The 144,179-nt window shown below is 42.4% G+C and overlaps 3 protein-coding genes and 1 pseudogene across 3 annotated transcripts; 3 read left to right on the top strand and 1 right to left on the bottom strand.

Annotated features, from left to right (window-relative positions):
- Positions 1-22,461: 22,461 nt before the first annotated feature.
- On the top strand, positions 22,462-37,170 carry IL1A (interleukin 1 alpha). Its single transcript, XM_072636755.1, has 7 exons — positions 22,462-22,530; positions 23,341-23,396; positions 24,281-24,329; positions 26,572-26,779; positions 30,632-30,796; positions 32,254-32,384; positions 35,269-37,170. Exons 2-7 carry the CDS (start codon positions 23,350-23,352, stop codon positions 35,464-35,466), a joined length of 798 nt encoding a protein of 265 aa, XP_072492856.1. The 5' UTR covers positions 22,462-22,530; positions 23,341-23,349; the 3' UTR covers positions 35,467-37,170.
- A 27,122-nt stretch (positions 37,171-64,292) lies between these two features.
- CKAP2L (cytoskeleton associated protein 2 like) lies at positions 64,293-90,196 on the top strand. The gene is made up of 9 exons (XM_072636753.1): positions 64,293-64,402; positions 65,696-65,762; positions 68,116-68,167; positions 72,517-73,784; positions 82,156-82,366; positions 84,453-84,608; positions 87,026-87,089; positions 87,439-87,622; positions 89,527-90,196. The coding sequence occupies exons 1-9, from the start codon at positions 64,369-64,371 to the stop codon at positions 89,753-89,755; spliced, it is 2,265 nt and encodes a 754-aa protein (XP_072492854.1). The 5' UTR covers positions 64,293-64,368; the 3' UTR covers positions 89,756-90,196.
- A 306-nt stretch (positions 90,197-90,502) lies between these two features.
- LOC140520026 (E3 SUMO-protein ligase KIAA1586-like) lies at positions 90,503-100,800 on the top strand (annotated as a pseudogene).
- A 3,291-nt stretch (positions 100,801-104,091) lies between these two features.
- Positions 104,092-125,718, bottom strand: NT5DC4 (5'-nucleotidase domain containing 4). Its single transcript, XM_072636752.1, has 18 exons — positions 125,555-125,718; positions 123,061-123,134; positions 122,047-122,164; positions 121,265-121,360; positions 120,969-121,060; positions 120,299-120,356; positions 119,212-119,305; positions 118,675-118,728; positions 118,374-118,457; positions 117,179-117,211; positions 115,593-115,700; positions 114,706-114,772; positions 114,288-114,458; positions 112,610-112,661; positions 110,949-111,009; positions 108,444-108,620; positions 107,789-107,851; positions 104,092-104,643 (listed from the first exon to the last, which is right to left on the bottom strand). Exons 1-18 carry the CDS (start codon positions 125,638-125,640, stop codon positions 104,587-104,589), a joined length of 1,545 nt encoding a protein of 514 aa, XP_072492853.1. The 5' UTR covers positions 125,641-125,718; the 3' UTR covers positions 104,092-104,586.
- Positions 125,719-144,179: the final 18,461 nt, after the last annotated feature.

Raw genomic sequence — 144,179 nt, 5'->3', positions numbered from 1 at the left:
AGGACCACACGTGGCCTTGAGGCCACAGGTTCCCCACCCCTGGACTACAAACTAAGCATAGAAAGATTTTTCTTTAATTGATAACCTTGTTCTTAAAGAGATTACACTCTAAAATAAGAGGGTTAGACTAGATCAAGGGTTATCATGAACCCCTTTGGCAGTCTAGGGTAACCAGTGGACCCCTCCTCAGAGTCATTTTAAATGAATAAAATAAAATATATAGAATTATAAAGGATACCAGTTATACTGAAATAATTATTAACTTTTTTTAGCTGATAGACTCTTGGACTAAATAATCTTATAAAGACTGTCCCAGTTCTAATATTCCACAAGCCCACAATCTGTCTCCATTGTGAGAAGGATAGATCAGGCCATGAATGACAGACAAGAGCAAAGAAGACTTGGACAAGGGGACCTAGAGTTTCCTTTGGGCTCAATCCTTTTGTGTTCCTGCTGGATTTAGTTCTTACATGTCTTAGCTCCACCTCCCACCTCCTAGGAGACCCTGGAACATGGCTATCTCTGAATCTCTAGCACTAATCAAAGCAGGCACTTAACAAATGTTTACACTGACTGGAATTCCTAGCCAGACCACACTAAAACTGTCTAAAGAAGCAGAAGAATGAGAATCCAAGTGCATGACCCTTTATGCAGCCTTTACCACTTCACCTGCACCACTGAGTCAGCCCTGCACAAATCTGCAGGGGCTACATAAAAAGCAGAACTGAGCAATATTAACTAATTTGGGAAATCTTTGACAATCTAACTCAGCCTGGGCTCTGCTGATGACTCAACACGTACACAACCAAACTGCTGAACATCATGAGATTATAGGATCACAAATTTGGAACAGAAAAGGTTCCCAGAGGCCAATGTGTTAACTCCTTCACTTCACAGTTGAGAAAAATAGAAAGGTTGGCGGTCTTGTGAGGATCACAGCTAGTAAGCGTTTAAAGTTGGCTTTGAAAGGAAGTCTGCTCACCGTTCCTTCAAAACCAGCTATGGCTTGGGACTTCCCTATACCATCACTCTCCCTATCCTGAAACTTTGAAGTCATCCCTTACCTCATTCCTGGTCCACATTCCCCATAACCTGGGTCCAAGTGCTATCAGTTCTCCTTTCCCAGGATCTCTCTCACTTATCTTCTCCCTTCCATTCCTCTCTGATCGCAGGTCATCATTCACTAACTTCATGCTGGGCTTATTGCAATAGACTTAAAACTGACCATTCTGCCTCCAGTCTCTTTGCCATCGAAGCCTTTTGAATTGTTTGTACATATTATTCCCGTGATATGAAATTTGCAAGGGGTCCCCCCTGCCCACAGGCATATAGTAGGTGCTTAATAAATGCTTACTGACTGATGAACTGGTTTTTGCCCACCTTTGTATTCCAGTGCTTAGTATAGAACCCAGCATATAATAGGTATTTAATAAAAACCTTACTATCGATTGGAGAAATGGCATGATGGAAGTTGAAATATTACTAGTCAGAATGGAACCTTAGCTGGATTGCTGAAATGAGAGAAAGGACCCCAGCATGAAAGAAGAGGTTCACGGATTTTCACTTGAGGAAGGAAATTCTTCAAATCACATACAAAGCTGAAGGAGAGAGAAAAGCTCCAAGAGGCACTCTGCAATGTAAACCTGGAGACTAGAGGCTAACTGTTGCAGGAGCTGCTTCCCCTTGGCACTCTGATGAGGCAAGAGTATGGCTAAAACATGCTAAGGACACTGATTGAACTGTGTATCTCTGGAAGACCAAGAAAAGGTAGTGACGTCACTTCATTTCCTTTACTTCTTCCCTTCCTCTGCCCAACATAAGAGAAATTTACTCCAAACTTTCTCTGGTCTTTAATTTTGCTCAAAATTCTTGATCTAATTAGTAATTGAAAGTTTCCTGGGGTGGAGCCAAGATGGTGGAGTAGAAGGACAGACCTGCTCTAGCTCTCCCCCTATAACTCATAAAATACCTGAAAAAAAATGACTAAGCAAATTCTAGAGCAGCAGAAGCCACAAAATGACAGGGTGAAACAGATTTCCAGCCCAAGACAACCTAGAAGGCCAACTGGAAAGGTCTACCACATTGGGCTCAGAGTGAAGCGCAGCACCACCCCATGCTACAGGGACAGGACTGGAGCTGGCTTCAGGGCATGTAATCATGAACAGCAGTTGTGCTTCCCAGATTTCTCAACCCACATCACATCCAGTTATGCCCAGCCTTTGTCTTTTCACTTTGTCTTTTTGTCATTTTCATATTCATTTGTCTTTTGTTTTATAATTATTCCAATAAGTCCTACCAGGATACCTCATGGTTTTGTGGAGATGACCCTAGCATGAAGTCTGTACCAGCAGACTACCAAACTGGCCAGCCCTGCACCAAGCTAGAAAGTCTGGGCACAGACCTATCTAATATCTTGTTATCCAAATGTCTTAACTAAAAGCAATTCATCCCCGGTGGGTTCTTCAAAGTCTTTGGCTAATGAGGATTCTGTCCTAAGTATGAATGGGACTGCAATCTGAATCAGGAAAAGGAACTCCTCTCAAAAAATATTATGATTCACCCAAGTAGTTCTAAAATGGTGGTAGTCTGTGATGTGCAGACATATAACACACCAAGAAAACATTGGTGCTAAATTGTGCTGGCAGTGGTAAGCTATTCAGTATCACTAAGAGTCTTGAGCAATATAGTATATTTCTCAGATATGCTATAGCCCAATAGGGATGTAGGAACCCTACTCAATACTGAGGAGCAAGGCAGTGGTGCAGTGGATAGAGCACAGTTCTTAGAATCAGAAAGACTCATCTTCCTGAGTTCAAATCCAGTCTCAGACATGTACTAGCTGTGTGACCCTGGGCAAGTCACTTAACCTTGTTTGCTTCAGTGTCCTCATCTGCAAAATGAGCTGGAGAAGGAAATGGTAAACCACTTTAGTATCTTTGCCAAGAAAACCCCAAATGAAGTCACAAGACCTAATTTTCCACTTCTTTTTCACTGCACTTTACTAGTCAATTAGCTAAATTGGTCCATACTCAAACTGAGCTTGGCCAAGGTAGAGAACAGTCTCTGAGTTGTAAGTTTTGATCATAAGCTGCATCCTGAGAAAGCTGAGCACACCAGCCCTGACAAATGAGATCCATTAAATAAGCAAAGTGAAGGACAGTCTGAACAGAGGAAACCTTCAGCACCTCTGCCCAAGACAAACCTCCTTGTGAAGATGAACTGCTTGAAAACCTAGGCAGCCACTAGAAACACCACAATTGTAAGCTGCATTTAAGTTTCTGCAAGTCACATCTGTCAAGTCAACAAGCATTTAGTAAGCACCTAGTGTGTACCGGCATATAGCTGACTATGCTAAACACTACTGATCAAAAGAAAGGCAAAACAGACCCTGCTTTTAGAAGCTCAGTTGCAGAAACCATGTGCAAACAAGTACGTACAAATAACCTGAATACCAGATGAATCTGGAGAGAATCACAGAGGGAAGGTGCTAGTGTTTAAGGGATCAGGAAAGGCTTCTTACAGAAGGGGAGATTTTAGCGAAGACCTAAAGGAAGCCAGTGAAGCCAGAGGCAAACATGAGGAGGGAGAGACTTCCAGGTATAGAGGACAGCCAGAGAAAATACCCAGAGTCTCAGGATACGGAGTGTCTAGTGAGAGCAGCAGGAAAGGGCTCAGTGGCCCTGGATCACAGAGTATGCAAGTGGGAGGAAGGTATAGACTAGAAAAATAGCAAGACACCAGGTTATGGATGGCTTTACAAGCAGATGATTTTATATTTGGATCCTGGAGATAATAAGGAGTCTCTGGAATTTATTGAACGGGGGAAGAGGGAGTCACTTGGTCAGACTTGCTCTTTAAGAAGACCAATTTTGACAGCTGAATGGAGAATGGACTGGAGTGGGGAAGGACTTGACACAAAGGAGACCAACCAGCAGACTATTACAGTAGTCTAGTCCAGACATTGGGGCGGGGGGGGGCAGGGGGAGAATCTAGTCTATGCAGATCAATGCAGTATGGGCTATGAGAGTGACGAGGAGGGAAAGAGAAGTGTAACGGAGTGGCAAGAGCATCAGAATGAGAGAAAAAACCTGGGTTAAAATATGGGAATCAAAAAGGATCTCAGATATCAGTTAGCCCAAACCTTCATTTTATGGATGAGGAAACTAAGAAACAAAGAGGGTTAGTAACCTGACCGAAGTTAAACAGCTAGTTGGTTGTTGTAGAATACAATTACCCTGCATACTAGCTCTAGATCAGGTTCTGCCATGAATTAGCATGTGACTTTGGTTGACCTATGTACACCACCTTCCCAGATTCAGTTTCCCCAGAGGTTAAAAAAACAGGAAATTTGGATGATTTCTAAAGTCTCTTCCAGCCCTAACATTCTATGACTTTTTGACACCTTAATTCCCTTGAGGACGGGGGAGGGGGAGGCAGTAGCTATATTGTCTGTTTTACTGTTGTTCAGTCTTTTCAGTCATGCCTGACTCTTCATGATCCCATTTGAGGTTTTCTTGGCAAAGATACTGGAGTGGTTTGTCATTTCCTTCTCCAGCTCATTTTTAGTCATGTCCAACTCTTCATGACCCCATTTGGGTTTTCTTGGCAATGATATTAAAGTGGTTTGCTATTTCCCTCTCCAGCTCATTTTACATATGAGAAAACTGTGGGAAACAGAGCTAAGTGACTTGCACAGGGTCACACAGATAGGAAGTGTCTTAAGCCAGATTTGAACTCGTGAAGATGAGCCTCCTGACTTCAGGCTTTATCCACTGCATCATTTAGCTGCCTATGTTGCCTATCATTTTCCATTGAACTAACCAATCACAGTTTATCATTAAGATAGAAGCAGCATCTGGAACTAAGCAGCAGGACCACACTCAGGACCAGTGACAAGTCCTTAACTATAAAATATGAGTTAGGCTAAGCTTGTTTTGTTTTGTTTTGCTTTACTTTCCCCCTTCCCTCTTCCTCCCATCCTTTCTTTTCTCTTTGCCTCCCCCACCAGTAGCAAAGTCTCCCTTCATATCTCAAGTGTTACCTCCAGCTTCCCACTTACCCAAACCTGTTCTCAGGAAAAGGACTTGGTGGGTAATCACAAAAAGGTATAAAGTGTTTATTAAAGTATTTATTCTCCCAGGATTATTTACATTTTAAAGAAGGGCAAAGAATGAATTTCTAAGTGAGGAAATTCTGATTTCCATATAGAAAACATAGAGATTGTTTATATAGGAAAACTTCCTATACTCTTGAAGCACCTGCTATGTGCCAGTCATAATATTGCCAGGGTATGTATACATATGTGTGTGTTTGCGTACATATATGTATACATATGTGTGTGTTTGTGTACATATATCTACATGTAATATGTAAATGTATAATTATTGCTTTATGAAAGGTAGTTAGGTGGAGCAGCGGAGAAAAGTACCAGACCTGAAGTCAGGAAGACTCATCTTCCTAAGTTCAAATCCACCTTCAGATTCTTCCTAGCTGAGTGATCCTTGCCAAGTCACTCAGTCCTGTTTGACTCAATTTCTGCATCTGTAAAATGAGCTCGAGAAGGCAATGGCAAACTACTGGCAGTATCTCTGCCAAATGAGGTCATGAAAAGTCAGACATGACTGAAAAATGCCTGAACAACAATATTGCTTTATGAATTGTTCTGAGAGTACAAAGAATAGTTTCACCTCTGATAGACTTCTGTGAATATGCCCTTCAGAATAGAGCTCTAAAATTGGAGAATAAAGAGCAGCTGAGAATCTGTGAACAGTAACTAACTGGCTGATCTTCAAAGAGCAGAGTGATAAAAAGTTCACTAAGTGAAGAGCAAGGTGTGACAACAAAATTTAACTTCTAGCACTAACACTTTCAAACTTATTCCCTTGTGTCTTTATATCTTCCTCAAACTTTTCCCCTCTTTTTTATCTACCTGTATTATGTATTTATTTCTCTCTTATGTCCTTGTCTCCCTGTCTCCCTCCCCTTTTTTCTTTCTCCTCTACTCACTTCAATTTTATTACTTCAAGATCCAGTAATTTCATCGGTGTAAATACTCCCTATAACCAACTACACAGATCTCGACTCCTCTGAGAAGTCACTTGGTCATCTTTACTCAACCCGTTGTGGAGGCTCAGGTCCTCATATTGTTTCATCACCTGGCCCTCTTCCTTGAAATGAGCCTAATGTAGAATTGAATTACAACTTAAATATGCATATCTATTAATTATTTTTTGTCTTTTTGTATTCCATGATCTTAAGTTAAAAATCAGCTGAATTTGTTTGTCTCCCCCTTTATTACAGGAGATTATTTTGGCATCTGTGAAAAAACTAATAGATGGAGTATATTCTTTTTGTTGTTATCTGGTCATTTTTCCATCATGCTCAACTCTCCGTGGCAACATTTAGGGTTTTCTCAGCAGAAAAAAAAAAAACTGGAATGACTTGTTTACTTCTCCAACTCATTTTACAGATGAGGAAACTGAAGAAAACAGTTAAGTGACTTTCCCAGGATTTCACAGTCAGGAAGTGTCTGAAGCCAGATCTGAACTCATGAAGATGAGTCTTCCTGACTCCAGGCTTTGCACTCTATCCACTGAACCACTTAACTACCCCCAAGAATCTTCTTTACAGTTCCACTGTATTGTATCTAATAAAGTATGCATGGTCACAGTGTGGATTGCCTATGTTATATAAATAAAGAGAGTTTGTATGCCTTAAGGAAATATCCCAGATAAGCCAAATAGAGATTTCTACAATTCTCATATTTCAAAATATCAAATTTTTCCATGCCCCTAGAGGAATAACTGAGTCAGAGCCACCACATCCTGCCATGCCATGATACATACAAGTTCTGCAAAAGGTCTTAGAGGCAGCCAAGTGGTACTGGAGACAGGAAGACCTGAGTTCAAATCTAGCCTCAGATACTTAATAGCTGTGTGACCCTGGGAAAGTTACTTAACTTCCATTTGCCTCAGTTTCTTCATCTATAAAATAAGGACCAAACAGCACTTTCCTCCCGGGATTGTTTTGAGGATCAAATGAGATAATATTCAGAAATCACTTTATAAACCTTAAAGTTTTATATAAAGTGACAGTTGCTGCTATGGATACTTTCTAGTGTACATTGTGAATACAGGATGCTTTGAGAGAATGGCAGGTACCACTTGACGGGTGGCTTTAGTGTCATGGCAGCTGGTAATAAAATTTGATTAGCCAACACTCCCCTACTGGTTAATTCACTGGCAATCTGCTTTTCTGTAGGCTTGCAGAGGCAGTCCACACCACAAACATGCATGGCTCTCTAATGGACTACATAGTCAGTGAAGTCAAAACCCCAAGAACTACAATCGTCAAAGATGGAGCATTATGGATACGGTTGATGCAGGTCAAGACTAGGAAAAATGGGAACAGACAAAACCAAACCAGGGATGAACTAGAAGAAGATGGAGCAATCACAGAGAAAATCACATGGGAATCATAAATATGTATTGACTATCAAAGGAAAAAAAACAAACTCAGGAGGAATAAAGTATGGAGAGAAAGATGGCAGAACAAGAGATTATGATTATCAAGGGGCAATTCAGATTTCAGACTCTTGGAAATGGATCAATTTCAGGAGACACTGAGGTCCAGTAATATAGGTCATAATGACAAAGATTATGAATGCGTTATGAGCACTTTTTATTTCTTTTTATTAATTTTTATTAGGGAGTGGGGAGGTGAGAGCTGCTTCTCCTAGTTAGAAGGTTACCTTGCTAGCTGAAACGCATCCAATGGGATGTGAAAATTTACTTGACCTCAATTATCCCCCAGATAAAAAGCCAAAAAAAAAAAGAATTAGGGCTTCCCAAAGTCGTTGGGCTTGCTGTGATGTTAATTAGAGAGTTAATGATCTTCCCCATCCATTAGTAGGCCTGCCAATTAAGGAAAGCTTGATTAGGGGAGGTCCACACCTTTTGTTAATTTCTAATGCACTGATTGTCAAGAGTTGTGATGCCTTCTGGCTCTGAAAAGTGTATACGCAGTCTGAGGTGAGGTTTTACTTTGGGGCTTACTCGTTGGAAGTGTTTGTTTGACCAGATGAGACCCTGGGTAACCGCTAAGGAGCCCCATGACTTTGAAAACCCAGATGTTGCTGCTTCTTTCTCTGCTAACTATATATGTACGGTCAGACAGTTATATCTATCTGTTGATCTATGATATATGTATTGCTTACCGTCAGACAGTTGGAAGCTCTGTCTGTTGGTTGATCTTTATTTCTCTGTTTGTATTTTCTCTGAAGTTCAGGATGCTGACTTTTCCCCTGAACTAAGTGAAGGATATATGGGCTTGATTAAAGTGATTGCTGACCCTTCAAAAGTTGCTTTCCTTTAAGAAATGCAGATCTCAGAACCTGTACAGCAGGCCCTGCTGTTTTGCCAGTATCCTTGCTGATACACTTGCTTTATTTGAGGAAGATTCCCCAACCAGCTCCTACTTTGTAGACATTTTTAAAACATGGCAATCTTTCTTCTCATTCAGCCAATTGTGAACCCTTTAAATGTAATTTTATCTGTAACCTGTAAACAGACTCTGAGAGCCTGTTTATTTAGATCTGCCTCCTTAGGGGAATGCATGAGATTATGATTCTCTTAAATATAATTTGTCCAACCTTAATTGAATGAAGTATGAGACAACGGATCTGTTTGACTACGAGTACATGACTGTTATGGCCTAAATATTATTTCAAGTAAAAAAAAAATTATCTCTCTGTCTCGCTGATATAATTTTCTCTATCAAGGCTTGTCAGAAAGTCTCATCTTTGTTCAGGGTCGTTTTTCTACCCACTGGATCTGAGCTTAAGCATTGAATATTGAACTCAGTGGCAGATATTCCCCCCATAACAAATTTGGCAAATTATGTAGGGACAAGCAGTAAGTTTGGAACTGATCCTTGACTTCAGAAACTGTCCTGTGCCTGCCAGATCATATTTGCGTTGGAGGCTTTGAAGGAGAAAAGCTAGTTGAGATGTAAAGGCTATGGCTGTTGAGATAGCATAAAAACCACAAAATGGGGTAAGTCTGTTTGCTATGTGCATTCTGTGCATTGTTTTTGTTGGGGGGGGGGGGGGGTTGTCTCTTGTATTTGAATAATCTTGGTATTTTGGAATGCTCAGTCTGATAGCTGCCCAGACTTTGTGATGAGCAGGTTGCTGTGATTCAGGTATCTAAAATAAGGGCTAGAATGAGAAATTTTAAGAACAAGCCTTTTTCTTTCTGAACCCTGATTGCCTCAATATATTGCACCCTTTTTAGCCTCATTTTTCTGTAGGCACAAAAGCAAGAGATTTGTCTGTTTGTTGTGACCATTGTCCCTGAGTCCCAGATATTTAACCCTGTAGGGTCCTGGTCTGGTTTCTGACCACTGCTTCTTACTGTTAATAAAACAGTCCTGGTTCAGTGGCCTTCGCTTTGAGAAAAGCAAAAAATTCTCAAAGTAAAATTGCTTTTTTTAAAAAAGTGACTTACTACTCCATTAAAATTTAAAATAGAATTTTAAAATTTAAAATAGAATACATATATTCTAATTCTTAGAAAAAAAGTCTAATCTTTTGCCTTTTTCCTTTTTTGCTTATGTAAGGTAGGCTACCAAATGTTTCTGTTAAGCACAATGACAAAAGGTCAAGTAAACATGATACTCCTACATAACATTTTAAAATTTTTTTCATTTGGTTCTGAAGATAATTAAGAACAAGACTGAAAAAGTAGAGCAAAGTAATGAACATCCTTCAGGTTCAATTGAATGTACACAGATTAACTATTAAACAATTATACCTGAACACAAAACTCTCAGAGCAGATCAAACTGCAGTCCCCAAACATGCCATCTCACATAGCAAGATTCACTGCTTACAGTTTAGAGCAGGATAAAATTATTTTTAGATGGCAGTAATAACAAATTGTTATAAATATAAGCATTTACCTTTAATCCTTCTTAGTACATATAAAGTCTTTCCAAAAGTATTGATTACTCATTTTACTTTTCCCTTTTTTAGTTTAAACATATCCTGATGTAGAAAATCAGTCAAAAAATTAAGAAAATATTCTTATTCTGGAGTTTTATACACAGAGTGAATGGGTAACCAGAAAAACAAAACTGGCTATATTGTAGCCTCTAAAGTAGAGAAAAATCTTTAAAACTGAAGTTTGTTGATACCAAGTTGGCCCAAAGAGGTAACTTCAATACATGTTATTCTAGGTGAAAGTTTATAACTTCTGTGATCAGAAGTCAGGCAATTCATATAAATCATTTCTATATCATAAGCAAACAAATATATCCCACATATCTTGCCTATGAGTGCATGAGGGGAAGGGTTACAGTCATTTCTGGGACCAGGATGGAATTCACAAAATCTCTCATTTACATATCTTTTCCAAGCAGCTACCTTTTGTGCTTTGTTTTTTGGGGGTTTGGGGGTTTTTCCAGAGTTGATTTTGCCAGGGTTGAAAATTCAGATTCTGGCAAGATCTCATAAACAATGAGACTTCCCAAGGTAACAAGTTTACTTTGACCAATCAGATCACACCATATGAATATGAAGGAGCACCTTTGATCAAAAAAAACATTCTGCAAAGGTCTTCAAAGAGTAACAGTTCAAAGTTATAAAATAACAGCATGACTTATACAATAGTTTCCAAAAATTACAATTTAAGGGATTGATAAGCATAATACTAATATTAAATAGTATCATAGATTTAAAACTTCCTAGACCTGAAATAAAATTTATTGCCAGTTGATGACAGCAATTCAGTAGAACATACTTCAGAATTTATCTTATATGGAAAAATAATTTTATCTTCTAATTTTGCATTCTATACTAGTTGCATTAGGGTGGCTAGGTGATGCCACAGTGTGTACAGAGCACAGGGCCTGGAGTCAGGAGACCCTGAGTTCAAATTCAGCCTCTGACACTTACTAGCTATATGACCCTGGGTGAGTTACTTATCTGTGTTTGCCTCAGTTTTCTCATCTTTAAAATCAGCTTGAAAAGGAAATGACAAACCATACTCTAGGAACTTTGCCAAGAAAATCCCAAATGGGGTCATGAAGAGTTGGACAGGACTGAAATGATTGAGCAATAGGTAGCTGAATTCAGAGACCAGTAAAAAATAATTAAAATCAAAACTAACACTTTAAGAGACACAAACAAGCATTTCTCTAAATAAAGATCACAAATTTTCAGGCATGGAAATCTCTTTATTCTATTATCTAAATAAGATCCAAAATTTCTCTGATCCTAGACTCTTCTTTTAGACTTTCCATTCTTTTTTCCCCTCCTTCTTTTTCTCCCTCCAGTTACCTGGTTTAAGAGTTCCCTTATCACACAGGAAATTGACCTGTAAAGTAAATGAGCAAAAAGTTATTCATGACTCAGTATATTATACTTCACAGAAGAATTTTCTGGGTAGGACATTGCCTTAACTCTGGAGTAGATAACCTTGATAATCTTGTTTGTTCCTTCCTCCTGCAACAAGTCTAGGAGGGGAAATCATGAAAGTAAAAAGTGAATGTAGGGAGGAGGAGGAAGAAGGACTTTTGTGATTGGAATCTTTCATTTTTAAAAACAAGTCCACAGACTCCAGGCTAAGAATTCTTATCCTAGATGAAAGTATTGATGTATTGAGTAGACGTTTTGGGAAAGATTTAAAGGGCATAGATGGGAATTGCAAAGGATATAAGAACGTGGCAGGACTTTCATTAGTACCAGCGTAGGTAGCACTCATGCTGATGAGATCATAGGTCTTTTGGAATATTCAAATCATTTTGGTTGGGTTGTGCAGAATGAATTGTGGCCAGTTCAGGTTGGAATCTGTTGAGAACATAACCCAAGATTCAAGCGTAAGGCTTTGCTTGCATAACATTTTCTCCACAGATGAGGCATCTTATACAAATGTCTAGACTTGAGCACTGGGTTACAAAGAGATGAAATGATGGTGGCCTGATCCAACTAGAGAGGAGAAGATGATACCCCCTGTACAGGAAGCTGGGAAACTTTTCCAAGTATAGGGAATAACTTAAAGAAATAGAACCATACAACTCCATGATGCACAGTAACTAAGATAATTCTTTTGTTGACGAGAAGATGAAAAGGAAGTAAATAAGAAAGAGAGCATTCTAGATAAGGTTCAGTTTGACCTTAATACCCTCTGAGATTCTAGCACTGAGATTCTGTGAGATTCCCATTATAGTTCATCGCCCATTATAGTTCAGATCATTTCAAAATTTAGAATAATAATATACCTTACTGGTAGAAGAAGTCAAACGTATCTCCCCTCATAGGTGCCAGCTGAAGCTGCCCAGTACAAATTCAAGTTAAAGCCAAAGGAATGCTCACAAAAAGTTAACTTTCTCTATATGTCCTGTGGTATAATTGACGTAGACCTGTTCTGACTATTATTTTCAGTCGGATCAAAGGTGATGTTTTTAGGCTGAGTGAGTTGAATTTTGAAATCAATAGACTCTTCAATTGACTGACCAACTTGCACGCTATGATTTTGACCCATAACGATAATTGCAGATAACTTCTCTAGCACTTTCTGCATGCATTTTCTCATTTGATCCTCAAAACCACCCCAGGAGATCCCCATCTTACAGGTCAAGAAACTGAAGATCACAGGTTAAGTAATTCACCTAAGGTCACAAAGCTATAGGAATCATAGGTGAGATTCAAACCTGAGTTTCTGTGCAATGCATGAACAACTGGGTGGACATTTAGGTGATACAGTAGATAGAACGCCAGACTTGTACTCAAGAAGACCCCAGGATAAATACTTCATCTTAGATGCTCACTATTCATGTGGCCCTGGGCAAGTCACTTAACTTCCCCTGAACTCAATTTGCTTATCTGTAAAATGGAGCTAATAATAGCAACCTACTTCACATGGTCATTGTAAAAATTAAATCAAATGATATCACGTATGTAAAGTGATTTACAAACTAAAAAGAATTATATCAATGTTCCTTTTTATTATTAGCTGCTAGAGTACAATGTTTCCCACTACACCATACTATTTTAAATAATATAATATCATCAGAAGGATATTTTTGTTTGTTTGTTTTAAACAGGTTTGGGATCATTGAAAACATGAGGTAAGTTTCAAAAAGCATAAGGTAAGATACCAAAAGTAATCCAGGCCAGTCTTCTCATAATTTTCTTCTGGATCTGACTTAATATTTATTTATAATATGAAGTTATATAAGATATATTAGTGCATTATAGTATATAGATACTATATCAATATATTATATGTGTGTTTTTATATATACTGTGTATATTATGTAATGTATAATGGCACATATATATAATAATGATCTAAAATACTGTAATCTATATACAATGATGGCCTAACTCCATGGGCTGCCCATGTGACTGCATGTCTTGATCTAGGCAGTCTGCATTGTTCATCTCTCTTTTTTTTGGAGGGCAAGGCAAGGCCTCTCTAAAGTAATGGGCCTGTTCTGTTCATGGCTATGTTCAACTATCTGAAGCACTTTCATGTGTAGGAGAGATTTGACTTGTTGTCCTTGGTTTGAGCAGGCAGAACAAGGAACAGTGAGAGACACTGCCAAGAGCCCAACAGAGACTGAAAGGCAGACCAAACTCCCCAGCAAGTAGAGGTGTCCAAGAGGAGAAGAGGTTGCCTCATAAGATGGCAACTTCTCCCAACTTGGAAATCTTTAAACAGAGGCTGGATAGCTACTTGTCCTGAATGCTCTATGCTTCTCACCCCCACCATGTATCTTTCCATTTGCCTTTTGAAATACTTGGTACTTTTCTGGGATTGTGGTTAGCACAATAACTGGCATGTAGTAGGTGCTTAATAAAGGTTTATCAATGCTCTAATGGGGAATCTTTTCAGTTATAGGTTGGACTAGATGGTTGCTTTCATATTGCATGATTCTGTACAATAAGCTCAGTATCACTGGCAAATAGGACCATCTATTCCCATACATCTATAAGGAATATTTTCTAATTTGTGTTTTGTATAAGGCTCTGAAGAGCAGCTTGAGGGAACGTTTCCCTAGTTTGTGTCTCCTCCAATGTGGATATTTACCAGATTGTTGACCAAAGGGATTTCCACAGTTACACCTACCATGGAACCTCAGGGTCAAAAGGGACCTCACAGGACCTGTCGCCCAAACTGTACCTAATCAAAATGCTCATCTGCGATGTCCTCCTAAAGTGGCCATCTACCTCTTATGGAATGCCTCCAATAAGCAGACACAAACTCACTACCTCCCAAGGCAGTACCTTGAATATCTTTAATTAGTAAGAAATCTTTCCTTACATCAAATCAAAATCTGCCACCCAGTTGCTCTCACTAATTGTTTTTTGTTCTGTTTCTCGCATCAAAGAGAATAAATGCAATCCCTCTCGTGACAGTCCTCCAAATGTATGGAGATAGCTATCATATATTCCCAAAGTCCTCTTTTCTCCAGGAAAAAGATGCCAGGCTTCTTGATCAGTCATGAGCCTGGTTCTCCAGTTTAGCAATGTCAATGTCCAGAATGTTCCAGCTGTGATCTGACCAGGGTAGAATATAGCAGGACTATGGTGTCTCCATGTTCAAGTCAATTCAAAAAGCATTTATGAAATACCTATTATGGTCAAGGCAATGAGAATATAAAGGAAAAAATCCCAGTTCCTGCCTATAAAATAATAAAACATTTAAGTAAATATTAAATCATTTGAGGAACACAGATGATAAACGGACTGAGAAAGGCTTCCCTTAGCAAGTGATGCCTGAGTGAAACCTTGAAAAAACCAGAGATTCAAAGATGGAGGGGTGAGAAGGGGCTGAATTCCAAACATGAAATACCCTCAAAAGGTATGGAGGCCACAGAGAGAATGCTAATTTGGGAGAACAGATACAGTCCAGGCAGCCAGCATGTAAAGTGTGTGAAACGGAGTGATTAGTCTAGAAAGGCAGGCTGTGAAGGTCTTAGAGTACAACATGGAGTAATGTGTAGAGGCAACTGAGAGCTAGCAAGGTCTCTCTTTTTTTTTTTTTATTCTTTTTTAATGTTTAACAATCACTGCCATACAATTGAGATTTTATCCCCCCCACACCTACCCCCCACTACCCCCCTCCCTCCCCACGACTGCATACAATTCTGTATAGGTTCTACATATACTTTCCTATTGCGTATATTTTCACTATAGTCATGCTATGTAGTCAGACTAAGATAAATGGAAGAAATCGTATAACAAATCAGAACATGATACACACACACATACACATACACAAACATGATCTGCTACATTTTGTGAGTGACTTCCATATTTCTTTCTCTGAGTGTGGAAGGCATTTTGAAGCAAGGTCTCTTGAATAAAGTAATGACGTGTTCAGGCGCGTGTTTTAGGAAAATGATTTTGGCAGCTGTGTGGAGGATGGGTTAGCGAGATTAGGAGACAGATCAACTGAGGGATAACCACAGCAATAAATAGGCAGAGTTTACATAATGCTTTAAGGGTTGCAAAACACTTTACAAACATTTCTTCATTTGATCCTCACCCTGGAAGATGGGTGTTATAATTATCTCCATTTTACAAATGAGTAAACCAGGGCAAAAAGAGGATCGGTGACTTGCCCAGAGTCACACAGCTGGTACGTGTTTGAGGCTGGATTTGAACTCTGGCCTTCCTGACTCCTTCAGTGCTTAGCATAGTGTATGGCCTAAAGTAAGTACTTGGTAAATATTTATTGATTATTGATTGACTCCAGGTCTAAGGCTCTATCTACTGAGTCACCTAGTTGCCTCAGGAGTGAGTGGGATAGACTTAGTGAAGACTCCTCAGATTGTAATTTTTCTCCCAGGGGTGAGGTAAGGCCTAAAGGCTCAAGGTTACAATATTTTTAGAATAGAATAGTTCCATATAAGGATATAAAACTGTGTAGTGTATTAGGGTCTCAATGATTGGACAAAACGTACATAATTCCTCGATGTCTTCATTTCAAAAGGGATTGGTTAGATTTCGTGTCTAGAATGTAAGACCATATTCTCAGCTAATGAGGATAATGGTCAGTGGGGGGAGGAGGGACTTGCGTTAGGGTCTATATAAATCACTGTCCTGTTCTTTGTCTTCGGCTTTCCTACTCCTACAGGTGAGCCCTGCTTCTCAAGAATCGAATAAATCACTTTTCTGTCATCACTTTGAGAGGCCTCTGAGTAATTGATTTATGTAGGGACCTGAGCCATCCCACACAGTAGTACAGGTGAAAAGTGTTAAGGACCTGAACTAGGGTTGTAGATGTGAGAGGATCAGAAAAGTGATGGTTAGGAGAGATCTGAGAAGGCAGACTCAACAAGAGTTGATAGGAGCAAGGGGAGAGACTCAAAGGTGAATGCCAGGTTGAGCAGTTGGGTCATTGGAAGGATGGAGGTGCTCTAAATAAAAGCTAGGGGAGTTTGAAGGCTAATTTAATATGCTGCATATTAGACATATTGAGTTTGAATTGCCTATTGAGCATACAGGTGGAGATGTCTAGAAGGCAGTTTCATGATATGAAACTAATCTGACTACACCACTCATTTTGGACGCCATATTACAATGCCAACCCCTACTAAACTGGCAATCCATAAAAAAATAGAACTTTTTTCAGATTGTTGTTTAGCCATGCCTTCTTCATCTCATACTTGTGAGATGGATTATTTTGGTTTTTGTTTCTTAACTCTGTAAATTGACCAATCAATTTAACTCTGTAAATTTCACCATTTTATATTTAGTTCATTGTTCTAACAAGTCAAGATCAGTTTGGGTCCTAATTCTGTCATCCCATGACTTACAATTTTGTGACAGCAAATAATTAATTAATTAAAAGTTAAACAGCCAAATCACTGGAGCATTGCACTAAAGCCTTCCTTCTTTCAAGCTGCCATTGACCCACTAACGGCTGTTCTTTGGGTCTGACCATTTCATCAGGTCAAAGTCCACCTAAAAATACCATCATGTAGTTTTCATCTCTCCACTTGGTTCATGAGGATAATGAGAAACTTAATCAAATGCCTTGATGAGGTCTAGGTAAAATCTCTAGAGTTCCACTAATCCACTAATAGAGTGATCCTGTTCATAAAAAGGAAATGAGGCAGTCATGCCTGACCTTTTCTTGATTCTGCCAAGCTGGATCTAGAGGATCACTATTTCTTTTTCTACCTGTTCATCCTTTTAATTACACACCCTACAGTTTCATCAGGATTTAAAATCAAACTCACTGCCCTATAATTTGTAGTCTTCAAGTACTTCCTCTTTGTGAAAACAGGGGTAACATTTGCCTTCTCCAGGCCTTTAGGACTGGAGACCTCTCCATCTCTCCACAATCTTCAAAATCCCTAAGGGTGCCTTATTAATTACAGTTCTTAGTTCTTTCAGTACTGTGAGAAGTATTCACTAGACCTGGTAATTTGTAGTCTTTTATTACATCCTTATTTTGGGTTTTAAGTGACCATTCATTTTCTAGGCTTTTCCAGTCCAAAAATTCTCTTGATAGAGAAAGCAAGAGTAAAATAAGTTAAGTAGCTCTTCCTTCCCTCCATAATTCATTATTGTCAATCATCTATCCCAAGCATCAACCCAATCAATCCCAATAAATCAAGCATCTCTGATGAACCAATCAATAAACATTTATTAAATATCTAGTATACGCAGGCACCATGGTAAGCACTTCCTTTGTCGGTGGGTTGTTGAGTAGTTTTTCAGCCGTGTCTGACTCCTTGTAATCACATTTGGGGTTTTTTTGGCAAAGATACAGGGAGTGGTCTGCCATTTCCTTCTTCAGCTCATTTACAAATGAGGAAACTGAGGCAAACAGGGGTAAGTGACTTGCCCAGGGTCACACTGCTGGTTAAGTATCTAAGGCTCAGAAAGGTGAATCTTCCTGATGTCAGGTCCAGCACACTATCCACTGCGCCACCTAGCTGCCCTGGTAAGCATTGGGAATGAAAAACACAGGGATCAAAACAGATACAGCTCCCAACTCAATTTAACTGCTTCACACTTTCTGTGAACCTAGCTGTATAAGACACAGTTACTAGAAAGAGGAATAAGCAACAATGAGCTTCCTGTCTACCCTTAGTTCTTTTTCACTTGTCAACCACTGGCTTATGTTGCAATATTTTAAAAGCTCCATGATGCAAGGATGATTTCATCTCTGTCCCTGTAATCCCCCCCAGTCAAGCCCAGTGCTTGGTGTATAGTATGTCTTAATAGAGGATTCCTGGACTTGGAGACAGGAAACTTTGAATCCTGCCCTTTGATATATAACTAGCTGCGTAGCCACAGGTAAATCTCTCAACTTCTCTGCACCTCAGTTTCCTCATCTGTAAAAAAAGGATAACAATACCTGTTGTAACAAACTCACAGGGTCAGTGAGTCTTACAAGGAGGCAGTGGAGGAATAAAGACCTTTCCAAACCACAAAGACCCAGACCAGGAGCTCTGAACTGGACTCCAGGAGTTTATTTTTTCAAACACTTAGGTAATTGTATTCCAATATAATTGGCTTCCTTTGTAATTCCATGTGTTATATTTTCTGTATTAAAAATAAAAAACCCCAGGATTCTGAGTGGTCTTTAAACTTCATCAGATTGACAAAAGTGCCCAAGACACAAAAGGTTAAGAACCCCTGGTCTAGACAAACACCTCCTATTATTATCAGTTGGATGGAAATTGTAAATGACATAGTCGTATTTGTTCGAACTCTGCCAAAGGAAGGTTTAGAAAGAATCAAAGTAGGGGAGAAGCAGGACAAGAAGGAAAAGGGAAAAGGAATGATGAAGCTTGCTGCGTAGAATGGACATTTCCACAATAACATGAGTACCACTAAAGACGTGATTAAACCCAAACCAGAATTTGAGAACTGGATCTTACAGACATTGGCACCCAAACAAAAATGTAGCCCAAAACCCCAACTTTACAAATAAGAAAACAGAGCCCCAGTATGATCAAAAGATTTGCTCATTTAAGTAGTGACAGAGAAAAGACTAAACCTAGGTTTCCTCCTCATTCCCTAGTCCATCAGGACTCTTCTATGTAGCATACCATTCTATGAACCAATCATGCTTGTGGGAGACCCCAACCACATCAATGTAACTGTTCCTGTTGCTGCCCTTTGGATCATGGATGTAGACCCAGAACTCCTTGCTTCCCTCCTTACGGAGGGAACAGAAGGTTCTGTTGAATATATTTCACTGAGTTTAAGATTAACTGGCTTTGCTACTAACCATATGTAAAAGCATAATTGGACAGAATGTTTGCAGGCTAATTACCAGGCAACAAATTGGATCAACTGATTGGTTAACCATCATCTACTTAACACTTGACTATTAGAATAGTTGAAAAATTGATTCAGTTACTCCCATAGTCCATCAGTCATGCATAGACCTGGGCACAAGGATATATAGAGAATGTATATGATTCCGGTGCATTGTCGTTGGACTTTTGAATTGGTCTAAAAATTCTGGAAAGCAACTTGGAATTAGGTTAGGAGAGTGATAAAAAGATCATACCTTTTGACCCAGAGAATCCACTGCTAGGCAAATACCCCAAGGCGATCAAGAACCAAAAAAGTGTCCACACACACCAGATCTTTATAATAGTCCAAGGACCTGGAAACAGAAGGCCATCAACTGGGGAATGACTACTCACATTTTGGTACATCTGTCAGTCAGTCAATAAGCATTTCTTAAGCACTTAATATAAGCCAGTCACTGACCTAAGTGCTGGGTACCACTGGGACTTCCTGATATGGCCATGATGAATTGTCTAACCAAGACTCTTGACTAAGCATGAGGATCTTATGGAAGACCTTGGTGACTTTTGTTAAGACCTCACCTGACTGGGGCACTGTTTTGGGGCACTGTTTCTGGGCACTGACCAAACCCCAACTCTACTACCACTACCTACATTTATCATAATCACTTTTATACATATCTCCTACCCTCCATCATGGCATAAGACCCTCGAGGGCATGAGCTATATCACTCTTTATCAACTGTGCAAGAGACCCCAAGTTCTCTGAGCATCAGAAGCTCTGAATTGGAAAAGGTCTTTCAGTCCAACCAGTATCTGAAGAAGAATTCTCATCTACAACATACACCAGACTAGTGGCAATCCAGGTGTCCACTGAAGTAAAAGACCCAACATGGTGCTTTACACATGGTAAGCACCTAAGACATATTTTCTGAACGAACTGGAATTATGGAATTTTCATTCTGTATGCTGTTTTCCTAGTCCCCACCCTTAAGAAGCACAGGTAGATCTTAGGATACAGATGGGGGTGTACTGGTTGTGTTGATCATCTAGACTTAAAGAAAGCAACGGAAAAAATGTTAGTAATGGAAATTAACTTTAAAAGAATCTCTCATGCACATTTTTTTGGAAAGTCGTTTGTTAAACATTTACCAGCACACCCTTACATACAGAACATGCATACATAAATAATTATTTAAATGTTAGATCTTCACAATGACCCCATGAGGTAGGTGCTATTATTACTTTCATCGTAGAAACTCAGTTTGAGAAAGGTAACATGTGACTTGGATAGGGTCACACAGCTAATTAAATGTCTAAAGGAAGATTGAAAGACAGATCTTTCTGACTCTGAGACCAGCGGCTGTCTAATCCTTCTAGCAGTGTGGAGAGAGTGTTGATTTTGGAATCAGGAAGACGTACGTTCAAATACTACCTGATGAAATGGGGAGCAAAGGCAGATCTTGAACCCAGACTTTTCCTGATTCAAAGAACAGTTCCCCAAGCTCCCAGGTACCAGCAATGTATAACCTGAATTTTTCAGAACACTCCAGACTTGGGCGAAGGCCGAGTGACAAATTCATGTCTCTTGTGATATTTACAGCATACAGAGTCCTAAGACCTCACAAGACCAAAGTCTCTCTTTGTACCCTCTCTTCCTCAACATTTCATAAGAAAATATTGTTAAAGAGGGTCACAGGAAGGAAGTAGTCTAGTGACCAGATAGTTATCTTAGCTGTCCCCTTGACATCTAGGATATTCTCTTCAGAGGAGTCAATGCTAAACTAGTCAGAACCGGTAGAATTGTTGATAGACTCAGGGTTTTTCCTAGATTACCAAAGAGAAAAATATTCATCATCCCAGCAGCTCATCTCCATAGTGGTTCAGTTACTACTTCCCACTATGAAGGAGCAAGTAAAGAAATATTACATACAAGGAGAGCTGTCAGGCCAATCTGATGGGAGCTTAGGGTGCATGAAGAGTAGGATGAAATAAGATTAGAAAGGTACATGAGAGACAGGAGACTTTAAAGATCATAGGAGATGTTCCCAAGTGATCCAACCCACAACTGTCATTTTTATTTAGCTAAACCCCCTTGGCACTTGAAGCTCACAAAGTACTATGCTGTTACACCTGAGTTAGAATCAGGAGGAAGGGTGATGATTGATGTCAAAATGTATTCATTGTGATGGAGAAACCAAGGCAAGTGGGAAGGGCTAGAATGTGTCCCTTTCACTGTTCAGACTCTTGGTGACCCCATTTGGGGTTTTCTTGGCAGAGATACTGGAATGATTTGCCATTTCCTTCTCCAGCTCATTTTACAGATGGGGAAACTGAGGCAAACAAGGTTAAATGACTTACCAAGGGTCACACAGCTAGTGTCTGAGAACATATTTGAACTAGGAAAGATGAGTCTTCCTGACTCCAGGTCCAGCACTCTAGCCACAATGACACCACCTAGTACTGCCCAGGGCAAAAAAAGAGCTGACCTGGAAGCCACTGGTTTCACCCACTTTCACCAAGCCCTGAGCTCTCAGGGGTCCTACCACAGGATACTTGCATTGGAATTTGTGGGAGGTATGAAGGACTCAAGTTCCTTTTCAAAGGTGAATATTTCAGTTGCTAAAAGTCCCAGGCCCCACCCCACCCCCAGTTCCAAATCCTGAGAAATCTGTCCCCTGCAGCCCTCTTTATTGTGTCTAGACTCATTACCAGATTCCTGGGAAAGCAGTTTTCACAGAGACCAGGCCATGACTCCTGATGTCAGCAGGGCCTGACAGCCCACTGTCCTGTCCCATTCAGGCCCCCAAAGTCCTGATTGGGAAGGGATACTCACTTATTTCTCTATTACCTTAATGCAAATGCATTACATTATAATGAAAAACATTTTCCTTAAGACAGCCCTACTGGGTAGATAATATGAGTGTAATTATCCCCATTTTACAAGTGAGGAAAGTGACTCTGAAAAGAGAGGGTAACTTGCCCTCAGTCCCAAAGTTTGGAAGTGGTGGGACTGAAAATCCAGCCGAGTGAGCCTTCTTTCTCCCTAGACAGTCGAGGTCAATCGCCTTTACCAAGAATACAAAAATACTTCATAGTGACTTCTGATGTTGTGCAACTTCTAGCCACACCCCCGGGCAGTATATGCATGTATATATAAAGGCAGTCGGGGAAGTGCAGTCAGTCACAAGTCTCCCGGGACAGACAGAGAGACATAGTCACCCAGAGCCAGAAGGAACAAGAGGTAAGTAGTGTGACTGTCCCGCCTCTGGTCTCTGCATGCTTTTTGGCGTCAGCTGCCATCTCTGAAACTGCCTTGGCTGAAGCCACAAGCTCAGCATCTCCCTGTCTGTCTAGTGCCAGACACACTGCCTTACCTCAAGATAAGGGATAGTGTGCCCGGAGGGGTGGGTGAGGCTTGGGGGAGAGGATTGGGGAGGAGATCCTTCAGAAATGATCAGAATCAAAACATACTGATTTCTCCCAACTCTGCTTTTTGTCTCGTTGAGTTTTTTTATAAGAAAGCAAACTGGATTGCATCCAGCATTAGCACCTGGTAGAACGTCGGTTCGGTAAAGAATGAGATGCTTTCATTTCTCTCTCTGTATTCTCACTGTCTGGGGCAACTAGGTGATGTAGTGGAAAGGGCAGGCGGTAGTCCGAAGGAAACGTCTTCCTGAGTTCAAATCTGGCCGCAGATACTCACTAACCTGTGTGACTCTGGGCAAGTCACTTCACCCTGTCTGCCTCAGTTTCCTCATCTGTAAAAAGGGCTGGAGAAGGAAATGGCAAACCACTCCAGCATCTCTGCTAGTGATACAGTGGATAGAGTGCTGGACCTCCCAGATAAATTTACTATCTATGTGACCCTGGGCAAGTCACTTAGACTCTGTTTCCTCAACTGTCAAGTGAGAATGATAAAGGCCCGTGCCTCCTGGGGTTGCTAACAGGATGTCATGAGATAATAATTGCAATGTGCTTAGCACAGTGCCTGGCACACAGTAGTAGGTACTTAATAAACATTTATTCCCTTTCCTTTGCTTTTCTCAACAAGGAAGTTATCATGGCCAGAGTCCCTGACATGTATGATGAGCTCCATTACTCCTATGGGTAAGCAGGTATTTTTCTTTGTTTTAATGCCACAAGGCAGTCTGAATGCTGGCTAGCTACAAGGAGAGGGTAAAACTGAACTGTCCAACTAATAAAATTGTAAGCAACGTGGCCACAGGCCAACAGGAGATTTCACACAGATGTGTCCTAGATCTGGAATCAGGGCAGATTTGGATAAAAGCCTGGAAAAAACAAAATCCAGACAAAATCCAAAGAAATCTTGTCAGAAGGAAGGATGGCATTCCAGAAAGTTGTTTATAGGAATGTGCAAGAACTGGTCTATGAATGTTAGCTTCATGTTCCTTTGCTGAGCTACAAGTGATTTGAGAAAGGGAACACAGACTTACCTGATACTAATCAGAACTATGAACCGATTGTTTGTGTGCGTGTGTGCGTGCGTGCACATGTATTCCCTTTCCTTTCCTCAGTGGGTGGAAGGTTATTAACTAGATTAACAAAGTACTAGAATTATGGAATACTTTAAAGAAATACAGTTCATTCTTTTTAGTAACACACGTAATTGACATGCAATATTTCTGAGTAGAAAGAGTGATTCTAAAACACTTGGCCAACTATCTGTTTTCTTAACTAGATGAAACATACTGATTTTTAAAATTGCTTTGGTTTTTCTAGCAAACTATTTTCCCAGGTCAGAGCCTATTCAAGAGATCACTAGCGCTGAAGTAGAGGGATCTGTGTTAATAAGGGCTTTCCATATGTAAATGTAGTCACATTGAGCTGTAGGTAATTTTTAAAGATGATGTGAAGGTTGGTGTGATTAGAATCTGTCTATGTGTGACTCCTGGAAATGACATGATCATTAAAACGTGTTGCCAAGAAGCGGTGACCAAACAACAAATAAAGCATTCCTCCTTGCTTTGCAGTGAAAATGAGGAATTTCTTTTGGACATTGACCAAGTCTCACTGAGTCAGGTAAGGCAATGATTGTCAGCCTCTTAAGATTTCTGTGCTTGAGAGTGAATTGAATGGGATGGGATCATGTCTTAAAAAAATGAAATTAAGCGGTGAGAGAAATATATCGGGAGGAGAAAGGGAGAAGTGGAGTGGGGCAAATTATCTCTCATAAAAGAGGCAGGCAAAAGACATTTTAGTGGAGGGAAAAAGAAGGGAGGTGAGAGAAAAACATGAAGTTTACTCTCATCACATTCCACTAAAGGAAGAAATAAAATGCACACTCATTTTGGTATGAAAACCTATCTTACAATACAGGAAAGTGGGGGAGAAGGGGATAAGCAGGGTGGGGGGGAGGATAGAAGGTAGGGCAATGGGAGGAGGGAGCAATTTGAAGTCAACACTCTTGGGGAGGGACAGGATCAAAAGAGAGAATAGAAGCAATGGGGGGCAGAATAAGATGGAGGGAAATATAGTTAGTCTTACACAACATGACTATTATGGAAGTCATTTGCAAAACTACACAGATATGGCCTATATTGAATTGCTTGCCTTCCCAAAGGGAATGGGTGGGGAGGGAGGGATGAAGAGAAGTTGGAACTCAAAGTTTTAGGAACAACTGTCAAGTACTGTTCTTGCTACTAGGAAATAAGAAATACAGGTAAAGGGGTATAGAAAGTTATCTGGCCCTACAGGACAAAAGAGAAGATGGGGACAAGGGAAGGGAGGGATGATAGAAGAGAGGGCTGATTGGTGATAGGGGCAATTAGAATGCTCTGTGTTTTGGGGTGGGGGAAGGGGAGAAATGGGGAGAAAATTTGGAACCCAAAATTTTGTGAAAATGAATGTTAAAAGTTAAATAAATTAATTAAAAATAAATAAAAATTAGAAAAAAAAAAAGATTTCTGTGCTTGGAGAAATGTGATCTTTTGTCCTTGTCTCCCTGCAGAAGCAAGAGGTTCAATATGGTAAATGGCAGGCCAAGTTGAATGGAAGCAGATTATATTTCATTTCACTGGATTTCCTTGATAAAAGATCCCTTTCTCACGCAGTACAGGAATATCTTAAGGACCCTTTCTGAGTCATAAATACAACTGTCTATCAAAGGATTATAAGATTTTAAGTTTGTTAGGAATGTCCAATTCCATCATTTCCAAATGAGAAACCTGAGGCCCTAAAATGTTCAATAATTATCTATCTATATCTAGGGAGATACACACATACACATATACATATATGCATGTATTTACATCTATGTATGTGTGCATACATGCCTACCTGAATATGTAAAATGCAGCTAGGTGGTGCAGCGGATGCAGTAGTAGGCTTGGAATCTTCCTGAGTTCAAATCTGGCCTTAGCTGTGTGACCCTAGGCCACTTACTTAACCCTGTTTGCCTCAGTTTCCTCAACTGTAAAATGAACTAGAGAAGGAAATGGCTAAACCACTCCAGCTTCTCTGCCAAGAAAACTCCAAATGAGGTCACAAAGAGTTGAACATGACTGAAAAATGACTCAGCAACTGGGATGAAAAAAGAGATGAGAATAAAAAGATGAGAAAGGGGGAATGGGCAGCTCTAAATCAACAAATTATTTTTTAAACAACTAAGAGTCACAGCTAAAAGTAAGTCTTTCTGATTCCAGACCTGTCACTCTAGCCTTCCCAGGTACCAACTAGGGGATGGGTGTTAGTGACTGAGGCTGCCCTCAAGATGATTTTCTTAAAACAAACCCTTGGAGCTAGACTTTGTAGAGAGAGATCACTCTTAGTTTATATTGGCTATTCAGCAAGTCCCTCCCAGTCTTAATGGCAAATAGCTCCTTCTTTCTTTGCCAAACTAAAGTGTCTTTGTATAGTTTGTGTCTCCTCTTCTAAAGTCCTCTCTAAGTGTCTTCCCTTACTAACTCTGTGTACTTGACTCCCAATTCACTAGAGGAACATATACGTTGATGGTGTACCATAAGCATCTCAACTGTCATCATTTATTCTCTTCTCAACTCTTGCAATCTGAGCTCTAACACACGCGTGTGGGAACGCACGCACACACACACACACACATACATACACACCTCCTCTGAAGCAGCTTTAAGGTCACCAGTGACCTTTGAATCATTTAATCAAATGGATTCTTTTCAGTCTTCATCCTCTCCTTTCTCTATAAATTTTTAACATTTTTGACCACCCTGGATTATTTTGTATACTTTCTAAAGAAGGAAACTTATTTCCATGCCATTATCTCAATCACACTTCTCTTTCCCTACAGGAATTCTTCTATCCTAGTTCCAACCCACACCACAAAGAGAATTTGAAAAGATTAGAGACTTCTGAGAAGACCCAGCAGTTTAACTTCCAAAGGTATGGGGCTGCACCAACTGCCCAAAAGAAAACAGTAAAGAGGCAACTTTCTATGAGTCATCCCATCAACAATGATTCCCTGGTTAACAATGTCAACATTTCAGAAGAAGATAAAGGTAAATACCAGTACTGCTTCCTTCATTTTTAAGTGAATGGTAATTTTTAAAAGTATGGGTGATATTGAATCCAAATTCAAAAATCTTGAAAAAGTATAGACAGGTTGCCATCAGCACTCTCGGAGAAAGTACTTTTATCAATGAGATTACAGTCATCAATATTTTAAATAACATTTCCAGTTGAATCTGCTCTAGGGAATTATTAATTCTGTCTAATAAGTTTCATAAGAATGTGAACATCTGGAGTATCATGTGGCCCCAAAGGGCAATACAACATTCACAGCTTGTATAGCATGAAAACCTATATTTGTTTGCCTTTCTCTTTTGAGTAGAGATGGCCTGAGTCATACATAGTAGCCCTGGCCTCCTGAGAATTGTTCCAGTCCCTTCACTTGTGTGACACTGCTCTCTCCTCTCTTCTGACCTGTCTGAACACTTCTTTTCAGTTTCCTTTGCTGTATCTTCATCCATGTCCCATCTCCAAATTGTAGATGTCCTGCTAAAACTCTGATATCATCAGTTCCCATGGACTCAGTTATCAACTCTATTTAGATCACTCTCAAATCTACCTCCTCTGTCTCCTAAGTTGCAATCACACCTTACCAGCTGCCTTCTGGATCTCTTCACTTGGTTATCCAATGGTCATCTCAAACTCAACATGCTCAAAATAGAACTCATCTTCCCCCCACACTCCATTTACATCTTTCTCTACTCCAAACTTCCTATTTTTGTTGAGGGTAGCATCATCCTTCTAATCACCTAGGTTCACAACCTCTGTGTCATCTCCTATACTTCGTTCTCCCTCACCCAACCCTATAGCCATTAGTTGCCAATTTCTGTCAGTTCTGTTTCCACAACATCTCTCACATCCATGCCCTTCTCTCCACTCAGATAGGCATCATTCTAGTTCAGGTCTTCAACACCTTTTCCCTAGACTGTAGGAGCCTCCTAACTACATTCCTGGTTTCCAGTTTCTCCCTTTTTCAACTCATCTTCCACAAAATTGCCAAAATAATCTTCACAAAGCACAAGTCCCTCCCATACTCAAATAATTTCACCTGCTTCCTATTGTCTCTAGTATAAACTAGCTCCTTAACTTATTTATCCATCAAAGATCTTTTCATTCTTATTTCCTAGCCTGAATTTTTGGATGTAAAGTTCTGCTTTCAGTACTTTACATTCCACTCAAATTGGCTTCCTTGCTATTTCCTAAATTCAGTTTTCCACCTTCCACCTCCAAACCTTTGTGCTCTGTTCCTAGAATGCACATTCTCCTTGTATCTACCTTAGAATTCTTTCCTTCCCGCAAGGCTTAGGTCATCCTCAGTTATCATCTATTCAAGGAATATACCTCTCATGTTACCATTTCCTATGGGAAACCTTTCCTGATTTCCCTAATTTTTAATAAAAAAAATCTTATATTAGTTTGTAACTCCCTAGTAAAAACTAAGCTCCTGAAGAGAAGGAATTTTTTTCATATCTGACTTGGTACTCTCATGTTGTAGAAAATCCTCTTCTACACAGATGTGCTTAATAAATATTAACTGAATTGTAAAAAGAAAAAAAGACTGATGCTACTTCATAAAAGGAGGCTGACCTGTATAACAATTGTATACTAAATTCCCTAGTGGCTAGTTTGCTAGATTCCACCTAAAGCAGCATGATCTATACCTTCCAAATGCTCTTGTTCTTAGGATGCTTATTGGAGTGATTAAAAATTCTCCAGAGCATATTCATTTGAAAATGCTATTTCAACATGTTGATGACTTCATGAGCTCATAAATAAGGGTACTCTCTCCAAGGGTGCAAGTGGCAACTCATCTACATCTTCTCCTGTGTAACTTATGGCCAAGTTAACTTAGATTCTCCATCTGGGGGCCTTTCTCTACATGCTGGCGAGCCTTCTATTTCTTGACATTGTACAAATGGCTGTCCATTAATTATCCTGATTTTTGTTTTCTTTCATACATCAATTGAACATCATGGGATCATAGCCCTAGGGTTGAGAGTGGCCTCAGGGGCCACTAAACTTTTCATTTTATAGATGGAGAAACTCAGATCCAGAGAAGGTAGATGACACTCTTCAGGTCACACAGGTGGTAATGAACAAAATCAGGATCACTTTCTACCTCTTATAATTCCAAATCCAGTGTTCTCCCCCAAAGGTTTGTCTTTCTATTTCTCCAGTACATTGTGATATGTTATAGTTGACTTTTACCCATAAAATCACAATTTTTCTTTGGGGGTGACTCATAATTTTAGTTTTTCAGATACTACAAAATTCCATGACTTATACTCATATAGCATCATTAGAAAAATGCTGATTTTTTTTAAATGGGTCTTTCACACACAAACACACATGCACACACCTTTGGGATGAGGGGTCAGTAAAAGCACTGTCCAATTTCCCAAAAGCAACCCAACCTGTTCTATTCCTCATCTTTCATTCATGTCTCATTTTACTGTCCATTCTCAGCATTCTATTGGACAAGCTTGAAGGGCTTTCCATGTAATTCCAAATCAGCCTGGATGATTGGCATTATTCGTCCACGGTTTTTACTGGTTGAGTGATTCAGCTTCTATCAAAGCTCAGCAAAATTCTTCTGAATGATTGTAGATCTCATTTAGGAATCTCTGCAGAGTACCAGAGCTTGATGCAAACAGTCCTATTTCTATGCTAGACATCCTTCAGCAATACCTTGATATTAGCCATCAGAGAATCATTGAACAAAGTTGTCTTCATTGTTGCAATTTTCAATATAATCATTTGAATTTTTTAAAATAGGAAAGGGGGTTAATAAAAGGGATGGCAGATTGGGGGAAGGGGCAATCAGAAGCAAACACTTTGGTAGAGGGACAGATCAAAGGGGAGAATAGAATAAATGCAGGGTGGGAGAGAATAGAGGGAAATATAGTTCGTCTTTTACAATATGACTGTTATGGAAGTGTTTTGCATGACTACACCTCTATAACCTATATTGAATTGCTTGCCTTCTCAATGAGGGTATATGGGTAGGGTGGAATATGGAACTCAAAGCTTTAAAAATCAAAGTTAAAAATTGTTTTTTACATGCAACTAGGAAAAAAAGATATATAGGCAATGGGGTATAGAACTCTATCTTACCCTATAGGAAAATAGAAGGGAAAGGGATAAGAGGGTGGATTGATAGAAGGGAGGGCAGATTGGAAGAAAGGATAATCAGAATAAACACCCCCACTACTGTGGGGATAGGGAGGAGATGGGGGGAAATTTGAAATTCAAAATTTTGTGGAAGTGAATGTTGGAAACTGAAAATAAATATTTTTTTTAAAATAGGAAAGAGAAGATGAGTTATTGGTCATAAGCATCATTCCATTTTTTTTTTTACTCAGGACTAGGTCCCAGAGTCCAATGGGCATACAGCAAAATAGAATAGAGAGACTGTTATCTGACTGTATGACCTTGGACATATCACTTAACTTTGAGTGACATGTTTTTATAAGTCCCTGATCAACTCCAAATACAGTGAATTTCACAAATGGTCTCATGATGAGGAGACATGGTAAGAAGGGGCTTAAGACCGGACCAATAATACAACATCAATGGAAAGGTAGAATTCACAAGGACCAAAATTCTTGTTGTGGCTCTGTCACTGTCCAACTCCAGTCAAGATGTACTTACTAAGTGCCTACTGTGTGCCAGGCACTGGGTTAAGTGCTGTCCAGGTGGTTCCTTTAGGAAAGTCCCTGAAATTTGCTTGTAAAATGAGGGAATTGGATTGAATGGTGTCTAAGGGCCCTCTCAGTTCTAAAATATTGGAGTCCCTTAATGCTTACTTGGAGCAAAGTACTGATGGTGATTGTGTTTTCCAGATGTGATGAAAACCGAGTCAGACTCCTTGCCTGTTCGAAAGAAGATAGTGTACCACTTCCAGGCCTTTGACATCAACCAAATACTGACTGATCAAAACTCTCGGAGGATAAGGCAAAAACAAAATAACCTCAGAGTCGTTTCCTACCAAGGCTCACTCCCAGACTGTAAATCATTCACTTTGTTGGCTTCCTTTTCTCTGGCTTGTCAAACTCTCTCTTTCTAAAGGGGAAAACTCTCTGGGTTCTTAGCTTTGTTCACTGTTCATTATCAAAGATGGATGAAATGACTTTGCTTCCCTACAGAATCCCAGACAATCTCATGACAGGGAAGTGATAGACTAGTGCGCATTTTCAGATGAGGTCAATGTGGGAACATGCTCTGCTTAACTGTGTTTCTATGTCAAAATGGGCTTTTATTTCCCTTTAGGGGAAGTGGAGAGCCAGTGGAAGGGAGAAAAAAATAAATAAAAAAATAAAAATAGCGGATAATAACAGCAATTTCCATCAGACAGGAGCTATCTGTCCCATAATAGACTCCACTCCCATAATAGACATATCTTGGCTAGGCTGTACATTTAACAGAGAAAGGTACAGTCCTCTGCAAAGTAAAAGAAGAGATTTGGCATGAACATCATCATCCTCTCCTACTTTTCCTAAAGGAGACATGTCCAGTGGATCAATAGAGAGACAACTAGGTGGTGTAGTGGATATAGCACTGGACCTGGAGTTAGGAATACCTGAGTTCAAATCCAGCATCAAACACTTACTAGTTATGTGACCTTAGGCAAGTTACTTCACCCTATTTGCCTCAGTTCCTCATCTGTAAAATGGGGATGTACTGGAGAAGGAAATGGCAAACCACTCCAGTAACTTTGCCAAGAAAACCCCAAATGGGGTCACGAGGAGCTGGACACAACTGAAAAGTGACTGAACAATAACAAACACGCAAGGTGCCATGGGAATGAAGAAAACATGGTCCCTTCTCTCTGGGAGTTTATCATCTAGTTAGGAAGACAGCTCTACACATTTACTTAGATTCTATAACTCTACTAGGCAACTCGGTGGAGCCATTGAGGCTGGCCTTAGAATTGAGAAGACCCAATTCCAAGCGTGGTCTCGAAGCAGCTCTGTGACCAAGTCACTTAATTTCTTTCTGCCTCATTTTCTTCATCTGCAAGATGGAAACAATAGCATCATCGGCTCTGTGCCGTTAGTGTGAGGATCAAATGAAGGAGCAAATGTAAAGTGCCTTGCCAACCTTACGGATCTATAGAAACGTCAGCTCTTCTTTCATTCAGTCATTTTTCAGTCATGGTGATCCCATTTTGGGGTCTCATTGGCAAAGGTGCTGGAGTCATTTGCTATTTCCTTCTCCAGCTCATTTTACAGATGAGGAAACTGAGGCAAACAGGGTGAAATGACTTGCCCAGCGTCACACAGCTAGGAAGTGTCTGAGGCCAGATTTGAATTCATGAGGATGAGTCCTCCTAACTCCAGACCCAGTGCTCTGTGCACTATGATGCTACCTAGCTACCATACCCAGCTTTTATTAGATCTCTTATTTTATTTATTAGATTAGATTTTTTTAAGTGATTTCATTTTTTTCTTGTTTTTTTCCCCAGTGTTGTTTGACATAGGCAAGTATGTAACCCTAGAACCTGCACCAAATAATAGAATCGCTGTGACTCTAAGGCTCTCAAACACAAGCCTGTATGTAACTGCAAAGAAAGAAAAGGAAGCTGTACAATTAGAGGTGAGTAATCCTTACCATGCCTCTGAAATTTTGTATTCCTGACATTACTCTTAAAAGAACCGAGGGCCAGCTAGATGGAGTCATGATGGATAGAGCACTGGCCCCAGAGAAAACCTGAATTCAAATCTGGTCTGAGATACTTACTGGTTATATGACCCTGGACAAGCCACGTAATCCCAATGGCCTCCAACAAAAATAGATGATAGATAGATGATAGATAGATAGATAGATAGATAGATAGATAGATAGATAGATAGATAGATAGACAGACAAGCAAATGAATGAATGAATGAATGAATGAATGAATGAATGAATGAATGAATAGGAAGATTGGGGCATGCCTTTATAATCATCTTTGGTCATCTGCCCTTCCTTCTGCCCTCTCTCCATTATTAAAATCTGAAATAGTTGGGCGAGCTCCCCATGAAACCCCATCAGCCTCTTTAGAACAAGGTTAGGCAGAACTAAGTTTCAGAACTTTTTGTTCTGAAAAAAATTCAAGAGTTTCATAGGGCAGCAAGGTCAGTATGGGTCAGGAAGATGACATGGGGGTCAAAACCAAAAAAAAAAAAAAAACCATCCTCAGTTCCTTTAACCAATCCTCATATTCCACAGGCTCAAGGCCCTTTAGCATCCTGGCTGCCTCCTTTGGGATACTCCCCAGATAACCCATGTCCTTTTTAAATCTGAGTGCCCAGAGCTGCACAGAGGAGTATGGATGAGGGCTGACAGAAGTAGCATCAGGGGTGGTATCTCCTTTTATTCTGGGAAGCTCTCGCTCTTCTAAGCTTCCTCATCATGCTATAGCCTCATGTTGAGCCTAAGGTCCACTAACGTTCTCAGATCTTCATCAGAACAGCTATGTGTCTAACTCTGCTTCTCCCGTCTTCTACCTGGGAGATCCAAACTTCACACTTGCTACTTAGCCCCATTTAATTTCATCTTACTGAGTTCATCCCAATGCTCTAGCCTCTCAAGATCCCATTGGATACATTTGATTCTATTTTCACCTATTCCATATCTTTCTATCTCCTAGCATGGATCATTAAAGAGATAGTAAATATCTAGAGAGGGAAGCAGTAATTATGAAGAACCATTAGGACTTCATGAAGAACAGATCATACCAGACCTCCTTCCTTCCACTAATGTAGTAGAAGAGCAGAATTTGGCCAATACTCCTTAAGCAAAGCTTTTGATAAATAATTTAATTGAATATAAGTTGGGGTTTGCCTGCCTATGGCAGGGTCTAACATCCAAGCTACAGAAGTCTTCCGCATTCGAAAAATGTTCACACAATCACCCAGACTTAGCATCAAATTCATCTTTATGGTGACTGAGCTGCAGCCTATTCTCAACAGGTGGAGCTGACTGGCAAAACTTATCCAACTGGCTTCTGAAAGAGCTATAATGACTTAGTATTTATTTGCCAGACCCTCTAGAAGCTGTGTAAACTACTAGAGTCTGGCTGCTACATATGGGGTGGTAAAGACTTCACTAACGATACTACCCTCCTATATTTTCAGTCATTTTTCAGGAGTGCCTGACTCTTTGTGACCTTATCTAGGTTTTTCTTTGCAAAGACACTAGAATAGTTTATCATTGCTTTCTCCAGCTCATTTTACAGATGAGGAAACTGAGGCAAACAAGGATAAGTGATTTGTTGAGCTAGTCAGTGTCTGAGGCCAGATTTGAACTCAGGAAGATGAGTCTTCCTAATTCCAGTTCTGGCTTTCTGTGCACTATGGCGCTATGTGAGGCCCCTACCCTCACATAACCTCATCCCAATTTAGGAGAAGACGTTTTGGTAACTTGAAATGCTGGGAGATACACTATTTAAAATGACTACTTTGCCAGGTCCAATTTCTCCCAGACTATAAACTCCATGAGGGAATTCCACATGGGAGTTTGCACAGTGCCTGGCACACAGAAGTCTCAATAAATATTTGATAAATGAATAAAGCTATGATCCACAGGTAATGTTGAAGACCCCAAGCTAACAGGTGAACCCCCAAACCCAGTCCTACTTGAGGTGACCCTTGTTCTTTCTACCGTATAGACCTGCTCTCCAAAACTATTAAAGGCAGCTACTGTCAAGCCAAGTCAACACATATTTATTAAGTACTTACTATGTGCCAGATGCTGTACTAAAGGTCAAAACAGTTCCTGCCCTCAAGGATCTTACATTCTAACTGGGGAGGGGGGAAGTGGTGGGGGCGGGGAGAGAGGAGGGAGAGGGAGGGGAGAAGAGGACAGAACATCATGCCAAAAAAATTGTACATAGAAGACATATACATGGTAAATTGAATAGAAGGAAGGCCTTAGGATTTAGGAAGGCCAGTAAAGGCCTCTTGCAGAATGTGGAGTTTGAGCTGAGATCTGAAGGAAGCCAGGAGGTGGAAATAAGGAGGGAGGGGGATCCAGGATCTCATCTTCCTATCACTGCATGCAAAGGATGACACTGGACGGAATGCTAGCAGCTGAGTCCTAGACCCCTTTCCTATATATTCAATGGTTAAGATCTTTAGAGGTATTCTAGCCACCAAGTGCAAAAGCTTGGTCACAAAGCACTTAACCCTATGTGGCACCAGGAAAAAAAAAGGATATGATGCTCCTACCTTGCTCTGCCAAGCTACTGCACCTCCTGATCCCCTTTTTCACTGTTCTCCCTTCTTAATATGATGAGGGGCAGCTATTACTCTCATCTTGGCTGTCATCCAATCAATTGCACTGAAATCTGTCATTAAGAATCAATTCATTGGCCATCATCAATAGGGAGAGGAGAATACTACATCTGGTAGACCAGGCACCGAGGGACAAAGATGGTTTTCCTCTACCTACCTCCACTTGTTCGCTTAACAAGACTTCTCTGTTGTCTTTCCTGAAGGAGATTCCAGAGACACCCATCCAAATTGATGGTTCTAACAGTCCCCACCTCTTCTACTGGACAGAGGATGTTTTCAGCACCTTCGCCTCTGTTGCCAATCCAGACCTGTTTCTGGCTGCGGATGAAAGGGAAAACAAGCCGATGTTCATGGCAAGAGGACCTCCTGCTCTTATTAATTTCCTAGTGGAAGCAGCCTAAAAGCATGGAGTTTCAGAGGAGGAAATGACCAGCTTGTCACTGTCATTGTCGTTGGATCATGTCTTTAATTGCTGAGAGGAAACCTCAAAGGCTTTCTTGACTGACATTCTCATTTTGTAGATGAGGAAGCTGTTTGCCCAAGGTTACTGAGAAAGCCAGTGTCAGAGACAGGATTTGAACTCACACCTTAACTACAGGGCCTCCATACTTTCCACTGAATTACACTGCTGTGGTCTAGCTGTATGATAATGGTATGTACTATGTACACAATGAAAACCAATCCTTTACTCTTAGTCATGTGCCATACAGATGGTACATGAGATGGCTTTGGGATGAGCCCTTGTCATTCTGAATGAATGAAGGAGTTATGAGAGCCCAGTGGACCCAACACTAACTCACGATTACTATTGACTGTTTGGAGAACACCCTGTATTTTGCAAAAGGTTAATCACTTTAATTAACATTCTTCCTTACAGTTTTATGAGGCAGACTACTATTGACCATACCCATCCGAGAGAGCAATATCACCATGGATGTTGGTATTATTCTAATTATATTATGGGGGGAGGGTTAAGCGAGTAATGAGAAAAACTGATAAATAATGAAATCAGAATCAGAACCCACAATCTCAGAATCTTTTTGCCTGTTGCTTGGAAAACTTCCTGCTCCTCTTCTCATCTTCCTGCTCTGCTTCTCATCTTTGTTTGGGAAGAGAATTTCAGATAGGTAATACACCTGAGCTTACCATCTTTAAGACAGAGAACAATTCCTACGCAGGTATTCGCACTTCTCTGTGTTGCCCCACTGCAACACCTGATCGTGAGTGTATGGAAAGACCATCACCTCCCCAGCTCTGGTGCAATAAAGGGCCAAGGTAGATGAAAGCAAGAGAAGATCAAGGACTCCCCCATGCTATGGCCCTTGTCTTCCCTCTGATGAAAAGAATCTTTGTCTAGACATTATAAAAATTGGGTCTAGAATCCCCAATCTGGAAAGGATCTCAGGGGACAGAGTAGTCCATCCCTGCTCCAAAGCATGAATCCTGTCCACAGAGTTTCCACAAGTAATCAGACCTCTATTTGATCTCTCTGGTGGTGGCTCCATGCTGCTTGTTTTTCCTTACACTTCAGGTGAAATCTGCCTTCCTGTACATTTGGGTCATGTTTAAAGGGTTTCTTGGACAGGTTAAAAGTGCTCAGTAGGTTCATGGAGCATTGAGGGTTCTATGTGAGAAACTGAATAAATGATGATGGTAGTAGTGGTGTTAATAACATATCTATATAGTTACAAAGAGACTCCCTCCAACAACCTAACGATAGTGCAAATGCTATCCCAACTGTTCTCTCAGTTCTCTCTCATAGAGCCCTCTCTTCCTTTAAGATGCAGCTCCAGCCCCATCTTCTGCCTGCAGTCTTTTCCAGTCCTCCTAGCTGAGAGTACCCTTCCTCCAAAACTACCTTGTTTTTATCTACTTTGAATGTATTGATATTTATTCACTGGATATTTATTTATTATTTTCTTATATAAACATATGTGTCGTCTCCCCCATTATAACGTAAGCTCCTTGGGAGCAGGAATTATTTCAAAGAGGCACATAACATCTTCTACATGTTTATTAATTAATATATACATACATGTATTTATGTATTTATGTATTGCTATTAACATATTTAAAGATTTATTTTTATTACAAATATTAAAAGATTAAACAGATTCAAAGATTCCATTAAGTATATTTTGATTTATTTCCAAACATGCCTCTGTAAACTTATATGAGACTGGTAGTCCCTTGCATTTGGGACCAATTATTGGTTTTCCTTTGAATGAAGATTGCAGACATTGTTTCCAGAGCCCATCACTGCTTTGGACTGGACCAAGTGTTTTTGTTCCAACTCATCTTTTGGGGTGTGCTGTACATTTCTAGTCAACCATTCTCAGAGGGTGACAGCACACCTAGCTTCCTTCAGATTGTTCTAGAGCAACTATGAATATTGCATTTAAGCCTCTAGTGGCCAGCCTAGAGGTATTCATATGATAATGAAATCAGCACATCTGGTTTTCATTTGGTCAGTGTGTGTTCTCTCTTTTGTTACTTCTTAGGTATACTTCAGCACCCTGGTGCTGTTCATTTTCATCTGCAGTCAAAGCACAATAGTTGAGCTTTGTTGTGTGTGGATTAGAAGACCATGGAGCATAACAGTGCTCTAAAACTTCATTAATGGGATGTGATCTTTGTTGCTGTTAATTACATTTCATTGAATAATGAGGGCAAATAATTGTTTCATTTTGTAATCAAAAAAATTTTACAAGTATTATGGTAATTTCCTCCCATATCTATGTAGTGTATGACAAAGCCCTTTCTTCACAACAACCTCATGATAGTATCAGAGCTTGTATTAGTTTGGTAGTTTGGCAGATGAGTGCTCCTTCCAACAATACAGATAGTTTCTGTCCAAGCATTCTCATCTAGCATTTCTATTTCTTCCCCATGAGTCCTCCAAAGAGGAGGATATACCTACTGATCACACTTGGACTGTGAATGTCTCTTATTCTCACTACAGGACCTGCCAATCTCCTTTAGCCATCACACATGTTCTTGACAATGTCTTTTGTGCCGGGACTTGTGATGTGTTGGTCACATCACATCCAGTTATGCCCATCCTTTGTCTTTTCATTACCCTTTGAGCTGTTTATAATTATTCCAATGAGTCCTACCAGGATACCTCATGGTTTTGTGGAGATGACCCTAGCATGAAGTCTATACCAGCAGACTACCAAACTGGCCAGCCCTACATCAGGCTAGAAAGTCTGGGCACAACCCTATCTGATATCTTGTTATTCAAATGTCTTAACCAAAAGCGATTCATCCCCAGTGGGTTCTTCACAAGCTGATCAAGGTCTTTGGCTAAGACAGCCAATGAGGATTCTCTCCTAAGTATGAATGTGGCTACAATCTGAATCAGGAGAAGGAAACCCCATCTCAAAAAATATTATGATTCACCTAAGTAATTCTTCTAAAATGGTGGTAGTCTGTGATGTGCAGACATATAACACACCAAGAAAACATTGGTGCTAAATTGTGCTGGCAGTGGTAAGCTATTCAGTATCACTAAGAGTCTTGAGCAATATAGTATATTTCTCAGATATGCTATAGCCCAGTATGGATGTAGGAACTCTACTCAATACTGAGGAGCAAGGCAGTGGTATAGTGGATGGAGCACAGTGCTTGGAATCAGAAAGACTCATCTTCCTGAGTTCAAATCCAGTCTCAGACATGTACTAGCTGTGTGACCCTGGGCAAGTCACTTAACCCTGTTTGCTTCAGTGTCCTCATCTGTAAAATGAGCTGGAGAAGGAAATGGTAAACCACTTTAGTATCTTCACCAAGAAAACCCCAAATGAGGTCACAAGGCATCAGATATGACTGAAACAACTCAATAACAACTAAAATTGGTTTTAGTCCAGGGATTCTTAACCATTTTTGTGTGTGTCATGACCCTCTTTAGTAACTGAGGAATCCTTTGGAGCCTGGGGGGGGGGGGGGCAATAGGTTTTAAATGCATAAAATAAGATACATGGAATTTCAAAGGAAGCCAATCATATTGAAATATAACGTTCAGAATATTCTTTAAAACAAGTTCATGTTAGAACCCCTGTGACTTTCCTCCATGGGCAATGACTGTCCATGGCATACATTCTGTCAGATGAATTCGATGGATACCCATCCTGCTCTTTGTCCCAATCTAGGCAATGTTTTTTTCAGCCACTTTATTTTTCTAACATGGATGTTGAGACCAATGTCTTGCTTTGCTATGTGCTTTCTTCCTCTGCCATGTTGCAGGCTCCAGGCTATTAGAATGTCAACTGTGACTTGGACTATTGGGAACATTTACTATCAACAGGAAAATTTTTTTTGTTTGGACTCCACATAAGACATTTCCAATGGAGGTGAACACTTCCAATGAACGTCTCCCTGTTGAACCCAAAGTCAACAAAAAGGAAGAGACTGAAAGAGGTGAATGATTGGTCCAAGTTTACAGAGCTAATTAGGTGTCAGAACCAGGACTTAAACCAAAGGCTTATGCCTCCAAACCAAATGAAAATTCCACTGAACTATCTTGTCTCTCAACAGTTATCAAATAGATAATAATAATAATTATGTATGCAATTAGTTAGAAAACAATTAGCAATTCACACACATATCCTTGAAAAAAGACACTGTTCTTATTTTATCTTGGTATTTGCAGGGTTTAGCAGTCTCCCACATGTAGTAGGCATTCAATAATTGTTTGCTCTTTCGAATAAATTACTGTTGATTAGTATTAGTTTTATGGAATCAAAAGAAACTTTTAAACTAAGCCCTCTACAGTTATCCTGGTATTGTATATACAGTTTAATCTTCCTAATTCTCAGACAGAGAGAGACAGAGAGAGACAGACAGACAGACAGACAGAGAGAGAGCCAGAGAGAGAGAGAAAGAGAGACAGAGACAGAGAGAGACAGAGAGAGAGAGAGAGAGAGAGACAAAGAGTCAATTCCTGAAAGATAAGATTTCCTCTTACTCTTTCTTACATCCACATTCATTGACCTAATGTGGTGCAAGGTTTCAACCCTTTGTTCTATATTTTATATTCTTCTAGGTCTTTCTCCTTCCTTCTCCCCTCACTACTATAATCCTCGTGAACTATAGGCTTCCCAGACTTCAGAGGGCAGCCATCTCAAAAAAACTACCCATTGAGGCAACTAAATGGGGCAGTGGATAGAGCTCTGAGCCTGGAGTCAGGAAGACCTGAGTTCGAATCTATCCTCAGACACTTACTAGCTGTGTGACCCTGGGCAAGTCACTTAATCTCTTTATGCCTCAGTTTCTTCACCTGTGAAAATGAGGGCACTATTATCACCTACTTCCCAGGGTTGTGAAAATCAAATAAAATGAAGAGTTTAGCCCAGTGCCTGGAACATAGTAGGAGCTGTATAAATGCTAATGACAATTGTTCTTCTTGTTAATATTAACTACTAATATTGATCCCTTTCCTCTCCTTTGCTCCTCCCCCAAGGACCTGGGCTGCCCAAACCCTATGACTAGCAAGAGTGGCACAGCTGTTCATAGCACTTGGACAGATTATGAACTACAACTAATGACAAGCCTTCAGAGGAGATGGAGGACCACCAGGTCTTATTATCAGCCACTACACCCTGCTCACCTCTGGGAACTGTCACCTAGCCTGCTGGTATACACCCTAAGAATGTCTGGACTTTACCATGCATTCCATTGTTGGGCCCTTACGACACTTCCGGGCTTTTTCCATTGACCTTGCAACTGAATTATTTTAGATCTGTTGTCTCTCCCAATTAGAGAGCTGACTCCTTGAGAACAGGGACTGTCTCCATTTTTTCTGTTTGTATCCCTAGTGCTGAACATAGTGCTTGGCTCAACATAACCATTTAACAAATGCTTTTTTATTCATACATTCATCCAAATTATCTTTGAATGCCCTGCTTTACTGATCTCTGATGCCCAGTTTCATCCGAAAGGTGTCCTAGGTCTCAAAGGACTCAAGTTTTAGAAACTGAGCCATGAGACTATGAATGGTCAATAGCACAATCACCACAATATAGAATGGGGAAAGAGGGAGCACAAGGAGGAGGAAAACAGGCTAAGACTGCTCACAGCATTGACTCTAGCTATCCCGGGCAGTTAAGGCCCTCGTTACACCATCCACTGTCATGTAAATTCTGGCTTTTCCCAAGGCGAAGTATAGCTAAAGGAGTCTTCTACTCCCTGGGACTGGTCCACTCTGTATTTTCCCACTGTTCTTTAAGTGGGTAAGATTGAGCCTCACTTGTGATTTCCATTAGGACACCCTCAAAGACACAGACTAGACAAAAGAAAGAAGATGAATTGCTCTCCTTTTAACTTCCGTGCCAACCACCTAACTGCACTCTGAATCTCCACATTCTTCAGTCTCCTCATCCTTACCTGGACTTGTATTACCACCACCACCACTACATGTCTACTGCTTAGTAAAATGCCTGACACATAGTAAGTACTTAATAAATGCTAATTGACTGACTAAACTGATCATATCCTCATGCCCCAAATGCCTATCAGTCTAATGATGCTGAATATTCCTGTCACTTTTCTTAGAATAGACCATACTGTTCTATAGAGGATGATTTCCACCTCTGAGGCAGGTGAAAAAAAACATAAATTCTTAAGAGTCAGAATAAACTTTCAGAGTCATCTAGCATGAGAAAGTGACTAAAATTTCCATACCCATTGACCCAAAGATCTCCAATTCCCCAAGGAGTTCAATGACTAAAGGAAAATTCTATAAACATCAAAATACTTATAAGCAGTATTTTCTGTAGCAGCAATGAACCAGAAACAAAGTAGATGCCCATTGACTGATGAATGGCTAAACAAGTTGGGGTACATGAGTGTCATGTAATAAATAGTACAGTGCTTCAGAAATGAATAATATGGCTACTAGGTGGCACAGAGGAGTTTCCTCATCTGTAAATTGGGTATAATAACACCTACCTATGATTATGAGATCATACTCATATAGCACTTTGCAATCCTTAAAGAGCTATTTAAATGGTAGCTATTATTGTTGTCATGCAATGGATCCAGAATCAGAAAGACCTCAACTCAAATCCTGCCTCAGACACTTACTGGTTGTGTGATTCTGAGCAAGTCACTTGCCTCAATTTCCTCATTTGTAAAATGTAGATAACAATAGAACCTAGCTCCTAGGGCTGTTGTGAGGATTAACTGAGATAATATGTATAAAGACTTTGTTAACCTTGAAGCATGATTTGAATGGTAGCTATCTAAGGGCATGGGAAGATGTAGATGAATTGAAACAAAGTGAATTAGGGAAGCAATCTATACACAATGCCTACAATATGTAAGTGTGGAAAGACAACAGGAATTGAGATTGAATTCTGTGAAGTTATAAGGACCAAGCTTGTCCACAACAAACATAGAAAAATGAACCTCTCCCCTTTCTTTGCAGAGGAAACCTGCTCTTACTGGCAGAGTTGGTTGATGTCTTAGCTCATTTCAATCACCAGTTTCTTTTATTCTTTTTATAAGGGATGACTATCTGGAAGAGAAGTGGGTTAGAGAAATATTTGGGAAATAAATGTGATACAACAACAAAATACATCACAAAATTGGCAAAGAAAACATCTACTCCTATACCTTCAATACATCTAAAACATTCCATTCAATAAATATCCATTAAGTGCCTACTATATATGCCAAACATTGGACTCAGCCTTGCCTTCAAGAACTTAATATTCTACCAGGGAATACATGTATACAGGTAGTAAACATAAGGAAAACTGAGAAGAAATAGAGCACTAACCACTAGGGAGTCCAGAGACGGTCCAACAATTAGCCATTTACCTCCTACTTGAATATGTTCATTGATGGGGAACTCATCTTTAAAACAAGCAAAGTCAGTTCAACAAACATTTATTAATAGTGCCAGGTACATACAGGGCACTGGGAAAACCAAAAAAAAATTATCATGAGACAGTAGCCCATTCTCTTTTGGGGTTTCTCTAACTGACAGAAAAATCTTCCTTGTATAACAATTGATATGGGAGCTTCTGGAGAGCAGGGATTGTCTTTTGATTTTTTTTTTTTTTTTTGTATCTCCAGCACTTAGCATAGTTCTTGGCATATAGTAGGTACTTAATAAATGCTCACTGAGTGATGGACTGGTTTTTGCCCACCTTTGTATTCCAATGCTTAGTATAGTGCCCAGTATATAATAGGTATTTAATAAGATACTTACTATTGATTGGAGAAATGGCATGATGGAAGTTGAAATATTACTAGTCAGAATGGAACCTTAGCTGGATTGCTGAAATGAGAGAAAGGACCCCAGCATGAAAGAAGAGGTTCACGGATTTTCACTTGAGGAAGGAAATATTTGAATCACATACAAAGCTAAAGGAGAGAGAAAAGCTCCAAGAGGCACTCTGCAATGTAAACCTGGAGAATAGAGGCTAACTGTTGCAAGAGCTGCTTCCCCTTGGCACCCTGATGAGGCAAGAGTATGGCTAAAACATGCTAGGGACACTGATTGAACTGTGTATCTCTGGAAGACCAAGAAAAGGTAGTGACGTCACTTCATTTCCTTTACTTCTTCCCTTCCTCTGCCCAACATAAGAGAAATTTACTCCAAACTTTCTCTGGTCTTTAATTTTGCTCAAAATTCTTGATCTAATTAGTAATTGAAAGTTTCCTGGGGTGGAGCCAAGATGGTGGAGTAGAAGGACAGACCTGCTCTAGCTCTCCCCCCATAACTCATAAAATACCTGAAAAAAAATGACTAAGCAAATTCTAGAGCAGCAGAAGCCACAAAATGACAGGGTGAAACAGATTTCCAGCCCAAGATAGCCTGGAAGGCCGACAGGAAAGGTCTATCACTCTGGGTTCAGAGTGGAATGCAGCCCAGTCTGGGCCACATGGCAAGGACAGGACTGAAGCAGAATTCAGGGCATGGAATCACAAGTAGCAGCTACAGTTCCCAGATTTCTCAACCCACAAACATCAAAGAAAGCTTCAAAGCATTCCCCAAACTTTGGTACAATTTAACAGCAGTCTTCTATCCTGAACTGAAACAGTTCTCATATACAATCCATGGCTACTTCAATAATAGGAAATTCCTGTCCTGCGATGTCAAGAGTTAAAATGTAAATTTGAAGTCACTGGAGAAAGTAGATATTGAGTAAATCATAGAGAAGGAGAAGGAGCTGGAAGAAATCCTTTGGATCATTGATCAAAAAAGTGAGAAGAAAGATCTCATACTCTCCAGATCATTCTGGGCTGTGAGCTCCATATGGACAGCTATACCAAAGGCTTCTAGAGCTACAGATATAATGGACAAGACTTCTTCAATTTATCCCTGAAGGACCTTACCTGGGTAGGAGCCAGTCCAGAGGCCCAGGAAATCAAGAAAACAAGTCCCAAATGAAAATCCGGGCCTAGGTTCTGGGGCACTGTCCTGTTGATCTCAGGAATTACAGAGGCAGAACCCAGAGGAGACAGAGACAACACTACCTATCTTACATCTACCTGATTCTACAACATCTGGGAGCATGCCCACCAGCACCAACAATAGAGTTTTCACTGGAATTGTTACTGTCATCTCCAACATAATTCTTATGGTTGTCAGAATGTAAAATCCTCTTAAGAAGGAATCAGGAAATTATGGATTTTTCAGATGATGGGAAACTTCTGAAGGTCTTTGAGCAATGGAACAAGGAACCATTGTGCCTCAAGAAGGAACATGATTGAATAGAAATATGTGGAGTCCTCTTCCATCAGATCAGCCCTTCTCCAATAGAAACTTCAAAGAGGAATTCAAACAGCAATCCTGCCACAACAACATTCCAGTTGAAGTGGGGAATTGAACCACCCTCTGAAAGTCTTAAGTGGCAACCACCACTCTTCTAATTCCCTAGCAGTATTGTACTATAAAGGGCAGCTAGGTGTGATAGTGGATAGAATGCTGGGTCTGGAGTTAGACAGGAACTGAGTTCAAAACCAGGTTGAGATGGTCATGAAGAGTTACACAATAACAACAACAACTGTACTATAAATCTACTTGCATCTCTACTCTTACTTGCTTTGTATTCTGCATGTAATAAATGCCTATTGTTTCTTTTAAAAAAAAGTTTCCTACCCTCTATAAAACAGGGAAGATGGATATTGTTTTATTTATGTGTATTCTTAATTGTAATTGGGGATATAAGGAGAAAGGGAGTAGCGTTGGTACTGATATACAGAAAAATCAGAGATCCAATCCCTCTGTCTAAAAGTACTTGGTTTTCTTTTTTAGTCCTAGCTGGGGGCTCTAAACTAAAAATGAGACTCCTGTAGATTTGATTAAATTAATAATTTTTCTGATGAATTTGCAAAAGATTGCCATAAGTGGGGCAGAGCCAAGATGGAGGAGTAGAAGGATGTACCTGCTGTAGCTCTCCCCCCATAGCTGATAAAATACCTGTAAAAAATGACTCTAAGCAAATTCCAGAGCAGCAGAAGCCACAAAACGACAGAGTGAAAGAGATTTCCAGCCCAAGACAACCTGGAAGGCCAACAGGAAAGGTCTACCACACAGGGCTCAGAGTGGAGGGCACAGCCTTGGCTGCACCACACCATGCTGCAGGGACAGGACTGGAGCTGGCTTCAGGGTATGTAATCATGAACAGCAGTTGTGCTTCCCAGATTTCTCAACCCACAAATGCCAAAGACAGCTTCACAGGTCAGCGAGAAAGCACTTTCACCTGCATGAGAAGGGAATGTGGTCTGACCCAAGTCCCAGCCCTAGGGCAGCAGTGATCAGTGAGGTAGAAGCGCCTATTTTAGGATATCTCAGCCTAAAAACTCTGAGGGAATCAAGAGCCTGATCCAGGTCTCAGTCTTGAGTGTGAGTCCTGGGGAAAGGAAGAGTACTGGTGTAGTGGAGCTGGGGAGGCTCTGGAGAGGGAATTGCACTTGCAGATCCTGGGCAGAAAAGCTTGTGGTTGCTACCAGACCAGAGTGTGGGCCAGAAGAAGAGTAAACTCCTCTCCCCTGATCGCCACCTTGGAGGAAATGAGAACTTATAAGTCCCTAGAGTATAGCCTCCACTTGACAAAGTTCTCAAAAGTCAAGTAACTGGCTGGGAAAATGCCCAAAAAAAGAGGAAAAAATAAGACTATACAAGGTTACTGTCTTGGTGAACAGGTATTTTCTTCCATCCTTTCAGATGAGGAAGAACAAAGCACACCATCAGTGGAAGACATAAAAGTCAAGGATTCTGCATCCAAAACCTCCAAAATAAATATGCAATGGTCTCAGGCCACAGAAGAGCTCAAAAAGGATTTTGAAAATCAAGTAAAGAGAGATGGAGGAAAAATTGAGAAGAGAAATGAGAGCGATGCAAGAAAATCATGAAAAGCAAGTCAAACAGCTTGCTTAAGGAGACCCAAAAAAATGCTGAAGAAAATAACACTTTTAAAAATAGACTAACCCAAATGGCAAAAGAAGTCCAAAAAGCCAATGAGGAAAAGAATGCCTTGAAAATCAGAATTATCCAAATGGAAAAGGATATTCAAAAGCTCACTGAAGAAAATAGTTCTTTAAAAATTATATAATGGAGCAGATGGAAGCTAACGACTTCATGAGAAACCAAGAAGTTACAAAACAAAACCAAAAGAATGAAAAAAAAAGAAAACAATGTGGAATATCTCATTGCAAAAACAACAGATCTGGAAAAAAGATCCAGGAGAGACGATTTAAAAACTATGCAACTATCTGAAAGCCATGATCAAAAAAAGAACCTACACAACATCTTTCATGAAATTATCAAAGAAAACTGCCCTGATACTCTAGAACCAGAGGGTAAAATAAATACTGAAAGCATCCACTGATCACCTCCTGAAAGAGATACAAAAAGAAAAACTCCTAGGAATATTGTAGCCAAATTTCAGAGTTCCCACGTCAAGCAGAAAATATTGCAAGCAGCCAGAAAGAAACACTTTGAATATTGTGGAAATACAATCAGGATAACACAAGATCTAGAAGTTTCTACATTAAGGGATCACAGGGCTTGAAATATGATATTCCACAAGTCAAAGAAATTAGGATTAAAACCAAGAATCACCTACCCAGCAAAACTGAGTGTAATACTTCAGGTGAAAAAGAGGCAAGAAAAAGCTTTTTCAAATGGAAGGGAAAAGGAGGGAGGTGAGAGGGAAAAAGTGAAGCTTACTCTCATCACATTTGGCTTAAGGAGGGAATAATATGCACACTCAATCTGATATGAAAAACTATCTTACACTACAAGAAAGTAGGGGAGAAGGGGAGAAGTGGAGTGTGGGGAGGAATAATAGAAGGGAGGGCAAATGGTAGGAGGGAGTAATTAGAAGTAAACACTTTTGGGGAGGGACAAAGTCAAAAGGGAAAATAATATAAATGGGCAGAATAGGATGGAGGGAAATATAGTTAGTCTTTCACAACATGACTATTATGGAATTCTTTAGCCTATATTGAATTGCTTGCCTTCTCAGTGGGGATGGATGGGGAGGGAGAAAGGGAGAGAAGTTAGAACTCAAAGTTTTAGTAAAAAATGTTGAGAATTGTTTTTGCATGCAGCTGAGAAATAAGAAATACAGGTAATGGGGTACAGAAATCTCTCTTGCCCCACAAGAAAAGAGAGAAGACGGGGATAAGGGAAGGGAGAGGTATGATAGAAGGGAGGGCAGATTGGGGAAAGGGGTAATCAGAATGCACAGTGTCTTGGGGTGGGGGTAAGGAAAATATGGGGAGTAAATCTGGAACTCAAAATCTTGTGGAAATGAAAGTTGAAAACTAAAACTAAATAAATAAATTTTTTAAAAAAAGATCACCATAAGTATATCTATGGGTTTTCTGCCCTCAAGCTAGAGCATCATTTGCTACTTGGGAGAAGGCTACGTAGTCAAGTTAGGTTTATTCATTCACCTTTTTCTTTTACTCTTCTCCCCACCCCTAAGAAAGTTCTTTGTGGGGATGGAGTTGAGAGTAGGGAGTAAGAATTGCCCAGTGGAAGGAAAGCAGAGAATGTCTGTGAAAGCTCTAGCCTTCCCAAATCCCAACAGTTGGAGCCAGGGGAGGGAGATAATATCCCTCCCTCTTTTGTTTTCACCTTCAATCTCAAGGCTATACCAGACAGACACATAATGTTACTCTCATATTTAGCCCAGACCTTCCTCCCTGTAAATTTCATCTATTGTTCTTGGCTCTGCCTTCCAGAATCACTTTGTGACTGTCTGTCAAATACTGAAGATAACTACTCTCTGTTCATCTCTTTTTTCCTCTAGGTCAAATAATCCAGTTCCTTCAGCCATTCTTTTCATGTCATAGCTGAAAGTTCACAATCCGGGTCCCCTTCCTCTAGAGGTGCCCCAACTGGTCAACGTCTCTTTTTAAATACAGTAGCCAAAACCAAACACAATATTCCAATGTGATCTGACCAGCATCATAGACAATGGATCATTGATTCTGAAAGGCTATAAATGCCTCCTAACCTTGCATTAGCTGTTTTGTCCTTTTTTTTTTTTTTGACATTCTAATTCTAACTAAATGTTTTTCACATGAACTAAACCATGTGTCCTTTATATTGTACTTGTGCAGTTGATACTATGGTGCCTAAATGCAAGGCTTTGTATTTATTCCTATTAACTTTCCTGATGTTACATTCAGTCTCTTGTTCTAACCTGTCAAGTTATTTTTGGACCCTGCTTCCATCATCCTATAATTTTATTCAAATTGGCTCAGCACTCCTCCTGTGCCTTCATCCAAGTCATCAAAAACATATTGAATGGTACAAGGACCAAGAAACAACCCTAAGGCATGCCATCAAAGACTTCCCTCCAACTTGGCATTGAATCACTCATTTCTGAGAGTATGTTGATTCAATAACTCCACTCCACTCCACTCCATATTACCACCTCCAATTTGTCAATAAATATAGCATGGACACTTAAATTCTATGGATTTGTCCAATGCAACACATCACTGACCTACTAAGAATTCTATCCTACAAAAAAAAAAAGGCAATGAAGTTAATCTGGCTCTTGGAAAGAGAAGGCTAAAGGCACCAATAAATTGTGTCAGTCTTAAATTTTTGCCCATGGTCAGGTTTGTCTGCCTTCAGCTGTATGGACAAAATAAAAACCCCACAGAGATTTAATTTTTCATACTTGTCTGAATGTATTAGAGGAATGTGGCATCAGCCTCTCATATGAGTTATCACAAAGAAGGGCCAATTTTCACTCGAATTTTACTCTGATGCCTCATTATGGCAGAGAACTTTCCAAGGCTGCTTCTCAAAGATAATGCCAGCAGAGCATCAGCTCCTCCCAGAGCTCCCAGGCACTGGAATAGCTGCAAATATGGGTCCTGGACAGTTCTGTATGTGTTCCAGTGTAAGCTCCATAAGAACAGGGAATATGGTTCCAATCCCCTTTACATTCTCAAATGTTATTGAGAATCCAAAGAGCTTTTGTTTGTGTGAATTATATCTATTGAATTCCTGTTACAGGAAATGAAACTAATCATTTTTAATATTGATTTATTCACCTTAAATAATGATAGTAAACCCACTGTTGTTCAGTCATTTCAGTCATGTCCAACTCTTCATGACCCTACTTGGAATTTTCTTGACAAAGATATTAGAATGGTTTGCCATTTTCTTCTCCAACTCATTTTACAGATGAGAAAACAGAGTTAAGTGACTTGTCCAGGGTCACACAGCTAGGAAGTATCTGAGGCTTCTCAAGTCCAGGCCAATGCTCTATCCACTACACTGCCTAGCTGCCCAAATCCACTATATGTTAGCATAACTAACTTTTTTTTAAATATCTATGTTTTTCAAAACAAAAAATTGTATGAGAAGAGTGGAATTGTTTCCATTTTTTGCAAATCTCTTTAATATCTGACTAAACAGACAACAGCTGGATTCTCCTACCTGCTTCTGCATTATATTTGTGACAATATATTGTTTTGATTGACGCATCCAAAAACAATCCAGCCTTTCACAGATATGTAGTTGGAAAAGAGAGGGATATTTTAAAAGGCAAATAATGTCTTAGAATTATTATGAAGACAATTTTGACCTCATGGACCCCCTAGATCTCAAGGATTACCCTTTGAGAATGGCTACCCTGAATCAATAGGTTTCACAAAGAACTACACACACAATGATTGCTCAGCAATAACTCAGTATTGATGGTGATCTATAGAGTAGATTGAATTAATGGGAGTGTAATAGGATACTTTTTTTCAAGAAAAGTGCTATTTCACAAATATTTTAAGACTTCCAATAGATCAAAGTAAACATCTTCAACTCATCTTCAAAGAGAAGAAACTCCAAGCCCTTTGCCATTATAGTTGCCTCACTTTGAACACTTCCCAGATTATTGAATTCCTTCACAAAATGTGATGCCCAGAATAGAACACAATCCTCTGGATGTGATCTGGTCAGGGCAGGGGATGTAAGAACCATCCCTTCTTATTGCCAGGTCTCTCTTAATGCCCATTGGGCATTTTGGCTTCTCTATCACACACAAGCTTGTGGTTTACCAAAACCCCCAGGTTATTTTCAGAAAAACTGCAATCTGACCATTCCTCCCACATTTTGTACTTATGAAATCAATTTTTCAAATTTTTTAAAATCCAAACAAATAAAAACTTTACATTTATCCTTAAGCATTAAATTTGGTTGACAGTACTGGCCTATAAACATCTTTTTTAATTCTGATCCTGTCTTTCTAGGCCTCAGCTATCTTGGCAAATAGATGAGTATTGTCTAAGTATTCTTCAAAGTAATTGATACATATATTAGAGAGTAGTGTCCTTGGAGCCCTGGCAGGTCATGGATTCTACTTAAAACTTGATGCAAAGGATCCACCTCAAGCATTCTCCCATGTTCCCAGATGGTCTTGGTTTCAATGTTTTGCTCTTGAGATAATGTGATTTGACCAAGATATCATTATAAATGCTCCTAAAAGGAGGTTGTTTCATGAGGGTTTTCTTCTCACAACAGCAGACGGAAGACCCATGGACAAAACAACATGAAACTCAAAGGCAGCCCCCACACCCGTGACCAGAGAAAAACCAGTTGGAAAGTAAGCCACAATCACCACCTGGCCACAATGGCAGGGATGCTGTGTGTTAATCCCCTTTCTAGCCACAGGGATATACATGGGCTGGGCCCCCTCTACTATTTAACCTTTTTAGGGAGGGAATAACATAGTCATCTGCATTATGGTTTGGGAAATGTAGGTCCTTTGCTGGTCAACATCAAGCACTTCCCTGTAAAGTACCTAGAGAGCTAGGAGAGGAGTTAGGGGACTTTCCCAGGCTCCTACATCACTAACCTTTAAGGGGGGATGACACAGTGGGCCTCATCCTTTCCCATTCTTCCATCCAGGAGAGAAGGGGAGCTGATATATAGGACACATTGAGCCCATGGGTGTAGAAAGAACCCTCTGGAATGATGACTAGGATACAGGCTTTAATACAAATCTAATACACTGAGGAAGAAAATGTCCCTCCCCTCAGGGGGTATCCCTCTTCTCTCTATGGTCCCTCTCTCCTAGTCATCTCATCAGCTCCTATAAATTTGATCATCATTGTTATGGAAATGATTCCCACATTTTATCAATGCACATGTATGTGTGTGTGTGTGTACATAATACATAGACATGTATGTGCATATAGGTTCTAGTCACTCTCCTGAACTGCAGTCTCACATTACCAGTTCCCTTTTGAATATGTCAAACCAGATGTCCCATAAACAGCTGAGACTCAACATCTCCAAAGTAGGACCCATTATTTTGTAACGCATCCCTCTTCCCGAACTTCCCAATTACTATCAAGGGCACCACCATTCTTCCAGTCACTCCAGTTTGCAACCTTGGTGGCAGCTAGATATCGCCATAGTGGATAGAGCCCTCACCTAAAATCATAAAGGCTCATATTCCAGCTTTCAAATCTGGCCTCAGACACTAGCTGTGTGACCCTGGGCAAGTCACTCAACCCTGTTTGACTCAGTTTCCTCATCTATAAAAAAATGAGCTGGAGAAGCAAATGGCAAACCATTCCAGTGTCTTTGCCAGGAAAACCCCAAATGAGGTCAGACAGAGCCAGACATGACTGAAACAACTCTGACCTCCTTTCAAACTCAGCTCAGACTTCTAGAGGAGAAACACTTGACTGGTCTCCAGAGCTGCTCTAAGTCTTTCCTCTAAGGTTACCTGTCTTCTACTGCTCTGTACAAACTGTAGGTACCTCATCCTTTAAATATTCTCTTCCCAACTAGAATTTAAGCTCTATGAGAGGGAATGGATCTTTGGATGCTCAGCGTTTAGCACAGTGTATGTAACATACCAGAGGCAGTAGATCAATAAACATTTTCCAAGTACCTGCTATGAGTCAGCTAGGTGACGTAGCCAATACAATTAGCTGGACTTGGAGTCAGTAAGACTTCGGTTCAGATCCTACCTCAGATGCTGACTAAATGTCAGACCCTGGAGAAATCATTTAACCACTCTATGCCTCAGTTTCTCCATCTGTAAAATAGGGATGATAGCAGCACCTACTTCCCAGGGCTGTTGTGAGGATTAAATGTGACAGCATATGTTATGTAAGTACAGTCTTAATTGCCAAGATTTATGAAGTCTGATGTTTCACAAATCCCTGGTGATTTTTATTTGCCTTCACCTACACTAGGAACAGGAGACTTCTGATTTTCCCAGCCAGTGTAAATCACCAGACTGGGACATGCAACGTAAGGTAGACTATGACTGAGAGATGAAAGCTTGACCCTTCTTGTATCAGGGTGAACGACCTCAGCCAGGAGGCAAATCTCTGAGTCATCATTTCATTCCAAAGCAATTCCTGTTCTTACTGGCCCAGTGATGTCATCATGCTATGGGCTGGTAGGTAAGTCAAGACCAAGACCAAGATCCTTTTGCTGCACCCTGCTGATGGGCCACTGAGTTGCAAGCACCATGTAGTCCCTTACTAGATCTGGAACTGGAAAAGACCCTGGAGTTCAAGCCCAACCCCCCCATTTTACAGATGAGGAAAATGAGTCCCAGAGAAGTTAAGTGGATTGCCCAAGGTATACACAAATAAGAAGTGGAAGTGTCAAGATTTGAACCCATGCCCTCAGACACTAACCATTCTTCCTGAGAGGCAGCAGGAGGTAGAGAAGAGAGGACAGGAGATATTGTATTTGTAAAGAACTTTAATCCCTCATCAAGTCACATAAATAGAACCCAAGTTCATGGGTGGCAGGGTTGGCTTCATTCTCTGGACTTGGGTGGGCAGATCTGTATGAGGGACCCGGCAGACCTGAAGAGCTTATCCTCTGTGCTCTCTGTCCACTCTGGCTATCAGTGGTGCTGAATACCCTCAGCCCCAGCTTATTCTCGCCTTTGCCTAGGACAGAGCTTCTTCGCCTTTTTCTGTCCTCACAGCCCTTGGATTTCAGTGAACTTTCCCTTCTCAGTATAAAAAGAAATATATTGTTGTGTTTTCTATACATAGGCATGTACAAAATAAAGTAATTAAAACCTCTGGGCACTTTAGTAAGAATGGGATATACTGCTTTGAGTGCACTCCGAAAATGTTGTGACTCCTGTGTTTCCCAGAGTAGCAGTAGTGGACCCTGCCCTGCCCTGCCTGACACTATCTGCCAATATCTAGTGGAGGGGAAGAGGGTTTCTGATGTTGTCCAGTGTGTATGAGCAAGACAACAGTTCCCCATTACCCCACCCCTGATCTACAGAGTAGGATATTGTATATTGTGGTCTATTTGTTTATTTTATTCAGAAACGAAATTATGTAGAATAAAATGAATGCAATTGTTGTTACACAGATAGAAAAATTCCTTGGAAATCAATTCCGAAAAACAAATCAAATCAAAATATTTCCCATATATCCCTAGGGGAATATATACTGCAGGGTGGGATAAGAACAACTTAAGGGGAAAAAAATCAAGAGAAGAGCTTGGCTCACTACATATCCGTTAACATTTTCCTTACTTATGATTCATGTTTTATGTTTGTGTAATAAAGGTAAGAGATTAGATGGATTGTGGAACATATGAGAGTGAAAGTCATTGATAACTGATGATTTAACCCTGAGTAAAGTCCAGGTGAAACAACATATTAACGACAGATGAAATTCCTGCCAAAAAACATGTTCACAGAGACAGAGAAATTGCTAGCCTGACTGAGAGGTTGACTTTTGGTAGAGAGTGTTTCATTTCCTAACTGCATATTATTATTAATAATTAACCACTCTGTGCCTCAGTTTCACCTTCTGTAAAATAGGAATGATAGCAGCACCTACCTCCCAGGTTGTTGTGAGGATTAAATGTGATGTAAGTGTGCCAGACATATTCAGAATACATGTTCATAATCTAGTTAGAGAATAATCCTTTTTAGGAGGGATGAGGATAAAAAAACAGTTGATGACAATCTAGGTTACAGCCAAGCTCCACTTGAACCATTAATGAAGAACCACAACATTCTCAGCATTATTTTCTTTTCAGTAATAACTAGAAATATTAGAATATTTAATAATTAGATATTTTAAATAATAATTAGAAAAATAAGTGTTTTTCTTAGTAGTATCCCAAGGACTTGAAAGACTTTCCCTTGTCATTTTCATTAAAGGGTTATCCAGCTTCTCCAGATTTTATGTGAGAATAAACATCCACCATGACCCCCAAGGAGCTGCAGGAAAACCATTTTCTCAGCAGAAACTCATGATGTAAACATCTAAAAAACTGCTTTGTGGGAATGCCTCAATAATGAAGCAAAAATCAATATGGCGTACATGTCCTTTCTACAAAAAAGACCTTATGGGAAAATGGGAAGAGGACTAAACTTGGACTTAATTTCAAATCTCTATTCTGGCACTCACAAGGAAAGGCATGAACGTATCTCTGGGCCTCAGTTGGCTCATCTGTAAAATGAAGGTATTAGACTAGGTGATTCCCAAAGTCATTTAATCTGTTTGCCTCAGTTACTTCAAAATGTAAAATGACAATAATAATAGCACCTATCACCCAAAGTTGTTGTGAGGATTAAATATTTGTGAAGTACTTAACAGAGTGCCAAGCACATAGTACTTAATAAATTTATATTTCCTTCCTTTCTTTTTTCCTTCCACTTCTAAAACCATGAGCCTATGACCTCTGGTTGAATTCTATGACAATAAGTAACGTGTCACACATGATGATATTTTTCAAAATTCTATTTTCGGATCCAAATTCTCTTCCTCCTACATCACTCCCTTCCAACTGAGAAATCAAGAAAAACAAGACCCTGTTACAAATGTGCAAAGTCAACCAAAGCAAATTCATGCATTGGCTACATTCCAAAAAAACATAAGCCTCATTTTGCCCTCTGAGTTCATCAACTCTCAATCTGGGAATGAGTAGCATATTTCAACATGAGTCCTTTGAAATTCTGGTAGATCAGGGTTACTAAGTCTTTTTTTATATTTTATTTTTTTATTTATTTTTAGATTTTCATTTCTACAAGATTTTGACTTCCAAATTTTCTCCCCATCTCTCCCCTCCACCCACCCCAAGACACCGTTCATTCTGATTATCCCTTCTTCCAATCTGCCTTCCTTTCTATCACACCCCTCCCTTCCCTTACCCGCATCTCCTCTATTTTCTTGTAGGGCAAGATAGATTTCTATCCCCCATTACCTGTATTTCTTATTTCCCAGTTGCATGTAAAAACAATTTTTAACATTCATTTTTAAAACTTTTGAGTTCCAATTTCTCTCCCTTCCTCCCCACCCATCCCCACTGAGAAGGCAAGCAATTCAATATAGATTATACATGTGTAGTTATGCAAAAGACTTCCATAAAAGTCATGTTGCGAAAGACTATATTTCCCTCCACCCTATCCTGCCCCCCATTTATTCTATTCTCTTTTCACCTTGTCCCTCCCCAAAAGTGTTTGCTTCTAATTACCCCCTCCTTCCATTTGCCTTCCCTTCTATCATTCCCCCCACACTCCACTTATCCCCTTCTTCCCTACTTTCCTGTAGTGTAAGATAGATTTTTACACCAAATTGAGTGTGCATATTATTCCCTCCTCAAGCCAAATGTGATGAGAGTAAGCTTCACTTTTTCCCTCACCTCCCCCCTTTTCCCCTCCATTGAAAAAGATTTTTCTTGTCTCTTTTATGAGAGATAATTTATCACATTCCATTTCTCCCTCTCTCCTCCCAAAATATTCCTCTTACCCCTTAATTTTATTTTTTCAGATATCATCCCTTCCTATTCAACTCACCCTGTGCCCTCTATCCATATATATGTATATAATCCCTCCAACTACCCAAATACTGAGAGAAGTCTCAAGAGTTATAAATATTATCTTTCCATGTAGGAATATAAACAGTTCAACTTTAGTAAGTCCCTTATGAATTCTCTTTCCTGTTTACCTTTTCATGCTTCTCTTGAATCTTTTGTTTGAAAATCAGATTTTCTGTTTTCTATTCTTTTCATCAAGAATGCTTGAAAGTCCTCTATTTCATTGAATAACCATTTTTTCCCCTGAAGCATTATACTTATGTTTTGCTGGGTAGGAGATTCTTGGTTTTAATCCTAGCTCCTTTGACTTCTGGAATATCATATTTCAAGCCCTGTGATCCCTTAATGTAGAAGCTGCTAGATCTTGTGTTATCCTGATTGTATTTCCACAATATTCAAAGTGTTTCTTTCTGGCTGCTAGCAATATTCTCTCCTTGACCTGGGAACTCTGAAATTTGAGTACAATATTCCTAAGAGGGTTTTTTTTGGTATCTCTTTCAGGAGGCAATCAATGGATTCTTTCAATATTTATTTTACCCTCTGGTTCTAGAATCTCAGGGCAGTTTTCCTTGATAATTTCATGAAAGATAATGTTTAGACTCTTTTTTTGATCATGACTTTCAGGTAGTCCCATAATTTTTAAATTCTCTCTCCTGGATCTATTTTCCAGGTAAGCTATTTTTCCAATGAGATATTTCACATTGTCTGCTATTGTTTCATTCCTTTGGTTTTGTTTTATAATTTCTTGATTTTTCATGAAGTCATTAGCTTCCATCTGCTCCATTCTAATCTTTAAGGAATTCTTTTCTTCAGTGAGCTTTTGGATCTCCTTTTCCATCTGGCCAGTTCTGCTTTTTTAGGGCATTCTTCTCCTCATTGGCTTTCTGGATCTCTTTTACCATTTGGGTTAGTCTATTTTTTAAAGTGTTATTTTCTTCAGCATTTTTTGGGGTCTCCTTTAGCAAGCAGGACTCATTTTTCATGATTTTCTTGCATCCCTCTCATTTCTCTTCCCAATTTTTGTTCTACCTCCCTTACTTGATTTTCAAAATCCTTTTTGAGCTCTTCCATGGCCTGAGACCAATTCATATTTTTCTTGGAGGCTTTGGATAAAAGACCTTTGACTTTGTTTTTTTCTGTTTGCATACCTTGGTCTTCCTTGTCACCAACGTAAGATTCTGTAGTCTGATTCTTTTTCCAGTTTTTGCTCCTTTCCCCAGCCATTTACTTGACTTTTGAGCTCTTTCTCAAAGTAGTTCTCTGCTTCCAGTGGGGGTAGGGGGTGTACTGTCAGCCACTCGATTCCCCCCACAATCTGTGAGCCTAGAGCCCCATAAACAGTGGCTGCAGCTGCCCCTGCTACTGCTGTGGCTGCAGCAGATTCCTCCACCTCATCCCCACTCAGCTGCCCTGGGGCTGGGACCAGATCATTCCACTCTCCTGCACTGGTCCCACAGGCTTTTTCCACTGACCTTCCAATTTGTCCTCAGCGTTTTAGGGTCCTGAAGTCTGGAAACCACCACAGGTGTGAGAGATTCAGTCTCCCCAAGGCCCATTCAGGTCCTGTCCATGCTGGGGTGCAGCCCACTGGACTGCGCCCTTCCTCCTCTATGGCATGATAGACACTTCCTGGTGACCTTCCAAGCTGTCTTGGGCTGGAGATTTGCTTTACTCCATCATTCTGTGGCTTCTGCAGCCCCAGAATTTGTTTAGAGCCATTTTTTATAGGTATTTGGCTGGGCTTAGCGAGAGCGCTCTATAAAGTCCATGCTGTCACTTACTTCACCATCTTGGCTCCACTCTGCTAGAGTTACTAAGTCTTTCAAAGCTGTTTGTCTTTACAACATTCTGTTATTGCATAAATTGTTCTCCCACTAATGTTCACTCTACTCTGCATCAGTTCATACAAATCTTCCCAGGTTTCTCTGAAGCCATCCCCCTCATCATTTCTCACAGCACAGTAATATCCCATCACATTCATATACCACAATTTGTCCAGCCATTCCCCATTGATGGGCACACTCTTCCAATTCCCAATTCTTTGCCATCACAAAAAGAGCTGCAATATTTTTGTACATATGGGTCCTATTCCTCTTTATTTGATCTCCATGACACTTAATGGTGATATCATTGGGCCAAAGGAGGTACACAATTTAATAGTTTTAGGGCCTTGCTCCAAATTCTTTTCCAGATTGGTTGGCCTAGTTCACAGCATGGAAGCATCAACAATGTATGATTCTGTTGACAACATTTCTAATTACTTTTACCCTTGGCAACCTTGATTTAATCAACAAACAGTGACCCAACTTCAAGGTTCCAAATGTCACATACATTTTTCTAGCACAGCCCAAAAATGTAGCTCTGTTTTGTTCAATCAGTCTCATTTGTTTAAAAAAAAAAAAGACATTTAGGTTGTTTTGTTTTGTTGGGGAATATGAAAGTAATAGTGATGCTTTTTAAAAAAAAGAAGAGCATTTAATGAAACATTTTTAAAGTTTGATTTAAATATATTGTAGTCCATAAATTACTGGTCAAAAGACAGGTCAAAGTTTTAAAAAGTGCAACGACAGCCATCTTCTTCACAGTTCACAACAAGTAAATAGTCCTTCATATGCTCCTGAATAGCCTGAACGAGATTTGTAAACTCACAATTCTCCACTTCAAAAATCAGGCTTTAAGGGTCTAGTTAATACCTGTTTACCCATCCATGCAGAGTGTCACTAAATTAGTATTTTAAATTGAAATGATTTCTTAGCCTAAGACCCCCGAAAGACACCATGCCTCATAAATGCCAGTGTTACCCTCTCAGCTAGTGGACCTAGGAACAAGCCCTGTCAGACTAAAGGTGACTAAACACTCATCTCCACATAGTTCAGAGCACAGGTGAACCAGGCATTGGCAGATCCTGTGTGTATGTTAGGAATGATCAGGGCCTTCCTGACAAAGGACAGGCAGTTTAAGCCAACAGGCAGGCAGGCAAAAAGAAGGTATTCATGTGCCTTGCCAGACTGAGTTTTTCCTCCATGCTGTTCAGAAGGTTTGGTGGAGAGGATAATTTTTAATTTTAGGTTGATGTACAGATTGCTAAAGCTCCAGTTTTCTGCTTCAATTTGTTATCCACAAAATCATTCTATTCTTCCAGGGTTGTTTCTTCTCGAGGATCCAATGTAGCCATGGAATACCCACACATCCACCCCATCAACAGACTGTATCACTAGCATGCAATTCTTGTAATTCAGCACTGGACTGGATAAAAGCCCTTTGTAGGGCAGTTGTTACTCTAGCTATTGAGGCTGTTACCTAGAGTCCTGCTGACTTGTGGGAAATAGAGCCAATGGGACAGTCCCAAGCAGCTTGTGCCTGCCAAGGTCAGAACTGTCTTCCTTCACAATTTGGAGGTTTCTGTAGACCACCACAGTGTTGTCTAGGTCAAGGTAACTTCCACCGTAAGCTACATAAAATTCAGACAAAGATTCCAATAGGCCAGATGTGGGACTAGGCCTTGTTGAGAAATTCTTGCTTATCATGGCACTCATCACACAGCGCTGTTAAGTAAGTCAGACTTTCATTTGAAGCTCTGCAAACTCTAGACTTCTTCTGAGAGGAGGGAGTTTCTTAAAAGAAATTCTCCCAATATCTTCTCCACAATTGCTCCCTACGTTACCAGGCATCCTGTAGTACATACTATAGTAGTGGATCCCCATCATCTTTTAGGAGCACTGCTTTTCTTATTTTTCTACGGATGCCTTCTTGAAATAGAAGGGATCCCTTTATACCAAAGGCAACAGTGCTGAATGGTACTGAGGTGCTGATGGGCATAGTGAGGTTTGTCATAAATGATATTTAATGGCTACTTCATGCCTTCCAGAGTAAGAAATCTGCCAACATCTTCTTTTCCTCCTGTCCTCATTTGCCCACAACCCGTGCTTTCTCAGGTGCTGTCTCAAAAGAAAAGGAAGAGGGGAATATGAGAATCCTGTAATCAGCAGGATACGGGGAGGTTAGCACTTGGAGGGAGGAACGTGATAAAAGAGGTCATTCCCAGTCCAGCTTCTTGTCACTTGCTCTCACCTACGTATTTTGCATGCATCTGCCTCATTGGACCCACAGATCTAGGGTCAGGCCTTCATCATCCCTCACTTAGGCTACTGCAGCAGGTGATTGATTGGTTGGCTGACTTCCTTCATTCTCACAGATCAACAAAATGACATCACTACGCTTGAGTCAAGTTTCCATATTTCCTACTGCGGCTGATCAGGCCAATATGAGTTTGGAATGCTCTCCCACAGATTGGGCACAATAGTCCCTGTGAACATTTGGGGTGGATTCTCTAAATTTGCACATCCTATGTTTCCTTTGAGCTGTTTCAATTCTACTTTGCTCACAGAGCACAGCACTTTGTCAGATGTGGGCATGCCATGCTGAGCGGTCCTGTGCCAGTGTCTCCCGTGTCACCCAATCAATTCCAGAGTTCTTAAGGGAGATCATGAGAGTGTCCTTGTATCACTTCTTCTGACTACCATAGATTCCAAGTTAAGACTCCCTGCCTCATCTCTCCTTTTGTCAATCTATCTTTCCCATAATTTCCAGATTGCCTATGCTTCTTAAAACATAGCTAACCATGGTGCCCTCCTGCTTAACAAACTCCAGTGGTTCCCCATTCATTGCCTTCAGGATCAAATATAAACTTCTCTATTTAGAAATTTAAGGCTTTTCATAATCAGGACCCCTTTCTATCTGTTAACACTAAACTCCCATTCACAATTTCATGTGCAATCCTCTTCTGTTCTTCTGTGCAAATAGAAATGCTCCTTTATTTGGCATTTAAGTTCAGAATTTTTTTAGAACCATGTGACTCTTCTTCCCACACTCCTGTTCTTCTCACAGAACACCTTGTGGCTCTCCCATCTTCATCCTTTGCACCTGTTATCCCCTCTGCTAATGAGCTCCTTCCTCACTCTAGCTCTTAGAATCCTTGGCTTTCATGCATCTTGATCACTCATCTAGGATCCTTTGGGAAGAAAAAAGCTAAACATTTTCTTCAGTCCTTCAAAAGATTTGATGTTTCATCAGCGTGCATACTCCCTCTGCTAACAGAGATGGCGACCCCATACTTTAGTAGCACAGTAGCATAAATGTAAGGCCACTAGGGGGCACCATGGTGCACAGAGCACCAGACCTGGAGTCAGGAAGACCTGAGCTCAAATCTTTCCGCAGATACCTACTAGCTAAGCGACCCTGAGCAAGTCACTTAACCCTGTCTGCCTTAGTTTCCTCAACTGTCAAATGAGCTGGAGGAAATGGCAAACCACTGCAGCATCTCTGCCAAGAAACCCCAAAGGGGATCACAAAGAATCAGATGTGATTACACAGAATAAATTTAGACCTGGAAGAGATCTTAGAAGTCAGCTCATCTTTTACAGATGAGGGAACTAAAATGAAGGCCCAGAAAGTGTGTGACTTGCCAACGATCACATAAGTAATTAAGGAGTAGTCTGGGATTCAAACCCAGGTCCTTTCACTTGAAATTCATCATTTTTTCTTCTGTGCACCCTGACTCCTCACCTGCCTTAGCTTTCATTAGTTGCCAAAAAATTCATCACTTGGTGGCCAGTCCTCTGGTAATATGATCACCAAACTTGGATAGAAAAAAAAAAACTCATGCTGGTATCACTTTACAGGGTTTTGCAACCTTGTAGCAGGTATTATTCCCAGTTTACAGATGAGGAAAATTGAGGATCACAGAGGTTGTGATATTAGCTAAGACCTGAATCTGTCTTCTGACACCAAATCATCATGCCACATTGCCTCACCAAGCTACACTAGTCCTTAGTCATGAGGTCAATAGATAAAGTCTAGCTAGCCATGTCTTTAAGAATCCAGAGATATCCTTTTTACTAAAAAAAAAAAAATTAAATGATGCTAATTTTCTCACTATTTTATATGTAACATAAACTGGGGCAGCTAGGTGGTACAGTAGATAGAGCATAGGCTCTGCAGTCAGAAGATGAATTCAAATCCAGTCTCAGGTACTTACTAGCTGTGTGACCCTGGGCAGGTCACTTAACCTCAATGCCTCAGAAAGAAAGAAAAAAGGAAAGGAAAGGGAAGGGAAGGGAAGGGAAGGGAAGGGAAGGGAAGGGAAGGGAAGGGAAGGGAAGGGAAGGGAAGGGAAGGAAGAAATATCTTCTCCTAGTATCACAGTAGAGAGTTCATAAATACTAGTCAAATTTAAATACCTGAATTTGGAACTATGCTCCCTAGGAAAAGAAACCACCAAAAGATTTATTGCAGCCCTTTTCATAGAACCCCAAAACTGGAAGCTAAGGAGGTGCCCTCCTGTTGGGGAATAGCTAACAAATTGTAGTATGTAAATATAATGGGATATTATTGTGCCATAAGAAATGGCAACAATGGAGTTTCTGAGGAAACTGCGAAGTTCTCCATGACCTGCTAGAGGGAAAAATTTATAAAATATTAGAGAAAACCAACTTTCAAAGACTTTAAAATTCTGACCAATGCAGTGATAGATACACCCTGGGTCCAGAGAATTAAAGATGAATCCCACCACCCTCCCTCCCATCAGAGGTGACACAGACAATGTAGGGCTTTGTTTTTGTCGTGAGGACGTCTGGGTAGGCTGGGGAAGGGGGACAGGATTGTTTAATTGTGGGTGGGGAGGTGGGGACCATGGGAGGGAAAATTAGAAAATTAATGTCTTTCTGCAAAAGATTCACAGCAGAGCTTCTAAAGTGCAGTTTCATCAAGACATAAATGAGAGTACCTGTGACAAATTGAGTGTCATTTTTTGCCACGGCATCTAATTTTTTAATGATATTTTGACCCGGCTGACCCTAGCTGCAGCTAGGTGGTGCCATAGTGCACAGAGTGCTGGACCTGGAGTTCATTAAGACTTATCTCCCTGACTCCAAATGTGACCTCAGACATTCACTAGCTGTGAGACCCGGGACAAGTCAACCATTTGCCTCCATTTCCTCATCTGTAAAATGAGCTGGAGAAGGAAATTGTGAACCACTCCAGGGTTTTTGTGAGCAAAACCCCAAATGGGATCCTGGAGTGCAAGACAGGACTGAAAATGACTGAACGACTCTGAGGAGCCTTGAGAGAAAAACTTTGGACAGTCCTCTGGAGAAAGTGGGGGAAAGGGGTCCATAATTCCTACATCCTCCACAAAAGGCACACCATCTCCTGACAGGCCTCCAGACACCCATGGTAGCCACACCCTGTACCCCCTAATTTCCCCATAACCTCCAGTCTCAATGACCCCTACACCCCTAGTACCTCCCAAAGTCCCCATGACCCCTACACCCCTGGTGCCCCCCAAAGCCCCCATGACCCTTGGACTGCTAGTGCCCCCCAAAGTTCCCATGACCCTTACACCCCCTAGTGCCCCCCAAAGTCCCCTATACTTCTAGTGCCCCCAAAGTCCCCATGACCCTTGCACTGCTAGTGCCCCCCAAAGACCCCCTGATCTCTACACTCCTAGTGCTCCCCAAAATCCCCGTGACCCCTACACCCTAGTGCCCCCATGTCCTCTAATGCCCCCTAGTGCCTCCTAAAGTCCTCATAATCCCCATGGTCCCCAAGTCACAAGACGCCCAAGGTCCCGACTCGCCTTTAGGGTCCCCCAGAGCCCCCCAGAAGGCCCCTCCCGCGCCTCCACGCGCCCTGGCCGCAGAGCCCGCCCCTGCCCCCGCCACCACCCGGCAGTTAACAGATACCAACAGCCCGCGTCCGCGACTCGCCAAACCCGCCCCGCCCCGAACTGTCACTTCTTCCAATCACAGAGGTTCAGGGGCGAACCAAAGGGACGAGACAGCCAATCGTCAAGCGGTCCGTTTCCAGTAACCCGGAATCCCTTCCAGAATTTCCATTGGTCGGTTTCAAAACAACGGTGTCCAATGAGAGAGGAGAAAAGGAGGTGGGCGTTGGGGAGGGTTGGGAGCCCTCTGTGCTGTCGGGAGCCTAGGTTGCTGCGGGAGTCATGGTGGGGTCGGCGGCCCACGCCGCGGCCGTAGGTGAGTGTCAGCCCGCTAGTCAGGCGAGCCGAGCCCGGGAGGCGAAGGAGAGGGAGGCGTGCCCCCACCCCCTCAGCCCCGGGACCGAGAAGGGCCACCCCGACCTTCTTTACAGATGGGGAAACTGAGGTCAGAGCGCTTAAGCGTAGGGTTTGTCCAAGGGGAACTGTCAGAAGCAGGTTTTGAACCCAGGTCCTCTGACCCCAAAATCCTGCTCTCTTCCCACTCTATCCGCTGGGGGCCTGGCATATCTGCTTGTGTCTCCCCCCCCCCCCCCCCCACTCACCCAATACTTAAACACAAAATCCACAGGGCGACCCCCTCCTCCCCAAGGCCACTTACTGAAAATGCGGGAAATCAAGTCAGGGCATGATTGACTTGGCTGACGTGACCCTGGGCTCTGTCCCCCTGGCCAATGCCTGCCCAGGGTTACCGGGTGCCCCAGGCCACGGCCAGGGACCGATCAGTGACCCCCCCACCCCATCAGCACAGCTGGAGGGGAAGAAATCCTGATTCTAAACTGACCTGCCCATGGGAAGGTGGGCGGGGCACGGGGGTGGGCATTTAAAGCCGGGAGGGGTCTTACAGGTCCACTGTGATAGCAGCAGTAATGGTACTAACCGTCCTGGACATTATCATGTCACTGCATCATCATAGCCACTGGTTAATATGTTTCCACCGCTGTCGCAGAGGCATTACTGTGACACATTGTAGCACAATCCTTGATCAAGCTGTCACGATGGCGCTATTACCAGTAGCTGATGTTTTCCTAGCTTTAAGGGTTTGTAAAGCATTTTACACAGTGTGATCCCCACAGCCAATAACAATAGTATATCTACAGCACCTGCTATGTGCCAGGCCCCTCCCAACAACCCTGGGATCTCCATTTAACAGGCCACGAAACTGAGATAGAGGTTCATTGACTTGCTCAAGGTAATACAGCTACTCTATTGTGGCAGGATTCTAATTCCAGTCACCCGGGCTCCCAGGTCATGCACTCTATCTGCTAATGCCCCTACCCTACCCTACCCTACCCCCTTATTGTACAGCTGAAGGAACTGTACTACTGAGATAGAAAGGCTTTTACTTGCCCATGCTCCCTCTAATGATAAATCAGGGCCAGGATTTGAACTTGAGTCCTCTCACTACAAATCCACTCTTTCTACTGTATATAAAGGACAGTGCATTATGATGTTTGAAACCAGAATTAGGACAGCTATGTGAACTGAAAAAGACTGAGAAATTAAAAATTAACATCTTTTTTTTTTCTCTTTTTTTCTTTTGGTCTTGCAGAAGAGCGGCGAAAAAAGCTCCAGGAGTATTTAGCAGCCAAAGGGAAGCTAAAATGCCCAAACACCAAGTGAGTAAGAAAGAGTATGCATGTGTCTGTGTGTGTGTGCACATGTGCACGTGCTCTCAAAAACACTATTGATCCCTTACTACCCAAAATTCCCACCTCTGAACCATTGCCTTTCTTGTTGACATCTACAACACTGAACACTGGCTTGTGTGCTCTAGTGACTCGGCCCAGCTCAAAGAAAGGCAGACCTGCTTTCCTCGCTTCTGGTCATTTGCTCTTACCCATTTTGACCCATTGCCAGGGCCTAAACATTCCAGCAGTTTCAAGATAGAGTCTACAATTGGGTGTTACCCCTTAGCCCCGGAGGCATTTCATTCATTCCCTTTCTCTCTATTTGAAAGGTTGTCAGGCCTCAGCAAGGCTGGGCCTGGTTTGGGCACCTTTCCCTGACCTTCCATCCCCTCCAGAAAACAGCCTCCTCCCTTTTCCCCAAATGACCTTACCCATGCTTTGACCTCTTGGCTACAAAGGCTCCCTTCAGGGTTACCAGAGTCTCTTTGCCTCTAAATCCCACTGCTTTTCTCAGGTTTTTCCTTCTTGAGCTCTCAGAAGCTCTTCATTTTATTGACCATTGCCTCTTCCTGGACCCTCTGGTCTCCAGGGACTTGGGCCACTGCCCTCCTCACTTTCCTCCCACCCATCTGGCCATTCTTTCCCAGCTTCCTTTGCTTTGATCATCTGTGTCCTGCTAGCTTAGCATGGATGTCCTTGCATGCTCCTCCTCTGCTCTCTCCCTTGGAGGCCTCATCAAGGTCCCTTGGAGCATCTCTATGCAGATGACTCTCCTGCACTCCAGTCCTTCATCATCAGGCTCTGTGCGGGGTATTAGAGATACAGAACAACAGTCCTTTCTTTCTATTGGGAGTAAACAACCCATCCGCTGAAAAATAATGAGAAATATACACAAAGATAATTTTGGGGGTCAGGGAGACCCTAACAAGTACCCCGAGCAGGACTAGACTCCTGGTAGGAATTGAGAAGCGTGGAGGTAGGGGTGGGGGAAGTGCATTCCAGGTAGGAGAGCTGCCAGTGCAAAGGCCTGGAGGCAGGTGAGGGGCCAGGAGGGTTCAACAAGACACTTGAGGGTGCTTGGAGGAAGGAATGAGCATCCTGGAACTGGCTGGGGAAGGGTTTTAAAAGCCAAACAAACACAGGAGTGTGGGTCTTATCCCAGCAGCTGGAGAGAGCTCCTGGACCACACAGGGGAGCAACAAGGTTAGGTCTGTGCTTTGGGAATGTCCCCTTGGTAGCCGTAGGGAGAATGGGTTGGATGAAGGAGGCATGATATATATGATGAGCCCACAAAGAACACTGAGGACAAGAGCCAGAGAGGAAGCAGAACCAGGAGAGAGCAGGGTCCCTAAGACCCAGAAAGGACAGAGTATCTAGGAAAAAGCAATGCTTAGCTGTGTCCTCACTGCGGAGGAGAGGAAGGGTGAAGACAGAGAGAGACCAGTACACTGGCAATGGAGAGATCCTTGGTAACTTTCAGAGTGGCTCCAGCCATGTGGTAGGGGAGGGGACACCTGGGCTGGACTGGCAAGAGGAAGGAGGTGGATTGTGAGCAACAGTTACTAGTCATTGATGTGTTTAACCAAAACTAATAGCGTTCATGAGATCCCAGCCATCGAGCCGGGAGACATCTTAGCAGTCATCCAATCTCACCCTCAACCCATTTTAAATATGAGGAAACTGAGGCCTAGAAAAGTTAAATGATGTGTCCAGCGTCACATAGGCCAAACCAAGATTTGAACCCAGAAGCTTACACTGCCAATCCAGTGCTCTTACTATCAGTGTTTGATTCCTCATGGCTGTTTTACCCATATCTGTCGGTTTCCAAATGACTGTCCAAATGTCAGTGGAAGTGTTCCATGACCACAAGTAAGATGGTTTGGCTTAATTTCAGTATCTCAGTTTCTTTGACAGCACCAAACACTCAGAGAAATGCCAAGACATGACTTGATCATCTGTTCTGTTTGCAGAGGCTTTGGGGGCTGTGGTGGACAGATCAGTAAAAAGACCCAAGTTCAAATCCAGCCTCAGACACTTAAGAGCTGTGTGATCCTGGGCTAGTCATTTCACCTGTTTGCCTCAGTCACTTCATCTGTAAAATGACCACCTCTCTCCTGGGGTGGTTGTGATGTTCAAACAAGGTCATCTCTGAAAAGCCTTTTGCAAACCTGGACTCACGATATGAATGTGTGCTATTACTCGTGCTAATAGGATGGGATGGTCTTTAGGAATGCAGATGTAAGACATGCTTTGGAGATCTCTACATCTAAACAGGAATATCATAGTTTAGTTTCTTCCCTTGTGACCTCGAGATTGATTTTATTTTTTTCCTCTTCCCTAGGCCTTATCTCAAAGACCAGAAACAGTGTTCAAAGCCACCAACCTCTAGACCTGTAAGTAGAAATTAATTGCAATATTTCAGAATTGGAAGAGCCCCTCAGCTACTACCTACCTCCCAGTGGTCACCTGTCCTTCATTTCAAGATCTCAATTGGGGAGAGGCCTTGTACCTCCTGGTGCTGCCCTAGCCTCCTAGGAACTACATAGCTTTGACTGCTGGCAGCACTTTTCCTGACAGCCTTGAGCCCCTTTGCACCTTCCTCACTTCACTCCTGGGTCTGCCTTCCTCAATCCAGCCAAACAAGTTGAATCCCTTTCCCTCATGACAGATCTGTCAGCGTGATAGGCAGCTGCCATCTCCCTCCCTCTTCCAGCTAACCATAAAGCTCTGTCCTTCACCTGAACCTCATGCAGCAACAGATCATGGCTCTTCAGCAGCCTGGCTATCCTCCTCTGGACCCTTTCCTGCTTAGCAGCATTCATCTTTAGGTGGGGCAGCCCCCCTGAGCCCCATCCCTAGTCTAGGTGTGGTCTGGTGAGGTCGCCCCTAGCAGGGCCATCACCTCGCTATTCTGGGCTGAGGCCTCTCACTGGACCTGGCACTACCTTGCTTCTCTTTTCTCGGCTTTCCTCACCAGCCTCTGCTCAGTCTAAGCCCTGGCATCAGGGACATGGCTATTATAAGACCACGCCATGATTCTATACTCATCATCCATTGCCCAGGCTTGCTTCCAGCTCCTGAACACACTTTTTAAAAGCTGGAGTTTGGGAGTTCCCTGTGCCTGGGTCTGTTTAGACAATTGCCCTTTTTCTTGCGCATCAGAATTGCCTTCAGAATTTCATTCTTGACAGTGTCCCATCCTGGACTGGCTCCCTCCGTTCACTGGATCCTACCTTTCTTTTTCTAAACCAGGGAGTCTTGGCCTTTTCAGTGCCATAGAGCCCTTTGGAAGCAGTCTGGTGATGCCTGTGGTCCCTTTCTGAGAATCGTGTTTAAAAGCTTAAAATAAAATATATAATATTGTACAATGTAATATGAAATGCTTAAAATAAAATATACAGTATTGTACAATGATCATCTGTAAATGGCTTAGCTACTCCCAGCAATACAAAGATCCAAGACAGTTCCGAAAAGCCTGTGAAAAATGCTCTCCACCTCCAGAGAAGGAACTGATGGAATCTGAGTACAAATCAAAGCATTCTTTTTTCTAACTTTATTTTTCTTGGAGTTTTTTGTCTGTGTTTTCTTTTACAACATGACTAATATGGAAATATGTTTTGCATAACTCCGCATGCATCACTTTCTCAATAATGGGGTGGGGGAAGAATGGGAGAAAATTTGGAATTCCAAATTGTAAAAACAAAGGTTAAAAATTGATTTTACATGTAATTGGGAAAAAATTCAATAGTAAAATTCAAAAATAAATTTAAATGAGTAAGATTTCAAAGGAAGCCAATTATATTGAAACAGTTATTAAAAAAGAAAAACTTTTTTTTGCTTAAGTTCACAGAACCCAAGTTAAGATTCTTCTGCTCTAAATCCTTTCAAATCTGCTCTTCCAGAATCTATGCTTGGCTTTATTTCATTCTTTCAACAAACATTCATTAATCACCCCTATGTGTTTGGCACTTTGCTACATATTGGGGAAACAGACAAAAATGAAATAGTCCCTGCCCTGAAGGAGTACATTCATCTGGAATGAGTGTAGCTGGAAAGCTCCAAGATGATGACAGCCATGGGGGACACATACAGATACCAGCTATCAGGGTCAGGGACAGCACAAGCTTTGGGCTGTAAAGCTACACCTTGTCTAGTCAGTGGCCTCTAAACTAAGCAATCAAGGAGGCACAGATTCCAGGAGGGGGAGCCCACTCAACCCAACGTCTCCCATCATTTCCACCCCAGAAACCCTTTTCGTGAGAATCAACTCCAGAATAGAAGTTTCCCATCTTAGTTTTGAAGGATGAAAATGGTGTAAAGGCAACTCCACTTTCTGCTGCAAACGTCCAGGCAATCGAGCTGCCCTGTCCCCATTAGACTGGGCCTCTGGGCCAGACCTAGGAGCCAGATCCCAGTGTCTTCAGCTCATTTCTCCCTCTGTCCAAGCAGTAGAAGCCTATGACAAGATGGCTTCTGTCTGGGCTTCCATCAATTTTCACCCAAATTCCAGATTTCTCTACTCCTAAACTTCCCAACAAGAATATAACTCCTGAATAGGCTGTACTCCCCTACCCACTCCACCCTCTGGTTCCTGGATTTCCTCACATGAGATATGAACATACAGTGCTCCCCACTCCCCTTGTACCTATCCTGCGTCCCATTCACCCTTCCAGAGCCAAAGCTCAGGTGAGAGTATCATCCCCCAAGTTCCAGGGATATCTATGAAGTCAAATTGGCCTCCTTCCATTGGGACCTGTTCTTGACCCTGGGTGGTTTCTGTGCTTCATAAATGGACATGAAGCTATAGAGAGTTTTTAAATATCTACTTGAGAACTTTTTATATGGACCAAGAAAAATTTGTTTACCTGTTGGGAGTGTCGTGGTACTCCACTTGTTATTAAAGACATAAAGACCCAGTGACAGGCCATAAGCCTGCATTAAGCAGACCAGCCACACCGAGGCCTCCAGAGCTTCTCTCCATGTTGTTGTCTTTAGCCTTGGCAGCTCTTTGAGACCATCTGCTTGGCTGAAGAGCAGTTTTGATCACAAATTCCTGCAGTCTTGAAGTAAATGACCTATAGTTCATTGACGCAAAACCTTCAACAACCCAGAGGATATTCATGACAGAAATGAATTTCTCACAAATATGCCTGGTGGTATCATAAAGTATTGATAAAAGTTTAATAGCTTTGCTTTGTATCAATGACTGCAGGAAGATAAGGCCCCTTATTAAGATTTCTAAGTTACTAAACACTAATAGAGACCTTCTGAATTAATTTGTTCTATGTAATAAGAGTGTAGATAAGGTGATTTATTGAAGACAATGCACAAATTCCAATTTATGTTCCCTCCCCTGAGGAGTTTGTGATATAGTAAAAGGGTGACAGACATAAAAAAAAAGAAGAAAAGGCAGGAAATTATAAATCTGAGCTGAGTGGCACAGAAAAGGACAATTCAGAGAAAATGAGAGATCACAGGTTGTGATTAGATCTTCATCTTGAAAAGCAGGTAATATTAAAACAGGTAGAGTGTATTGGGCATTGTGGCACAGTGGGTAGAACCCTAGACTTGGAGACTAATTTCACATCTGACCTCAGACACTAGCTGTGTGACCCTGGGCAAGTCATTTACCCTTTGCCTCAGTTCTCATCTGTAAAATGAGTATAATAATAACACCTCCCTACCAGGGTTGTTTGGAGGACCAAAGGAGATATTTATAAAGTGAGACACAAATGCTAGCTAATTTCATTATTGTTATTATAGCCATGCCACAAAGGCAGAAAGACACATGGAATCTTGGTGGTCATGAAAAGATCATTTTGGATAAAAATAGAAAATTCATGTCAGTGAATGATAGTTTGGGGGCCAGACTATGGAGAGAATAAATGCCTTGCTAAAGAATTTATACTTTATTCCATAGACAATGGAGAGGAAGATTAATTTCTAAGAGGGATGGGAAGTAGAAAGGCCAGTACTGAAACTATTGCAATAATCCAGTAATGAGGTGATAAGGACCTGAATTGTGGCGGTGACAGTGGGACAAGAAGGAGCTGCAAGAAACATCGCAAAGGAGGGATGGGGACAACTTGGTCATTGATAGGCTGGAGCAAAGGGACAGGGAGGTCAAAGGTGGTACTGAAATGTTAAGCCTTAGGGATGGCATCGTTGAGAGAGAGAGAAGTCAAGAGAAGACAGTGGCCTTGGGGCACAAGATGGCGGGCTCAGTTGTAGGTATCTTCAGATCAACAAGCATTATTTAAGCCCCTGTCATATGTTGGAAACTGCTTTCAAACATGGAGATTCACAGACAAAAGTGAAACCATTTCTGCACCCAAGGGGCCCCATGATGAGTTTGAAAAGGTCCAAGAGGCAGCAGGGTCAGAACTGAAGAGAGAGGTGGGGAGTTCTGTACAGACTGGTATCAACTGTCGGGTATGCTCTGCCCCCAGAGCGGCCCTCCATCAGCATTGCCTATGTCCTCTGGCAGCCTCCCTCGAGGGTAGAGATAGGCAGCCTCATGTCTGCATGGATGTCATGACATGTTTAATGCCATCCTTGCTCAGGCCCGGCTAAGCTAAAGGTAGGTCCCTGAGCTCTGTAACTTGCCTATAGATGAAAATATCCTCATTTTCTCCAAACTAAAATAAGTCAAGTTAGACGTTTCACTGGGTCTGTTTTTAGCTTCTCTTTGAATAGATTTTCTTAATAAAGCTCTTGTTGCTGTTGCACTTTTCTCTTTCAGACGACTAGACCCAAAAAAGACACAGTGAGATGGACCCAGTCGCGTGCTGCTGGGAGGCCCACTGGGAATGTGCTCCAGCCGGGATCTTCCAATGTCAATGGAACCCAAAGGTCAAAACCAGCAGCACCAAAAATTCTGGGGAAAGGACCCATTACAGGCCCCCTTTCCTCCAAGCCAGAATCCAAACTCTCAGGGAATACCCACATCCAACATCTGCAGAAAACGGCATCTTCTACTGCGCATAAATTCTGTAGAAGGCCTCTGACATCAAGTGAGACCCAACATCTAAAGAGGTCCGCAGAGCAGAAGGTGACAAATCATAGAATCGCTGGCTGGATGGACTCCGTACCTGAGCTTCATGCTGAAAACCAGCTCTTAGATGACTTTCCAAAGGAGACAAACAAAGAGAACTGGCCTTTCCCAACCACTGGAGAATTAAAAAGGGAACCAGAATCTGGGTTTGGTAACCCAGCTAAAGCAAAGGACAGTTCAGACAATCCCAACAAAAGAGGTCTGGCTCCAAAGAAAGCTGTGGACAAAGGTGCCGAGAATAATGTCCTGAAAGACCAAGTTAACAAACCATTGGTTCACAAGATTCAAGTCTGGGTTCCCACAGGAAATTCCCAGCAACAGCTCCCCAAAGTGGCAGGTTGTGAAAGACCCAGAGACAAACATGGAAGGACAGTTACTTCTCATTTGGTTCAGAGCCTTGCTAGGACTCAAGAATCAGGGAAACTAGTAACCAAGAAAGAGGATGGAAAGTTCAACAAAGATGAAAAAGCTCACAATAGAACAAAGTTACAAGAAAACGGTGTCATCAAACAGACTATAGAAATGAGACTCCCAAGGACAAATCCAACAGTGCCACAGGTGGGGAAGTTTGGTAGATGTGATAACGGTAAGCAAAATCTAAAGCTGATGCAGTCTTGTACCAAAAGGAAGCCATCTGTAATGGCACCACCACTGGGAACCATGACAAGACAGCCTCACTTGATGGCTGGCACCTTGAAAGCACCCACATACAGACCTACAGAAAATGAGAGTAATTATACCTTTAAAAAAGAGCCACAGACTCTGGACTCCAAGACCAAAAGGACTGTGCCCTGGAATTATCCTGGGAGAAGCTTGAACTCCAAAGCTCAGCCCTGTTTCAGCCTGACAAAGCTGACCACAAGAGAAGAAGGTATGCAAGAGCCAGTTCTGCTGGAAGCATCCAGTCCCCAAGTCAAACCGAATACACGGCAGAAGAAACGCAAGGAGGATCGAAGGTATTGTGCTTGGCTTCTGAAAACGTGGCATCTTAAAATGGAGGATAGAATACATATATCTGTATATATGATAATCCATATAACTATATATCCATATTTCTCCTACCTTCCTTTGGTCAGAAATTAATTCGAGGGTGGGGAGAATTGATATATATAGTAAGTATAGATACTAAAATTGTTTTTTATTCTCTTAAAAATTAAAGTTGACTGCATTTCCATGAGATCAATTTGTACACAAAGATATGGTTGGCTAGAGAAGTAAGTGGGGATTTTTTCCTGTGCTTCGATTATGATTGCTATTCACAGAAAGTAAAATCTGTTTCAGCCGTCTGTCAGTCATACTGAACAAGGTACAATTTAGCTTCAAGTAGAAAACTGTCAAGTCTCCCCAGTGACCCTCCTGCCTCAAGTCTGTGCCACCACTGCTGAAGTAGTTGGTCCTAACTGCTCTGACAGTGTCACTCTCAAAAGTCTTCCGTGGCTCCCTATGGCGCACCAAAGGAAGGATGAACTTCTGATCCTGGCATTCAAGGCCCTTCCACAGTTTACCCCAACTGTACCTTTGTAGCCTTTCTTGCACTGCTCCCCTTCCTACATACTCTTCAAGCCAAACTCTTTGTTCCCTCCATGTCTAGCACTCTCCTATCTCCATGTCTTTGCCCTCTTCTTTTTTTTTTTTTTATTTTTATTTTTTTTTTTTATTTTGTAATGTTTAACAATCACTGCCATACAATTGCGATTTTATCCCTCCCCACCTACTCCCCACTACCCCCGTCCCTCCCCACAACTGCATACAATTCTGTATAGATTCTACATATACTTTCCTATTGAGTATATTTTCACTATAGTCATGCTATGTAGTCAGACTAAGATAAATGAAAGAAATCGTATAACAAATCAGAACATGATACACAAACACATACACATACACAAACATGATCTGCTACAATATGTGAGTGACTTCCATATTTCTCTCTCTGAGTGTGGCAGGCATTTTGCCTTGAGATCCTCCATTGGGATTTTTTTTTTTTTTTTGGTAAGAAGTTCTTGTGTTATAACAAAAATCTAAGTCTACCAGAAAAAACTCTCACACACTGTGGTCGTTGCTGTGCATAAAGTTCTCCTGGTTCTGCTCCTTTCACTCAGCATCAGGTCATATAAGTCCTTCCAGGCCTCTCTGAAGTCTTCTTGTTCATCATTTCTTATGGCACAATAGTACTCCATTACATTCATATACCATAATTTATTCAGCCATTCCCCAATTGATGGACATCCCCTTGACTTCCAGTTTTTGGCAACTACATAGAGTGCTGCTATAAATATTTTTGTACATGTGGGACCCTTTCCCATTTTTACGATCTCTTGGGGATATAGTCCTAGTAGCGATATTGCTGGGTCAAAGGGTATGCACATTTTTGTAGCCCTTTGGGCATAGTTCCAAATTGCTCTCCAGAATGGTTGGATGTGCTCGCAGCTCCACCAACAATGAATTAGTGTTCCAACTCTCCCACATCCTCTCCAGCATTTATCATTTTCTTGTTCTGTCATGTTTGCCAATCTTATAGGTGTGATGTGGTACCTCAGAGTTGTTTTGATTTGCATCTCTCTAACCAATAGTGATTTAGAGCATTTTTTCATATGATTATAGATAGCTTTAATTTCTTCCTCTGAAAATTGCCTGTTCATATCCTTTGACCATTTATCAATTGGGGAATGACTTGTATGATTATACATTTGGATCAGTTCTCTATATATTCTAGAAATGAGGCCTTTATCCCCGAGCTTAGCTGTAAAAATTCTTTCCCAATTTACTACATCCCTCCGAATTTTGGTTGCATTGGGTTTGGTTGTGCAAAAACTTCTCAGTTTAATGTAATCAAAGTTATCCATTTTGCATTTCATAATGCATTCTATCTCTCCTTTAGTAAAGAATTCTTCCCTTCTCCATAGATCTGATAAATACACTATTCCTTGCTTCTCCAGTTTATTCATGGTATCAATCTTTATACCTAAATCATGTACCCATTTGGACTTTATTCTTGTGTACGGTGTCAGGTATGGGTCTATGCCTAATTTCCGCCACACTGTTATCCAGTTTTCCCAGCAATTTTTGTCAAACAATGAGTTCTTATCCCAGAAGCTGGGGTCCCTGGGTTTATCAAACAGAAGGTTGCTATATTCCTTGCCTACTGCATCTTGAGTGCCAAGTCTATTCCACTTGTCTACCTCTCTGTTTCTTAGCCAATACCAAGTGGTTTTGATAATTGCTGCTTTATAGTACAGTTTGAGGTCTGGTAGCGCTAGGCCACCTTCCCAAGCATTTCTTTTCATTAGTCCCTTTGATATTCTGGACCTTTTGTTTTTCCAAATGAATTTTGATATTATTTTATCCAGCTCTAGAAAATAATTGTCTGATAGTTTAATTGGTATGGCATTAAATAAGTATATTAATTTGGGTAGAATTGTCATTTTTATTATATTAGCACGGCCTACCCATGAGCAACTAATGTTTTTCCACTTACTTAAATCTGACTTTATTTGTGCAAAAAGTGTCTTGTAATTAATTGTGTTCATATAATCCCTGGGTTTGTTTTGGCAGGTAGACTCCTAAGTATTTTATACTGTCTACCCTAGCTTTAAATGGGATTTCTCTTTCTATCTCTTGCTGTTGGACTTTGTTGCTAATATATAGGAATGCAGAAGATTTGTGTGGGTTTATTTTGTACCCTGCAACTTTGCCAAAGTTGTTTATTAATTCAAGTAATTTTTTACTTGAATCTCTGGGATTCTCTAGGTAAATCATCATATTGTCTGCAAAGAGTGATAACTTAGTTTCTTCTTTGGCTATTCTTATTCCTTGAATATCTTTATCTTGTCTAATTGCTACAGCTAACATTTCTAGTACCATATTAAATAATAGTGGTGATAATGGACAACCTTGTTTCACCCCTGATCTTATTGGGAATGCATCTAGCTTATCCCCATTGCATATAATGCTTGCTGAAGGTTTTAGATAGATACTGCTTATTATTTTATGGAAAGTTCCCTTTATTCCTACATTCTCCAATGTTTTTAGTAGGAATGGATGTTGTATTTTGTCAAAAGCTTTTTCTGCATCTATTGAGATAATCATCTTTGCCCTCTTCTTTTCCCATGCTCGTAACAGACTCCCTTCACCCTCTGCTAACTCTCTAGGAAAGAGCACTGGGTTTAGAATTAGGAGATTAATTCTGACTCCAAACCCATATCTCAATCACTTGTTTTCAAATCCCAGTACAGTGGACACAGCGCAAGATCTGGAGACAGGAAGACCAGAGTTCAGATCCTAGCGAACATACTTACTTAACCTCCCTAGGCCTCAGTTTCTTCATCTGGAAAATTTGGATACCAATGGCACTTACCCCACCGAGCCCTTGAGAAGATCAAATCAGTGAACATATGTAAAGTGCTTTGCCAACCTTACATAAGTGCCAGCTGTTATTAACATCATTATTATTTTTATCACCACCTGGTTAAGTCATTTTTCCTGCGTGCCTTAGTTTCCTTATCTGCAAAATGAGAGGGTTAGATTTGCTGATTTCAGAATTATTTGAATTCTAACTCCTGTAATCTCAGGAAGTCCTTCTCTCCCTTCAGGATCCAGCTCAGATGTCCCCTCCTTTGGGAGGTTTGCCCTGACAGAGCCCCTTGTAGCTCTCAGGTGAAAACACTTTCTTATACCTCAAGTTTCTCAGGACATTCTGCCTGGGATTCTCCTTTGCACTTCTCCCTTTTCCTTATATCAGTAAAATGCATATTCAATTATAAATTCCTTGAAAGCAGAGGCTGTTTTGTACCTGTCTCTTTTATCTCCAGCATCCAGCAAGTAGTAGATACTTAACAGATGTTGACCAAAGTGGTTCATTTCGTCTCTGTGGCTGATCCAGAATACCAGGACTCTGAAAGTCTTGTCCCAAAAAGAAATCAGGCTCAAAGCCCAGCAAGAGAATTAAAGGTTGAGTACTTCAAATGTTAATTTTGTTAGCCTGATGTTCAGGGCTTAAGTTTGTATTAAGAGTCCAGGATTGGCGACACACAGAGACTTACAGTGCTGTAGAGTCAATCGAGGTTCTGTCTGAACAAGCATCAATCAATAAGCATTCAGTACCTACTATGGGCCAGGGCCTGTGCTAAATGCAGCCCTTACCCTCCAGGAGCTTCCTTTCTAACGGGAGAAGGACAAGAAGTATGTGTAAAAATAATTACAGTTTCATGTAAAGTTAATACAAAAATATGCAACGTAGTTCAATACCTGGAACTTTGAATACTTTAGGCTGCTAAAATAACGAGCCTATCGCACCGAGAGACCGCGTAGGTGGCCGTGTGTTCTCTGCTTTAAGGCAGGTGGGGCAACCTGGCGCCTTTCCCACCAGTCAATGATAACCCACTTCAGTGTGGTGCTGTAACACGTACAAAGGCTTTGACATATATCATCCCATTAGATCCTCACAGCAAGGCCTAGGAGCTAGGTCCTGTTATTATTCCATTTTATAGATGAGAAACCAAAGCTTGAGAGAAGGTCAATGACTTGCCCAAGGTCACACAGCCAGCAAGTATCTAAGGCAGGATTTGAACTCTGCTCTTGACTTTATCTCAACAGTCTATGCCCTGTGCCACCTGGCCTGGAACCATGGGTAATATACTGTTCCCCATCGTATACTTTTGCCTTTTTTTGTTTCTTTCTCTGCTTTTCTCTCCCCTGCCTCTTTCTGCCTTCCCTTCCTGTCTGTAAAGCCTGCCAGTGGTTTTACATCCATGACATTTAGTACTAAAAAGACTGGCTGCCCAGAGCTGCCAGGGAGGGGCTGGGGGCTGCAAGAAAGATTAGCAAACCTTTTTTTTCAATTCTAGCATTTTAACTTTCTGAAGACGTACATGACTTTATAAAACATATGGTTCTAATGGCACTTTGGTTTAAATCCCAGGTGGGCTACAATACAGTGAGGTTTATATCTGTAGTTAAGGGACTTAGGGGGGAGTTTTATGAAAGAAAAAAACAGGCTAGTAATGCGTAAAACAGTGGGCCTTTATTATGACACATTTCAGCTCTCACAAGTGGGAGGGCCAGGAGCATGGGAGGGCCAGGAGCATGGTGGGACCAGGGCAAGGGGAAACGGATACAACTAGATCTCAGTCACCAGAAGGTTAGGTTAGGGAAACCCTGTTTTAACCCTCATTCCAGTCACTGAGACGTTGGAAGCAGTGGTCTTCAGACCTCAAGAGTAGATAAAAAGGGGTTGGCAATGTTCCTTCAGACAGGCTGCCCTGGAACTTGTCATGCCTGACCCTGCCAACCTGCTACTTCCCATCATCTCCACAACAAGACAGCCCAGTGTTTTATAGGGATGGGCAGCTTCTTGATAAGGCATGTCTGATTGGTTCCCATCTCTGATGTCCTAGGCAGATGAAAACTAGGTATTCGCTAATGCGAGAGACCATGCTGACCTATCTAGAGAGTACAAGAATAAAATATGGAAGAATATGGCAGGAAGTGAGTGAGGGGGATTTCCAGAGAAGTTATATGAACTAATTGGGTCCAAGAGAGGCCCAAAGCTCCAAGTGTTTTAGACCAACACTGATGCATTTGTGTATATGTATGTATGTATGTGTGCGTGTGTACATATATACATATGTCCATATACATGTTCATCTGACATCAGAAAGGTTCTATGTTGATCTCTTCTGTACTGGTTCTATATTTAAGTTACACAAGGTAATACAACGGCTATGTTGACGTTCAGTAGAAACATCACATCACAGTTGTCTCCGTGATACCAAAGTTAAATGTAGCTTGGGCACTGAGGGGAGGGCTCCAGTAATCTTATCCTGTTGGTACCATGAGTGTTAGCTGTCAGCACAGAGACAGCTTGAGCCAGGGGTGGGGAACCTGCGGCCAGTCTTGAGCCCACATGTGGCCTTCCGGGTCCTTGGGTACAGCCTTTGGACTGAGTCCAAGTTTTACAAAACAAATCCTTTCTTAAAGGAATTTGTTCTGTAAGGTTTGGATTTAATCAAAGGGTCACACTTGAGGACCTAGAGAGCTGCATGTGGCCTCAAGGATGTACGTTCCCCACCCCTGCTCCTGGGCCATAGGAGGTTTGAGAGGAAGGAAAAAGAGGGAAACCTGGTAGCAAGGAACGGGACAGGAGGGAGAAGCAGCTGCTGTTAGGTGGGGGCATCAGCGAGAGATGCTCAGTGGAACGCAGATACTCTGAGTTTCAAAGATGGGCCCGGCAGGGTGGGCCTGCAGGCAATCACAGTAATCATAGCTGACCAAGGATGAGGGATTAGCAGAGATGGTGGTCTCAGAGATGGGACAGCTGCTGACCATGGCCACATCTTGGCTTGCTGGCCCCTCCCCGCAAGGTGCAGGCCAACCAGAAATACACACACAGCCCCTCGGGAGCACAGACACCAGGATTCCCCTGACAGCTGCTTCCCCCAGCCAGGAACAGGGCTACAATCTGTGGGAGAGATGTGCCCCCGGGGCCCTGCTGCACTGCCCAGCCATGCCCACAACACTTCCTACTAATAACCCCTGCTATCCTCAAGAATCAAACCCAGCCCCCAAGAACTCAGGAACAGCCTGCTCCCTGTCTCCTTAATTAAGCCCTTGCCTCCTCCCTGGGGGTGTGAGAGTCAGTCAGTCTCAGTCAGTTAGCACTGATCCAGCACCTTCGAGGTGCCAGGCACTGAGCTAAAGGCTGAGGACACAAGGGAAGGAAGACAGTACCTGTCCTCAAGGCCCTGACACCCTGATGGGGGCAATAATTTGGAAAAGTGTTGTTGTTCAGTCATGTCCTACTCTCTGTGACCCCCTTTGGGGTTTTCTTGGCAAAGTTACTGGAGCAGTTTGCAGTATTCTTCTCCAGCTCATTTTACAGATGAGGAAACTGAAGCAGACAGGTTAAGTGACTTGCCCAGGGTCACACAGCTGGTGAGTGTCTGAGGCTGGATTTGAACTCATGAAGATGAGTCTTCCTGACTCCAGGCTCCTTGCTCTGGGCACTGTGGCGCCCTCTGGCTGCCCAACATGTTCCTCAGTACGTACAAGAGAAAAAGAATAGAGAAGGTGCACTCGGGGAAGGCCCCAGCAGGTGAGAGACTAGGAAAGGCTTCCTCACTCTGGGAAGCCAGGAGGTAGATGCAAAGGGGAGCACTCCAGGTGTGGAGAAGGAAGGACAGGGAGCAGATAGCCTGCCTCATCTGTCCATCCTCAGCCTCCTAACAGGGAGGGAAGCTTGAAGGAGATTCTGACAGTGACACGGCGGGGGAGGGGGGCAGAGGGGATGGAGGATGCCATGCTCAGCTCAAATTCCCCGCGGCTTCTGTGATAAGGCAAGTGTGAGGGAAGGCTGTTCTGCAGAGACAGGGCAGATTGTGGGGCTTAGAAAGCCAGGCTAGAGCACTCAAACTTTACTGGGCAGCAAACAGGGATCAGGGAAAGGGCTGGTGACAGCAGAGACACTGTCAGATCTGTGTGCAAGGAAAATGAGTCTAGGTTAGAGGCAGCTAGGCAGGTGACACAGTGGAAAGAGAGCAGGATTTGAGATCAAATTCAGCTTCAGACCCTTCCTAACCTCTGTTTGCCTGAGTTTCCTTATCTGTAAAATGGGGATGATATGAGACATTTGTAAAATGATTTGCAAGCATAAAGAAATGGTGGCTATTATTATTATTGGAGGATGTTGAGACTGGAGGGGTGAGACCCATTGGTAACAAGGCCCAAGACAGTACGGCTAGAAGGGTGGGGACAAATAGAGGCCTCCGGGGAAGAACTGACTGGACTTGGAAGCTAGTTGGAAGCAGTTGTGAAAAAGGAAGAGGCAAAGCCAATGCAAAGACTATTACAAATACAAGGTGACTCTGACTACCTTAAGCCCAGGGTAGGGCTGGACACCTAAGACTGTGACCTAGGTTCAGAGTGCAGTCTTTCAGGCTTGGTCCTGAGGTAGGGTGGAGGCTGGGGGATGCAGAGAAAGGGGAGGGGTCATACAGAATCAGAGAAATGATTTGCCTCTTAGCATGGGGGGATTTGTTGTAATAGCCCTAGCACCTATGCGGTACTGCACAGAGGATGAGCCTGCCTGCCAGGAATCATCATTGGAGGGCATCAGATTGACGCTGTCACCAAAGTGTTTCCACAGAGTTCCTGCATGCGCCTTTAAAGACCTAGGCCTGGGGGAGTGGCAGACAGAGAGGGAAAGCTACTAGATTTCCATTAATCTCTTCTGGTTTTGCATTAGCCTCAGTGTCCCCTGTATCCCTTCTCCCTTCTCTTTTCCCCTTCCCAGAGCTCTCCTTTAGCCTTCTGTTTTAAATCCCGCAACAGGAAACAACTGGAAGAATGGCTGGCATCCAAAGGGAAGACCTATAAACGACCCCCTATGAAGTTTCTAGCACAAAAGAAAAACATGCAGAAGTTCAACCTTTCCTTCTGGAACAGCATAAAAGAGGAGGAAAAGGAAACAAGGACCGCAGAGCTGGACCTATCCAACAAAATCAAGAGCACCCTGGCAGAGTGCCTGAAGCTGGTAGAAGAGGTGAGTGGAAGCAGCTGGGCTGGCCTGGGGGGCTGGCCTGGGGGGCAGGCCTGGGGAAGCTGGCCTGGAGGGCTGGCCTGGAGGGCTGGTCTGGGGGGCTGGTCTGGGGAAGCTGGCCTGGGGGGCTGGTCTGGGGGCTCCATGGAGGCCAGCATATGTCTCAGAGACAAAGTGGCCAAGTGGGTCACCCTCTCTAATCTACAGGTTTCAGTAGTTTTAAGGGAAACCAGAAACCCCTGGTTTGTAGTGGGTGTTCTGGTTAAACAAAATGGCCTGGCAAGGCTGCAGGTCAGCCGTGGATGCCTGTAGAGGCCACACTTTCCATTCAGAATCGTTCCCTCATTCATATTTGATGGAGCTGTCAGTAGCATCTCCCCTCCCCACACACACACCTGCATTGTCACACCTCTGAGCTGGAAGGAAGGAAACAAGCATTTATTAAGCACCTACTGTGTGCTGCATTGTGCCAAGTGCTTTTACAAAAATGTCTCCTTTGATCCTCATGATAGCCCTGGGAGGTGGGTGCTATTATCATCCCCCCTTTACACTTGAGAAACTGAGACAAACAGAGTTTTGGGGATTTGTCCAGGGTCACACAATTAGTATCTGAGGCCTGATTTAAATTCGGATCTTTCTTAATCTAGGCCCAGCACTCTACCCACTGCACCACCTCCACTTTGTCCATCCTTTAAATCCAACTCAAGTATACCCTTCCCTGATTCCACCCTGCTTGGTAACAACCTAGCTTGCCATCTAGTATTGTTGGTTTGAAGTAGCTACTCCATCTTAAGACCTATGGTGAAGAAGAAAGAGGCCTCTGGGAATAGTCTTGACAAGCACCCGAGATTTAGGGAGACTAGTCTTGAAAGGATTCAGAGGAAGGCTCAGTAAGATCCCATGGACAACAATTCTTTTCAAGTCAACCAAGGAGGGATAGGAAGTTCTGGAAACTCAAAGGAAGCAGTTAGGAGGAGGATCCCGAAGGCGCATTGTCCAAAGAGACTGACATGCATGCTCAGCTGAGATTGTTTTTAAAAGCGTGTACATTTGATGGTGGTCGGGGGGATAATGGTGACTGGGAACATGGCCCCGCTCTGGGTGAAGAGCGGTAGAGGTTCTGGTGATGAAAACAAGATCCCAATTCTTAGCTAGCTCAGCTTAGTGGAGGAAAGGAGGGTGAAAGCAGTAAAGGAATGGGATGACAACAGCTACAGTCAGAGAGAAAGCCATGCTTCTTGGTTTTTCTGCCAAGGAAAAGGCTCTTTGGTTTTTCTGCCAAGGAAAAGGCTCTTTGGAATAGAAAAGACAGAACAGCTAGTAATGTCCAAAGCGAATAAGGAGATGACAGCCTTTCTGGAGTACCTGGTGAAGTGGTGGGGAGGACTGTCAAGCTGTCGTGTCAGACCTGTGGTGATGACGTTGCTGCAGAAGTGAGGAGCAGTGGGGGTAGAACCCAGCACCCAATCAGGCTTCCTTGGCGTTGGTTAGTTGTGCTCAGCTGACTCCACCTTCTCTCCACTTTTTTACACTTCATTACAGGGAGTGATTTGCTGGCTAGGGAGGGATTTATTCAGAAATTAAGGTAATATCAAGTCATATGAAAATAAAAGGTATCAAAAAAATAAGGTAGGGGTTGGGTTTTTTTTTGAGTTATGGATAATGGAAGAGCTAGCAGTCAACTCGAAAAGGATGGAAATCTTGTTCTAGTTGTAAGGGGCACAGGGAGAGAGGGGAGAGTGGAGTCTAAACAATGGGCCAATGTGCTTGACTTCAATCCTTGCAAAGGAAGCAGAGGTTAGCAAGACCTTGGGTGGTTTCATCAGAGCCATGTCATATCCTCCTCCTTGTCAATAAAAGGGAGTGGGGAGAGGGGTGGGAGGAGAGTACTTTGAAAACAGATTGTTGTAAGCATTGTTAGGAGAACTGGAGTTCATCAAGAAATGGCTGCAGTGCAGAAGCAGAAGGAACCAATAAAACATAATCAATGTTTGTTAAAATACTTGTACAAATCATGCCTGAGTAAACCTGCCTGCTTCCATGATACCATCACAGTTGCTTAAAATGTGTGGGCTCTTTGTCCCCCTAGGGCGTGCGCTCTGATGAGATCCTGGCTATACTCTCTGGTTTTCCTGAGGCAGAAAAGTTTGCCACATTCTGGATCTGCAAGGCCAAGCTGCTGGCAAGTAAAGACAGCTCTGAGGTGATAGGGCTCTACGAAGCCGCTGTCCGCTGTGGGGCCGAGGTGAGTTCTCTCTGATGCAGCTCTCCCTTCAGGAGACCTTGCCTTGTGACCAACACAATTCATCTGAACACATTCTCAGAACCAGCCTTCTTCCTGCCATCTCAAAAAGGTCTTTGTACTTTCATGTAGCCCATTGGAAGAAGGATGGCCACCCTGCAGGGGCTGATGTAAGGCCCCCACTGCCTTACACATTGTAGGTGCTTAATAAATGCTTGTTGCCTGGGTGCTTGGGCTACTAAACATGAGTGGGCGTGATAGAAATGGGGTGCCAGGGAAGGTGGCCTCCCCTTTCTGCTGTGCTGCAGGACCTCAGGCTTAGGAGCTGCCCCTCAAGTAAAAGTGTTCATCTGAGTGATCACCAAGGCACTTTCCAGAAAGGAACCAAGTTGTGAGGAGTTTTAGTGACTTCACATATTAAACATGTTTATGCCACAGTACAGAACTGGTGTAGAGTCAGACTTCTGAGGTGATTGGGTTTTCGGTTTTGGTTTGGTTTTTCCCCAAGGCAATCAGGATTAAGTGACACAGCTAGTAAGTGTCCAGTGTCTGAGGCCAGATTAGAACCCAGGTCCTCCTGACTCCCAGGCTGGTGCTCTATGCAGTGTGCCACCTAGCAGCCCCTGTTATTTGTCAAAGTATGTACTGGGGGGATAGCCAAGATTTTCACAAGCTTGTTGAAAAAGTGGGTTTTTTAAAAAAATATATTCACATGAGCAAAATGGAGTCTGTCCCTGAGGAAATGAGGATGTGCCCCACACAACAGGAGTGCCCAAAAATCTCATGGCCTCGTAGCTGGAAGGGACTTCCAAACCCTCTTATTCCATGGAGCCTTTCATTTTACGGATGAGGAAACTGAAGCAAACAGAGATTAAGTGATTTGTCCAGGGTCACGCAGTTCATACCAGAGTGGGATCTGAACTCAGTTCTTTCTGACTTCAAAACTTGTGCTCTTTCTCCTGTAACATATGGAAAGGTCTTTGTAACAGCAGCACATAAAAGTAGCACATTCTCTAAAAGGCCGGCCAATACATGAAGCCAGAGTGTCTTCCTCAGGAGCACATCAGGGATCTCTGTAATATCATTCAATTCAGATAGAAATCCCTGCCCCTCTTAACGGATAGTCTGACTGTGGTGTCTGGAAAAAAAAATCCCATCACCTGGGGATGATATTCTCCAAGTCTGGCCAGGCTGCCCCTTTGCCAATAAATGCACCATACCCATGCAAGTCCATGACCAATATCTTTCCCCTGTGGTCAGCTGGCCAGGCTGGTGTGCAGGATTGGCCTAGGTGAGCACATGGTCCCTCACCCCAAGCCTCAGAGGACTTGAGGGGAGGATGCAAACACATCGACCACTATAACTAAAGGAACGGTAAAGAAGCATGGCATGAGATGACCCCATTATGAGAAACAGCTAAAGTTTTGGAATCTTAAAAGGGAATTCTACTTATAAAGACCCATGCAAGATGGCCTTGTACATAAATCTAGTGCTAAGGACAAACAACGAAGCTTAGAGATCAAAGTTAGGAAGGAGTTGCGTTTACTGTTCTGGGATGGGAGGAGGGCATGCAAGTGAAACCCCCGACCCCATTGGGTAGTTAATACACCTACTCCTCCCATTCCCACTGTGTACCTGGAGTACAATTCTGCCATTCTGAATGACTACTGAATGAAAGCAGGATAGATTTGGAGTCTGAGGCCCTGGGTCCAAAGCCCAGCTATGCGCTTTCCTACAAAAATAATGTCACACTTCTGTCCAAGGAGTCAGAGGAGCTGGGCACCTGTTGGAGGTACCTCCGAAGCTCAGGCAGGCCTCAGTCTGCTCTTCTGTGGCATGTGAGGTCCTCCGTCCCATGCTGTCATTGTCACACCTTGAATTATTGCCAAGGGCCTCTGTGGCCCAGCTCCACAGCAAGATGGCAGCAAGGGTACCTTTCCATTCAGAGTCTGTGAGCTTCTGGCAGCCTACCTTCTTCACTTCTATGACATTTTCTTGCAGAATCAGGACTGATGAGATGCCCAGAGGAGGATGGGGGGGGTGGGTAGAGGTGCTCCTGGGGGAACATTGCTTGAATTTGAGAATGCATGTCTGGGGGAAACAAAGCAATTTACAAAAAGTCCCTTTTCAGGAACACGTCTCCCTCCCTACAGGTCAGAAATACCTGGCGTCTTCTTGTGCTCCCTTCATTCATTCATTCCTTCCATGCATCAGGGACAGTGGATTTTTTTTAATTATAGCTTATAGCTTTTTAGTTGACAAGAATAAAAGTGAAATATATGTGTGAGTGCGTGTGCACAGCTTTCCTTATTTGCTGCAGAGGACATTTGATTTCCACAACTCTGACTTTGAAAGGTCTCCATCTCTCCATTCCACCCAAATCCTGTCTGACGTTGCATGTGTGGCTTCCTCCCCTACAGCCGATACAAGAATTACGGGATGTCGTCCTCAGTATTCTGAAAAGTGCCAAAAAGATGACAGAAGGTAATGACGTGATCTTTCTGTCCCCCTTCCTGTGAGGTGCCACTGAGGCCTTGGGCCGCAGAAAGCTTTCTCATGAACCCCAGGTTAAGGACCCCTATTTAGAGGGTAAGAGAAACTGAATTTCGGAGACTTCAAAACCTGTGCAAGGCAATGGTTTCCCATGATGGATCCCCATAAATGGATCCACATTTAACTAAGGAGTCGCCCCCACACATTCATTCCCTGTTTCAGTGTGTCTACTCCACATTTAACTGCATGTGCTCACTGCCTTTTATGTTTTTGGTTTTTTATGCTCAAATACTTAAACTGTTCTTGAACTCTGCCTTTGTTCTCGACCTTGCGCACCTAGAAATTACCAGTGAAACTAATTCTACATCTGTGGAGGAGATGGCAAAGGAAGAGACATCTCAAGGATTTGATTTTCTCCCTCCAAGAGAGATAGTCCAAAGTGGAGCCTCTCTCCAAACAGCCAAGAAGTGCAGAGACAATCATTTAATGCCCTGTATCAAGCTGCAGATCACCCCCTTGCCAAGGTAAGGATGTCCCCAAGTGCGCCCCTCACTCCTGGTCCTGCCCTACTCTTCTTGCCTCAAACGGCATGATCGTAGCGGTTGCTGGGATTTCTCTGGTGTTAGCCAAGAGGCCTATCGACACTGTCCTTGCTGCTCCTTCTCTGAAGGAGGCCCAGTTATGGGAGCCATGGAGACTGCATGGCTTGTCTGATCAGCTCCTGGTTAACTTAGGGGGGCCGTTATTGGTGGTAGTTGTTATAGTTACATGACGTGATTAGTATAGTCAATCAGCAGACCTTTATGGGAGAGCAGGCACTGTGGGACTGGCCCATCCCAGGCATCATGGAGGATACACATGAATAGGGCAGGCTGTTTGGAGAAAGAAGACATCCACACACGTTAAAAGCTAACTCACAGTTGAAGGAATGAATGCCGTGATCAGTGCTGTCATGGCAGTAGAGACCTGAGGACCACAGCAGTCCTGGTGAGGGGAAGCTCCTGGGGCTCAGGTGTTCAGGGAGGATTGTGGGGAGGGGCGGTTTCCAAGTCAGGCTGTGAAAGATGGTCAGGGTGGAGGTGGAAGGAGGCATCGCCACAAGCTAAAGATTTTAAGTCAACTTGAATGAATCTGTTTCAAGCTTACAAATAAGCCCTGTCTCAAAAACATGTTTATCCACCAGTTGTTTGAAATGCAACACATTTTCCCATAGAAACAATGTTACAGGTGATGTAAATTTAGGCTGCTAGGCCAGGCCCCAAAACCTCTTTGATCCATCACATATCTGAGGCATAATACCATATTAATACAACTCAGAACCTAACTGCTCTGTATACGTTCCTTTGAGAAAATGCGTTCATAGTGACAGCAAAGAAGGCCAGAAACACCCCTCCCGCTGCCAAGCTCCAGCCCGTTGGGGGTGGGGTGAGAGGTGAAGGGACCCTGGACTCCAGGATGGAGAGATGAGAAGCAGGAGTGGAGCGAGCCTGGCAGGGGACTAGATGGCCTGAAGGGGCTGAAGCTCAGGATGGGGCTTTCCCTCTGCACCTTTTGCCCTCTTTTCTTCCCCAGCTGCTGCCTGTGAGCCTGCCCTCACAGCAGGGGGGTGAGAGCCTCTCAGCGAAAGAGAAGTCTCAGCTATCCCAGAGCACGGTAGATTTGATCTCATCCTCTCTTCCTTTTCCTCTTTGCCCTCATTCCAAGCCATTCCAGCTGGTCCTGAGGTCAAATAAGGATGGGGGCTGGGGAATCAGGTCATAGACAGAGGTCAGGTCTGGGGCTTCTGCATTCAGGGCACAGGAGAAGGAGGAGGGCACTGCATGGGAGCCACACAACTTGGGGGGAGAACTCCAGGAGGCACAGGCCAAGGCAATCCTTTGTATATAGGGCAAGAGCCCAAACATCAGCGTGTGACCACATGTACTGAACACATGGCATCGGCCTTTTTAGGGAAAGAGGTTAAGAGAGCCACTAGTTTCTAAAATGTCAATGCAGGGCACCTCCTATTCCTGCTTAAGATCTAGGAAGAGAAAATCCAAATGAAAAATGAACCAGAAGTATCCGTTCTCACTGTCTGGGACAGGCAGCGGGGCTTTCCACCATGTTTCAGGTGTGGCGTTTGCCCATTACTGTTCATTCCCATTCACTCGCAGCAGCTGGCGGGGGGGGGGGGGGGGGGGGGGGAGGGGCAGGGCGGGATGCACAGCCCAGCAGCCCTCTGTTGTCAGAACACGTTCTCAGAACCCCCCAGGAGAACACAAGGAGACCCATCCACATTCACTTACAGGGCACCCTGAGAGGTGGGGGAAGCTAGCTAGCCTAAGACTTAAGATGTGCCATGAATAAGGCCGCCCCTCCCACGCCCACCCCACCCCATCATTGTAATAGACTCAAGCATAAGGGGCTCCCTGTCTTCCCTCCCCCACAGAACCCCTGGAATGCCTGAGAAACAAGAGGTAAAGCTCATCACTCCTGTGCGACGCTCCTTGAGGATCGAGCATTCGAGGCCCAACTACCCTGACACGCTTCAGGAGCACAGCGTGGTAGTGGCCTCCCTTGACCAGCTGCCGAGGGTGACAGAGGCCGACTGCTTCATCTACTGTAAGAATGAGGCTCTACCGGAGGAGACTGAGCTCCAGATCTTTGGGGCGTCATAGCTCCTGGCTCTCCTGGAAAGGGGCCTGATGCTCCAGAAAGCCCTGGTGGGAGCCCTCCCCCGGCTCAGGCCAAGTGACCCCCGGCAGGGTGGGCCAGGCACAGCCTTCCGGCCCTGGAAGCTCAGTCCAACGTCGCTGGGATTCACTGAGTAGTATAACCTGTGCACATTACATACCACAAGCTTAGACTTATTAGTGATTTATGAGACAGTATTGGGAAATATATGACCTTCAAGTCAGTATTTATTTTATCTCTGTTACTGTTGATGATGGTGTCAGTGCCCACCGATGAGCTCTTTAAGCTTGATCTGCACTTTATATCCATTGTGTCATTTGATCCTCACAACACAGAAATTATTGTACCCATTTTACAGATGAGAAAACAGGCTGGCATTAAATGGTTTTCTCAAAATGACACAGTAAAGGTGAAGATCTTCCTGCTTCGGTTCCATTGTGCCTTCTGGCATGCCATGATCGCCAACTGCTGGTGGGAGCAGAAAGTCCTATGTTCTCTTGGCAGTACTGTATGGCTATGAATCATGGACTTCAGCAAACACCTACTATGTGCCAAGCATCATGCCAGATGCTAGGGATACAAAGGCAAAAGCCAAACAGGCCTTGCCCTCAAGGACCTTACACTCTACCATCACCATCTTGGAAGAACCAATAATGCGAAAGGCATTGGAACAACACATGGCACCACATGTGCCCAAGAGGTGACAGAAAAACAAACGTCATCAAGAACACATGTGGCCAGGAAAGAAGACCCTGAGAATGAGGAGAGCAGGCATCAAAGGCTCCGTCAGGACCCTGGGATGTCTGAAGGCTCACGGACCCAATTTGTGGGAAGACACAGACGAGAGCCCCAAGGAAGAGAGGGTGTGGAGGGATGGCGCCCTGCATTAAGGAGAGCCTCGCCTCATGTGCCTGGTGCAGAAATGGGCACATGATGTAGACCTTAGCTATCATGTCCTTTAATTTAAAAGGCATGGAACTGAGAGTTGGAGGTGAGGGTTTAGACCCCCAGAGTTTGTAAAGATATGTCTTCATTTCTCTGTGGAGTGAACAGGACTGGCCCTCTATGGTCTCTCACATCTCTTCCATCTCTGCTGTTCTTGAATAAATCATCTTGTTGAGCTCCTTCATTTTACAAACAAATATGTTCAGGATGGCTAGGATCGATTTTGAGCTGGAAGAGATCTTGGAATTCTAATCTAATGTGGAAACTGAGGCAAAGCGACTTAAGTGGCTGAGGTGACACAGAGAGCCAGGATTTAAACTTGCTTCTTCTGGCTCCAAATTGAGCACACTTTTCCACTGTACCTCTCCCAAAGGCACCCAGCTAGTTGGGACTTTCCTAGCAGATATCAGAATCTCAGAGTTGGAACAGATATGAGAGTCTGGCTGGTCCAAGCCATACAGAATTATTGACGAGGGGACCTCTAACATCGTGAAATTCTTCAGTGAGGAGGAGCCTCTGCTAGTTTTGGATAGCTCTGAATGGTTTAAAAATCTAAATCTTGATTTTCTTTTAATCTTGCCCTCTGGAGCTGTTCAATTCCACAAACATTTACTAACACTTCCTGTGAAGGAGCTCTTCAGATATTTGAGATAATTAGCGTGTTCCCAACAAGCCTTCTCTTCAGCTTAAGCACCCCATTTCCTTTGACCAATCCTCATATGGCATATTCTCCCTTCCTCCCATCAGCCCTATTGACCTCCTATTCTTGTTGATCTATGAATGTCTCTAAAATGAGGCACCCAGATGGTAACACAGAAACGGTAAATACCGTCTGACCAGGGGAGAGAATGGGGGTACTCTTGGGACAGTGTTTAGCACACCAGGAAGGTGCTGGCTTTTTTGAGCTGACATGTCAAGCTGTTGACCTCTTCAGCTTGGACACCATATCTTTTTGTAGGAATTGCCTCCTGGTCACCGATCACTGGTGATCCTCCCAGTTGGTTTCTAACCAAAATATAGCACTTTATGTTTATCCTAACTAAACTCCTTTTCCATGGATTTTATCTGTTGTTCTGGCTTGTCAGGGTCTTTTTGGGTCTTGTCATCCAACATGTCACCTTCTCCACCTTTCTTCATGGCATCTGAATATTTGAGAAGCCTCATTTCTCTGCCTCTATCCAAGTCACAGATAGATAAAATGTTGACTGGCACAGCCCTGACAGAACTAGAAGTCTTCCCCAACATTTGCATGAGTCTATTACCGACTGTCCTTTAGGTCCAGTCATTCAGACAGAGCTCAGTTTGTCTAGGTGGACTCTCCTCAAACCCCTATTTCTTGGTCTTGTCCACATGACAGCATGAGAGGCCTAGTCAAGGACTTGAGTGAAATCTGAGTTTACTAGCATTTTCCCAGTCTCTTCTTCAAATGGGACCACATTTGCCCTCTCCAGCTTTGAAGCATCTCTCCCATTTTCTGGGATCGCTCAAAGACTACCAAATCAACTTAACAATCACATCTACCAATTTTTCCAATACTCAGGATTTCATTTTGGCCTGGTGGCTTGAATTCATTAAAGAGAACTAGATACATCTTATCTTGCCACTTATCTTGAGTTTTGGCTGCATGCTAATTTTTTCTTCCATGACCATGCCTCTTACACACTAAACAGAAGTGGAATATGAGCTGACTACTTCAACCTTCTTTTCATTTTATGTTGACATCCCATTCACCTACAGCAGCTCTGTCCCTTCTTGATAACCTCCTTTGCCTCCAATGTAACTGCAGCCTACCTTTATAATCTTTGTCACTCATCATTGGCCTCAGTTCATTCTGACCTTCACCTTTACTCACACAAGGCATATACTACTCAATTGGATTCACCCACAGTTACTTGCTCTTCCTTCCAACTTCCATATGGGACTTGGTACAGCTTTTGTGTGTGAGTTCCCTGTGTGGCCACATCAGTCTCTTTAGGGCAGCTCTCCATTTCTCTTCTCACCCAGTGCTGCCCTCTGCTTGTGTCTTCTGAATTTCATTCTTGGAAACTTTAGATCTCTCTTGACTGAATTCTCCCACAGAATACTAGGTTGTTGGAGCCCTCCTATCCTTTCTCTGAACCCTTTCAAAAATCTGCTCTGCCAAAATACATGGTTCCCTCTAGAGTATGCTTGACTTTCCTATTAGCAGGCAAATGAATGAAAGACTAACATTATCTGGCATCCCATTATCATGATTATGAATGTTTGCCACTTGGGCCATCCAACCCTTTGGGGAGCTCACCTCCTCTTCATCTGTTGGTTTTCATGTCCTAAGGAGGCAGGCACAGCTTCATTATGTCTGTGGGGAGGCTGAAACACAGAGCTCAAAGTGGTCCATCCACAATCACACGATCTTGGCTCTAGTGGTGAGACTCCAGATAATCTGAATCACACTGACGCTAGACCCTGTGTTTCTCATTTCAGAGTTGGCAGAAGTCATCAAGAGAGTACTTCCGTAGTTTGTAGAAACTTCTCCAATATTAGAATAGGCCCACTGACCACATGCCCATTACTCCATCTCCTAAGGCCAGGTCTCATCTGGCAAAGCAAAGCACAATGTGATTGGGCCTAAGTTCCCACTTTGCTTTTATCCATGAAATCCAGTTGCCAACCATCTGGGGATTTCACTTCAATCTTCTGGGCCCTGGAGACTTAAGGGGATCTGTGTTACGGAGGAAAGCTGTTAAGTGATCTGTGAGCTTCCATCTGACGGTGATAGAACTACAAGCTAGCTTATCCCTGGATAGAAAGCCACAAATAACAGAGATGTTTGTGCATTATCAAATACATAGGTACTGACTACACATACAGATATTGCAACACTTTTGCTACCTTGTAGAAAAGGCCTCACCTGTGTGAGGAGGCCCATCCTACAGATCTCTTTGTGTGAGTAAAAGACTCCATGTAGGCTCAGGCCTCCAATGTGTATTGTTTGTGGTACCCCACCCAGGAGAGCCACAGACTGACTGGTGCCCAGAGTGTTCATGGGCTAATTCTTATAGCTGGGGATGAAGGAAAGCTTCTAAGAAGAGCTCCCTCAGGGACCAGAAAGGTCTTGGGGCTACCACTGTCCACAGATATGGTGCCTGGGGTTGACATGTGATTATGCAGGCCCAGGAAACATACATCGCAGGGGGATTGACTTGACGTTTATCCGGGGCCAAAGGCAGCCACATCTAACCCTTCCTGGGACCAGCCATCCATGGAGCACATATCCTTTGGGGTATCACTAATAAAAGTATGTGTCAAGTGACTAATGTGCCTGGGGAATATGATGGTCCCCCTGCACATTTGGAAGCAGCAAGAGACATGCTTCTCTTTGCCTTGGCCTGATCAGTCAGGGGCTGTATGTTCTCTCCATACAGCCCCCCACTAAAGCCAAACCCAGTCTGTGGGGGTGGATGGGGCATGGCAATGGCTGTTACTGGGTCCTCCTGGGAAACTCTTAATAACCAGCATTTATATATAGCAATCTGGTTGGTGAGAAGCACTTTACAGACATATCCTCCTACTCTGGGGTAAAGTGAAGGGAGAATCATGAAAATATAACGTATAGAGGGAAATGTGGCAAATGTGTGTATTTGTTTTGCTGAACTACGCTTCTTTTAAGGGAAGGTTCTATTGGGGGTGGAGGAGAAATCACTGGGAAAAAATATTTTGTTTTTTAAAGAGCATCAATAAAATACTTCCCCATAATGTCGTTGGCAGATTTCATGTTGATCACTAAAATAATTGTCTAAGTATATTTTCTTAGAGGAGAAAAAGACATCTGTTAAAGCTCTTTAAACATTTGAAACATTCAAAAATGTCTCTTACCAATCCTCCTTGAATTGTAATTTTATAGTAGGTTGGATAATAGGATCAAAGAGTCAGAAGCTGGGAGGGCCCTTCAAGACCTGCCAGAGGTTCCCAAACTTATTTAGCCTACCACCTCCTTTTCAAAAAAAAAATTTACTCAATGCCCCACTGGAAATCTACTTTCTTTAACCCTATAATAGTTAGGGGTTTTTTTTTCCATTTACATCACTTCAAAAAATATTTTTAAAAATTTTAAATGACACATCATAAATTTAGCAATTAATTGTAAATTTGTGAGTTTTTTCCTGCATTAGAATTTTGATGTTGCAGTATTACGTGTTACATGCACATATTCCTGCTGATGCATGCTGAATTTCCCAACAAAGCCCAACATGCTCACCTGCCAACACTTTTTTGTTACGGCGTGTCAGCAGACTTGACTATTGATGGGTAACTTGCATTTTGTGTATTTATTTGGAAAATAATGTAATCACCATGATTTTAACTCTGTTACACAACAGATGAAACATGTTCAAATGGTTTTTCAAAATTTTCTTCTTTCATTATGCTTCCTCTGCCCCCTTATTTTTATTCAACACTCCTCCCAAATTGCCCCCAAGGCTACTACTGCCCCCCCCTAACATTCCAGTACCGCCAAAGGATTGGTGTCACCCACTTTGGGAACCTTGGTTCTAGACCAACCCCATTTTGCAGATAAGGAAACTAAGGCTCAGAAGTTGAGCAACTTGCCCATGACACCAAGACAGAAATATCAGAGGTGAGATAAAGGCACAGAATCTTCAAACCATTCACAGGTATTTCCAGATCTCCATTCCTGAAAACTTGTACCTCTAGAACTTTCCTACACACTAGATCAAATCCAGAAAACCATGTCCAGGGTCCTGGGATATTTCATTACCAACATGCTTTAGCCCACATTTGCTCCTAAGTATCAGATACTCTTTTCTGCCTCTTCAAGTCATCAAACTCTTCAGATTATTCTAGTCAGGTCTCTGGGAATGTTAACAGCTCTGACTTTCCCTTTGGGGATTCCCAGAAACTCTCTGAGGTAAACAAAATATGTGAGGTTATTATTTCCACCTTGCAGATAAGAAAATGAGGTCCAAGACTGTAAAGCCAGAAAATGCCAAAGCCAGGTCTCTCCTCCCCAGGCCTGCTTCCTCTTCAGTCTGGCGCTCATTTCAGTGCCTGAGAGCACCTGGCTAGGTCACTTAAACACTGGCACCTTGTCATAATAGAATTCATTCCTTCGTTCAACAAGCATGTGACTGTGCTAAGCACTGTGCTAGGAGTTAGGGAGACAAGTACAAATGGCGAACATGTACACAGTGACTTTTTTGAGGAATGAACAGCAAGGTAGATCTCCAACACACTCCCTCTCCTGACTAGGATTATTCACTGATTGGCCCCCACACGTGGCATTTCTACCTTCATCTCCATTTCCTGGCATCCTTTACATCCCAACTAAAGTCCTATCTTCTTTTCCCAATCGCCCATAACAAAAGTGACATTCTATTAACTAGCTCCCATTTATCCTGCACTATATCTTGTTTGTAGAAATAGTCAATCTTCAACTTTTGTGGGGTAACTTTCCTAGAAAATAGAGCAAAAAAATTAAAACATGAATGTTTTTACATTGTACTTATGGGAAATGGGGGTTTAGCTTCCCAAGACTACCAAAAACTGTAATCTTTCCCTAGAGATTGCTGAAAATGCACTTTACTGCATATAATTCTTTATAACAAAACATTAATGCTGATAATATGCATTTTTCCTAACACAGTAACCCAAAAAATTCAGTACACAAAACAAAACTGATAACATGCAAAACATTTTTTCTTGATAGTAATTCCTTAGAATTTTGTGACCTTCATGGAATATAGCAATCTACATTTTGATAAACCCAAGGACCCCAGCTTCTGGGATAAGAACACACTGTTCGACAAAAATTACTGGGAAAACTGGATAACAGTATGGTAGAAACGAAGCATAGATCAATGCCTGACACTGTACACAAGAATTAAGTCCAAATAGGTACATGATGTAGGTATAAAGACTGATACTATAAACAAATTAGTGGAGCAAGGAGTAGTGTGTTTATCAGATTTATGGAGAAGGCAAGAATTTTTGACTAAACAGGAGAAAACATTATGAAGTGGAAAATGGATGATTTTGATTACATTAAATTGAAAAGTTTTTTGCACAAACAAACGCAATGCAACCAAGATTAGGAGGGAAGCAGAAAACTGGGAATTTTTGCAACTCATGTTCAATAAAGGCCTCATTTCTAAAATATGTAGAGAACTGAGTCAAATTTACAGGAATACAAGTCATTCTCCAGTTGATAAATGGTCAAAGGATATGAACAGGCAGTTTTCAGAGGAAGAAATCAAAGCCATCTATAGTCATATGAAAAAATGCTCTAAATCACTATTAATTAGAGAGATGCAAATCAAAATAACTCTGAGATACCACATCACACCTATCAGATTGGCTAACATGACAAAACAGGATAATGATAAATATTGGAGAAGATGTAGGAGAGTTGTAACACTAATTCATTGTTGGTGGAGCTGATCCAGCCATTCTGGAGAGCAATTTGGAACTATGCCCAAAGGGCTACAAAAATGTGCACACCTTTTGACCCAGCAATATTGCTTCTAGGACAGTATCTCCAAGAGATCATAAAAATGGGAAAGGGTCCCACATGTACAAAAATATTTATAGCAGCTCTCTTTGTGGTGGCCAAGAACTGGAAATCAAAGGGATGCCCATCAATTGGGGAATGGCTGAATAAATTATGGTATATGAATGTAATGGAATACTATTGTGCTATAAGAAATGATGAACAGGAAGGCTTCGGAGAGGCCTGGAAAGACTTATATGATCTTATGCTGAGCAAGAGGAGCAGAACCAGGAGAACTTTGTGCACAGCAACAACCACAGTGTGCGAGGATTTTTTCTGATAGACTTAGAATTTCATTTCAATGCAAGGACTTTAAAAATTCCCAATGGTCTCTTAAGATAAAACGCTTTCCACATCCAGATAAAGAACCACGGAATTCGATTGCAGAATGTAGCAGATCATTTTCTTTTGTATTACACTTTGGTTTGTTTTATGATTTCTCCCCTTCATTTTAACTCTTCTATGCAACATGACTAAGGTGAAAATATATTTAATAGGAATGTATGTATAGAAACTCTATAAAATTGTATGGTGTTTCAAGGAGGGAGTGGGTAGGTAGGGGGGAAGGAGAGGGAAGGAAGGAAAAAATCTAAGATATATGGAAGTGAGAACACTAAAACAAATAAAATTAAATAAAAATTAAATTTAAAAAGAGGAATTCTGTGACCTTTTGTACTGATATCACAATAATTAGAAAAACATTGATTTTAAACAATATTCACTTTTCATTACACGCGAAATCTATAGTACCATAAATACTTTTCTCCTTTTGGTGGATCTAATAAGATTCATTAAAACCAACAGCTTCTTGCTGCAGACTTTCTGGCAGGAAGTTTATTTTCTCACTAAGCCACATCACTGATTTTGCACGCTTGGGCTTAGAGCCCAAAGGGGTTGCACTAAGCTTTGGGGTCATAATTGCAGCACAAAACTTGAGTTTTAAAGGCAAACAATAAAACTATGCAATGAACCAAGAGGGAGGTTTATACAGTAGAAGAGTGCACCAGACCAGTGAAGCACCAAGGAGGATACCAGAGCACAGCCATCATGCATGCTCATTGCCAACACAAAAGTGAAAATGAGGTCACTAATAAAAATCACTGGAGTGCTTGAGGTCAGAAAAGTTAAACATGGAAATGTTGAGGATTGACTGTGATTGTTTGCACGTTGTCTCCTCACCAGACTGTGAGCTTCTTGTGAGTAGGAATTGACTTTTGACTTGGAGAGCATAATGACTCAAATGGTACAGGACTCTGTCCTCTATATGGAGATTATTTGTCTGATTGGAGGGAGCACACGGCACCAGAGCTGCTAAGAGAGGGAGGAGACCAAGATCCTCTGATAGTTCTACAGAAAGAAATGTCTCTCCAGGTTGCTGAAGTGAGAAAAAGACTCTGGGAAGAAGCCCCCCTTTCTACGTTAAGAAATAGCATTCAGAAGTTTATGTTAAACCTAAAATTATTTCACCTAGACTTAGAATATTTAAGGGAGCAGGTAAACATAATTCTAGCCCAGAAGAGTGGCCAAGATTTTAACCCAAACCTCCTCCTGCTTTCCTTCCTGGCAGGAATCAAAGTCTCCCTTGCAGAAATGAGGGAAGGGATGCTAAGAGATGTTTATGCTTGCCTCCCTGCAAGTCACATCAAGACAGCCATGATAGGTAGATAGATAGATAGACAGACAGACAGAGAGAGAGAGAGAGAGAGAGAGAGAGAGATGTGGATGAATTGATGAATAAGAGATAGATACATGGATGGACAAATGAGGTAGATGGATGGATAGATAAATGGATGGATAGATGAAAAGGTAGATTAGATGGATAGATATGTACCCACATATATATATACATATATACACATGCATATACACACGTATACATGTGTCTATATTACAGTGGTATGCTGGTTCATACCAACTAACTTCCAAGAGTTGATTGTTAAATCTTCAGGAATTTTGTAAGCCAGTTGTTAAACACAGCCAGCACAGTAGTTTAGTCAGCTTCTAACAGGGAGTGTTATTTGTTGCTTTACAAGAATTTATGTCAACCCCAGCCAAGTCTATTTTCAAGACATTATTGTCTACTTTTAAATCAGTGTGACCCCAATAATGGATATTCGATAGCAAACCTAATTGCATTTTTCCTGATGGGGCTAACACAGTGCTGGGAAGACAGTCTAGCTATGAAATTGTTAGAAAGTGTTCCTAAAATCATCATCCAGTACTGTTTAAATTACCAGTTGCAATTATCACTTAATCCCACATCTGAAGCAGAACAAGTTAATCATTTGGAAATATTTCGGGATAAAATGTATTCTATTCATCACCACCGTGCTAAAAATCCAACCAAGCTAGACACAGAAGCCAAAGAACTTGAAACTGAAATTATTAAAATTGCCCCAGGATGGGTGCATGTAGTGTATGAGCTGCTGCTGCTGTAGGGCATATATAGCCTGTATTTTGTATGCATCTTTGTCCTTATTCTGCTTTTGCAAAGAGATTAGCTAACATTAATTTCATGTAAGACCTTACTTTCATGAGTGACAGCCTTGAATTTTCATGATTTTCAATGGCATTGCAGCCAAGATCAGTTAACCTTCAGAAAGTACAAAAACACACCACAAGAGTTTTGGAAAATGTAGAGATTGGTACCAGAAAGCATGAATCTCAAGTGGAAGGAAGGAAATAGGAATTTATTTAATGTCTACTGTGTGCCAAGCACTTTACAAATATCTCATTTAATCCTCATAACAACTCTGGGAGATAGGTGCTATCATCATCCTCATTTTATAGCCAAGGAAACTGAGGCAATCAGAGGTTAAGTGACTTGCCTAGGGTTCCACAGAGAGTATCAGACTCTAGTCTTTCTGACTTCCTGATCCACTATGCCACCTAGCTGTCCCAAGTTGAGTATCTGATTAAGTCAGATAAATTTAAAGACATTCCATTTAATAAATTTAATGCTTTTCCTAGGAATATGGCACTAGAAAATATAATTGAACACATGAACTTACATCTTTTATTGGACAGAAACAACCATGAAAGTATTTTTAATACTTTAATTTTAAATTAGATTTAATTTTAAATTTTTGATTTACTAGAACCATAAACTTGGTCTTATGAAAAATAAGTTCGCCATGGATAACTGGTAAAAAAAAAAAAAAGTGTCATTTAAGTGAAATTTTAAAACATGAAATTAATATGAGTAATTTTCAGGATTATGTAGATAATATAGAAATCAAACAAGGTTCCAGTGCTTCCCATTAGGCTAAAAACTAAAAAGATAATTAGCACTGTTGGAATCAGTGGTGCTGAAGAGGAAAGAAGTTTCAGTTTAATGAGTATAATCTGTGCAAGAGTGGGACATAGCTTAATAGTACATTACATATCAGCTTTAATGACCTGATACATTAATATATAAATTTATTGGGAAAAGTTAGTGGATTGGGATGTAAATCCAGGTTGACTATGGATACAACAGTTTGCCAAAAATCAAGGAAAGCCTTCTGTAAGAATCAATTAGCTATAAGGAATTTACAATAAAGGGTACTGTATAGTTTGCTATTATTTATAAATTGTGTGCCACCCATCTTTTATGTCAGTAAAATTTATAATAAACTTATGTATGTATATATGCATCATATTTTTTTCATAAATCTAGTTGTTAAACATTTAGCAGCATATCACTGAATATGTGTGTGTGTGTGTGTGTGTGTGTGTGTGTGTGTGTGTACGTGAATAGAGAGCTGGTCTTAGAACCAGGAAGACACCCACTAGGTGCATGACATGAGGTAAGTTACTTAACCTCTCTTCTCCTAGGGCTAGACAACTCTTTAAGACTAAGTTGCAAAAATGGTGTCAACATGATAGTTTCCTTACCCAAGAGTTGCCCGTACCAATGAAGTTACGTGTTCACTCCCTATCTTGTATATTTTGTGTTTGTTTTGCATGCATTGTTTTCTCCTCCCCCTCCAATCAATGATACACTACTTGAGAGAGAGAGATTTCCTTGTTTCCCCAGCATCTAGCACAGTACATGGCACATAGTAGGTGCTTTATAAATTCTTACTGGATGAAAGAAAGGATGGGTTGATGAACAAGCAGTTGGATGGATGGATGCATGGATAAATGGGTAGATGGATTGATGAATAGATGGATGAGTGGATGGACAAACTGATGAATAGATGGGTAGATAGGCCGATGAACAAATGGATGGATGGATGGATAGATAGATAGATAGATCGATAGGTAGATAGATAAGTAGATAGATAGATAGATAGATAGATAGATAGATAGATAGATAGATAGATAGATAGATAGACAGATAGATAGATAGAAAGAAAGAAATGCTGAGAAAAGGAGAACCAGGTACATTTTCAGCAATGCCAACAGCTCAGTATAAATGCATGGCTTTCCAACCAGACTGCTTCAGAAGTCAACTTGTTCACTTGGCTACATAGCTTCTGGTGTGTTTATGGGGCAGCTTATTTATCTGATAATGTTCCTCAGAGGAAGTCCGTCTCAGATCTCCCATGGCATTTTGTCTTGGACCTCTCCAAGGCTCTTATTGTTATGTGTTACTTCCTAACCAGAATCTAAGGGGGCAGAGACTGTGTTCTAATCTAAACTTTCTATTTCTCCTGGGAGGGAACAGTACCCTACATGTGTTGGTTTGACTGATGGATGGATGAGATCCTGAGTCCACAGTCTTTTCCAACGGTCCTTGGTTCATAAATTTTGATATTTCTATTCACGGCTTCATCAGGTAGTTTTGCTTTTAATTTCCTTTTATTTTTGTCTGTACCTGTGACTTCTTCCCTCTACCAATATAGCAGCTGTTCTGCAATTTGTACGCTTAGAAAGTTGCCTGGGCCACTGAGTAAAAGGTCTCTGCCCATGTGTGTAAAATAGACATAAAGTCACATCTAACCTAAGAGAGGCCCAGATGCTTCTCTCTGCAAGCTATTTCCTTACATCTCTGGGTTCTGGAGCTGGAAAGGACCTTGGAGATTTACCTCTTTGGGTTTTTGTTTTGTTTTGTTTTTTACAAATAAGGAAACAGACTCAGAGGAGGGACTTCACTTACCTAAAGTCATACAGACAGCAAATAGCAGTCAGAGTTTCAATCTCAGAAACTCAGAGGTGACAAGTTGTCTAAGCCTTCCCTGAATAAGGATTGAAAAATATTCCTTTCTAGCATTCTTAAAGGCTCACTCAGATGCCACCTCTTACAAGAAGCCTTCCCAAATTCTCCTAGTTCAGGAGTGGGGAACGTGTGGCCTTGAGACCACATGTGCCTCTCTAGGTCCTCAAGTGCAGCCCTTTGACTGAATTCAATCTTCACAGAGCAAATCCCCTTAATAAAAGTATTTGTTCTGTAAAACTTGGACTCAGTCAAAAGGTCAAACCCAAAGAGGGTGAAAGTGGCCTTCTCGGTCTTTGGGTGCAGCCTGATGGATAGCCACCAGTGAGGTGGTGCTCCCTTCCTCCCTAGGCTGCCGTTTCCCACTCTGGAATAGCTCTGTTGTTAGAAAACATTTTCCAATCCCAAATCTGCCTTTCTGCAACTTTCACCTGCAAGTCTCAAGTTCTTCCCTGTGGGGCTAAACAAAGCAGGCAAACAAATCCCTCTTCCATAGAAAGACAGAGAGGGTAGCCTTAAATGCCATGGGCTTGTCCTCTCATTGGGCTGTTTCCATGAGAAGTGGGCCTCAGACTGGTCCATGTCTCTCCAGCAAGACGGTGAGCTCCCCCAGGGCTCAGCCCTTATATAAGATTAAGGCAAAGTTTCTTTGTATTATCCCGACCCTCACCCCACTAAACCAACTAAGTAAATATGAAGGGGATGAAATATTTGAAGTTTCTTTGGAGTCAATATTTGCTGGGGAGAAGAGAGGGCTCCTATTTCCCATTATGATAAAAGCTTCATTCTTTTTGCTTTTTCTGAGGGTTCTCTTCCTCTCTCACCTCCTTCCCTCCCCCTTCTTTCCATCTTCTCCTTCCTCCAATACCCACCCCCTCCACACGGAGCGTTTTTTTAGGGATCATAAACTTGTAGACTGGCTGTGTGGGACCCTGGGCAAGGCATTTAATCTCTCAAGGCTCTAAGCAACTCTCTAAGATGCTAAGTTGTCAATGTGTGGATTGATACATTGGGAGGAAGGGGTTTCCTCACCCGGGAGTTCCCTTTGTTATTATTTGGCTGTATCAGTCATGTCCAACTCTTTGTGACCTCATTTGAAATTTTCTTAGCAAAGATACTGGAGTGGTTTGCCATTTCCTTCTCCAACTCATTTTACAGATAAGGAAAAGTTATAATAATAATGTAGATGAAAAGAGTTTCTACACAGGGAAACCACCAGGGGAACTGGACTTCTCCCCTGAATTGCTCCCAAAGAAAACTTTGACAAATTTTTTTCACATTTTTAGGAGCCATTTTGTGAAGCAGGTAGCATTATCCCCATCTTACAGATGAGAAAACTGAGCCTAAGAGAGATCAAGTGACTTACCTAGGGACATAGAGCTATTGAGTGTTCAAGATAGGATTTGAACCTAGGCCTTTGAAGTCCAGCACTGCCCACCATGCTACCTTGCCTCTTCTTGACTGAAAATTTCACACTCGTATTGAGCTTGTAGTCCACTGAACCCTGTTCCCTCTCAAACTTTCTTCGGGATGAATTAAGCCAAGTTATATCAGTGAGCCCACAGGCCAGAGGACTCAATTACCACAAAAAAACACGTCCCAAATCAGTGATGAATTAGGATTTAAAACTTCAAAATGATGATTGTGATTTGATTTTAATAAGTTCAAAAGTATGATGGTTAGGGTACCTCATCTAACGTCTTTAATGATGTTCTAGAAGGAGCAGAGAACCAACTACAGATGACTATTCCCTAATAACAGTCTACTGGTGCAAAGAAAATAAATGTTTAGAAATAAAAGCAAAATATCCTGTTGGCCATTGCCTCTAGGCTCAGACCAAATTGTCCCCCTTAGAAGATTCTCCTAGTTGTGAGAGCTTCCCTTTCCCAATGCTTTGCATTTATTTCATCTATTTACTTATTATCCTTGTACAGGTATAATCCTCCCCACCCCCAATAGAGAGTGAGTTTCTCTGGGCTAGGTCCCGTTTTGTTTTTTATTTTGCCTTATGTGTCTAGCATACAGTAGGAGCTGAATAAATGCTTGCTGAAATTAATTTGTCTACCCTTCCCATCCTCTTCTGAATTCCTCCAGGACCTCAAAACAAGTCCAGAAATGCCTCAGGTGAAGGAATCCGGGTGCAGTTTTTGTACACCAGCAGATGGCTCAATTATTCCCAAGCAGGCTCAGTCCTCACTGCCCTCCAGGCCCTCCATGAATCCCTGCAGAACATTTGGCATATTCTGAAAAGAGACAAAGAAAACAAGATATTGGAAAATTTTCCACCAAAGGCCACCTGGAAGATCTTATTTCATTTTCCAAATATCTCTACATATACACTATCTATATAACCCCAGACAAAGCTCTTAAGCTCTCTATGGGCCACATTATGAGTGGCAGAAAAGTGTTGGTCTGCACAACAGAGAAGCACCCTAGAGACTACCACATTAAACATTAAATGCCTACTATATAGAGTTCCTACTCTCTTAGGTCTATTATGTGCCCAACACTGTATTGGACAGAGGAAATGAGAGATGAGTCCTGACCATCATCCTTATTAAATATGTGACCTTGGACAGCTCACTTAAACTCCCCAGACCTTGGTAGCCTCTGTTCTACATGAGAGTAAGGGACAAGAGAGATAGAACCATATGGTTCTATGGCATGAACCTGATGCAGTCCCTTCCAACAACAGAATGTCGAAAGGAATATAAATACCTTTGAGGAAGTTCCCTGGAATGTTCTCCCCACTAGCCTCCTCCTCACTCACCTCCTTCTCTCAAAATATCTCAGTTCTTTCAAGACCCAGATCAAAGGTCTTTTATATAAGAGGTTTTCCTGATTCTTGTCACCTCCACCCCAAGTGTTTGTCCCCATTCATCCCAAAATTATTTTGTATCTACTTCATATTGACTTGTCTGTGTATATGTTTCTCCAGTGTAATAAAAGCTCTATGAGGGCAAGAATGGTTACTTCGTTGGGGGGGGTTATATTTCCTGAGCCTACCACATAGTATGTGCTTAATTAATGCTTGTGGAATTGAAACTGAATTGTCCATAGTCCCTAGTCCTTGCAGGGCACAAAGCAGTAATTCCAAATTTTAATTACTGAAAGAATGAATTTGTCTGACAAAATAGTACCAAAGAGTTTGGGTTAACATGTAAAATGGACATCCCAAAGTTGGGGCATTGGATACTCTTCAACTTACTTTGAAAATGGAGACAAATACAGATTTGAAAAGTACTTCCGGACTGATGCTGCCATGTCTCAATTCTTGTACATATTTCCATTTCTTTCCCCAAAGATCAGATCTGAATCGAGGTCCCATACAACAGGTCCAGAGAGCCCACTAAGTAGCATCCAGTGACCTGGAGGCTGAAAGGCCTCAGCACTAATATTAGATTGGATTTATATAAGGAGATCCTTCTCTCCCCTTTAGTAGTAAGACAGTGAGTATTTGCTTGGATTTTTCTTTGAGAAGTGAGAATAGATTGGCATAGCACCATTGATTTTGGTGGCCTCCATTGGGTAGGGCTCCTCCACCAGCCGCAGTATCTCTATGTATTAGAAGATATGGAAGCATATTTTGAACTTCTTTTTCAATTTCCTTAGAAATATTAAGAAATAACATTTCCTCCAGTTTAAAACCCTTTTCAGATTTCCCTGTTTAAAGGTGGGTCAGATAGAGGACATAAAGCTTTTCATAGGGAAATAGATTAAAGATGATAAGAATATTGCTTCCCCTATCCACCTGAAGTGATTGGGCTCTGGAACTCGGTAAGGTCAAGTCTTTCCTTTGTCCATCTCCCAAAGCAATGCTAAGCCATTACTGGGGGATGGAGTGGGGGGTTGTGGAGAAGGGAAGAGACATCCCTTTGTTTACTTGAAGAGAACACTTAAGGAAGGAGTTAAGGAAGGAACAGACCGACGACTAGTGAGTATTATTTTGGCATGCTAACTCCAAACTATATTTTAATATATTGTAGCCCTTTCCTTGTTCAATATTCTTATAAATATAATCTCAGATCTTCTTGGAATAGAGAGATATGTGGGAGGGCAGGGGGAAAACATACCAGTTTAGATGTCTCTCCAATCTAGAAATACTTAGATATTGGGTTAATGTTAAAAGAAATAAAATTGTTTCTGGAAGATTTGTGCCTAAGACAGAGAGCAGTATTCATATTTTTTTTCTTCAATAGGCAGAAAGAACTGTTGCCCCTCTCCAAAAAAAAAAATCATCAACCTATGGCCAATCTGACATAAGCCAATCTGACCATAAACCAATCAGGTGGACCCATAAGTAAGAGTATTTCTTCCCGAAACAGTTGGGGATGAGGAGCAGGCAGGATGGGACTTCACAATCTCCCCTTCAAGTGTAGGAGAAGAAACAGTCCAACCAGTGGGGAAAGGGGAAGAAAAAGACAGCACCTGTAAGAGACAGCACCATGACAATAGGTAGGGAGATTGAGCTACACCTGGACAGGAAGTGGTAAAGGATCAAAGTTCAATTCGTAGGATCCTAGATTTGGAATTGAAAGAGACCTTAGGAGCCATCATGTCCAACCCTGCTAATTTTACAGATCAGGAAACTGAGGCAAAGGGAATTTAAGTGACTTGTCCAGGGTCACACAGTTGAGGTAGGATCTGAACCCTGGTCTTCCTGACCCCAAGTCTAGCTTTATCCTCCATTCCACAGGTAAGAATGGTGGCCAACAAGGAGGAAGGAGTACCACATTCCCTCAAGAGAGATCATGCCCCCTTCATGTCAGCACCCTGAGGCAAAAGCCACTTCACCTCATGTTTGGGACAGTTTTGCTGTCTGAACCTATAGAGACTTGTTTTCAGACTGTTAAGTGTGCCAAAGTTTGTGTTCCACTGATTAACTTTTGAGAATCCAGGGATATAAAGATGATAATCATATATTTTTAAATTATTAAAAATTAAATTATAGGTTTATGTTACTAATTAATTTTAAATAATTATTAATTGTTACTAATTAATTATTAAATAACTTAATTGTGTTACTAGTTAATTATTCAAATAATTGATCAAGTATATATTGATTGAATTGACTGATTGCCATCCACTACCCCAAGATGATCAAGGGAACACAATTGTGAGACGACAAGCCAGGTCTTGGGTTGCAGAGGGAAACTGCCCTGTCCGCCCAAGGCCTAGCCTTCAAAGCCAGTCCTTTTTCACTACTGAGCTCTACAGGCACAGCTGGGAAGAAAGATCCTCACTGTGCAAGACAACTATGATGGGATCAGTGCTCGGGAGCAAAGATACACAATCTGCTTCTTAGCTCTATCTCAATGCAATGTCTTCCTCTTTCCCATCCCACCCCCTTCCTCAGCTTCCCCTCTGGGGCTGCCCAGAGCTACTCACCCTCTGGCCCTTCACTGGGTCCTGAGTAGCCCTCTCCAGCTTCACCTCAGATTCATGGGGCATCTACAGGGAGAAGGAAGATGGAGCTCTGAGCACTCGTGTGGCAAGCGGAAGAGTTCAAGGGAGGTTTGAAATGATGGGGACCAACTCCCATGGTGGCTGCGGCTGCCACCTCCACCTAGCAGAGGCTAAGAAAAGGGAGCCCCTGCTCAACAGCAGCTATGGAGGAGGGAAGAGCATGGGAAGGTCCTACCGTAAGGGGCAAAGACACTCAGAGAAGAAGGAATGGGTAAGTTGTTGTTCAATTGTGTATGACTCTCTGTGACCTCATTTGAGGTTTTCTTGGCAAAGATACTGAAGTAGTTTGCTATTTTCTTCTCCAGCTCATTTTACAGGTGAGGAAACTGAGACAAACAGGTTTAAGTGACTTCCCCAGGATCACACAGCTAGAAAGTATCTGAGGCCAGATTTGAACTCAGGTCTTCCTGATTCCAGAACCAGCATTCTATCTACTGCCCCACCTAGCTGTCATCTGACTAGATTCCTACTGCTTTCCTACTCCACACCTCAAGACCCCTTTACTGTCCACTGTTATCTCCTCCCCTGATAAAGGTGCCCCAGGGCAGAAGTGGGGGCGCTTGACAGGGTCACCCACCAGCACTGGTGCAGCCCTGAACAGGCAGTTGAGTGGGTAATGCAGGAGGTTAAGGATGGATGAAGAGTAGAGGTCTGCATAACGCATCAGCTGGCTGGCAAACAGGGTCTGGCGGAATCCGCAGCGGAACAGGCTTCCCATCTTGCTGTAGCAAAGGTCCATCTCCCGGGTCACCCTCTGGGCAGGAAAGGCAGCACAGGTAAGGACCCCCAGGGCAGCATGGGCCAGGGCCTAACTCGAAGATATCACCATCCTCGTTTCCCACTGTCACTGTCAGGCCTGGTCAGAACGGGCAGGGGTGGGTCATTGGGGGTGCTGAGACAAGCGAGCAAGCTTGCCCCCAAGATGATGATGATGATGAGACGATAATAAACATCTTAAGTGTGTATATCTAGCACCTACTATGTGTCAGGTACTATGCTGTGCACTTTATGATTAGGATCTCCTTTGATCCTCACAGCCCTGGGAGGTGGGTACTGTTATTATCCCGGTTTTACAGATGAGGAAACTGAGGCAAACAGGGTTAAATGACTTGCCCAGGGTCACAGAGTTAGCAAGAGTCTGAAGCTGGATTTGAATTCAGTTCTTCTTGACTCTGGGCCCAGGGCTCTATGCCCTGCAGCAGCATGCTCTTCAGGTCTGCCTTCCTGAGCCCGAGCCCACCAGCACTGAGCTCACAAGAGCCTAGAATATCAAGTCCTTGGCGCAGTGGGGCAAGTGCTGGGCTCTGATTCAGGAAGAGCTGGATTCACCTCCTACCTGAGATACCTGCTAGTTATGTGGCTGCTAGTTTGTGGTTCTGGGAATTTTGTGTACCCTCTCTTAGCCTCAATATCCTCATCCATAAAGTAGGGATGATAATACCTGAGGCAGCCAACCCATCAGTCAATTGACAAACATTTATTAAGTTCCTACTATATACCAGGCACTATGCCAAGACTAAAGATACAAAAAGAGGCAAAGACAGTCCCTGCTCTCAACAAGCTCCTAGTATAAACAAATATACAGGACAAACAGGAATTAATTAAGAGGGAAGGCTCAGGCATTAAGAAAGGCTGGGGAAAGCTTCCCGTAGGAGATTGGAGTTTAGTGTGATGAGGATCACAGAGATTCAGATAGAGTTAGAAGGAACCTCAGAAGTCATCCAATCCAGTCCAACACCGGCATTTTACAGATGAGAAAACTGAGGCTAGCCTTTTGAAGAAGGACCTGGACCAGCCATGTTTCTCCGTCCGGACTTTTTCCCAGCTGCCTTCTGTTGAAACCCTCAGAGCCTCTGTTTGGGGGTCAGGCCCCAACCAACCATCCTTCATTCCCCAGAATTCACACCACGCTGTAGGGCAGGAATGGCCTTCCCTTCCAACCCCCCCCCAACCTTGTATCTGTGTCCCCAAAACTTAGTGTAGTGCCTAGTACCTAGAAAGTGCTTAATGAATGTTTGTTGCCTGGAACACAAAGAAAATTTGTCCAGGATCAAAGGGCTGATAAGCATATGATACAGTGAACCCAGGTCTTCCTGACTCTTCAGTCCAGTACATATGTACACATATATGTGTGTGTATGCATATGTATGTATGTGTGTATGTACGTGTGTGTGTGTGTATTTTGTTGTTGCTGAGTTGTTTCAGTCATGGCCAGCTCTTTATGACCCTATCTGGGGTTTTCTCAGCAAAGATACTAGAGTGAGTTGCTATTTCCTTCTCCAGATCATTTGATAGATGAGGAAACTGAGACAAACAGGGTCAAGTGCCCAGGGTCACATAACTAGTAAGTGTTCAGGTTTGAATTCCAGTTTTCCTGACTCCAGGCCTGGTGCTCTATCGACTGTGCCACCTAGCTGCCCTGATACATAGATTTAGAGATAGATAGATGATAGATAGATAGATAGATAGATAGATAGATAGATAGATAGATGACAGATAGATAGATAGACAGACGTATACTTACTTCTTATCAAATGAGATAACCTACATAAAGTAGTTCACAAATCTTAAAGCCTTTATAAATGCCAGCTTTTACCACTGTAGCAAGCTTGTTAGAAAGCTAGACTGCACCCAAAATCCCACTTTCCCACACTCGATGGAGGGCCCTGAATCTCAGGTTGGGGCCTGGGGCAGAGTAGAAAGCACACTGGATTTGGGAGCGGGGACTGAATGGCTTCCCAGTCCTTCAAGATCTCAGTCTTAGGAACCCAGGAGACCTTCTTTTGAAGCTCTAAGCTACTTGGCCATTGAACCAGCAGGGGGTACTGGTGGCCAAGGAGAGGCAGATGGCAAATTCACTCACTGACCAGTCCAGAGGGACTGACTCTTCAGCACCATCCCTTGCCCCAGGGGAAGCAGTGAAAGCTTAGAGGAAGGTCAGCTCGTCCACCTCCTCCAGAACGCAAGTGCCCAGGCGCGCGCGCGCGCACACACACACACACACACACACACACACACACACACACACACACACACACACATACACACCACCACCACCACCTCCCATTCCCCAAAGTGTTACCTGAATCTCTCTCTTGGTGGAGCTGATGTCCTCTTGCCCACAGTTCCTCCTGTCCATGTGCCTGAGCAGGAAAGAAGACCAAGGAAGGGTCTCAGAGATCACTGCACCCAAAGGGGATGCCAATCAGCTGTTCATATGGCCCTGAAAGCACCTCCCCATCCCCCTACTCCCATATAATCACATATATAAGGATGAATTCTTATGTGCACTTTAACATTTTGAGACTCAGTTTCCTCATCTGTTAATTGGGGCTAACACCAGAAATCCCTCCACCCCAGTGCTGCTGTGAGGCCCAAATAAGATACTATAGGTAAAAAGTTTCTCAAGCATGAGAGTACTATAAAAATATCAGTTGTTATCATTATTGCCTGTGTCTGTCAAAAGAAGCTATTTAGTGCAGTAGAGAAAAGCCCTTTGAACCAGGAAGACCTGGGTGAAAGTCTCACCTCTGATACAAGTGCCTGTGGGACTCTGCCAGGCAAAAACGATTCTCTAAGACAAGAGTTCTTAACCTTTCTTACATCATGGACCCATTTGGTAATCTGCTAAAACTCATGGATGCCTTCTCAGAACAATGTTGGGTTGTTGTTTTTTATTTTTAAGTCATAATTAAAGGAAATACTAAATTTCAGTTAGAGGTTATTGAAAATAGAGAGGTCATTTTTCCCATTCAAGTTCAATGACCCTTCCTTAAGAATCTCTTCTCTATGTTTCTAAGTTGAAGAGAAGCCGCCATTTGCCAGTCAGCTGATGCAATATGTTTATGCAGACCTCTCCTACCATCCATCCTTAATCTCCTGTCCTATCCTCTGTATAATAAACGGATTGGCCCAAATGGCCTTGGAGCTCCAGTTCCGCGATCAAGGCATCCAAGCTCAAGGCTTCAAACGAGAGCAGAGGTCCTCGGTCTGGGTCCATGAACTTGCCTTCCCAATATCTGGAGAACTGCACTTCAGTAGAATTGGTTTTCTTTGTACCAGCCATGTGTTTTATGCATTTAAAAATGTGATTCTGAGATTCCATGGGCTTTGCCAGACTGTCAGAGGGGTCCAGGTTAAGAACTTTTCATCTAGAGCATCCATTGGTCCCCTAGAAGTACTTTTTCCCCCTGACAACCTGGAGTTGGAGGGTGTGGTTAAGGCCTGGTCCTTTTGGGTCCCAGCTATTGAGCATCTCCAGTGTGTGTGTTTATGGATCTATATGTGTCTCTGTCTTTCTCTGTGTCTTGTCTTTCTGTCTCTGCTCTTTCTCCTCCCTTCTTCTCTCTGTTTCTCTCCATGTCTCTCTGTCTTTGTCTCTCTGTCTCTATCTCTTCTCTCTCTTCCTTCCTCTTACCATCTCTCCCTTTTCTCTCTCTCTCTGTCTCTCTATCTCTGTCTCTTTCTCTTTCTGCCTCTCTCTCTGTCTCTGTCTCTCTTTTCTCTCTTTCTGACACACACACACACACACACACACACACACACACACACACACACACACACACACACACACACTGCTCTCTAGGTCTTCCAAAGATTGGACCAAGTAGTGATAGTATCAGGGCAAGGCAGGGCATCCCCAGTAGATTCAACCCTTTCAATCTCCTTTCCTGCCCCTTCTCTCCTCCCCATCCACTCTATCTCCCTCCCCCCAGGAGGCTGACGACCCTGGGGCTTACTCACTGGTACAGCTCCACCAAAGACACCTCCAGCTCCTGTAGCTCCTCAAAAAGCTCTGGGAAATAACAAGGAGTCATCAGGAATGAGCCCAGGCTCCCAACTGCCCCCCAGAGCCCTGTCTCCTCCTGCTGCTGATGTTGTGACAACCTTGGCCCTCAGTCCAGCTCTGCTTTCAGGACAATGACCAAATCACTGAACCTGAGAGCTGAGAAAGACCTCAGCAGTCATCCCATATCTGAGAAAGAATCCCTATTACAACCCATCCAACACATATCCCATTAACCTTTGCTCAAAGACCTCCAGGGAAGAGGAGACTCACTCCTTTCCTTCTAACCCATGTCTCCTACCATCACATAATCAGTCAACTCTCCTGCCCATTCCCATTCCTTCCATCAATCCTCATGTGTCACTGATTCCAGGCCTTCACTTTGCAGGCTGACCTCCTCTGGATGCCTGCCAGCTTATCAACATCTTTCCTAAAGGGTGGTACCCAGAAGTGAACACAGTGCTATAGACAGGAGACCCTAGTACTGTGAGAATATTACCTCCTTTTTGCCTAGAAGTTAAGCTTCTAATGCAAACCAAAATCTTAACTTTCTTGAATAATACATTGTCAGTTCCTATAAAACTTGCAATCCACTAAATACCCAGGATCTTTTTCAGACAAACTGCCATCTAAGTCCTGCACCTCCTCCAACCCCTTGATACTTCTGAGGGTATTTAACACCAGATCATACTGGAACATGTTGTAGCTCACTGCCTTGGGGCAGAAATAAATGTAAAAGTGAAGTCCCTAGGATCATAGTTTGACACTGGAAGAGATACAATTTGGCCCATCCCCTTTGGTTGATGTGCTAATTCGTTTTGCTGAACTGTTTTTTTTTTCTTTTTTATTCTTTAGCTTAAAGCAAACGTTCTTCACGTGTTCTGTGGTCTGGACCCCTCTGGCAGCATAGTGAGGCTGTGGGGCCCTTCTCAGAATAGTGCTTCAAATAACTGAAGGAAACTCCAAATTTCAATGAGAGCTCAATGAAAATAAAAACATGCTGTCCTTTTTTTCCCATCCAAGTTCAGCCTCCTTGACATCTGTCTATACATAGTCCCTCCAAGGGAGGAGCTTACACACCTCCAGTTTAAGGAATGAACTCTAGGAGTTGAGGAGAGGGAGAGATATATTGAAAAAAGATCGTGTCAAATCAATAGATATCAATACCATTAAAAATGTCCTAAATGTCTGTTGAATTGAATTGTGCAGGGATCTTTTTCTTCTGGTCCCAGAAACAGTAAATTTCTGCCATAGTCTGCCTGACCAAAGGGGAGGCATAAGGAGATCAGTAATAAATGCTCTCACGATACTGGAATGCTACATCTTTAGTATCGTGTTCAATTCCTCACCTTTCTCCCTCTTAAAATGGCTCTAGAATGAATCATAAATTCAGTCCTTGGAGTGCCCTGGTCCTTCCCTTTTGGCATGACCAACCCAGCCCTTCAGGTGCACATGGGGAAATGAGCCCTTTGCCATACTGTCCCTGACCTCACCAGTCCACCCTCAGCCTCCTCTAGCAAAGTCCTGGGACCTCTCTACTGAGATGACACCCAACCTCCACCCTACCCAATAATGCTAAGTGCTCCTCTTCCTAATCCTCTCTCCTCCCCACCTTCCTTCTTCAATTCTGCCCACCATTCTCCTGAGCCCAGACAGTCAACTCCCGGGCCAGCTCAGGCACCACGAGGAAGGTACGCCAGCCCTGGCGTTTCTTAGACTTCAGGATGTCCCCAAAGATGTGGTCCCCAATGTACAGGATGTCTTTCCCTCTCACTCCAAGCAGCTCACATACGATATCTGATGAGCCTGGTTCCCAAAAGAAGGAGTAGAGGTCACCATCTTTCCCCTTAGCACCTTTTCCCCTGGGGCTGATGTAGTTGCAAAAGGGTAGTTAGTCCCCTATAATGAAGGGGAATTTTCCATAGTTCTGAGTTCCCTGAATAGGTCATCTGAAGAGATGGGTCCCTCCCAACCAAAGAAATGCAAGCAGAAGCCATGGAACAGTATCCAAGGAGGAGAATGAGGGACCTCAGGGCACACAGAGAGCTCTGACCTCCAGAGTAGACAGCACAGTGTTGGTGGGGTCCAGTGTAGGTGCCTATTCGCAGTTTTCCTGAGTCCTAGTAAAGATTGGAGGGTGGAAGCAAAGTCACTAGACTCAGGAGCCCCAAGCCCTAAGGAAAAGAGAAAATCTCTTTTTTCCAAGTAAGAGATGCTGCTGATGGGGTAAATCTGAAAGGGAAGATATTAATGCAATGGGAAATCATTGTGCTATAAGAAATGATGAAAGAGAAAGTTTCAGAGAAACCTGGGAAGACTTATATGAACAGATGTGAAATAGCAAGTAAAACCAAGGAAATAATTTATACAATAACAACACCATTGTAAAAACAAACAACTTTGAAGGACTTAAGAATTCCAATCAACTCAATGACCAATCAAAATCCCAGAGGACCAATGATGAAGCTTACTACCCACCTCCCAACAGGGGGCGCAGAATGAGACATATTTAAGTTCACATGGCCAAGGTGGGAATTTGTTTTTCTGGACTATGCATATTTATTACAAAGATTTTGTTTTTAACTTTCTCCTCCTCAACAGGGGGTATGGAAAAGTGAGAGGGAGAGAAAATGAATGCTTGTTAGTTGAAAAAAATTAATTTAAAGAGAGAATTAAGGTAACCTCAGCTACAGGTCCTAGAGAGAAGACAGAGAGATTGGAGGATTCCAACTTCTTAGCCCCACCCAAAACACCATGCTAGAGTCCACCAAGCTTGAGAGATAAATCAGACCTCAGCAGCTTTGGGGATCTGTAGCACTGAACCAAGGCTTTCCCAAACGGAAATATGACCATCGTAGTTTCCTGATTCAATGACTACAGTGGACAGAACCAGCCTCCTCCCATCCTCCTCAACACACTCCCCTCTCTCCATTTCATTACCGTGTTGACCTGTCTCAGCACAGTCCCTTCTGCAAAGAAACGTGGTTTCTGGGTGTCCACCACTATCAGGTCAAAATAAGATTTCCAAGACCGTGACAAAGCTTCCACCTGTGTAGAGGGAGCAATACTAGGGATTCAGATTCAGAGAGCCCAGAAACACATGCACGCACAAATGCACATGCACATGCATACACACACACATGCACACGCACATACACACATGCACGCATACATAATTTCAGTTCAGTTCCAAAATTCTGATACTGGCCCATGTCCATGAGTCCTGGCATTAATCCCCATGGGTAAGCTCATGAAGTCAGTGCTAACACTAAAGCTCCTCCCTCACAACCATCCTATGAAGTAGGTGTCTGAAGTGTTAGCATTCTCATTTTTAGATGAGGAAATGGAGTCTTAGAGTGACTAGGTGGTACAGTGGAAAGAGCCTTGGAATTAGAGTTCAAGATCCTGGGTTCAAATCTTGGCTGTCTCATTCATCAGCACTAAAAAGTGACCTTTTCTGGGCCTCAGTTTCTTTATCTGTAAGATAAGGAGGTTGAACCAGGTGACCTCTAAGGCCAATGCCTGTTCCGGAACAAATCCATTCACCTCCCTAGGCCTCAGTTTCCTCATCTGCGAAATGGGGGTTGGGGAGTGGAAGGAAGGATTGAATTAGATCTAGCCTTCTAGCTCTAGACCTAGGTTTCTCAGAATGGTCTAGAATTTCTGTTATGTCTTTGTCACTCCCTCTCACATGCACAATCACACAGACACTCCCAGTTAAACACACAGTCGGTCACGCACTCATGGGTACAAGGTCATTCACACTCCTACAGACTCTCCCACAGGTTTTCAGATGTCCACCTGGGAGGAAGTTAGGAAGACAGTCCTCCTCCCTTGGACCTGTGCCACCCTCTGCTAAGGCTTACGGAATCACAGCATCTCTGGATTTAGAGCCTGCCACTAGAAAAGCCTCATTTATACTTTCACCCCATTACCCGGTGACAATTGCAGGCCATTGCCCCACCAAGCTTCCTCTGCATGGCCTGGCAGAGAGGGAGCAGAAAAGGATTCTAGCTCTAGAACCCGAAAGGAACTCAGACACCAGCTAATCCAACACCCCTCATTTTACAGAGGAGAAAACTTGGGCCCATAGAGGTCAAGTGATTAACCCAAGGTCACATAGGTTAGGGTTTTAGGGTTCAAGTCAGAAGCATTTAAGATTAGGCTTAAAATATGAACTCAGGTCCCCTGACTCACTAGCCAATGATCTTATATCGGAGTTGTATCGTTGCCCTTTTCACACCTGGTCCACCACATCTATGCTGCTTACCCTTGGCTGCCCCCACCTTAAGATAATAGCACTCACACCTTCTTAGTCTTCCTAGACAGGAGGGTTGGAAGTAGGAAATCACCCAAGGTCTTGGGAAGAATGTTCCCTTAGTCTGATCACTGTTGAGCACAGAGGAAAGATGGGAGACCCTCCCCAGCCTACCTCCCACCTCCCCTCCCCCCATCACCACCCTCCCCAACACACACACACATACAATAAACCCTACCCCCACCCCAGGAAAGCATAAAACACTCACCTGACCACAGTCAAACAGATAGTTCATGATTGCCTGGAGGGGACAAGAGGATAGGCCAGGGTGCCAGAAGTCAAACCAGGAAGTCTACAGGTATCTTAAACCCACAAGCACCACTGCCCAAGGCTACTCTCTTTCCTCCCCTCTGACCCCACCAGGAAAATACATCTCAAGTCAGACTTTTAGGCCTGAGAGAGCCCATCTTAATCCTAGGCCCCCTCAAAGAGAAGGAGCCAGGACTAGCACCCAGGTCTCCTCACCACCAACTCCTACTCCTGTAGCCTTTCTGCCTAACTATCTCCCCATTCTTCCTACCCCAACCCAAGTCTTCTTTCTCTCCTGGGGACACATGTACACACATGGCTCCCCACAGCCATAAACACATAGATGTACGACTTCAGAGTTTGGACCCCGTTCCCAGTGGCCCATGGATGTCTAATGTGGTTGTTTGTAAGCATCCTCAGGAGAGATGCCAAAAACCACCAGTGGAGTGCCATGGGGTACAAAGGGTCACAGAAGCTGATGTAGCAAAATAGAACTGGACCGATTTCTTTTGGGGCTAGATTCAGGATCTCATTGGTTTAAGGAATGCCCAGAGAGGAAACCATTTTGACCAATGCAAATTACTACCAAGTCTTAGACACTCGCCTAGAGTCATGAGGTCAGTATGGATGAGAGGCAGAGCTTGAATTCAGTGTTTAGAATCATACCCATATCAATCTAGAAAGGACCTTGGGGGCCTCATTTTACAGATGAGGAAACTGAGACCCAGGGAATAAGGAGAAGGGTTACATTAGTATACACCAGAGCCTTTGGCTTCAGAACCAGCACTGAGGTAAGCTCTCTGAAGTAAAACATTCGACCTCTCCATTTTCACGGTAATGATAATGATGGTAATAACAAAAGCAGTATTTATAGGGTACTTTAAGGTTTGCAAAGCACTTTACACATATTATCCCATTTGATCCTCCTTTACATGGATGCCATGATTATCCCCATTTTATGGATGAGTAAATAAGGCTGAGAGCAATTACATGACTTCCCCAGTGTCCCATGGCTAGCAAGTGTCTGAGACAAGGTTCGAGCTCCATATCCAGAGCTCTGGATACCCACTGCACTACCCACACAAATGAGGCTGCAGAGTCTGGAAGGCTGAGGCCAGCCATCCTCCCCTTCACCCACAGAAGTCTATACTCACATTGGTGTAATTATAGTCACTGTTGGTGGCCAGAAACACTTTCCCAACTTCCTTCATCCTTCCCAATAGGAGAGGAACACGGGCCTAGGGCAAAGAGGTAATCGAATGTAGAGGATGAGGTTTCCAGATTCACCCTGAGCCCTCATCAGTAGACCTCAGCCTCCTCAGTGCCAGGATCAGACCACAAGATGGATATGCTAGTACTGAACATCTGTGTGGGGAGGAAGACCAAAAGCCCTCCTCCTACCCTGCCCTCCACAGCCCCCTCCAGAAACATAAATGCAGAGGAGCCAACTCTCACATCCTTCTCCACATATTTCTCCAAGTTTTCCAAGGTCTTCTCTTTGAGGCAGCCCTGAAATTGAGAGGTGGCATGAGATATTTCAAAGAGAGATTACCTCAGTGCAGATTCTGAAGTCAAAGGCTCTGGTGTATACTAAATGTAGCCCTTCTCCTTATTCCCTGGGTCTCGGTTTCCTCATTTGTAAAATGAGGCCCCCACGGTCCTTTCAAACTCTAGATCTATGAGAGTATGATTCTAAACATTGGATTCAAGCTCTGTCTCTGGCCCATACTGACCTTGTGACTGACAAAGAGGAAGGAAGATGTGTATAGGAAAGGAGGCATGGCAAAGCGGGGGCAAGGACAGGGAGGCCATGGGAAATGAGAGCCCAGGCGAGGCTCTACTTCAGAAGAGATGTTAGATAGGGAGGGACCTAGTGCAGAAGGTTTAAAGGGGAAACAGATGCTCCAGGTTCTCAGAAACATGGGAAAAATCCAAGGTTGGGGGAAGGAAGACCAGATCTAAGAGGGGAGTAGGAGGGGTGTGCCCACTCACCGACAGGTGGACATTGTCCATGGCTTCAGACACATCCTGGAAGAGGCTACGGAAAGACATGAAGAGGTTCCCATGCTGGTAGCCTGTGTCACAGCTAGGGAAAGCAGGGAGAAGGAGGATGAGGTGAAAGATCAACCACTGACTCTGGAGTCCAATGCTTTTACTAGTTGTTTTCCCTGTTAGCATGTAAACTCTTAGAGGCGAGGGACAATCTTCCTTTTATTTGTATCCCCAGCACTTAGTACAATGCTGGGCACTAGGTAAGCACCTATTAAATGCTTTTTCACTTGGACTTAACTACATGACCTTGGACAAGTCATAATCTCCGTAGGCCTCAGTTTTCCCATTTGTGAAATGAAGGGGTTGGACCAGATGACCTCTGATCAATGATCCATGATCCTAAGACTGGGTTCAAGTCCTGTCTCTTACACATTCTGGAGATGGGATGGGAGGCTCCAGACCAGCTTTCTAGATTTATGATACTATTTCTTTCATGAGGGTACAAGAGAGTGTCTGGGGAAATGAGAAAGCCTCCAACTTCCTCTAGAAAGATGAGAGAGGGCAAGGGGGCTGCCCACCACAACAAAGTGAGCTACACTGTGAATTATAGGATTGTACTGCCAGTTAAAGCTGGGCCTGTAGTCAGGAAGACCTGAATTCAAATCTGATCTCAGACACTTACTAGCTTTGTGACCCTGGGCAAGTCACTTCACCCTGTTTGCCTCAATTTCCTGATCTGTAAAGTGAGCTGGAGAAGGAAATGGCAAACCACTCCAATATCTCTGCCAAGATAACCCCAAACAAGGTCACAAAGAGTCGGACATGACCTCAACAACAGCCAGTTACACTATAGGATGGGTCATACTGCAGGCTACGCCCTGTGGGTTATCCTCCAAGTTACCATGCCTGTGACTGTTGTAGCTTGCACTATTAGAGACAATTATTGTGGGCCACCCTCCAAGTGCCCCACAGAGAGGTCAGGCTTGAGGGTTGATCAGAGTTGAGGTATAGCACCCAGAGATTTATCACTCAGTGATCTGGCTTAAGGCCTAAGGGCAAAAACCAGATTAGGGGTTTTGAGACTCACTTAATGTATCTGGAGCAGTTAGTAAAAAAGTCCACGAGGCAGGCATACAAATACGTTTCTGCAGAGGGAGCACAGAGGAATCAGTCATATCTAAGAACCTATCCCTTAGTCCCCATGTGGAGCAAAACCCCACACTCACACCTGAGAGAGAAGAGGCAGGCCCTCACTTAGGTCAAGCCAAGGACAGAGAGAAGATAAGACATCTAGCAGGAAAGAGGCAAACAGCCGCCCCTGAAATTCCCCATGCTTGCATTACTCAGAGCTTCCGTGTGCTTGGCAAATTGTAAGTGCTTAATACGCGTTTGTTGAATGACTGACTCTTCATCTCCCTCATTCTCACTGCCCCCTGCCCCAGCTGTCTTCTCCTGGAGCACCCCTCCTCTGACTTCACTAGCTTCTCCCTCTCTCAGCTTTCTCCTCCAACTTCTCATCTCCCTCTCTCCTAATCTCCCTGCTTTTTCTTCACATCTCTTCTTCCTCCTCCTCATCCTCACAGCTCTGATTTCCCCTCTCCTTTCTCATCTGAATCTCCCAGCTGCCTCCACTCTGAACTCCTTAAATAAAGCCTATTCCAATTTTCACTTTATATGTGTGTGTCTCACATGGTGACAGGCTTAGTAGCCAGCTTGCTGATTGACTGACTGATTAATTTGTTCCTGCTCCCACTCACCTGGAAGGTTGAAGAGAGTGTTGAGAATGTGGAATCTTTGCATGTCATCCCGATGAATGAACTTGCTGGGGTAAACACTCCAGATTTCAGCCCTGGGGTTGAGATGGGTGTGAGGGAATTGGAAGAGGGAATAGGGGAACAGCTCCCCCCTAACCCCAACTGTCCACCTCCTCAGCATAAAGAGAAAATAGGATTCCCGCCTCATTATCCGTCCTAGGATCCCTTCCTCCTGTCAATCCACACCTTGTCTTCATCCTTAAATTGTGAGGGGCCCACAGGCACCACCCAGCACATACTCAGTGAGGAAGGAGAAGCCATGAGTAGCCAGCAATATGTTCCCATGGGTGTCCACCTTCAACAGGTTGCCGTACAGTACATCAAACACTAGGCCCCTGCCAGGACAAAGAAAAGGGATGGAAAGGGAGGAAAAGGAAGAAAGGAAAAGAAAGGATGGGGCCTGATACAGACAAACACTCCAGTCCTAAAAGGAGAGGATGAAGTCATGGAGAAGTTGACTTGGGAGCAAAGCTAGAAGTCTCAGCCACTTCCTCCCAGGCCAGCTCCACTCCCTGCTCCTCCCTGTTCCTTTCCCTCCAGAATTCATGGTTGTCTTTTTCCATCCCCAAACCCAATTCCTCCTTCCTTAAGCCTTTGTCTCCATCCCTCAAATCCAATGTCTCCTCCCTAAAGCCCAGACTATCCTTCCCCAAGTCCATTGTCTCCCTCTATCCCTGAAGCTTGTGTCCTCCCCCAAATCCAATGTTTCTCTCAATATTCCAATCTTTCTCTACCCCTCTCCCCCAAATTCAATGTTCCTAAACACCCCCAGTCTCCTCCACAATCAGTGCCTTGCCCACTCCCTATAAATACTGTCCGTTTCCCCTATATTCCTAGCCCCTGTTCTTCCTAGCAAATTTACTCTCCCTCTTTTCCTCCCCCAAACCACAGTGATTCCCCATTCTTGCTTCTCTACTAACCTCTCTGCCCCTCCCTGAGTCTCCCCTAGGTGGGGTTGTAAGTCCTGACCCAAAATCATGAAGAACCTGAGATGGGTCCTGAAACCAAGAAAGAACAGTACCTGGAGGGGTAGGAAGGGTCGTAGACATAGCGGAGGATCTCATGGGGGTAGCCAACACAGACCAGCCTTTCCAGAAGTAGCTCAAATGCCAGGGCCTCATAATCAGGAGATTTGTACACTAGAGGAAGAAAAAATGGAAGGAGCTGGACTAGTCCCTAAAAACCCATCTCCTCCTCCTAGTACATCCCACCCCACCCCACTCCCAAGAGCCTTGGCCAAGCTAGAGCCAGAGGACACAGCCTTTGGATGCCTGATCTTCCTAGCACTTAGTAGGGTAGGAAGCAAGTCAGGTAGTAAGTGCTGGCTGACTGACTGACCATTCTACCCTACCCTACTTACTCAGCTGGTGAGGTTGATAGATGAAGTTTTTTAGTGTCCAGTTCTCTCTGTACCTGAAGTTATAGCTCTAGTCCCTCAGGATGGCAGAGGTATGCTAAATGACTGGTCCCCAGGCTACACACGAGACACACTCATCTACCCAACTGGTAGCTGGCATAATTAGTTCAGTTTTTGCATAGGGATAGGGACTGGACCTCTGATACAATTAGTATAGGGAAGTCCCACATGAGGAAACTCCCTCCACCAATACAGGCTGGCACCTAGTCTATGAGTTAAGAGTCTTATTAAAAAGTTGGCTAGAACACAGGAAAATTAAGTGATTTGCCCAAGGTCACAGGGCAGAGGTTGGGCTTGAACTGGCTCCAAGAGCAGTTTTTTGTACAGTAGACCACATGTCTTGATTATGTGCATTCATTCAACAAATGTTTATTGAGCACCTACTGTGTGGAATGAGATTGGGGGAATAGGAAGAAGAAAGGGAACGAATGGTTGTAAAGAGTCTAGATTGAGAGTCAGAGGACATGGATTCAAATTCTGACATGACCACTTACTGCAAGGGTAATTTTAACTTTTCGAGTCTCCATTTCTTCATCTATAAAACAAAAGCATTGGACTAGATGGCTTCTGAGGTCCCTTGAACCTCTCTCCAGTGGCCAGCCCCTGAGCTCCTCTTACCAGCTAGAGTGTAGTCCATGTCGAATCCAAAACATCTGATCTTTCCCAGTGCCAGGCTGCGGTTCACAAATACCCTAGGGGAAGAAGGAAGTGTGTGGGTGTCCAACTGCCACAAACTAGCCCACCTCTCCCCTCTGTGACTTCCTCCCTGTAGCCCACTCTCTCCAAAGATGAGTCAGGAATGCTGGGGTTGCAGAGCACTGGTGCTTGGATACACAAGGGTGTATGTTATAGGGAATCCAAGACATCGGGTGGGAGGAAGCAACAAAGTATGTGTTTCCTTCAGTGAGTGGATCCTTCCCCATGGCTGGAGGCTGTCTTGAAGTCAGCTAGAGGGACTAGCTTTCTCTCTTACTTATCTTTCTTAGGGTTATTATACATTACCCCCATTCATGAATTCTACAGGCCAGCTAAAATGGCCTACTTTCTATAGTTGGATGGCACCATAGATAAACTGCTGAGTCTAGAGCAGGGGTGGGGAACACGTGGCCTCGAGGCCACATGTGGCCCTCTAGGTCCTCAAGTGCATCCTCTGACTAAATCCAAACTTTGGAAGGAAGGAAGGAAGATTCCGAGTTCAAATCCAGCCTCAGACACTTAGCTGTATCTGTGTGACCCTGGACAAGTCTGCTGTGTGATCCTGGACAGTCTAACTTAGTTTCCTTAACTTAAAATAGGAATAATAATAATAGCTCCTACCTTCCCAAGTTATTGTGAATATGAGGTAATTGTAAAAGACTTAACAGTGCCTGGCTCATAGTAGGTGCTTAATAAATGCTTATTTCCTTCCTTACACATGATATTCCATCTCCCATCTCCATTTGGACAGGCTTTCCCCCCTTGAATACCTCTACCCCCTAGAATTCCTGTTGTTCAGCCATATTCTATTCTTCACGAATCCATTTGGACTTTTCTTGGCAGAGATATTGGAGTGGTTTGTCGTTTCCTTCTTCAGCTCATTTTACAGATGAGAAAACTGTGGCAAACATGGTTAAGTGACTTGCCCAGAGTCACACAGCTAATAAGCATCTGAAGCCAGGTTTGAACTTAGGTAAAGTCAGGACTCCAGGCACAGAACTCTATCCACTGCACTGCCTAACTGCCCCCTGAGAATCCCTCCTCTCCTTCAAAATTCAGCTAGAGGTTCTCCTTCATCCCTTAAGTGCTACTGCCTCCTCCTACCCCAAATCATCTTGCATTTATTTATTCTGTATGTATTCTATCTATATTTTTGTAAAAGGAGGTGTCCAGTGGGAGACTTCTGCAAAAGCTAAAGGACTGGGAAGGGGTGAAGGGTGATTAAAGACAGATTCATTGATATGTAAAAGGTTTGAAAGTCTACAGTAGCATTCCCCAGCCTAGAAAGGGTGAGAGGCTTTGGATAGCTCGACTGCTTGTAAAAAGACCAAGAAGTCCAAGGACTTGCCTTTGGGGCATAGAATAACATTCATCGCTTTGCACCGAAAGAGAAAACTACTACAAGATCCCATAAGATGTAAGCGAGGCAAAACCCGCAAATTAAAACTAATCACCCTTAGGGCAACACTGGAGAATCTGAGTTCAGGGGCTTTTGAATCTGAAAGAATGTGTCAAATAGAAGAGATAAGCCTCCCCTCGTTCTTTCCAGTCTCAAAAGCCCCTTCCCAGGGTGAATCATTGCACTGAAAGCCTGAGGGTGATCAATTTCAATTTTGTCAGTTTCACTTCTCAGCCTCCAATCCTGGAACCCCGGGGATGAAGGGATGTATGTAAATGTTTGACCTGGAGTTATCTTCAGGAGATATCTGCATCTTCAGTCAGCCCTGAGGTCTTCAAGCCTCCCACCTTTTTTAGAAGCACTCTTTTTATAGTTTCTGGCTTTCCCCTTTACAATTTGTGTTGATGTTTTGGCCTCTGATGACTGACTGTAGTCTATCCCAGGCACCCTCTCTAATACCCTCAACTCACACACTTACTATCTTTCCTAAGAGAACGTAAATTCCCTGACTGCAGGGATGAATGTGTTTTGACTGATTGCATTACCGAGCTCCCTCCATAAAATTAAGAGACTAGGCTCACAGCTTTCTACGGCCCCCCTCAGCTCTGTGACGACTTTGATGTCTGGGTTCCACCTAGAAGCCCCTTTTCTGTTCTCAGTTACTATCTTTCTATACGTCATTACAACTATTGCTAGGGCCTTGTTAGTGTGAAATTCTGGTGTGTAGCCCTTAGGACATGTGGTTGTCTGTAAATGTGTGTTAGCCAAGGTGTTGTTATGGTTATGAGTTGCAGAAGGAGAAGGAAGTATGCTGGAAAGATGTATATATCTGTGTATGAAAGTATGACCTCACTTAGGTGTATGTGGATGTAAGAGGGATGTGTGTGTGTGTGTGTGTGTGTGTGTGTGTGTCCTATTCAGTATGTGTGAGGAGAAGCCAAAGAGTATAAGTCAATTAGAAGATATATGCTTCCCTCCCTCCACCCCAACCTTAAACCCATATGACCATCAGCTCACCGTTGGTTATAGTCTTTTTTCAGCCCCCAGGAAGACACCAGGCTTTCAGGATCTAGATCAAGTTCTCCCTGGTTCAAAGTGGCCATTCCTACCAGAGCCAAGGCAAGAGTTGACCGTCTTCTCTGCCTGCTACCTCCACACTATCAGCAAGGCACAGCTGGTCAGCTCCACATCAGAAACTCTGGACAGCACTGACCCAGAAGGCCACACCCAATCCCTCCCATCTCCCCCATTGTCCCCCACCCCACCCCTATCTTTCACTCAGCCTCTCAGAGAAAGAGTCATTTTCCCCAATCAGATTGTATCTAGAGCATTTCGTTCAGTTCTGGACACCCCATTTTAGTGAAATGGCAACTGAGATCCCCAAGAATAGAAGGCAGTAGAGAGTCCCCCACCTACACCTACCACTGATTTAAGGGTTCACTTGGTCCCCAGTTGAAATTATGGAAGTATAGTGAGAAAGCTCTGGCCCACTATCTCCGAGTCAAGTTGCTAAACTACATTACCCCCTTGGGGGTTTAGAGGTCTGAGGGTACCTCTTCTCCAATGCCATTGGCTTGAGCCCTCACCAGTTATGTTCTTCCCCCTCCCCTTAGTTAGGTACCTGTAACTAGCCCCCAGTTCCATTTTACAACTTTACACCAATTAGCTCTTATAAAGGGAGACTTACTTCAAAGATATAACAAGAACAAAGAGGTTTGTACTTATAAACATTTCCCCCAACACAATTAGTGGTGTAGGCTCTCCTACACTGCCCCAGTCTCTAGGGAGAGTGGGCTCAAACTTAGCTCATATACTATATAACATTGGTCCCACCAAGTTCAAAGTCTAGACATGGAATGACTGACAGATAAATCCTCTTCCCCACTACCGTGAACTCTGGGTCCTGAAGGTCACTCCTTGTTCTTTTGGGCATCAATACTAGGCTTGCTGCAAAATCCAGGTACCAAAATGATAAGATGTTTACTCTACTGACCTTTTGAAGCTCATAAGATCAGAGGTTCCAATCACTTAATTCAAAATGAGAAGGAAGAAGTGCTGAAATAGGCAAAGATAGAACTGTATTGAGAGAGCCACAAGGTTTCTGAGGAGAGAAGACTCCCTTAGTTGTCTCTCACTGGATGCTGTGAAGGAATGAAGGGGTCAAAACTGATTAGCTAAGCAGAATGATAACAGCCCAGGTTCTCCTAAACACATGTTAAGGAATCTGTTACATCTGTATATTACATTTGTCTGTGTAAGCACCAAAGGTCTCTCCAAGAAACTTCCCATAACATGTCATCATGATCATCCCAGAAGCAAGCTCCCCAGAATTTTACAAGCAATGATTTTGCATTACTCAAGAATTCTGATACAGTGTGAGCATACATCAGTCCTCAATTTGTATAAGTAACCCCAAGGGTAAGAGACTGGTATTAGATCTGCAAAGACAATGAATTTATTAGGGAGAAAATGCACTGGATTTGGAGTCAGAGGACCTCATTTTGAATCCCAGCTTGGACACATTACTTTGTGTAACCATTGGCAATTTATTTCCCCAACTTGGACCTCTGTTTCCTCATCTGCAAAATGAGGTGGTTAGACTAGATGGCTTCTGAGGTCTCTTTTAACTCTAAATCTATGATCTTGGGAATTTGTCCTAACTGCAACATGCACCTGCCTCCCCCAACTTGGACTAAGTTCCACTCAGCTCTGTCTATTCCGAGGTTTAAAATGCAATCTCATTCTCATCCAAGATTCCATAAATTTGTCACAATTGGCTCATTACTTTGCCCCCATCTGGAAATACAGGAAAATGTCCAAAACTATAGCTTGTATCTCATTTCTCTTTAAGATGCTTATGTCCCTTCCCACTTCTCATGACCCAAAAGGAAACATTGCCGCCACCCCTTTATAGTATAGAATATCTTTTACTGCAAGATATTATAAAGACAATAGTAAAACTATCAATGATGGCACATTGCTGAGGTAAAGGATCTGCCATTTTCATACCCAGCAGCAGCTACCATCTAGTGCCCAGTTAATGGTTAAATTCATACATTTGTTTTTCACAAGAGAAAAAATGCTGCCAGAAGTCATTGGCAGAGGACAGCTAATGTTCATTCTTCCCTCCTCCCAAATATCAAAATTATAGAATGGTGAAATATATTGTCTTATCACAGCTATGTAACTCATTAAGCTATTGATCAAAGGAGTCAGCTGCAGAAGATATATTCTCTTTTCCTTTTTATTTAATATTCTCTTTTCCTAAGAACTGCCATATGCTATCTGCCTCCTTCCAATACCCATCTTCAGTCTTTACTCAGCTGACAGCTTCATTATTTCTATATTATATCATCTTTTCCTCTGGCAGGTCTCTTTAGCATCTTCAGCACGCTGGTGGCTGTGGCCTCCGATCATCCTGATTCTCAAAAGAGGGACACTGCTACCCTAGAGGTATCAAACATACCTCTCATAAGTGGCACTGCAGCCAGCAACACTCCTGAGTGGGGTCCAAACTATATTAAAATATAATTGGGAAATATTTAACAAAATAAATTAAAATATCATAGGACATATAATGTTGACAGGTGGTTTTCTACCTCAATGTACAGTTTAGTGGCACCCATTACTATCGGATGTTCTTACCACTGCTCTACACTACCGGTGGAGTGATCTCTGCCCCTATACATGGAGGATATTATTATTGCTTGAATTTATTTATCTTTTTTCTTTTTTCTCTTTTTCCTTACTTTGCTTGTGTTTGTTGTATGATCTTGAGTGAGCCTGGCCATGCTTGCATGGTATGTGATCTATTTCTTGCTTGTGCTATTTTTTTCTTAGACCCAGAAGCTCTGGAGTTATTTTTCCAGGTATGGATAGAGTGCTGGGTCTGCAGTTAGGCAGTTCAGTACTTTCAGTCACGTACAAGTCTCCATGACCCTATTTGGGTTTTCTTAGCAAAGATACTGAAATGGTTTGCCGTTTCCTTCTACAGCTCATTTTACAGATGAGGAAACTGAGGCAAACAGGGTTAAGTGACTTGCCCAGGTTAGGCAACTAATAAGTGTCTGAGGCCAATTTTGAACTCAGACAGATGAGGTTTTCTGACACCAAGCTCAACATTCTATTCACCATGCCACCTAGCTACCCCAAAATATGTATAGTCAAACTAAGCAAATTTCTTCATTGGTCATGTCCAGAAAATATATTAAAAAATATATGTTGCCATCTGCACTCTAAGTCCTTCACCTTTCTCTCAGGAAGCAGATGTCATGTTTTACCATGAGTCTTCTGGGATCTTGGTTGGTCATTGTGTTGGGCAGAGTTCTTTTCTTTCAAAGTTATTTGCCTTTGCAATGTCACTGTTACTATATAAATTATTTTTTTCTGGTTCTTGTCACTTAACTAGGCATCAATTCATAGGTCTGCTTAGGTTTCTTTGAAATAATCACAATAACATTCTATCACATTCATATAATATAACTTTCTCATTCCCCAATCGATAGGTGCCTCCCTAAGTTTCCAATTCTTTGACACCACAAAAAGAGCTGCTATAAATATTTTTGTCCATATGAGTATTATAAGCATATAGGGACAACTAGGTAGTATAGTGGATAGAAGGCCAAGTCTAAAGTCAGGAAGATCTGAGTTCAAATGTGACCTCAGACACTTAGTAGCTGCATGATCATGGATAAGTCATTTAACTTCTGTTGTCTGAGTTTCCTCAACTGTGAAATGGGGATAACAATGGTATCTATTTCCCCTGGTTATTGTGAGGATCAAAAGAGACAATAATTGTAAAGCACTTAGCATGGTGCCTGGTACATGGAAGATGTTTCATAAATGCGTATTCCCTTACTTCCTCCCTACTTTACCTCTTTCTTTAATTCCCTTCAGAGCTAGAGACCCAGTAATGATATAGCTAGGTCAAAGTATATGCACAGTTTGACTATGTTCTGGACATAATTCCAAATTATTTCTGGAAGGACCAGCCCCTTTCAAAACTCCACCAGCAGTGCATTAATTAATGTGTATGCTTTCCCACAGCCTCTCTAGTATTTGTCATTTTCCCTTTTTTTCACTTTTACCCATCTGATGGTTATGAGATAGAAACTCACAATTGTTTTGATTTGCCTTTTTCTAATTAATAGTTATTTAGAACATTTTTTCATATGGCTATTGATAGCCTGGGTTTCTTCCTCGGAAACTTAACTGTTCATATCCTTTGACCATTTATCAATTAGAGAATGGCTCTTTGTCTCATAAGTTTGAATCAGTTCCCTATATATCTTAGAAATGAGATTTACTACAAAGATTTTTTTCCCCATCTACCTGCTCCTCTTCTAATTTTAGCTGCATTGGTTTTGTTTGGACAAATACTTTATAATGTTATATAATCAAAGTTGTCCACTGTAATTCCTGTGAATCTCTTTATCTCTGGTTTGGTCATGAACTTTGGTCATCTATCCATAGATCTGGCAGGTAATTTCTTGTTCCTCTAATTTGTTTATGATGTTACTCTTTATGGGGGAAGCAGAAGGGAACAGGAGGTAAGAGAAGAAGCATTTATCTAACATGCACCATGTGTCAGACATTGTGTTAAGTGCTCTTTACAAATATTATCTCATTCGTTCCTCACAGCAACTCTGCAAGGTAGGTGACATGATTAAGCCATGTAACCATTGCCAGTCAAGTGGGAAAATAAGGGAGTAAGCAATATTTTTACCTTACCTGCCTCCAGGGAAGAGAGAGTTCTCAAGATAAGCCCAGTACTTGTACACTCAGTTCCATCTCAGGAGCCAATTTAAGGAACTTTCATTAGCTCGTGAGCCAACAGGAAACCATCAGAGACTACCTGTACCTGTTCTGAAACAGGGAGGAAAAGGGCCCTTCCCTCCTGTAGTTCTGAAAGCAAGTTCACCAAGTCTCCCTGTGAAACAGCAATAAGCAGAGAATATTGTGTGCACTCCACAGACTGGGCCCTTACAGGCCAGGCCATCCATTTCAGGTATGATCCCATTTTACAGATGAGGACACTAATGTTCAGACAGGTTAAGTGACTTGTCACATGGCTAGTAAAATGAGGGCCTGGATTCAAAGCCAGTCCTTCCTGTCTCCACATCCAGCACTCTACCCTCTTCTCCTGGCTATCCCTTTTATGAGTTCCTCTCTTCCTTTCCCACCTCCATAAAAAGTCAGATGCAAAAATATATATTATAAAACTACATAGAAAGCCATCTTAATTTCACATAAAGTTCACATCTTGCAAAGACAACCTCTTCAGGGTTTGAGGAGGGGTCATTACAATCTTATGAGGCAGATGCTGTGATTAGCCTCATTTTACAGATGAAGAAAGTGAGGATGGAAAGGGCTTACACAATCAGCTGTCAAGCATCTGAGGCAGAGTTTGAAGCCAGGTCTTCTTTCCTCTAAGACCAGTGCTCTGGGCACCCTCAGCATGGCCCCAACCCCATGGGTAATCAGATTTTTCCTCTTGCTGGGACCATCTGAGAGGTGAAGATGGCTGCTCCTCAGAGGAATGCCTTAACATCCAGACATAGTCTAGCCTCAGACTTCAAGAGAAGGGCAAGGGAAAGGTAGGGATGAACCCAGAGTCCCCCAAGAAGCTATGGGTTGCACATATATTCCTCTCTGTTCTACTTTGTGTATGACATCTTTATTTTTGTCTGTTAAGGTCAGAATAACAAAAAATAAAAGTTAAAAAAAGAGACAAAATCCTCCAATACTTTCCAGATATCTTTGTGTAAAAGATGAAATGGGCTATATGAAGTAAGAAGGATTTGAAACTGGTCAAATAAAAAGCCTCAAAGAGAAACAGGATGAGAGGTCTCAGCTTTTTGCTCACCCATTGGTCTGGTTCCCTGTGTCCATCCCTCTGTCCATCCTTGGAAGAGGGGGTGAGGTTGTAAGCCCCTAAAGATTAGGGTCCATGTCTGTTCCACTTATTTGTGGCTCAGCCAGTAGTCCTGGACTCTCAACTTACCTGACATAGTAGATGGAATCTTGGGATTCCAACAAATACTGGGATGCCTGGGAGGAGTCGCAAAATCAGAGCTGGAAAGGATGGCTATGGCCAAGTGGGTAGTATGCTGGACTTAGAACTGGGTTCAAATCTTCTCTCTGCCACTTACTAGCTGTGTGACCATAAGGCAGTCCCTTCATCAGTTTCTCCAACTGAAAAATGGTGATAATAGTTGTGGTAGCTACTCCATAGAGTGGTGATGAGTTCATGTATATAAAATGCATTTCAAACTTTAGAATACCATTTATTATCTATTCATCCTGGAAGGTACCTGGCCCCAAAGTTCCCCTATAATATTCCCAGGTGGACATCCAGTCCTTGCCCAAGGAGGGCAAACCCACCACCTCCCAAGGCAGCCCATTCACTCTGGGATGACCATAATTACCAGGACAATTTTCTGACATCAAGCTGAAATAATATGTTTCTCTACCCTCCCACCCATTGCTCCTCATACTGTCTTCTGGGGGGCAAAAAAAGCAAATAGAATCTTTCTTCTACCAGACAGTCCTTCCATTTCTTGGAAATAGCTATCTTAACATACCCATCTCAAACCTCAGACTTCTCTTTTCTTCAGGTTAAATATGCCCAGAGGCAATGTAGCCTAGTAGTTAGAGTAACAGCCACATAGTTAGGAAGGTCTGGATTTTTATCAGATTCTGAAAATTACTGTGGGATTCTGGGAAAGACAATTAACCTCTCTGAGCCTCAGTTACCTCATCTGGAAAAAATGAGGGGATTGGACTAGATGGTCCCTTCCAACTCTAGATCTATGATGGTCCTTCATATTCCTCCAAGGGAGACATGAAGGAAAGATTGGGGCTAGGGGCAGTGAGGCTACAGAAAGAGCTTTGTCGTGTAACACAGTCCTGGTGGAAGAGCCAAGAGTATAAGGAGGAAAGATTGGACTGGCAGGGGAAGAGCCTTGTCCTGTAACCCAGTCTAGCCCAGAGGGTGAGTCAGAGTCATCTGCCACCTCACCCTAAATGAAGCCCTGAACTCATCCCCGGGACAAAGACCGGTCAACCCTCCAATTCCAATCTGGCCAGTGTCCATGAATGGGTATATCCAGCAAATGAAAATGGGATAAAGTAGGAGGCAGTAAGTAGGATATGAAGGCTCAGAGGACCTTGTCTCCCTCCCATTTCTAAAGAAACAAAAACAAATCTGCCTATCAGCATGCCTACCTCTTGATTATCATGAGTCTCTGTGTGTCAATGGGTTGCATGTGGATGCACGGGAGCATATCTGGGGAATAAGTAACCTTGTGTCTCAGCCTGAACAAGCAGAGGGGCATGCAGGACCACAATAGCTCCATGCTTCTCCCATCAATTTGGAATGGGCTAGGTAAAGGGCACTCATTGGCAGAATCTGGCCAAGGACACGTGAAACTTCTTGGCCTTGGCACAACTTCCTCCCTGGCTTAGAGCTACAACTGGAAGCCTCTCAGAAGAAAGTGTCAGGGTGCTGAGTCCAGTGTTCCTAACCTGGGAGAACATTGGGATTGTAGAGAGTCAAGGACAGAGCTATACTTTGGAGTTCTCATTCCTGGGGCAAATTCAAATGGGGTAAGGGGAGATAGCAGGGAACTGGAGGACAATCCAAGAGGGAGGGATTTGTGGTGGGATGACACTGGAGGAGTGGGATCCCTGAGTTACAATGGTTCTCTGGAGTCAGAGAGTCATGGGTTCACATCAGACCTCTGTCTGTCTCAGTTTCCTCAACTGTAAAATGGGAATAATAATAGTACTTAATTCACATGATTGTCATGAGGGAAAAATTAGATTATATAGCAGGCAAACAGGTTGGAAGGGTGTCTGCCACAAAGGAGCACCGGGAGGAAGTCTCTGTGGGTTCACCCTAGTTTTGACTCTGGCCAAGAAAGTACCTAAAGCAGATCTAATTAAAACTTCATTAAGAGAGCCTTCTTAAAAACTCGAACACCTATGAGAAGACTAAAGCCCCATTTACACCTGCGTATTAATTGCTTTAGTCAGATTGTTTAATACCTAATACCTGCATGAAAGAGAGCCTGGTGTTATCTAGTGAACAGAGAAGCAGCTGAAGTCTAGAAGACCAGGGCTCAAGACGTATCTCTGCCATACTCTGACTGGGTGATCCTGGCCAAATCCCTTAGTCTCTATCAATTTCAGAGAAGGTGCCAGTCTACATTGCCATGAGAAGTTTCTTTTCCACCTGTCTTTCGGTCAATGAAATCATAAGTCTAGTCCCATCTCGTCTCCAACTATCTGAAATCAAGGCATGGGAGTTTTGATTGCTGAAGGGCTACCATTTTGGAACACAGAGGAATGGAGTGTTAGAGCTTCAAGGAACTTTATAGATCAGCTAGCCCAATGTCCTCATTTTACAGATAAGGAAACTGATGCTCAAGGTCACACAGCTAATTTCTGCCAGGTCTGGAATCAAGATCCACTGACTCTTGAAACCAAGTCCCTTCATTCCTCCTTGAGTTTTCTTTCTACACTACTGAAGTGGGGGTAGGGTGGAGGACCCCTCCATTTCCTGACTCCAGATATTTTCACTGACTGTCCCTCATGCAATTCTCTTCTTTTTCCTCTCTGCCTCTGGCTTCTCTGGCTTCCTCAGAGTCCCAGCTAAAACCTCATCTTCTGCAGGAAGCTTCCCCCTTGAATTCCAGTGCCATCCCTCTGTTGATTAATTCTTATTTATCTCCTAGGTATCTTGTTTGTACATAGATGTTTGTATGTTGCCACCTTGAGGGCAGGGACTGTCTTTTGCCTCTCTTTGTATCTGCAGCACTTAACACAATGCCTGGCACACAGTAGGCACTTAGTAAGAATTTATTATGAACAGACTGACTGGATGCCAAGTCTTGCCATTTTTAAAGAAGCATTTTGTTCTGGGTATGCAGCCAATCAAAAGAGGCTATTCTCATCCACATCATAGAAAACCCAAGCTGCCTTTCCCCAGAAGCAGGGCCTACATATTAGACTATCTGGGCATGCTCCAAAACTCCCATCACACAAGTACCTAATAAACTCAACATGTGATTTCAAAACTGTCGTGCTGGTCTATGTCTCCTTCTGGTCTTCTTCCTGTTCTCTTTTGTGAATTCATTTAAAAAGGCTTCAATGACCCCCTTTTCTTTTTTTCTTTCTATTTCCCTCTTGCCAGGCACCATGCTTTCATGTTCTCCTCCCCTCTCCACCATTTTTAAAAGAAAAAAACAAACTCTTCTAACAAGTATCTCTAGTCAAACAAAACAAATTGGCAGTATCTGAAAATGTACTCTTTCTTCACCTTGAGTCTACCAACCTATCTGTCAGGATCAGGAAGAGGAGGGAGGGAACGAGCATCTATTAAGTGCCTACTATGTGCCAAGCACTTTACAGATATGATCTAATTTGCCCCTCACAATAATTGTGTGGGTTGAGTGTTGTTATTGCTCCCATTTTGCACTTCAGGAAATTGAGGCAGATAGAGGTCTGACATGAACTCAGGACTCTCTGACTCCAGAGCCATCACTCTATCCAGTGCACTACCGCAGTCCGTAATTAATCTAGGGAAGCAGCACCCTTCATCATCTAGAGTCACGGTTAGTCATTGCATTGAGCAGAGTTCTTAAAGAAAAAGTTGTTTTCTCATCTTCAGCCTAAAGAAAGTTGAGGTTGGGGCACCATAATGGGACGTAGCCTTTTCTCAGTCCCTCCAACTGAGGGGGGGTGGGGTCCAAGATTAATGGAGTCTGGGAAATCTACCCCCAAAATAATTTTTTCCTGAAACTCACTTGGATTTTTGTTCCTTGCATGAAAATTCTAGCACATCCAATCACAACCACATAATTGCAATTATATTAATTAGTTTGGGGACCTAAGGCAAGCCAGACTATCTTATTTGAACTAGGTCACTAGACTAGAAAAGGGGAATGCCTGAGAAAAATTATGCCTGATTTCATCAAAACACGTGACAAACTCTGTTTCATACACTAACTTTGCAGACGAGATCCTCCACACTTGCCACCTCCAGCCTCCACATCAACAAAACGAGGAAACTGAATTCGTGATCTCAGAGGTCCCTCCCCATTCTAAATTGAATGATCTCAGTCACTGTCTTTTGCCTCTTTGTCTATCCCCAGCACTTAGTATAGTGACTGGAGCATAGTAGGCTCTTAATAAACATTGATTGGTTGGTCAACTGATTATTTAAAATATGAACTGAATGATAGGACAGTTAGTCCAGTTCAGTACTGGACCCAAAAAGTAGTTGTTAATACATGTCAATTTGACTTTCATTTCATTTTTTCAATTAACAAACAAACAAAAATTATTTTCCTTACTCCCATCCCATCCCACCCCAATCCTCAATATAAAGGAAACATGAGAAAGAAAACCAGCAACCTTGTAACAAATACGTAAATCAAGCAAATCAAATTCTTACATCAGTGTCAGCTCAGGAAAAACAAAAATATCTCCAGTGAAGTGCCACAGAATTCAACTTTTGATTTGTTCTGTAGTTGTTGGCTTGTTATCTCCCCAAATACACTCCTCCAGTTCTTAACACAGTGCCTGGCACATAGTAGGTGCTTATTAAATGTTTATCGCCTGACTTTTAACTGTTCTGTTCAACAGCCCTTAAGTCAGGAGTACCTGAGTTCAAATCAGAGCTTAGGAGCTATGTGACCCTGGGCAAGTCACTTAATCACATTGCCTCAAAAAAAAAAATTGCAGATGACAAGAAGCTGATAGGGCAAGCTAGCAGAAAGCACAAATGGGACTCTAGAGAGTTTAGAAGGGAGCTGAATTCAATACAATGAAATTTAATTCATCAAAATGTTTAGTGCAATACTTTCAAGAAAAATTAGCATGGAAGAGTTATGGATAGACAAGTTTATGAGAAAAAGCTCTGAAACTCTGAGTGGACCAAAAGCTCTTTATGAGTCAACTACATGGTAGGAGGCAATAAAGTTAATGTGACTTTTCAAATCCTCTCTGATTTATTAGTCTTAAGAATTAATTACCTCGGGCACTGACAGCCAGTAGATACTCATTTCTTCCTGACTCCCAGAGCCAATCTAATATCCCACGATGACATGCAAATTCTCAGTGTCACCTTTGGCTACAATAAAATAATTAGAAAGCCTACACAGAGGGGGTCAGGGCACTCTGTACTGGGCAGACTGTCCTTTGATTATTGGGATCGGTTCTGGGAACCACATCCTAGGAAGGAGATTGACAAACAGAAATGCCTCCATTGGAAGGAAGACTCTGGAGACGTATATTATATCCCAGGACAGCCATGCCAGAAAAGAATCAGTCGAGGGGCCCCTGAATTTACTTTTCGGTCTATATGGATACAATGGAAGCCCCTGAGGGGAGGGATTGTTTTGCTTTTGTCTACATATACTCATCACCTAGCACAGTGATTCCCATAAAGTTAAGGTTGTTTGTCCTTCATTCTCAAAGAGGACCACGACAGCAGGGAGGTGATGCCATGACATGCAAGTGAATTGGATTTAAGTGAAGCAGGGCTGTGCAAGGACACCAGCCTCACTTTGTCCTCCAGGGTCATCTGAGGCCAGTGACCAGATATAGATCAAGACAACTAGAAATGCCCCTTCTCTTCCCTCTCCCCACTCCTCACAAAGTGCTTCTTGAATGAGTTTAGTCCTCTTTTAGAAAACAGGCAAAAAAAATAATGGCTGCCTAAAGTATTTGAAAAACCATTGTGTGGAACAGGGATTAGAACTGTTTTTCTCAGCCATGGCAGGAAAACTAGGAACAATGGGAAGAAATTGCAAAGTGGCAGAATTCGGCTCAACATAAAGAAAAATTTCCTAACAATTCCATCTGTCCAAAAGCGGGATGGACTGCCTCTAGTGGTAGTGAGCTTGCCATCACAAGAGGTCTTCAAGGATGACCACTTATCTGGAAGGTCATGATTGTTCCATCATTTTTTTTCAGAAGTGTCTGACTTTCTATGACTTCAATTGGATTTTCTTGGCAAAGATACTAGAGTGATTCACCATTTCCTTCTCCAGCTCATTTTACAGATGAGGAAACTGGGGCAAACAGGGTTCAGTAACTTTCCCAGTGTCTGAGACCAGATTTAAATTCAAGAAGATGAGTCTTCCTGACTCCAGGATGGGTACCACCTAGCTGTCCCCATGTAATAGAGGACATGAATTGGATTAGACCTCTAAGGACTTCCTCCAACTCTCATATCCCATATTTAAATGATCATTATCTTCAGATGATTCAGGAATATGGGATCCACTTTGCTGAATGATCATAGACTCATCTTGATAGAGCAGGATGATCTTATTTTTACCACAACTCTGGGAGGTAGGTGCTAATCCTAACCCTAATCTCTCTCTACCTCAGTTTTCTCATCCACAAAATGAGGATAAACCTAGCAGCTACTTCCTCAGGTTGTTGTGAAAGGGAAAAAAGATGAGATAATATTTATAAAGCATCCTAAAGCACTAAATAAATGCTTTATTATTATACAGATGCAAAAACTGAGGCAGAGAGAAATTAAATGATTTGCATGTCAGAGACGGAATTCAAGCTCAGCTTTTCATGATTTCCACACCCTAGCCAGGATGCCACACCTAGCTGGAGGATGACTAGAAGGGAATAATCATGTTGCTGAAGAGTCAGGCATTACAAGGATCAGTAGGAGGAACTGGGAATATTCAGATAAGAACAGAGAGAAGATAAGACTGAAGAGAAGATAAGACTGAGGAGGGAAAAGAGAACAATCTTCAAATCTTTTCAGTCGCTATCACAGGAAGACAAATTTAGATTTATTGTTTTGTTCACACATATAAGAACTAGGAACAAAGGTTCAAGGGTCAGCCATTAGGGACAATCTTCTTTAGGGGAAAGGTGCTCCTTCAGGTGCAAGAAGATTCAAACCTGAGATTCAAACCCCTGATTTTTTTATGCTTTTCTTTTTTCTTTTCATTTTTAAAATTAATTCATTTTTTATTTAGTGTTCAACATTCACTTCCATAAGATTATGAGTTCTAAATTTTCTCCCCTTCCCTCCACTCTCCTCTCCCCAAGACAGTGTGCAATCTGATATAGGCTTTACATATACATTCATGTTAAACATATTTTCACATTAGTCATGACGTAAAAGAAAATTAGAACCAATGGGAGGAACCATGAGAAAGAAGTAACAAAAGGAGAACAAATACTGTGCTTTGATCTGCATTTAGATTCCAAAGTTCTTTCTCTGGATGCAGACAGCATTTTCCATCATTAGTCTTTTGGAATTGTCTTAGATCCTTACATTACTGAGAAGAGCTAAGTCTATCAAAATCAGTCATAACTGTGACTGTTACTGTGAACAATCTTCTCCTGGTTCTGCTCAGCATCAGTTCATGTAAGTCTTTTCAGGTTTTTCTGAAGTTTGCCTGCTCATCATTTCTTATAGCACAATAGTATTCCATTACATTCATATACCACAACTTATTCAGCCATTCCTCAATTGATGAGCATCCCTTCAATTTCCAATTCTTGGCCACCACAAAAAGAGCTGCTATAATATTTTTGTACATGGGGATCTTTTTCACATTTTTTTTTTTTTGATCTCTTAAGGATACAGACCTAGAAGTGGAATTTCTGGATCAAAGGTTGCTGTAAGCCTTTTAGGAGTAGTTCTAAATGGCTCTCCAGAATGGTTGGATAAGTTCACAACTCCACCAACAATACATTAGTGTTCCAATTTTCCCGCATCTTCTCCAACATTTGTCATTTTTCTGTTTTATCATGTTAGCCAATAGGTGTGATGTGGTACCTCAGAGTTGTTTTGATTTGCATTTCTCTAATTGATAGTGATTTAGAGTATTTTTAAATGACTATAGTTAGCTTTAATTTCTTCCTCTGTAAATTGGCTGTTCATATCCTTTGACCATTTTCCAAGTGGGGAATGATTTGCATTCTTGTAAATTTGACTCAGTTTTCTACATATTTTAGAAATGAGGCCTTTATCAGAGACACTGACTGTAAAAATTGTTTCCCAGCTTTTTGCTTCCCTTCTAATCTTAGTTGCATTGACTTTGTGCAAAAATTTTCCAATTTAATGTAATCAAAATTATACATTTTGCATTTCATAATGTTTTCTCTCTTTTGTTTGGTCATAAATTCTTTCACTCTCTGTAAATCTGACAAGTAAACTATTCCTTAGTATCAGCCTTTATATCTAAATCATGTCCCCATTTTGACTTTACTTTGGCATACAGTGTAAGATGTTGGTCTGTGCCTAGTTTCTGCCATACTATTTTCCAGTTTTCCCAGCAGTTTTTGTTAAATCGTGAGTTCTTATCCCAGAAGCTTGAGTCTTTGGGTTTATCAAACAGTAGATCATGACAGTCATTATCTGTTGTGTCTTGTGTACCTAACCTATTCCACTGATTGACCACTCTTTTCTTTAGCCAGTACCAAGTAGTTTTGATGATTGCTGCTTCATGATATAATTTAAGATCTGGTATGGCTAGGCCACATTTCCTTGCATTTCTTTTTATTAATTTCCTTGATATTGTGGACCTTTTGTCAAACCCCTGATTTTACAGATGAGGAAACTGAGGGATGAAGTGCTGCTCCATCCAGTCAAGTCATAGTCAAGAACGCTCCCTTACATGGATCTGGCATTTCAAGATTCCTAAAACACTTTCCCAGGTACATATTTGTGTTTTCATAGGGACCTCCAACAAATTAAGCCTTCAATTACCCTTTGGGTCCCAGCCTTATCAGAGAAGTCACCTTCAGATAGCCTCTCCTCCAACTAATTTAGACTATTTATCCAGCAGGGCACATGTATTCTTGTCTCTGTTCATACAATTCCTTTTGTCTGTAAAGCCCTCATTGCTCTCACAATTCCCCTTTCTGATGCCTGATGAATCTTCAGGTTATTGTTGGTTAGTCATATTCAGTGATGTCCAACTCTTATGACCTCTTTTGTGGGGTTTTCTTGGCAGAGATACTGGAGTGGTTTGCCATTTCCTTCTCCTGCATATTTTACAGATGAGGAAACTGAGGCAAATAAAGTGAAGTAACTTGCCCCAGGTCATACAGCTAGTAAGTATCTGAGGCTGGATTGGAATTCAGGTCTTCCTGATTCCAGACCTTGACATTCAGATTTCCCCCAGACTTAAAGTGATCTTTAGACCTTTGTATCTTACTATCCTTTCTAATTTTGCATTGTATTAGTCATTTGTGTGCAAAAAGTTCCTAGCTGGCACTAAACAAATAATTCTGTGTCTCCTTATTAGGCTATCAGTTCCTTAGAAGATAGAGACTATCTTATTCTATCTACTGATAATACCTTTCACAAAGTAGGTGGATCATCACAATTTCTTGAATGAATAAGTTGAGGAAAGGGGAACTTTTCAAGGTCCCTGAATTAACAACTAGTTAGTGGTTACTTCCTTGACCTTCAAGGTCCTACTCAGTCAATAAGCACCTACTATGTGCTAGGTGGCACAGTGGATAGAGCGTTGCACCTGAAGTCAGGAAGATTCAACTCCCTGAGTTCAAATCTGCCCTCAGACACTTACTTAACTATGTGACCCTGGGCAAGTCACTTACCCCTGTTTACTTCCGCTTCCTCATCTGTCAAATGAACTGGAGCAGGAAATGACAAACCACTCCAGTATCTCTGCCAAGAAAACTCCAAATGGGGTCACAGAGAGTCAGACACAACCAAACAACAAGAGAAGGCAGGAAGTAGAGATGAGGAGGGCATGGGGAGCCAGAGCAAAGGCCTGGAGCTGAGGGCTAGAGGATCTTTTTGGGAAAATAGCAAAGAGGCAGATGTTACAGCCCGCAGAGAACCCTGAAGGCATGTAAGATCTAAGAAGATTGTAAAGTGGTGGGGTGAGAGAACTAGGTTGTGAAGGGCTTTAAATGCCAAGTGGAAGGCTGTATATTTGATCCAAGAGGTGATAGGGAGCCCCCAGAGCTTACTGGGGGGGCAGAGGAAGTGCTGTACGGTGTGACATGGTCAGATAGATCACTTTGACATCAGAATAGAGGGCAGAATAGAGTTTGGCAATAGTCCAAGTGTGAGATAATGAGGGTCTGCATCAGGTGTGGTAGATGGAAAGAAATCACAGCCAGAAGGCATGTAGGGTAGGCATGTTTGGGTAGGGGAGCTTGGGAAAGGTCTGAGCACCTTTACCCTGCCCCTTAGCATACAATTTTCCTCTAACTAGTTGTTCTCTGGAGAAGTTTGCCTTTTTCCCCCAGAGCTCTTGGTCTGTTTTTCTAGATCTTGGGTGTCCTGAGGCTGAATTCCCAGAAGCACGCCAAGCCTCAGGGGGTGGCATTAGCCTTGGCAGCAGATGGACTGGGGGTGGGGGGATTGGCAGCGGAGGAAAGGGCTGGGTATTGGCAGGAGCTCCACTGTTAAGCTAAAGACACATGGAGCTCTGTGAGGAGGTGGTGACAGAGGCAGGGGCCAGGGTTGGCTGTGATCAGCAGAGAAAAAGGATGAGGTTGGCCGAGGATTGGCTTTCATGAAGGATTAAGCCTGGCCAGAGGGATCAGGCCTGGGCAGGGGCTGCTCCTGGGACAGTCAACAACGGATGTGGGACAGGCTGGGGCAAGCAGCAGAGATTTGCAGCCAGGACCAGTCTGAAGCAGGGAAATCTGCACAGAACCAGATCAAGGGGCTCATTCCAGCTCCCCTTGTGCTCCCCAGCTTGAGCAAACTTGCCAGAGAACAAAAGATGACCTCCCTTACAAATTGCCTGACCTCTCCAAGCCTCCTCAGTTTCCTCATGTGTAAAACATAATGAGGGTTGAACTAAATCAGCAGTTCTTAACCCAGGAAACTAACTCATAGCTTTGATGGGTGAGGGGTCTGTGAACCTGGATGGGGAAAAGAATGACATCATCAGTTTCACTCACTTCTAACTGAAATTTATCATTTCTTTCAATTATTTATAAGTATTTTTTTCTAAGAAGGATCTGTAAGTTTCACACAAAGCTTAAGCATCCCTGTATAAATGATCACCAGTGTCCCTTGCAGCTCTAAATCCTGCTTCTAAGATTCCTAAATTGCTTTAAAAAAAAAAAAAGCCAATTTGGATACCATTACTGGTCAAATTTAAGGAACTCCTGTCCACATCAGTTTTTCCTGTGACCCTGAAGCAAATGTTTGCAATTGAGAGTGAGCTCTTAGGGAATGAGGACATTGAAGACAGTCAGAGTAGGTTTTTTTTTCCCCTAGCACTGCAATGTGGTTTTAGGACAACACACCAGGGAGACATAACCAGGACTAGAGAGACAAAGCAGAGGCTGTTTCACTACTGAGCGGTGAATCTGCCCTCTCCTTCTCTCCTCTACCTCTATGACCTTTCTCCAGTTTCCCCTGATTTTGACCTTCTCTGGACTCCCCTGGCCTAGGAGTCAGCCTCACAAGGTTCAAGACATTCATCAGCCTCTAAAGGGTATTTTCTTTCTGGTGGGGTTCTTCCTCTCCAATTCTGGTGTGTGTGTGTGTGTATACATATATACGTATACACATATATACACAAACAAACATATACACATATATATATATATCCACATATATACATATACATACACACATATAAGTGCTTGGAGAGGTTCACAGCCCCTGTCTTCATGGGGCTTACAATTCAGTGGGGTATGTCACTGTCCTCTTTAAGAATGAAGGACAAACAACACAGAAAAACAAATGTATTACCCAAGGATACACAGGTTTTATACATTTCTCTTCACAGGAGAGCAAAGGGCTTGGGGCTTATCCAATGGCTGTCCCAAGGAATAAAGAATGCTAAATTCAACAACCAGCAAACAGTGTCTTCAGGCCTTCCTCTGTACAATGAGGGCATAATGGGGGTCCTCTAAAATTCCTAGGAGTCTGTGACTGGGATCTCTTTACCTGAATCAGTTAAATATCCCCCTGCTACACTGAAGGCAAGGCAAGGCTGTCATACCTCCGGAGACCTAGGCAGGGTGCAGAAGAGGTGCTGGACACAGAATGAATGTTAACCTACAATGGGCCCAACTCCCCCATTTTACAGATTAAAAAACTGAGGACCAGACAATGTTCTGGTCCCCCAGCTAATTCGCTGCAGATCCAGGATGAGAAGCCAGGTCTTCTGACCTCAAGTTCAAGTGTGGTAACTTGTCTCCTACATTGTTGGAGCTGCTACTTATAGGAAAGCCTTTTTCAGGGGGTTTTCAGACTCTGCCCTCTGTTCCCTGACTCTAAGAAGGCTCTGGCAATGCCCTGATGACAGGCTAGACCAGTAGTCCCTGGTGACACATCTCATTATAGGAAAAAGATCCCTGGGAGGTAAATAAAATAATCTCTAAATTAAATATTCATAAATTAACATTACACAAAATTATCTCTACATAATCTAATAAAAAAGTCATGGGTTGTCAGGGGGGAGACCTAAACCTCAATCCCAGCTTTCCCCACTATATTGCTGTATGACTATAGACAAGGTTTTATACATTTCCCTTCACAGGAGAGCAAAGGGCTTCAGTGGCATAATCTGTAAAATTGTGATAATATTTGTACTCTGTACCTTAGAAGACTGTGATGAGGATGTAGTGAGATAATAAAAAATGACAGTGA

This window comes from Notamacropus eugenii, chromosome 1, assembly GCF_028372415.1.
Source record: "Notamacropus eugenii isolate mMacEug1 chromosome 1, mMacEug1.pri_v2, whole genome shotgun sequence".
Lineage (NCBI taxonomy): Eukaryota > Metazoa > Chordata > Mammalia > Diprotodontia > Macropodidae > Notamacropus > Notamacropus eugenii.
This window is presented reverse-complemented; position numbering and strand designations above follow the sequence as displayed.

Bases quoted from the DNA above. Each gene is read 5' to 3' on its own strand.
- IL1A (XM_072636755.1), top strand. From the start codon at position 23,350: ATGGCCAGAGTCCCTGACATGTATGATGAGCTCCATTACTCCTATGG. The intron at 24,330-26,571 runs GTAAGGCAATGA...CTTTCCCTACAG, and splicing joins ACCAAGTCTCACTGAGTCAG to GAATTCTTCTATCCTAGTTC. The intron at 26,780-30,631 runs GTAAATACCAGT...TGTGTTTTCCAG, and splicing joins CATTTCAGAAGAAGATAAAG to ATGTGATGAAAACCGAGTCA.
- CKAP2L (XM_072636753.1), top strand. From the start codon at position 64,369: ATGGTGGGGTCGGCGGCCCACGCCGCGGCCGTAG. The intron at 84,609-87,025 runs GTGAGTTCTCTC...CCTCCCCTACAG, and splicing joins CTGTCCGCTGTGGGGCCGAG to CCGATACAAGAATTACGGGA. The intron at 87,623-89,526 runs GTAAGGATGTCC...CCTCCCCCACAG, and splicing joins CAGATCACCCCCTTGCCAAG to AACCCCTGGAATGCCTGAGA.
- NT5DC4 (XM_072636752.1), bottom strand. From the start codon at position 125,640: ATGGCCACTTTGAACCAGGGAGAACTTGATCTAGATCCTGAAAGCCTG. The intron at 123,135-125,554 runs GTGAGCTGATGG...TTCTTCCCCTAG, and splicing joins AAAAAAGACTATAACCAACG to GGTATTTGTGAACCGCAGCC. The intron at 107,852-108,443 runs GTGGGTGACCCT...TTCTCCCTGTAG, and splicing joins TCAGGGCTGCACCAGTGCTG to ATGCCCCATGAATCTGAGGT.